Source organism: Bufo bufo, chromosome 1, assembly GCF_905171765.1.
Source record: "Bufo bufo chromosome 1, aBufBuf1.1, whole genome shotgun sequence".
NCBI lineage: Eukaryota > Metazoa > Chordata > Amphibia > Anura > Bufonidae > Bufo > Bufo bufo.
Window position 1 is genome coordinate 440,292,303 of NC_053389.1, and position 144,179 is coordinate 440,436,481.

The following is a 144,179-nucleotide window of genomic DNA, read 5'->3' on the forward strand; positions in this document are numbered from 1 at the left end:
GTCTGATTCATGCCATTTTTTAATATGTTGTTCCCCTGAATGGATTGATTGCGAATATGTAATTTTTATGTGAATGTGATGTATGGTTTTAGAGTTATGAAAGTTGGGTAGAAAGTATATTTAACTGTACACTGCGTGCAGAATTATTAGGCAAATGAGTATTTTGACCACATCATCCTCTTTATGCATGTTGTCTTACTCCAAGCTGTATAGGCTCGAAAGCCTACTACCAATTAAGCATATTAGGTGATGTGCATCTCTGTAATGAGAAGGGGTGTGGTCTAATGACATCAACACCCTATATTAGGTGTGCATAATTATTAGGCAACTTCCTTTCCTTTGGCAAAATGTGTCAAAAGAAGGACTTGACAGGCTCAGAAAAGTCAAAAATAGTGAGATATCTTGCAGAGGGATGCAGCACTCTTAAAATTGCAAAGCTTCTGAAGCGTGATCATCGAACAATCAAGCGTTTCATTCAAAATAGTCAACAGGGTCGCAAGAAGCGTGTGGAAAAACCAAGGCGCAAAATAACTGCCCATGAACTGAGAAAAGTCAAGCGTGCAGCTGCCAAGATGCCACTTGCCACCAGTTTGGCCATATTTCAGAGCTGCAACATCACTGGAGTGCCCAAAAGCACAAGGTGTGCAATACTCAGAGACATGGCCAAGGTAAGAAAGGCTGAAAGACGACCACCACTGAACAAGACACACAAGCTGAAACGTCAAGACTGGGCCAAGAAATATCTCAAGACTGATTTTTCTAAGGTTTTATGGACTGATGAAATGAGAGTGAGTCTTGATGGGCCAGATGGTTGGGCCCGTGGCTGGATTGGTAAAGGGCAGAGAGCTCCAGTCCGACTCAGGCGCCAGCAAGGTGGAGGTGGAGTACTGGTTTGGGCTGGTATCATCAAAGATGAGCTTGTGGGGCCTTTTCGGGTTGAGGATGGAGTCAAGCTTAACTCCCAGTCCTACTGCCAGTTTCTGGAAGACACCTTCTTCAAGCAGTGGTACAGGAAGAAGTCTGCATCCTTCAAGAAAAACATGATTTTCATGCAGGACAATGCTCCATCACACGCGTCCAAGTACTCCACAGCGTGGCTGGCAAGAAAGGGTATAAAAGAAGAAAATCTAATGACATGGCCTCTTTGTTCACCTGATCTGAACCTCATTGAGAACCTGTGGTCCATCATCAAATGTGAGATTTACAAGGAGGGAAAACAGTACACCTCTCTGAACAGTGTCTGGGAGGCTGTGGTTGCTGCTGCACGCAATGTTGATGATGAACAGATCAAAATACTGACAGAATCCATGGATGGCAGGCTTTTGAGTGTCCTTGCAAAGAAAGGTGGCTATATTGGTCACTGATTTGTTTTTGTTTTGTTTTTGAATGTCAGAAATGTATATTTGTGAATGTTGAGATGTTATATTGGTTTCACTGGTAAAAATAAATAATTGAAATGGGTATATATTTGTTTTTTGTTAAGTTGCCTAATAATTATGCACAGTAATAGTCACCTGCACACACAGATATCCCCCTAAAATAGCTAAAACTAAAAACAAACTAAAAACTACTTCCAAAAATATTCAGCTTTGATATTAATGAGTTTTTTGGGTTCATTGAGAACATGGTTGTTGTTCAATAATAAAATTAATCCTCAAAAATACAACTTGCCTAATAATTCTGCACTCCCTGTATGTATAATTGAGTCTCCTCTCAGGATAAGGGGAGGGAATATGCTGGGTGTGTTTCTATTGTCCCATTGTGTGTTTAAATGGTGATGTCTGTCCTGTTGTCTGCGCATGTGTATTGGCGATCTCCCTTTGTCCTCAGAGATAATTGGATTGCTCTTCAGGTTGTCTGGACAGAGAGGAGGAAACCATGATGCATTGTGGGGATATGTTGTCCTATGTCAGTCTTCATTCTGGTCCTCTGGGGGCGTGAACGATTGGTTGCTGTTGTATCATTGTATGTGTTGTAAATTACTGATTGGTTGTATTTCAAACCCCTGTGGGCAGTACTATGTTTGTGGTTTATGAATAAAAGAGGCTGTACTTGAAGTACAGTCAGACCACTGCTTGAGCCTCAACACGGAGCCTTGTCTCGTTATTGGGGGGATTCGCTGTATGCTGTTAGAAGACCGATTGCCAGGATTGTATGCTTTTCCTGTTCGTCTGCTAGCAGCTATTCGTGAGGTTCCAGTTTGGAGTGCTACTTTGTATCCAGTTCGGGAATTTGGTGTTCTGCAGTAGCTGTGCCTGTCTCTCGGAGAGGGGCTTATCGCCTAAACGGATTTTAACCCCTTGTCTGCGGAAACGGTCCGTTACATTGGTGGCAAGCAGCGGGATCGTTCCTACAGCCAGAAGGACAGCTACAGGAGACACCATTTCTGTGGATTCTACAATTTAAGGACAACGCATATCCCAGTACAGCGACCCTAAAAGCAACAGGATGGAACCAGCAGTGTTATACGAGGAGGAGGACCTGGATGGCCGGGATGCATTAAGGAAAGGCATCTGGTACCAGGCCCTGGATAGTGTACAATACCAGCGGGGTGAGAGTCTCCCCAGTGAAGAGCAGCGGTTGCAGAAGCAAGTGGCCCTGCGGATGCCCTTCCTGGGAGAGCAGCCCCTGGAGGAATGGGTGAAGGATCTAGAGCACCGGGTATGGCAGGAGCTATGGCTGGAGGATGCCTACCAGGCGCTTTGGTGGTATATGGCACAGTATATACCCTGGACAGCCGAACATGACAAGCCAGAGGGAGAGGCGTTTGATGGTCCTGGCTTGTTATGGGAGTCCTTTGCAGAGCCTGACTTCGGGAGCCCTGCACAGTCCAGACTTCAGGACATTTTCTATGAGAGGGAGGCTAGGCATGAGTGGGATGACCCCCATGAGGTAGAGCAAGATCTGGCTCACCTAGCAACCCTGGAGTGGGAACTGGAGCAGGACTACCGAGATCTCTTCCACTCCATTGAGAAGGCTCAGCAGGACGGTAAGGTGACAGACCCAGATCCAGACCCATTCAGCTGGGCAGATATTGTAGAATGTTACTGGGAAGGACCCCAGGTGGCCGGTAGAGATGGGACCGAGGTCTCTCCACCGGTCCTGCAGGGAATTGGGAGCCCAGTCTCCATTCCCCAGCGGCAGTGTGAATTGCAGGGAATTGGGAGCCCAGTCTCCATTCCCCAGCGGCAGTGTGAAGTGCAGGAAGAGGAGAGCAGCGTCCTCCCTCCTCAGCGGCAGGCGGAGTTACAGGGGACAGAGGTAGTTGTTCCTGCCCCCCAGCAGCAGCATGATTTTTTGGGAATAGAGAGCCCAGTCTCCTTTCCCCAGCAGCAGGACACTGTATTGGGAGCAGAGACAGTCGGTCCTGTCCCCCAGCAGCAGCATGATTTTTTGGGAATAGAGAGCCCAGTCTCCTTTCCCCAGCAGCAGGACACTGTATTGGGAGCAGAGACAGTCGGTCCTGTCCCCCAGCAGCAGCATGATTTTTTGGGAATAGAGAGCCCAGTCTCCTTTCCCCAGCAGCAGGACACTGTATTGGGAGCGGAGACGGTCGGTCGCCCTCCCCAGCGGCTGGAAGTATGTATGGGAGAGGAGCTTGTTACCCCCTCTCCCCAGCGGCAGCTTAACGCACCAGGGGGAGACAGTAAGCCCCACAACAGTGCAGATGGGACCGTGGTCTCTGCACTTACAGCACAGGGGGTAGAGACAGTCGGTCTCCCCCTCCAACAACCAGGCTCCAACCAGGCTTCTTCCGTGGTAGCGCTGGCACCAGGGCAGAGTACCGCTGATACCTGCCCACAAAGCAACCCCCACTCCAAGCCAGGGAGCAACACAGAGACCGGGAGTACCAGCTTCCAACATAACCTTGGTGGACTCACTGGACAGAGACAGGCTACTAAAGTCAACAGGTCCAGTATTTGGTTGTGTGTGGGCTGCCAGACTAACTCAGGTACCGACCGGCGTGAGGTCAGGTATCTGGTTAGTCTTCCCTGGCGGGGGGAGATGTGTGGCGAAACCAACCTCGCCACTGGGCTTTGGAGAGGACTGGCTGCTGGCCTCTTGCCCCTGGTTTATGGGCCATATACTAACTTTTGAACCCCTGGTCTGATTCATGCCATTTTTTAATATGTTGTTCCCCTGAATGGATTGATTGCGAATATGTAATTTTTATGTGAATGTGATGTATGGTTTTAGAGTTATGAAAGTTGGGTAGAAAGTATGTTTAACTGTATGTATAATTGAGTCTCCTCTCAGGATAAGGGGAGGGAATATGCTGGGTGTGTTTCTATTGTCCCATTGTGTGTTTAAATGGTGATGTCTGTCCTGTTGTCTGCGCATGTGTATTGGCGATCTCCCTTTGTCCTCAGAGATAATTGGATTGCTCTTCAGGTTGTCTGGACAGAGAGGAGGAAACCATGATGCATTGTGGGGATATGTTGTCCTATGTCAGTCTTCATTCTGGTCCTCTGGGGGCGTGAACGATTGGTTGCTGTTGTATCATTGTATGTGTTGTAAATTACTGATTGGTTGTATTTCAAACCCCTGTGGGCAGTACTATGTTTGTGGTTTATGAATAAAACAGGCTGTACTTGAAGTACAGTCAGACCACTGCTTGAGCCTCAACACGGAGCCTTGTCTCGTTATTGGGGGGATTCGCTGTATGCTGTTAGAAGACCGATTGCCAGGATTGTATGCTTTTCCTGTTCGTCTGCTAGCAGCTATTCGTGAGGTTCCAGTTTGGAGTGCTACTTTGTATCCAGTTCGGGAATTTGGTGTTCTGCAGTAGCTGTGCCTGTCTCTCGGAGAGGGGCTTATCGCCTAAACGGATTTTAACCCCTTGTCTGCGGAAATGGTCCGTTACAATGATAATCCTCATCTTGGCCAAAGTTGATGCCTAAGATCTTTACTGATTTCTGGGGTTCTGGAAGAGTGCCCTGGAGATCTAAGACAGGATCCCCTTCCCCCAGCCAGAGAGTCTCACATTTGTCCCGGTTAATCTGGGACCCGGAAACTTCCGAATAGCGATTCACCTCCGACATCACCCATCCCACCTCCTCTTCCGAAGAGGTAAAAATAGAGACATCATCGGCGTACGCTACCACCTTCAGAGATGGCCCCCCCACCGCCAGTTCCATCCTCACCCCCGCCAACAGTCCACGATCTACCCTTCTGATGAAAGGATCGATTGCAAACACGTACAGCAGAGGGCTTAAAGGACATCCCTGGCGGACACCGGAAGCCACCTCAAAAGGACGACCCAGCCAACCATTAACCAACGGGAAACTCTCGGCCCCTTTGTACAAGGTTTTTAGCCAATCTACAAACCTCCCGGGTAGACCATACCACAAGAGGACAGACCACAGGTATTCGTGATTCACTCGGTCAAAAGCCTTAGCCTGATCCAGGGATAACAAAAGCCCCTTCCAAAGACCCGCCCTGCCCCGTTCCACGGCCTCTCGGACACTGAGAACGGCGCTAAAAGCGCTCCGCCCGGGAACTGAACAATGCTGGGACACCGAAAGAAGCTTCGGCGCAAATTTCGCCAATCTGCAGAAGAGTATCTTTGCCAAAATCTTTCTGTCCACATTGAGAAGCGATATGGGTCTCCAATTCTCAATGCGGGACGGATCCTTACCCTTTGACAGAAGAATCAGGGCGGACTTACCCATTGACCTTGGCAGAGTGCCCGAGGAAAGACATTCATTATACACCTCGGTCAAGAGAGGAACTAATTGTTCCCTAAAAGTCTTATACCACTCGGATGTTAAGCCATCCGGACCTGGCGATTTTTTGGGCCTAAGCCCATCAATGGCCAGTCTCACTTCCTCTTCCCTGATAGGTTCTGTCAAAATATCAAGAGAGGGGTCCATTCCCGCCCCGGGAATCGCCCCAGCCAAGAAAGCTGAAAGACTGTCCCGATTTAGTTCTTTCCTACCCAAGAGGTGAGAGTAGAAGGACCTGACGACCTCCAGGATCCCCGATTTGGACCTATTCAGGGAGCCCGTACTGTCAACCAGGCCCAACACTAGTTTACTTCTTACTGCCATCTTACAGTTCCCATAAGGGTCGGGCAAGCGGTATTTCCCAAAATCCCTGTCGGTAACCAAAGAGGCGTACCTATCATACTGACACCTCTTGAGCAAGGATTTCACACGAGAGATATCCTCGCGGCTATCTCCCGTCGACACAAGTCTTTCAAGTTTCTTCCTCAGTTCCTGGTACAGACGGTATCTGTCCCAGCTCCTGAGGTTAGAGAGCTTTCGGAAAAACCTTGCCGTCCTTTTTTTAAACATCTCCCACCACTCCGACTTACTGTTGCACATGTCCACCAAAGGTTCCTGGCTCTGAAGGAAATCCTCAAAGGATTGTCTTACCATCGCTTCTTCCAGGAGAGACGAATTCAACTTCCATATTCCTTTTCCCATGCGGGGAGTCTCTGTAACATTCAGAGAGAAACTAATTAAACAGTGATCGGAGAATTCCACTTCCTCAGCTTGTAAAGCCGAAAAAACAGCCTCCTCCTTCAAATAAAACCTATCTATTCTAGACCTACGATTTCCCTGATTAAAGGTGAAATCCACGTGATCCGGTTTGTGCCGTAAATGAGCATCCACCAGACGAGCTTCCTCAACTATTCTACTCAAGACGACGCCATCAGCATCCAGCCCACCTCTGGGGACCCCCCTATCACAGACTCTAGTCACATTGTTAAAGTCTCCTCCAAAGATCACTTGTCGGCTGGTAAAAAGAAAAGGCTTAATCCTCATAAGAAGACATTTACGGTCCCACCTACTTTGTGGTCCATAGATGTTGATTAATCTTAATTCTTGTCTTCCCATGAGGACATCTAGAATCAGGCACCTTCCCATTTCCAACTCGATAATCCTCCTGCATTCTACTCTTTCGGCGGTTTTAAAAAGGACCGCCACCCCGCTACGTGGCTCGGCCGCAAGAGACCAGAATGACGGACCGAGCCGCCATTCCTGCTTGGCTTTCGCCAGCAACTCAACACTTGTTAACCAGGTCTCTTGCAAAAATAAAATATCAGCATCAATACGGCTGAAAAAATCAAAGGCCATTAAAACGGGCCACGTCTGACTTAATGCTAGCAACATTAATACTTGCTAGCGTCAACAGGGTGAGTTCCGCCATCATACATGATCGAGTTGGATAGCTTTCTTTTTCCCCCCTCCACCACCACTCTCCTCATCATTATCTCCTGATCCTTCATTTTCCTTTTGCCTTTTTAGACACACTGATACATCCATACCGTTCTGTTTGCCCACGGAATCAGGCTTAGCCCCCCCTCCAGAAGAAGGAGGGCAGGGCCCGGCAACCTGCGAGGAGGCCTTTGCGCCCTCCGGTACCACATCCTCCTCCTCCCCAACTGGAGTTGGGGGATCCTCGTCAAGGACCTGATACCGGTTGGAGAGATCCACAGGAGGGGCCCCGACTAATTCTTCCTCTGGCATCTGGTCAAGGGTGAGTGGGACAGATGAATCCCACTCCAGAGAGGGCTTGCGACCCTCTCCTTTCTTTTTCCTCTTGCTCCGTTTGTTCCTCCTATCCCTCAACCACATCCTGTAATCCTCATCCATGCTTTCGCCGTACGAGGATGCGGATGTAGCAGAGGGGTTGGCTTCCTCAGGCTGAACCCCAGGTCCTCCCTCCTCATCGCTGTACCCTGGGTCGCTACAACCTGGATCCCCAGCCAAAAGGCCTGCCAGAGGATCAACCAAGGGACCAGCTGCCGCCTGCTCCCTATCTCTACGGCGTTTTTCTTGCCGTTTAATCTTGGAAGGCCTTAAGTTCTTAACTGTGCCCTGTCTGCTTCTTCCAGTGCTGGTATCACCGGCACTCGTCCCTTCACCAACCGGCCCAGTCCCGGCAGCAGGCCCTTCTTCAACAACATACCCAGCTTCATGGCTAGCATCCGCTTGAGTCCGGGCCCGGCCCTGAGCCTTGTTGGAAAAGGCAAGCGGACAACGACTGAAGGGATGACCCAGGTCCCCGCACAGGTTACACCGAATCAGTCTACAGGATGCGGCAAGATGGCCAATGTCCCCACACTTTGCACACTTGCGAACGTCACATTGTGCGCTAAAGTGGGTGGGACTACCACACCTATAGCAGACCTTCGGCTGTCCCTGATAGAAAACCATAATTCTATCTCTACCCAAGAAAGCAGAGGAGGGGATATGAGCAACTGAGTTAACCTGTGCCCTCAGCTTTACGCTGAAGGTCCAGGCACCTGACCAGATGCCGTGATCATCCAAAACTTTGGCGGGGAATTGTCCAACCTCGCCATAACGACTGAGCCATGTCATAATGTCCACGCTAGAAAGTGATTCGTTACAGGTTAATACCGTCACTTTCTTGACCATCGTCTGGCGGGTTATAGCCTGGACAGAAAATCCCCGCCAGGCCGGGGTGTTCTTTGCCAGTTCATATCTAGACCAGAAGAGCTCAAGCCCCTCTGGTCTAACAAAACTAACATCGAAACTCTTGGTGCCGTAGGGATGGATTAGGGCAAAGATGTCATTTGCCACAAAGTCCATCCCCAGGAGAAGCTCTACAACGTCTTTCCTAGAAGGCTTTGCTTCTTCACTCCTCCAAGAGAGACGGGCCACATTCCTACGGCTCCCCCCGGATGTAGGGAGAGACCAAACGGTCTCTCCCGCTCTTTCCTCTCGGAAGGTTCTCAGACCATGTCTCTCTGTCCAAAAAGACAGGTTAACCGGTTCACCCTCCACCTGCATGGAAGTCTCTTTCCCCTTCCTCAAAGCCTCCAAGAGGCGCCGTTGCAAGTTACCATTACCTGATTCCCTGGGCAAAGAGTCACCTGCAGCCACACTAGCATATGATCTCCTATTTGGACTTACACAATCCCCTGCTTCCCTTGCAACCTGCCTCCTTCCGTCAGCCTCTTCCTCAGCCTCTTCCTCCTCGACTTCCGTATCTGCTGCATAAGCAGCTACCAATTCCTCGTTCATACTCTCACCAGTTATATCTTCATTTGCCTCGCCATTCATTTCACTATTTCCATCCTTATTTGTAACAATTTCCTCATTCATACTCTCATTCATACTCTCATTCATACTCTCATTTGCGTCTCTTCCTAAGTTACCACTCGCAACATCTTTTACCTTGCTTACAATCCCATCGCTCTTCACTCCCCTGAGACTGGTCGGGTTCCCTAGAGAAGTACTGGCGTCATTGGGGGCAGGGTTTGAAGGGCCCCCCATTTCAGGAACTGCAGAGGACCTCTTATCCTCCACACCCCTCACCCTCTCTGCAGCCCGCACAGTCCCTGAAGATTCTGCAACCTCCACAGACTTTAATGGTTTCTTTACTGGTTTCTTTACTGGTGTCTTTATAAACCTTCCAGATTTTGCCCTGGCCCTTTCTAATGCCTTTTTCTGAGCCTTGTCCGCAGCCATTCCATCCTTCACCTTGTCCGCAACACTGTCAGGGGTTTTAACCCTGTCTGCTCCTGTGTTCTCCTTTCCACTGCAGGAAAGGGGGACACCTTCTGCCACCATCTCAGATTCATTCTCCCGTGCTGTTTGGCCTGATTCCACTACAGGAACCGGGCTGGGCTCAGCAATGGGTTCAGAAGGCACAAAACGTAATACTTCTTCTTTTATGATCTTCTTTTTATTTTCTTTTACCACCTCGTCCTCCGGGACCTCCTCGTCACCGAAATACAATTTGCCCACTGGGGATTCCAGCTGCCTGATCTCCACCATTAGTCTCCCCCCAGACCTGCCTTCATCCCCAGAGGATGACATAACTGGTTCAGAGGGGTCCCCTTGGCCACCCGGTAATGAGTCCACCTCTGATTCCACCGCCAACTCCTTCACCTTCCTCTGGCTTCCAGACTGCAGCCCTAACGGACTGGAGCCAGACATGCTTTCAAACCGACAGTCATTTTTAAATTTTTCCATAAACGGCCCTCCATTTTTCACTATAGAGGCCCTCTTTTCCTCCAAAGTCGCAATCTCCTCCTCCAGCTTCTCCAGCCTGGAGGAGAGGACCGCTTTTTTACTTCTTGGTAACATGTTGTCCTGAACTTTCACATTCTTATACTGCAATTTAAGTCGTTTTAATTACTTCTTTACCTCCTCATACTGGTTAAAAAAATACGCCACCCTTGATGAGTATAATGAGGGGGTTTCAGTGGGGGCTCATGACACCCCAATTAAACAGTCTCCTGGCCTCTCCAGCTTGTACACCAGAGGAGATACCAGGAGAAGAGCCAGAAACACCAGCAACCACACCAGGAGCTAAGTCACTGCTAGTTACACCTGAAGCACCCCTTCTGGGCTGAGGCACAGAAACACTACTCCCAGCTTCACATACCTCACCCTTTGGGGTTCCAGGCTCCATTCCTGCAGCTTTTCCTGGTCCAGAGACTTTGCAGGCTGCTTGTTCAGCAACCTGACCCGCCGGCTCTGCTCTCTGCTCACCCGCTCCCTGCTCAGCAGCGGGCCTTTCTTTTTCATCCAGCTTTCCTGGGTGCAGAGTTATCTGCTCTGAAGAGGAGCTCAGAGAGGATCCTAGGCTTGTTTTCCTTCCAGGACCTCTCCTGACCCCTCCCGGTGCATTGCTGGAGTCACACAGGGATTCCTGCAGTGGATCTCTGCTGCTCCTGGTTGCTGCTCCTCTCCTGCCCGCAGTCTGAGCGGGGCTGTCATCTGTTCCCTGCGGCTTTGCAGCCGCACGCTGCGGGGTTCTCTGAGGCTTTCCACTGGCCGCCGATGTCACATTGCCGCTGTTTCTTGATGCTGGAGAATCAGGAGGTAAGTCTCCAGTTTCAGGGGGTCTTCCTGCCGCACGCGGGGTTCCACTATGGCTGCCGGCACGTGTAGATAAACGGCGGCAGTCAGGGGCTCGAGGATCCATACCTGGAGAACACGCCACCCCCTGGGGAAAGGGCAGCGTATCCCCCAGCACACGATGTCAGGATCCTCTCACAGAGTGCAGCACAGAGGCAGAAACACAGCTCCTCCTCCTCCTCCTTTTGCTGTGAATGAACCCCTGCTGTGCCTGGGTGACAGGGGCCTAAATCTCTCAAAATCCTTTGTTCTATTGCTGGGTGACATGAACCCCCTTTTGCCGTGAATGAACCCCTGCTGTGCCTGGGTGACAGGGGCCTAAATCTCTCAAAATCCTCTGTTCTATTGCTGGGTGATATGAACCCCCTTTTGCCGTGAATGAACCCCTGCTGTGCCTGGGTAACAGGGCCCTAAATCTCTCAAAATCCTCTGTTCTATTGCTGGGTGACATGAACCCCCTTTTGCCGTGAATGAACCCCTGCTGTGCCTGGGTGACATGGGCCTAAATCTCTCCAAATCCTCTGTTCTATTGCTGGGTGACATGAACCCCCTTTTGCCGTGAATGAACCCCTGCTGTGCCTGGGTGACATGGGCCTAAATCTCTCAAAATCCTCTGTTCTATTGCTGGGTGACATGAACCACCTTTTGCCGTGAATGAACCCCTGCTGTGCCTGGGTGACAGGGGCCTAAATCTCTCAAAATCCTCGCTTCTATTGCTGGGTGACAAGAACCCCCTTTTGCCGTGAATGAACCCCTGCTGTGCCTGGGTGACAGGGGCCTAAATCTCTCAAAATCCTCTGTTCTATTGCTGGGTGACAAGAACCCCCTTTTGCCGTGAATGAACCCCTGCTGTGCCTGGGTGACAGGGGCCTAAATCTCTTAAAATCCTCTGTTGTATTGTTGGGTGACATGAACCCTCTTTTGCCGTGAATGAACCCCTGCTGTGCCTGGGTGACATAGGCCTCGTTCTCTCAAAATCCTCTGTTCTATTGCTGGGTGACATGAACCCCTTTTTGCCGTGAATGAACCCCTGCTCTGCATTGCTGACAGGGAACTAAATTTAGTGAAAACATCTGTTACTGATCGGAAGATGCGCGACTACAAGCGCACGCTGATGATAGCATTACCACCTGACAGCGGGGGCACAGTGGAAGCACAAGGAAATGGCAGAGGAGGAGGAAGAGGTTGCCAACGCAGCTGGTGCACCGCCAGCACCTGAGAAGGCAGGGTTAGCATGGCCAAAATGTGGAAAAGCTTTGTCAGCCTTGGAGGTGCTGACCTGCCCTGCAGCCAGTGTATAGTGTGAACGTGTGTTTAGCACGGCAGAGAGCATCATCACAGGCCGCAGCCAATGTGGACAAGCTTACGTTTATTAAAATGAACCAGACATTGATCCCACAGGACTTGTCCGTACCTTGTGCAGAATAGACATTTATACCAGCCTCAACCATTTATTCTTGTACTCAAGTGCACTTATTCTTTGTTTTATTTTGTTATATGTCCCAATATTTTGGGGGATACCCCAATTTAAAAATAAAAAATAACAGAAATCAGTGTTGGCTACCTATTCCTCCTTCACCGCCGCTTCCACCCATTCACTGGCTCCTCAACCTCCTACTCCTAGATCCAGATTGTTATTTTAAATTTTTCTGCATTTTATGTTATTTTAAGTCATTTCCCTATCCACATTTGTTTGCAGAACAGTTGCCATGCTCTTAAGCACATTTTGATGCTTTTTGCAGCCCTCTAGCCCTTTCCAGGAATATTTTAGAGCCATTTTAGTGCCCAAAAGTTCGGGTCCCCATTGAATTTAATGTGGTTCGGGTTCGGGGTCAAGTTCGGGTCCCGATCCCGAACTTTTTTCTCAAGTTCAGCCGAACTCGTCGAACCCAAACATCCAGATGTCCACTCAACTCTAGTGGTAACCCTTATCCAATAGTGGGTGCAGTAAGTCCCACACGATCTTCCCACTAACTCCTAGGATGGGGGGGGGGGGCATTCTGGGGTTCTATCCGGGAATCTTTCCCTTCGTAAATGTGGAACTTGTGGGTGTATCCGGAGCTACTCTCACAAAGTTTGTATATTTTTATGCCCTACCTTGGCCGTTTGCTAGGCAGGTACTGACGGAATCTAATCCTCCCTTTGAAAAGGATCAGACATTTTTATCTGGGTTGTACACCTCAGCAAACTTGGTGTTAAAGTGGTCAATGATAGGCCTAACCTTGACCGTCTGGGTCAAATGTTGGGTCATTTTGGGGTGGGCACTGTGCATTGTCGTTGTAGTGTAGGAATTTCCTAATTGACTCAAATCGCTTCCGGGTCATGGTCTTACTGTAAATTGGAGCCTGGTAGAAAATGTCCGAACTCCAATATTGTCTATCGTTTTTTTTTTTTACTACACCCATATGCAGCACGAGTCCCCAAAACTTCATAATCTCTGCTGTACTTACTGGGGTCCAACCTAGGGGTCTAGCCGATGTAGGGTTCTGATCAATAAATAGTTGGGCGTATAAATTGGTTTGGGCCACCATTAAATTTACTATATTTTCAGAGAAGAAGATTTTTAAAAAATTTGTAAACCTTTATTTCGTGTGAGGGGTGTGTATGTTGTGTTTTCACACATGAAGGGGCTTGTAATAAATTTAAAATTAAATTTAGAAGAAAAAAAAGGAGAAGTAAAGTCTTTTCTGTAAAAAAATAAAATATTTTCTGCACAAAAAAAACTTGCAGTGCAAACTGAGCAGACTCGATCAGTAATGGACACTACTGATCGGTGCTCAGTGGTTGCAAAATGCACGTCCGCAGATGGTGCATTCGTGCAAAAATCTAAACTGACACTAACTGAAACTTATATATATATTGTGACACAGTGAAGGGAATGGTCTGGGAAAACAGGTATTTTCCTCCCAGCGTACGCTGCTGGGCTGATTTGCAGTCAGGTGGGGTCAAATACCGGACTGGATTTTAATTGCCGTTCTGGGTTTTTGGCAGCACCTGGCTGTCCTTAAATAGGCAGCTGGGCTCAGCAGCAGCATCTCTGTGTTGGGATCTGAGGCTTCGTGCCAGGTTGGAGGTCTGAGACCCATGGGCTAAGGAAACAGTCCCCCTAAAGCCTGCCGTGGACTGCTGGAGGCAGAACTTTCCAATTTGTGTGAAGAAACACCAAGATATACTTTCCATTGTGTGTGAAGTGAACACCAAGACTGCAAAGTAACGCATTGTTTTGTGCATTTGCCTCTGTACTGAACACTGAAGTTTTGCGTTAAAAACTTGTCTTTTGCCTCTGTACTGCGTCCTATCTACCAGAGCGAAACCCCACAATATACATATACAGTACAGACCAAAAGTTTGGACACACCTTCTCATTCAAAGAGTTTTCTTTATTTTCATGACTATGAAAATTGTAGATTCACACTGAAGGCATCAAAACTCTTGGCATTCTCTTGATGAGCTTCAAGAGGTAGTCCCCTGAAATGGTTTTCACTTCACAGGTGTGCCCTGTCAGGTTTAATAAGTGGGATTTCTTGCCTTATAAATGGGGTTTGGACCATCAGTGGCGTTGAGGAGAAGTCAGGTGGATACACAGCTGATAGTCCTACTGAAAAGACTGTTAGAATTTGTATTATGGCAAGAAAAAAGCAGCTAAGTAAAGAAAAACGAGTGGCCATCATTACTTTAAGAAATGAAGGTCAGTCAGTCAGCCGAAAAATTGGGAAATCTTTGAAAGTAAGGGCTATTTGACCATGAAGGAGAGTGATGGGGTGCTGCGCCAGATGACCTGGCCTCCACAATCACCGGACCTAAACCCAATCGAGATGGTTTGGGGTGAGCTGGACCGCAGAGTGAAGACAAAAGGGCCAACAAGTGCTAAGCATCTCTGGGAACTCCTTCAAGACTGTTGGAAGACCATTTCAGGGGACTACCTCTTGAAGCTCATCAAGAGAATGCCAAGAGTGTGCAAAGCAGTAATCAAAGCAAAAGGTGGCTACTTTGAAGAACCTAGAATATGACATATTTTCTGTTGTTTCACACTAGTTTGTTATGTATATAATTCCACATGTGTTAATTCATAGTTTTGATGCCTTCATAGTCATGAAAATAAAGAAAACTCTTTGAATGAGAAGGTGTGTCCAAACTTTTCATCTGTACTGTATATATACAGTAAATGTTGGCACCCCTAAAATTTTTCAAGAAAATGAAGTATTTCTCACAGAAAAGTATTGCAGTAACACATGTTTTGCTATACACATGTTTATTCCCTTTGTGTGTATTGGAACAAAACCAAAAAAGGAAGGAAAAAAAGCAAATTGGACATAATGTCACACCAAACTCCAAAAATGGGCTGGACAAAATTATTGGCACCCTTAACTTAACTTAACCCCTTAAGGACACATGACGTACCGATACGGCATGTTTCCCGAGTCCTTAAGGACACATGACGTACCGGTACGTCATGTGTTGTTCCGATCACTGGTGCCCGGCTGGCGGTGATCGGAACAAGGTGCCTGCTCAAATCATTGAGCAGGCACCTCGGCTAAATGCGCGGGGGGTCCCGTGATCCCCCCATGTCGGCGATCGCAACAAACCGCAGGTCAATTCAGAATCAGAAACTTTAATATGCCTAAAATATATATGTTTCACCCCTCCTGCACCCCTGAATGATTTTATGGCGGCGGGAGGTGCAGGGGGGGGTTGAAGGCGGTTCGGGCGGTGCGGGAGGCGGGCGGTGCGGCAGGCGGGATCGCAATCCCCCGTCCGCCTCCCCTTGAATAATCGTTGGTGGCCAGTGGGTATGCCAGGGTGTCAGCACATTGCTGACACCCTGGTATAAACGGCTGACATCTGTGATGTGATGTCAGCCGTTTAACCCTTTCCGTACGGACCGCGGTATGGAAAAGCAGAGGTAAACAGTCGGGAGCTCCCTCCCTCTCCCATCGGTTGGCTGCTGTGCCTTTGCAGCCCCCAGACAGGATGGGGTGACAGAAGGAGGGAGCTCCCCTCCTTACCCTTCCCCGTCTGCGCAGTTGTGGCCACAACTGAGCAGACGGGGAAGGTTCCCATGGCAACAGGACGCCTTCTCAGGCATCCTGCTGTCCATGGTGCTGAACAGATCTGTGCTAAAGGCATACATCTGTTCAGACAAAGTGTAAGTAAAATACAGTACAAAACACTATATAGTGTACTGTACTGTATTATACAGACATCAGACCCACTGGATCTTCAAGAACCAAGTGGGTCTGGGTAAAAAAAGTAAAAAAAAAAAGTAAAAATCAAAAAACACATTTATCACTGATTAAAAATGAAAAAAAATAATTCCCTACACATGTTTGGTATCGCCGCGTCCTTAACGACCTGATCTATAAAACGGTCATGTTACTTTACCCGAACGGTGAACGCCATAAAAATAAAAAATAAAAAACTATGATGAAATTGAAATTTTGCCCACCTTACTTCCCAAAAAAGGTAATAAAAGTGATCAAAAAAGTCGCAGATGAATGTTGTAAATAACAAAAAAAACTTGCCAAAAAAACTATTTCTTGTTACCTTTCCGCACAAAAAGTGTAATATAGAGCAACCAAAAATCATATGTACCCTAAACTAGTACCAACAAAACTGCCACCCTATCCCGTAGTTTCTAAAATGGGGTCACTTTTTTGGAGTTTCTACTCTAGGGGTGTATCAGGGGGGCCTCAAATGGGACATGGTGTAAAAAAAAAAAAACAGTCCAGCAAAATCTGCCTTCCAAAAACCGTATGGCATTCCTTTCCTTCTGCGCCCTGCCGTGTGCCCGTACAGCAGTTTACGACCACATATGGGGTGTTTCTGTAAACTACAGAATCAGGGCCATAAATAATGAGTTTTGTTTGGCTGTTAACCCTTGCTTTGTAACTGGAAAAAAAATACTAAAATGGAAAATCTGCCAAAAAAGTGAAATTTTGAAATTGTATCTCTATTTTCCATTAAATCTTGTGCAACACCTAAAGTGTTAACAAAGTTGGTAAAATCAGTTTAGAATACCTTGAGGGGTGTAGTTTCTTATATGGGGTCACTTTTATGGAGTTTCTACTCTAGGGGTGCATCAGGGGGGCTTCAAATGGGACATGGTGTAAATAAACCAGTCCAGCAAAATCTGCCTTCCAAAAACCAAACGGCGCACCTTTCACTCTACGCCCCGCTGTGTGGCCGTACAGTAGTTTACGACCACATATGAGGTGTTTCTGTAAACGGCAGAGTCAGGGCAATAAAGATACAGTTTTGTTTGGCTGTTCACCCTTGCTTTGTTAGTGGAAAAAATGGGTTAAAATGGAAAATTAGGCAAAAAAATGAAATTCTCTAATTTCATCCCCATTTGCCAATAACTCTTGTGCAACACCTAAAGGGTTAACGAAGTTTGTAAAATCAGTTTTGAATACCTTAAGGGGTGTAGTTTATAGAATGGGGTCATTTTTGGGTGGTTTCTATTATGTAAGCCTCGCAAAGTGACTTCAGAGCTGTAGTGGTCCCTAAAAATTGTTTTTTTGTAAATTTCAGAAAAATTTCAAGATTTGCTTCTAAACTTCTAAGCCTTGTAACATCCCCAAAAAATAAAATATCATTCCCAAAATAATTCAAACATGAAGTAGACATATGGGGAATGTAAAGTCATCACAATTTTTGGGGGTATTACTATGTATTACAGAAGTAGAGAAACTGAAACTTTGAAATTTGCTAATTTTTCAAAATTTTGGGTAAATTAGGTAATTGTTTTGACTTCATTTTACCAGTGTCATGAAGTACAATATGTGACGAAAAAACAATCTCAGAATGGCCTGGATAAGTCAAAGCGTTTTAAAGTTATCACCACTTAAAGTGACACTGGTCAGATTTGCAAAAAATGGCCTGGTCCTTAAGGTGAAATATTTGGTTGCACACCCTTTGGAAAAAATAACAAATCAGTCGCTTCCTATAACCATCAATAAGCTTCTGACACCTCTGACCCGGAATTTTGGACCACTCTTCCTTAGCAAACGGCTCCAGGTCTCTCTTATTGGAAGGGCGCCTTTTCCCAACAGCAATTTTAAGATCTCTCCACATGTGTTCAATGGGATTTAGATCTGGACTCATTGCTGGCCACTTCAGAACTCTCCAGCACTTTGTTGCCACCCATTTCTGAGTGCTTTTTGACGTATGTTTGGGGTCATTGTCCTGCTGGATGCAAACCCAGCTTTCTGACACTGGGCTCTACAGTGCGACCCAAAATCCGTTGGTAATCCTCAGATTTCATGATGCCTTGCACACATTCAAGGCACCCAGTGCCAGAGGCAGCAAAACAACCCCAAAACATCAATAAACCTCCACCATATTTCACTGTAGGTACTGTGTTCTTTTCTTTGTAGGGCTCATTCCGTTTTCGGTAAACAGTAGAATGATGTGCTTTACCAAAAAGCTCTATCTTGGTCTCATCTGTCCACAAGACGTTTTTTCCAGAAGGATTTTGGCTTACTCAAGTTCACTTTTGCAAAATGTAGTCTTGCTTTTTTATGTCTCTGTGTCAGCAGTGGGGTCCTCCTGGGTCTCCTACCATAGCGTTTCATTTCATTTAAATGTCGACGGATAGTTCGCGCTGACACTGATGCTCCCTGAGCCTGCAGGACAGCTTGAATATCTTTGGAACTTGTTTGGGGCTGCTTATCCACCATCCGGACTATCCTGCGTTGACACCTTTCATCAATTTTTCTCTTCCGTCTACGCCCAGGGAGATTAGCTACAGTGCCATGGGTTGCAAACTTCTTGATAATGTTGCGCACTGTGGACAAAGACAAATCTAGATTTTTGGAGATGGACTTGTAACCTTGAGATTGTTGATATTTTTCCACAATTTTGGTTCTCAAGTCCTCAGATAGTTCTCTTCTCCTCTTTCTGTTGTCCATGCTTAGTGTGGCGCACACAGACACACAATGCAATGACTAAGTGAACTTCTCTCCTTTTTATCTGCTTTCATGTGTGATTTTTAGATTGCCCACACCTGTTACTTGCCCCAGGTGAGTTTAAAAGAGCATCACATGCTTGAAACAATCTTATTTATCCACAATTTTAGAAGGGTGTCAATAATTTTGTCCAGCCCATTTCTGGAGTTTGGTGTGACATTATGTCCAATTAGCTTTTTTTCCTCCCTTTTTTGGTTTTGTTCCAATACACACAAAGGTAATAAACATGTGTATAGCAAAACATGTGTTACTGCAATACTTTTCTGTGAGAAATACTTCATTTTCTTGAAAAATTTCAGGGGGCCAACATTTACGGCCATGACTGTATATATACGTTATATACATATAATCTAACTAACTACCACTAACTGCAGGTCTTTTTTCACTAAAAAAAATGTAAAAAAAAAAACAACAAAAAAATGTGGAGATGTAAATGAGCACACTACTGATCAGTGCTCTGCAGCACGCACGCACACAGATCATGCATGCGTGCAAAAACTGTAGTATAAAAATTTACTACAGTACTCTGCAAAATGCATGCACGCACACAGATCATGCATGCGTGCAAAAACTGTAGTATAAAAATTTACTACAGTACTCTGCAAAATGCATGCACGCACACAGATCATGCATGCGTGCAAAAACTGTAGTATAAAAATTTACTACAGTACTCTGCAAAATGCATGCACGCACACAGATCATGCATGCGTGCAAAAACTGTAGTATAAAAATTTACTACAGTACTCTGCAAAATGCATGCACACACACAGATCATGCATGTGTGCAAAAACTGTAGTATAAAAATTCACTACAGTGTTAAAAAAGTGAACACTGGCTAAAAATTTACTTACATAGATCAATTCCTAAATAACAAATTATAACTCCATAGTCAGTTATAGTTCAAATAATACTCAATTTTATTAATACTCACAGAGTCATAACCATTTCTGGCCACACAGAAAATTTAAGAACATTTAAAATTACAATCAGACTGTGGGTATATGGCAATTACTGATACAATCATATAAAGTGCAAGTGCAACAAAATACATGGGAGAATATAATCAGTGCATACAGGGTTTGTTATTCTGTCCACATAATATGGTCACAGAGTCAGAATTCCGATCCTGGATCCATGGGACATTGACCTACCTACTGCCATAATAAAATACATATATCTAGCAGAAACTATTGCATACTGACCCAAAGTTTTGCCACAACCCGTCAGACTGTGCCCCGACGCGCGTTTCGCCGTCAGCTTTTTCAAGGGGTAATGATATTGCATACCTAGCCAGGTATATATGGCCACAAGAGTGGGCGGAGTTCAGTGCATTTAACCAATGGATGACGTCTAGACAGAGTGGCGGGACGGATGATGTAAGTCCTCACCTGTGTAGCTATTAAGATCTCAGTCTCGTTGAATGTGGCTCGCAAACCTCCGCACACCGCCGGTGCCTGCACCCGCCGTCGCAGCGATGACGCAGGACGGCCACGTTCCTTGGAGCATAGAACGCCCCCTTCTATGCTCCAAGGAGCGTGGCCGTCCTGCGTCATCGCAGTGGGTGCGCCCCAAAAAAAGTTGTGGGGGGGGGCAGGGGGGCAAGCTGCAGCACCCCTGGGGAAGGGGGTCTAGGGTCACACAGCTTTTCTTTTTTTTTTTTTAACTAAACTTTCCCTGAATATCCCTGCCTAACCTAACCTGTCCCTAACCTTTCCCTAAATACCTTTTAGTGAAGGTGAAGGGGGTGCTGCGCACAGATGGGGGTGCTGGCTCTGGAGATCCGTGCAGTGCTCCTCTCTCCTCGGCTCCCGGACACAAAAGGAGGAGACGAGGAGTGCTGCAATAATTTGAACTGCCCCTGCAGCCAATCAGAGCCGATCCTAAGAGGTGATGTCACCATCACCTCTCAGGATCGGAGGATGGTGATTGGTGGTGTATTATCACACCACGATCACCATCCTGTTCCGGGTTGTCGGGTCCCCAGGGACCTGAATAACCCGGAAATGCAGCAAACCGCAGGTCTGAATTGACCTGCGGTTTGCTGCGATCGCCGAAATGGGGGAGTCACAGGACCCCCCCGAGCATTGTCCCAGGGTGCCTGCTCAATGATTTGAGCAGGCACCCAGTCCCGATCACCGCCCGCCGCACGGCGGTGATCGGAACTACACATGACGTACCGGTACGTCATGTGTCCTTAAGTACCGGGACATCATGCCGTACCAGTACGTCATGTGTCCAGCTGCGCCGGACATGCGCGGGTCCTTAAGGGGTTAAAGGGGTTGTCCAAGATTTTGACATTGATGAGTGAGCACTTAGGCTCCTTCCTAAGCCAGTGACGTTACGCATACCTCGCAACTTTAGAAAATTGTAAAGAGGGTGAACGACAATTTTTTTCAAACTCACCCATGCCTCTTACCCAGCCCAAAGAATAACTATACACACCCAGTCTACTTAAAGCCTCAAAATAGTAATTATTCCCACCTTGTGCCAACACATATGCCTATATGTGCCCCTTCACAGTAGTAATGCCAACATATGCCCCCTTCACAGTAGTTATGACCAGATATGTGCCCCCTTCACAGTTGCTATGCCAAGATATGCCCCCTCACATCAGTTATGCCCAAATATTCCCCCTCCCAGTAGTTATGACCAGATATGTGCCCCCTCAAAGTAGTTATGCCCAGATTTGCCCCCTCAGAGTAGTTATGCCAAGATATGCCCCCTACACAGTAGATATGCCAAGATGTGCCCCCTCAGAGTAGTTATGCCACGATATGTGCCCACTTCACAGTAGATATGCCATGATGTGCCTTGTCAGAGTAGTTATTCCCAACTGTGCCCCCTTCATAGTAGTTATGCCCAAATGTGCCCCCGCAGAGTAGTTATGCCCACATGTTCCCCTTTCACAGGAAGTTAAAAAAAATAATGTAAATACTCACCTGATTCCTCCGATGACTACAGCAGCAGCACAATGCTGTCACACATTGAGCTTCTGTGTAGGAGAAGTCCACAGGCTGAATCCACCGCTCCTCCTATGGCTCCCTGCTTCACCATTACAATCAGCTGAGAGCGGGACATACCTCGGCTGTTCCAGGACCGAGGGACAGTCACTGAAATCCAGGACTGTCCCACCGGATCTAGGATGGTTGGGAGGTATGCCGTTACGTTTAATGGTCACATGGCCCAGGCCCAGGTCAGTTCCATTCAAGTGAATGGGGATGAGCTGCAGTACCAAGCACCGATGGCATGCAGTGGACAGCGCTTACTGGAGTGCTGTAGGCTCCTCAGACAGCTAACCGGCGTGGGTGCTGGGAGTTGGATCCCATGGATCTTATATTGATGACCTATCCTGAGGATCGGTCTTCAGCATTAAACACCCTTTGAAAACACTTTGATTGATGTGGTCTGTGAGAAACTATGCAGGAATTGAATAGTTTCCATAGCACAATAGTACATCATGGGGAGGGAATGGGTTAAATTATCATTTTAATTAGCTATGTATTAAACAGTCAGTGCAGCAGTTTGAAGTTTTTGGGGGAGAGTTATCAAAACTATTGTAAAGAAAAACTGGCTTATATCAACAAATTAGATTATAGAGGAGCTCCAAAAAATGAAAGGTGGAATCTGATTGGTTGCTATGGGCAACTGAGCCAGTTCTTCTTTACACCAGTTTTAATAAATTTCCACCTTTGTGTTTCATACTAGACAGTAGACGCCCCAGCTCAGTTTGAGAGCGATTACAGGCCTCCGTACAAGGCTTCATGCACACGTTTCAATGCAGATACCTTCCGTGTTCTACCATGCTTTTCTGCAAATACAGACAAAAATAGGACATATGCTATAATTTGTAGAATGGCCACATGGATTCAGAAAAAATATGGATGTGTGCACAGCCCCATAGAAATGAAAAAATGTGGATAGTAAACGGATGAAAAATATATTTGTGTGCATGAGGCCTAAGGTTGACCCCTTATGTTCTGTAGAAATCCTATCATCATGACAAGAACAGAAAATGGCAGCTATAGCTAACTGCCAGAACCTGTGACCATACACGTTTCCACCCTGCTAAATATCATCAGGAGTAATTTTCATCGTTCTCCGGCTTAAAAACCCTTCCATGAATTATTATAAAAAAAAAACTTAAAATGGTATTCCGAGATTTTGATACTGATGACCTATCCTCAGGATAGGTCATCAGTATCTGATTGGTGGGGGTCCAACACCCGGGACTCCCACTGATCAGCTGTTTGAGAAGGCACTGGCGCTCCTGTGGCAGGAAGGCTACCTAGCTCGGAAGGCTCACCGCCGCCACTGTCTCCAGTGAGCGTGATACGAGTAGAAGTGGAGACGGATCAAGGCCCTATGCACATGCCAATTCTTTTTAACCCACGAGTTGTCCCCAGAGGAACAAGGTCCGTGGCCCACCTCGCACCTAGAGGGAGAGGCTGCTGACCAGCTGCACCACGATCTCGCCCACGCTATTAGCCTTATAGCAGTGGGCTGTGGCTGCCCAGCCCTGACACCCCAGACAGGCTCATGCCCCGGATTGCTCCAGGAATAGCGGCATCTAACCCAGATGCCCACAGATCCTTTAGGGTGACTGTAAATATATCTGGCTCGATCAGTTCCCCAACGGGGATTCAGACAGAGCTAACCATGCCACCGGAACTGGGAAAAAGGAGTGTCGCCTCCTCTGACATGCTGCTGTCTCCATGGAGGCAAATGACACCACTTCCCTCTCAACCATATGTGATTAGATAAATAAAAACACTGACAACATATTTCTTAGTGGAATAGAAATGGCCGAAGTGCTTTATTAAGGGTAACCAAAATTAAAACCAATAAATAATTTAATAAATTAATTAATAATTAAAACCATCAACCATAACAATAAATACCAATTTCAAACCATCCATATAGACCAAGATCCACTCAGCATCAGCTGAGCGATACAGCCCCTCTAATAAAGCACTGCGACAGGTAGCACAAAATTTAAGGGAGGGAGGGCGGGCGCTGTCCAGATCCGCGACGACTGTCCTGAGGTAGCGGCGAACCTGGAAATATAAAGGGGACAAATTTCCCGCCTTGCAGGCAGGAACAAATCACAGAGCTGGAAATCTCCCCCAGCAACCGGGTAGCAACCAATTAACAGCTCGGCTTCAGTTGCTATCCAGAAAATCAAACATAAACAGAACCAGCTGTAACCGGATTCATCTTCTTGAGGTAAATTCACCTGAAAAATAAGGCGGGAAGGGGAAGAAAAAGGGGGAGAAAGGGGGTAGAGAACACAAACTACCAATAATTTTGCCATAAAATATGGGGTCATTGCCCCCATGTGTCCCCCAAGCTAAACGCTCTGGTGGGCCCTTACATGGAGGCAAATGACACCACTTCCCTCTCAACCATATGTGATTAGATAAATAAAAACACTGACAACATATTTCTTAGTGGAATAGAAATGGCCGAAGTGCTTTATTAAGGGTAACCAAAATTAAAACCAATAAATAATTTAATAAATTAATTAATAATTAAAACCATCAACCATAACAATAAATACCAATTTCAAACCATCCATATAGACCAAGATCCACTCAGCATCAGCTGAGCGATACAGCCCCACAAGCCAAGCCTAGCATAGGCGAGGCCCCCCAAAGCACCTCAGCCATTTCTCAATTATATTCTGAAGACCCAAATTGAATACATCAATTCCTACATCCGAAAGATGGACATTGTCCGATCTATAGAGCCCAGGAACGAGGCCTTCTAGGTCTATGTGTCTATAACTAAACCCGCCCACTATAGGAAGAAATTTCTCCAATGCCCTATTGACCCGTTTGCGAATTTTTTCAAGAAAAATACCTTCCTTACCTGACCATATTAAACGAGGGACTATTTCGGAAAAAACTAAAGTAGTATCTGGAAGCATACTTCGCAACAAAGACAAATCCCTCTTCATAACCCATAATAATTCACAAGTTTTCAATCTCCCAATGTCATTTCCACCAAGGTGAAGCACAAGAAGATTGGGAACAGGCCATTTAACTAATAGTTTACGGACTTCTGACAATACTCTCTTCCAACCCAACCCTCTAACACCCCACCAAAACACATGCAGGACAGCAGAATCAAAAGTTAAATTCTCAGAATATATTCTCTTCTCAGCTCGCTTCTGAGCCCAGAAAATAAAGGAGTGACCCACAAACCAGACCACCAAGTGACTACCTGTGGAAATAGAAAAATATTCAGACTGGTAATATTAAATCTGGCCTAACATATAACTTAACCCGATGAGAGTCCCACCGCCCAATCCTCTTAATAATTGACTCATCCAACCCAACCCGCGCCGTCTCAGTAGCCGCGCCAATCCTGAAGGAATGGGAAGAAATTTAACAAGAACCAAGATTCAATACAAACAAACATTTCTTTAATATGGAACTAAATTGGAATCTAGTGAGCGGAGAGCCATCCTTATGCACTAAAAACGGACCACTACAAGCTGAGCGAACCTCCAGCCAAGACCTTACTACCGCAACCGGACATAACTCAGAACCTTCCCAAGCATTTAATCTAATAAATCTACCTCTCCCATATTGATCAGTTTTTGACCTCCTAAGAAAGATTTCAACTACATTACCGTTCAGGGAAACATCAGAGAAGTCCAAACCAGAACAAACTCTACGGCTGACCGGAACCAACTCGCTGATCCTTAAGGCCCCAAAAAATGCTAAAACGAACGCAGTGCGGAAAAGTACAGACTTAAAACTATCAAAGCACACCTTAGGCAGCGTATTACATAGCGCCCCTAACAATGGAATAGAAATTGGCCTCCTCCTATCTATGTTCGGCAGGCCCCTCCTATAACCTTTAAGCATCTGTTTAACCTGAAAGTGAGATGACAGAGGCCGATTACCATACAATTTTTGAAAAAACGAAACCCCTGCCACTATCCTAGCGACCGACGAGGGGGCCAAATTCCTCTTAAAGGGGTTGTCCGGGACCAAATGTTTTTAAAAAAAACACGTTTACTCACAATGTACATCTAAGTAAAGGCCTCCATACATTTTCAGCTATTTTTGCCACTTCTATGTGGCTCCAACGGTCCCCCACTCATTGTTTATATATCTGTTTATCTTTACCTGACTTCCGGCTGCACTGCCCTGTGGGTCCTGGGGCAGCGCAGCATCAGGTGGTTACAGCTGTCTCTCTGCTCCGCTGTAACTCCGCCCCCTCATCAATATTCACCTCAATTCATTCAGAAGCTCACGGACTGGAGGGGTGGGGCTTAGCGGGTTAAGGGGCGGGGCTTAGCGGGATGTCGGCCAGCCGCTGTAACTCCGCCCCCTCATCAATATTCACCTCGATTCATTTGCTGCCAGTGACGTCACCGGGCTCCCTGAGCAGCGGAAGAGGAAGCTTTGCTTGCCTGCAAGGGACCCGGTACGTCACTGAGGAGAAGAAAACAGTAACTTCCGGCCATGAATTTCAAAGATGAAAACGGGGCTGCAGAAATCTGTGACAAAGGTACTACCTTCTTGTATGTAATGTGTATGCCACACTTATACTATTAGAGCAATGTCCCCAATCCCGGACAACCCCTTTAACCACCTCCGGACCGCCTAACGCAGATTCGCGTTCCGGAGGTGGCAGCGCTGCGCACAATCACGCATATACGCGTCATCTCGCGAGACGCGAGATTTCTCTCAAAGCCGGCCCGCGCATGCACATCGCGGGCCGGCAAAATTAAAAGAACAAGTTCATCACCAGCCTGCCAGCAACGATCATTGGCTGGCAGGCTGGCGATTTTCAAAAAATCCAATCACAAGTCATATAACAGATCATATTAGTAAATATGATCTGTTATATGGCTTGTCTGCTCCTCTGCTGGTCCTTTTCGTCGGTTGGATCCAGCAGAGAAGCAGACTGAACTGTGAGTACACCAAACACTACACCTTAGCCCCAGATCACCCCCCTGCACCCCAATTAACCCTTTGATCACCCCTTTGATCGCCCCTGTCAATCACTAGTGAAAGGAAAAAAAGTGATCAGTGTAAACTGTCACTTTTTTTTTTTCACTAGTATTGACTGTTAGGTTTTAGGGATAGTTTAGGCCCCTTGGTTAGGTAGTTTAGCGTGAGTTAGCGCCCAGCCCACCGCACCGCAGTCACTTATTCGCTGTTTAGCGTATCGCTAATCAGCATTTGTACTTTTATAGTATCTGTAAGTGATCAAAACTGATCACGGTCAGATCTATAATAGTATTAGTGTCACCTTAGCTCGCCCTCCACCCAAAACGCAGTGTTTGCCCGATCAGGCCTGATCGGTCGCCTACACGTGCGTTCACCCACGCCCGCCCCACCGCAGTGACAAAAAATATATATTTTTTTGATCACTGCACATTCATTTTACACGCACTGCGGCGATAAAAAAATCTGTTTTGATATTTTTTATCAACCGCAGCGGCCTCCGGTACTTCGCTAGCCTCCCCTTTGTAAGACAGGCTTGCTTTTTTTCTTGGGTAGTCTCAGGGAATACCCCTAAATTTAGTAGTCCAAAATGTCAAACAGGGGGTATTCTTCTGAAGAGGCCTACAGGATTCTGACCCAGTCGGATGAGGAGTGGGAACCCTCATCTGACGAATCTAGCGGGTCAGAATATGAACCTGTAGAAAGCAGTGGCTCTCTGACCCAAAGTTCGGACGAGGAGGTTGAGGTCCCTGGCAGCACCAGGCGTACCCGGCCCCGTGTCGCTAGACCACAGGTTATGCAGGATCCGCTTCAAGAGCAGCAGAGTGGGGCTGTCGCTGCCGGATCACGTGGTGAGGCATACACCAGCAGCGCAGCCCTCCCTGGACCTAGTACCAGCACTGCCGTACAACATGGTGACGTGGCGAGCACCAGAAGGGCAGTTGAAGCTGGTTCGGTGGCACGTGCAGTAGTTACCCCGTCGCAGCCACCGCACAGACAGGCCCGTAGAGCCCCTAGAATCCCTGAGGTGCTGGCAAACCCTGATTGGCAGTCACCAACTTCAGCCGCACCATTAGTTCCCCCTTTCACCGCCCAGTCTGGAGTTCGGGTTGAGACGGCTCAAATCGGTTCGGCCCTGGGATTTTTTGAGCTGTTCTTGACTGCGGAGCTCTTGGACTTAGTCGTGGCAGAGACAAACCGGTATGCCATACAATTTATATCCGCCAACCCGGGAAGCTTTTATGCCCAGCCTTTCCGGTGGAAACCAGTCCAAGTTTCCGAACTTAAAATTTTTTTGGGCCTTCTCCTCAACATGGGCCTGACAAAAAAGCATGAATTGCGGTCATATTGGTCCACGAACTCGATTCATCACATGCCCATGTTCTCTGCTGCTATGTCCAGGGCACGATTTGAGGCCATCCTCCGTTTCCTGCATTTTAGCGACAACACCACCTCCCGTCCCAGAGGCCACCCAGCTTTTGACCGGCTCCACAAAATTCGGCCCCTCATAGACCATTTCAACTAGAAATTTGCAGATTTGTATACCCCCGAGCAAAACATCTGCGTAGACGAGTCCCTAATACATTTTACCGGGCGCCTTGGCTTCAAACAATACATCACAAGCAAGCGTGCCCGGTATGGGGTCAAATTGTATAAGCTCTGTGAAAGGGCCACAGGCTATACCCACAAATTTCGGATCTATGAGGGAAAAGATCAGACCCTGGAGCCGGTCGGTTGCCCTGACTACCTGGGGAGCAGTGGGAAGACAGTCTGGGACTTGGTGTCACCCTTATTCGGCAAGGGGTACCATCTTTATGTGGACAATTTTTACACAAGTGTGGCCCTCTTTAGGCATTTGTTTCTATAACGGATTTGCGCCTGTGGCACCGCGCGAACTAGTCGCGTGGGCTTCCCCCAACGGCTTGTAACCACCCGTCTTGCAAGGGGGGAGAGGGCTGCCTTGTGTAACGAAGAACTGCTCGCGGTGAAATGGAGAGAAAAGCGTGACGTTTACATGCTCTCCTCCATTCACGCAGACACGACAATCCAAATTGAGCGAGCAACCCGTGTCATTGAAAAGCCCCTCTGTGTCCACGACTATAATGCGCTCATGGGAGGGGTGGACTTCAATGACCAGATGTTGGCTCCCTATTTAGTTTCCCGATGCACCAGACGCTGGTATAAGAAGGTGTCTGTATATTTAATTCAATTGGCGCTGTATAATAGTTTTGTTCTCTACAGTAAGGCTGGGAGAACAGGATCCTTCCTCAAATTCCAGGAAGAGATCATCGAGAACCTCCTTTATCCAGGAGGTTCCGTGGCCCCATCCACCAGTGTAGTTAGCCGTCTACACGAGCGACATTTCCCCAGTGTCGTTCCTGGTACCTCAACCCAACCGTCACCCCGAAAAAGATGTCGTGTCTGTAGCAGGAGTGGAATAAGGCGTGACACCCGCTATTTCTGTCCTGACTGTCCTGACCACCCTGCCCTATGCTTTGGTGAGTGTTTCTGGAAGTACCACACACAGGTACACCTAGCATAGGGATTGCATCTCACAGGACAGGCACACAGGGCTATTAGGGCCCTTTTACTCACAGCTGCTGCAAACCTCTCCTTTCACCTGGGATAAAGTGCATAACGTACTTCGCCACATCTTTGGGCGATTTGCGCTTTGCACATTGTCCCATGGGGAAGGAGAGGTTTGTTCTATAAAGGTAAAAAAAAATAAACAAAAAAAAAATTACCGGTAAGTAAAAAAGTTAAAAAAAAGTTAATATGTTCTGTTCTAAAGTTAATAAAGTTATTGCGTTGCGGCCTGGTTTTTTCTTTTGTTTTTTTTACCTTCCAGGTGGACCAACCGATCGACTAGCTGCAGCACTGATGTGCATTCGGACAGAAGCATTGCGCTGCTGTCAGATTACACGCAAGTCGGTGTATGCGGCGCTGCAAGACGAGATTTCTCCTCTGCAGTAAAAGATACGTTTGCTGAGGATTATGAGCTGAGGAGGTGGCGGTGTTCATATACTTTGGCAAACACTTTGTATATATATTCATGGCCGGAAGTTACTGTTTTCTTCTCCTCAGTGACGTACCGGGTCCCTTGCAGGCAAGCAAAGCTTCCTCTTCCGCTGCTCAGGGAGCCCGGTGACGTCACTGGCAGCAAATGAATCGAGGTGAATATTGATGAGGGGGCGGAGTTACAGCGGCTGGCCGATATTTCTCTCACCCAGCATGGGTATATGTAAAAAGACACCCCAAAACACATTCCTCAACTTCTCCTGAATACAGAGATACCAGATGTGTGACACTTTTTTGCAGCCTAGGTGGGCAAAGGGGCCCATATTCCAAAGAGCACCTTTCGGATTTCACTGGTCATTTTTTACAGAATTTGATTTCAAACTCCTTACCACACATTTGGGCCCCTAGAATGCCAGGGCAGTATAACTACCCCACAAGTGACCCCATTTTGGAAAGAAGAGACCCCAAGGTATTTCGTGATGGGCATAGTGAGTTCATAGAACTTTTTATTTTTTGTCACAAGTTAGTGGAATATGAGACTTTGTAAGAAAAAAAAATCATCATTTTCCGCTAACTTGTGACAAAAAATAAAAAGTTCTATGAACTCACTATACCCATCAGCGAATACCTTAGGGTGTCTAATTTCCGAAATGGGGTCATTTGTGGGGTGTTTGTACTGTCTGGCCATTGTAGAACCTCAGGAAACATGACAGGTGCTCAGAAAGTCAGAGCTGCTTCAAAAAGCGGAAATTCACATTTTTGTACCATAGTTTGTAAACGCTATAACTTTTACCCAAACCATTTTTTTTTTTTACCCAAACATTTTTTTTTTTATCAAAGACATGTAGAACAATAAATTTAGAGCAAAATTTATATATGGATCTCGTTTTTTTTGCAAAATTTTACAACTGAAAGTGAAAAATGTCATTTTTTTGCAAAAAAATCGTTAAATTTCGATCAATAACAAAAAAAGTAAAAATGTAAGCAGCAATGAAATACCACCAAATGAAAGCTCTATTAGTGAGAAGAAAAGGAGGTAAAATTCATTTGGGTGGTAAGTTGCATGACCGAGCAATAAACGGTGAAAGTAGTGTAGGTCAGAAGTGTAAAAAGTGACCTGGTCTTTCAGGGTGTTTAAGCACTGGGGGCTGAGGTGGTTAAGCAAACTAGCAACAAAAAGTAACCCATAACTTAAATCATCCCCATTAACACTGACCTCAACTGAATTAACAAAACTCAACCAATCCTGCCATGCAGCAGCATACGCCGCCCATGTTCTCGGAGCCAAAGAATGTTTAATAGCATCACATATTAGTCCCATATCAAATCCCATAGATGACGAGGGCACGGACTCCCTTCCATCTCCGCTTCTGGAGCTAGATCCCGAAACTTCAAAAACTGAAAACGAGATAAAGCATCGGCTAAAACATTAGATGAACCCACATACCTAGCTTTAATCCATATATTATACTGCATACAAAAAAGAACTAAATGTCTCAACAATTTAACTACTACATCACATTTTGAAGAAAGAGTATTGATAGCAAAACAAACCCCCTTATTATCTGAATGTAACAAAATTCTCTTATTCTTAAAATAACAACCCCATAACACCACTGCTACAATCACTGGAAAAAGTTCCAACAGCACAATATTTCTTGTCAGACCATTGAGCACCCATGATGACGGCCACACCTCAGCGGACCATTTACCATTCCAAAATGCCCCATAGCCACGGTTTCCAGCAGCGTCCGTAAACAGGCCCAAAGCATCAGATTCAACAAATTCTTCCTGCCAACAACTAGCACCATTAAATTCCTGTAAAAATTCAAGCCAAATTGACATATCCTCTTTCAAACATTTAGTCAATCTAATATGAGAAGTTGGAGACACTAAACCCCTAGTAGAAAAATAAAGACGTCTGCAAAAAACCTTGCCTATGGGAATAACTCTACTAGCAAAATTCAAATAGCCTAACAAGGATTGCATTTCTTTCAAACTCCATTTTTTTTTACCCAACCATGAAACTAATAAAGACCTAATTTGGACTATTTTCTCAGCCGGCAGCCTAAAAACCATATTCTCAGCATCAATGACTATCCCCAAAAATTCCAAACATCCACAAGGAAGAACAGTTTTCTCTGCTGCTACAGGAATGCCGAAACAAGAACAAATATCTAAAAATCTATCCAACAAATCCGAACAAAGGTTAGAATCAGGAAAACCAATAAACAAGAAATCATCTAGGTAGTGTAAAACTCCCCCCCTTTTAATATCAAACTCCACAACCCACTGAATAAACGACGAAAAAGCCTCAAAATAATAGCAAGACAAGGAAAACCCCATTGGGAGACATTTATCAAAATAAAAATAACCATCAAAATGAAAACCTAATGAATTAAAACCTGATGGCAAAACAGGCAATAAACGAAAAGCGGACTTAATGTCCGCCTTTGCTAATAGCGCTCCCTTACCAAAAGACCGTAACAACGCCAATGCATTATCAAATGAAGCATATACCACTGAGACCTTAGACTTATCCACCATGTCGTTTAAAGAGGTTTTTTCAGGGTACGACAGGTGATGGATAATTCTAAAATCACCAGGCTCCTTCTTTGGCACAACGCCCAAAGGAGAAAGCCTAAAGTTCTCAAACGGAGGCTCTAAAAACAGACCAGCAATTCTATCCAACTCAAGCTCTTTCTGCAACTTATACCTAACCACCTCTTTATGTAGAGATACTGATTTCAGATTCTCCACCCAGCAGCAACCAACCCCCAGGAACTGAGGCACCTCAAAACCGTACTGAAATCCTTTAAAAAGCAATTCAGCTTTCTGACGATCTGGATAATGGACGAGCCACGGTAGCATTTCTGCTAACCTCACCGGACTCGATGCTTTTTGCAACAAGCTCCCTGGTATTCGGTTGCTGCTGGCCGGACTGTGAATTCCTTTTGAAACAGCGAGACATGGGGTGGGTACCTCCACAAAAGGAACATTCATGTTTAAAACGACAGTTACTTAACCATTTACAAGTGGCCTCGTTAAAGGCAAAACACACACCTTTTCTCATATTGGTCTGTGAAGAATTAGATGACTTAACTGGAGCTGCTTTCTGGGGCAACATCAAATTCACCCACAGACCAATATCCTTCACCCCCCATTTGAGAGACGGGTGCACCGCTAGCTTTTGACGGAATGTTTCATCATACTGGAACCACGCCATTCCGCCAAAATTCCGGTATGCCTCTATAATTATGTCCAGATGCTGAAAAAGACCTGAACAGAGCTCAGGATGCTTCTCCCCAAGAACTGCAGAATAAATACAAAAGGCTTGCAGCCAATTATTAAAAGACCTGGGGAGAAAACGCTTCCTTTCTTCATCCACTCTATCATCCTTTTAAACAACCTGATCTTTTGCTGACGGCAATAATGACATTAATTCCACATACTCCAACCGCCACACACGTTCTTTAACATTACTACTCAGATGAAAACCCAGCGGTGAAACCTCACAAGCTAGAGCTTCCTTAAAACAGGTCTCCTTTACTCCAGCACCTTTTTCAATATTAGGTAAAACAACATAATCAACCCCAGGCAACTTGGCCTGCTCAGAACTAGAGCTCCAGACATCTGAAGCTGAATTAACTTTTCGCGTGCCAGTGACATCCACTAGCAGCTTAACCAAACCAGCTACCAATGCTGAATCAGACATAGACAAAACATTGAGCATCTCACCAACAGGGACTCCTGGACTGGACCAGAAGCTGCAGCTGACTGTTGTGGGGATCTACTTGAGGGGCCTGGAGACAGCTCAACCACAGGAGGTGGGAGCCTCTCAACAGGGGGCCCTAAATCTTCTTGCAGGAAACTTTGAGAAGCACAAGCCTGTGCTGGCAGACTTCCACTGGCCGCTTGCTGATGACGTCTTCTAGGACTCGCCGCCTGCAGATGACGAATCTCTGGGAAAGTCGGTTGCTGATGACGCTGCCCTCTGCTGGCGCCGGAACTTGACGCACCAAGCGAAACGCCGCTCTGTCCTCTTGACACACCGCTCTTGGAGGACCTACGGCTCCCGCCGGAGGCCGCACTATCGACCCTGCTGCTGCGCCGGCGCCCTGCATCTGGAGGGGGAGGAGTATAAGCGCTTCTAGTTTTGCGAGCTCTTTTGCGAGGCAGCGCAGACAACTCCTCCTCCCGGCACAGGGCGACTAATGGCTCTTCCTCTCGCAGCTCCGGAACGGGTCCTCTTCCTTCTGGCTCCCTCACTTCCTCGGCAGATAACTGGAGCAGCGGCGACGTCGTCCTCAGCGGCGATGGCGGCATCAACAGGCAGGTCTTCAGCCACTCTTCTCCGCCGGCAGACTCCGCTCTCACGATCAGCTGGCGCAGCAAATCCTCCATCCTGGTCCGGCGCTGTCCAGATCCGCGACGACTGCCCTGAGGTAGCGGCGAACCTGGAAATATAAAGGGGACAAATTTCCCGCCTTGCAGGCAGGAACAAATCACAGAGCTAGAAATCTGCCCCAGCAACCGGGTAGCAACCAATTAACAGCTCGGCTTCAGTTGCTATCCAGAAAATCAAACATAAACAGAACCAGCTGTAACCGGATTCATCTTCTTGAGGTAAATTCACCTGAAAAATAAGGCGGGAAGGGGAAGAAAAAGGGGGAGAAAGGGGGTAGAGAACACAAACTACCAATAATTTTGCCATAAAATATGGGGTCATTGCCCCCATGTGTCCCCCAAGCTAAACGCTCTGGTGGGCCCTTACAGTCATCGCCCTAGGTGCTGGGCACCCTGTAATCGTGAGTCCAGTGATTTCTACCTCCACAGGGTGGGGTATTTCTATGCCCTACTGCGCAAAGCCTGGAGGATCTGAACTGGGTAGTGTGTGGGCTCAATCAGCCACTTCACCCTCTCTAGGAGGATAAGATTATGGACCCTGTACCACTGGCCGCAGATACTGATCCTGCAATTGCAGATCCCGCCACAGGAGGTTGCCAGAGGACCATTCAAGGAGTTTCTGCCGGAGGTACAGCTGTCAAGGATACCCAAGCCTGTGAGATCTGCATTCAGGATCCAGAAGGTAACAAGCTAGTGGCCTTGGGTTCTGAGCCATCCTGAAGTTTATTAACAAAGCTGGAATCTCTAGGAGGCCGACAATCTTCAGGAGCGTGAGATACATCGCACTGGCCCCTGTTTATTTTTGTTTATGGGTTTTGTTTTTGACACCCTCATGTGTATAGACTGTATTGGTCTCCTCCTTCACTCAAGTTGTACTTGTGCATTTCACCTTTCTCTGGTTTTTGGGTCCATCTTGCCTGAGAGGAAGAGGTGCAACATTTCAAGAGGAAGCGCCCAAAGAAAGACTCTATGTACCAGAGCTCATTGTGCCCCTCACCTGTGTTTCCATGACTCTTCTGTAAGTGCGCCGTGGGATACCCTTTCTTTCAATTGAATCTTCTGTAAGTGGGTCATTCATTCTTTTTTTTTTTTTTACAGTGTTACTGACACTGGTACCCACCTTCAGTACTCAACTGTACTTGAGCGAAGATGAGTCTGGGTTCTGTGTTTCCGCGATGCTGGAGTAGAGCCGCAGGCCCAAGGATCTATCCCGCCGTGGATTCCAGGACTCTGGTGTGCAAGAGCTCCACAGTTGGGGACTATTGTGTTGTTCATTTAGGATAGCTAGCACCTCTCCTTGGCACCATCATGGACTGGGCCACCTTGGGCGCTAGCAATATGTCTCCCTGGTAGTTAGAATTGTTAGCCTAGGCAATGAGCTTCTGGGTGTGCTCCGGATCCTCCAGCAAGGATCGGGGTAGCTGGATGCATTGTGCACCAGCTTCTGTCCTCCTGAATGAACAGAAGCTGACGCTCATTAGTTCCTATGGAGCCTCTGCCTGTGTGCATTGGAGTGTATAAAAAAGTGTAAAAAATATATATATATATTTTTTTAAATAAAATACAAATTCAAATCACCCCCCTTTCTCCATAATGTAAATAAAAATATGTAAACATTAAAAAATACACATCATGGGCATTGCCACATAGGAAAATGCAATGTACCGTATTTTTCACTTTATAAGACGCACTTTCCAAAGTGGGGCGAAAAGGCATCTTATAAAGCGAATGGTGTGCTGACACTGATACATCGCCGGCCGCTATGCTGCACAATGCAGCCTGTGATGTATCAGCGGGGAGGGAGAAGGGGCTGGAGGTCGTCAACTGATGTTGCGATCGCGGCAGGACCCGGTGCAGTCATTGTACTCTATTACACCTGGCCCCGCGCACAGCCGTCTTCATATGTAAAGTATAGTCATTTAGTCCTTAACCAGTGGTTTAGCTTTGTTAAAGGAGCACAATCCTCTGTAGTAGTACTCACTATCAAACTACTGTGGCAGGCCAGCCGGCAGCGTAATGTCACTCACTCCGTCATGTGCCTGCTCCGCCTGCTTCATTAATAAAGTAGGAGGAACAGGTGCGTGACGGAGTGAGTGACGTTACGCTGCCGGCCGGCCTGCTACGGTAGTTTGAAAGTGAGTACTACTACAGACCATTACGCTACTTTAACAAAGCTAACCAAGAGGTTAAGGATTACATGACTACAGTTTAGATATGAAGACTGCTGTGAGCGGGCCCAGGTGTATTGGGGGTCACTATTTACACAGGGACACTGTTATGTGGGGGATCTGTGGATGACACATATATAGCATAAAATGCTATATATGTGTCATCCACAGATCCCCCCATACCAGTGTCATCCACAGATCCCCCCCATAACAGTGTCATCCACAGATGCCCCCATAACAGTGCGTGACCTCTACAGTACCCGCCCCTTTAACATTGACCTCCACAGTGGCCGCCCCTTTAACATTGACCTCCACAGTGACCGTCCCTTTAACAATGACTTTCATAGTGCCTGCCCCTTTAACAGAGTCCTCCACAGTGCCCACCCCTTTAAAAGTGACTTTCACAGTGACTGCCCCTTTAACAGTGACTTTCACAGTGACCGCCCCTTTAACAGTGACTTTCACAGTGAACGCCCCTTTAACAGTGACTTTCACAGTGAACGCCCCTTTAACAGTGACTTTCACAGTGAACGCCCCTTTAACAGTGACTTTCACAGTGACCGCCCCTTTAACAGTGACTTTCACAGTGACCGCCCCTTTAACAGTGACTTTCACAGTGACTGCCCCTTTAACAGTGACTTTCACAGTGACTGCCCCTTTAACAGGGACCTTCATAGCACCCGCCCCTTTAATAACAGTGACCTCCACAGTGCCCGCCCATTTAATAACAGTGACCTCCACAGTGCCCGCCCCTTTAAGCAGTAAAGAAAAATGGCCGGGTTGTTATGGAAACCTGGAGTAAAACTGTGTTTATGGCAGTTGGGATTTGAAGAGAAAGTCTTGCAGGCTTGTATTGGCTAATGTGGGTAATTTTTTGGGAATATCTCTGGAACGAGATGAGGTCTAAAACCTTTGCGGACACCTGATATACCTGTGTGCCAAATTTGGTGAAGATTGGTCCAGTCGTTTAGTCGCGCATAAAGAACAGACAGACAGACAGAAACAAATTTTAATATATATAAATGACTAGCAGAAGGACCCAGCTTCGCACGGGTATATTTCATCTATTTCATTTTATGTTTCCGTGTGTCATAAAAAGATATCGACAGTTTCCCCCATAACAGTGACCTCTACAGTACCCGCCCCTTTAACAATGACCTCCACAGTGCCCGCCCCTTTAACATTGACCTCCACAGTGGCCACCCCTTTAACATTGACCTCCACAGTGCCCGCCCCTTTAACAATTACCTTCACAGTGCCCGCCCCTTTAACAGTGCCTGCCCCTTTAACAGTGACCTCCACAGTGCCCGGCCCTTTACCAGTGACCGCCCCTTTAGCACTGACCACCCCTTTAATAGTGACCTTTATAGTGGCCGCCCCTTTAACAGTGACCTTCACAGTGCCCACCCCTTTAACAGAGACCTCCACAGTGCCTGCCCCTTTAAAAGTGACTTTCACAATGACCGCCCCTTTAACAGTGACTTTCACAATGACCGCCCCTTTAACAGTGACTTTCACAGTGATCGCCCCTTTAACAGTGACTTTCACAGTGACCACCCCTTTAACAGTGACTTTCACAGTGACTGCCCCTTTAACAGTGACTTTTACAGTGACTGCCCCTTTAACAGTGACTTTCACAATGACTGCCCCTTTAAAAGTGACTTTTACAGTGTCCGCCCCTTTAACAGTGACTTTCACAATGACTGCCCCTTTAACAGTAACTTTCACAATGACTGCCCCTTTAACAGTGACTTTCACAATGACTGCCCCTTTAACAGTGACTTTCACAGTGACCGCCCCTTTAACAGTGACTTGCCCGCACCTTTAGGCCTCATGCACACGACCGTTGTGTGCATCCGCGGCCGTTGTTCCGTTTTCCGTTTTTTTTTTTTTCGCGGACCCATTGACTTTCAATGGGTCCGTGGAAAAATCGGAAATGCACCGTTTTGCATCCGCATCCGCATCCGTGATCCGTGTTTCCTGTCCGTCAAAAAAAATATGACCTGTCCTATTTTTTGGACGTACAATGGTTCACGGACCCATTCAAGTCAATGGGTCCGTGAAAAAACACGGATGCACACAAGATTGCCATCCGCGTCCGTCATCCTTGTCAGTAGGCTACTTTCACACAGACTGATCCGCTGATCCGTCTGCATAAAAGCTTTTTAGATCAGATTTTTCACTTTGTAAAAACTCAGATCCGACAGTATATTCTAACCCAGAGGCGTTCCCATGGTGATGGTGACGCTTCAGGTTAGAATATACTAAAAGAACTGTGTACATGACTGCACCCTGCTGCCTGGCAAGTGCTGCCCTTGTATTTAACACATTGGTGGCCAGTGCGGTCCCGCCCCCCCCCCCTCCCTCCCTTGTATTTAACACATTGGTGGCCAGTGCGGCCGGCCCCCCCTCCCTCCCTCCCTTGTATTTAACACATTGGTGGCCAGTGCGGCCGCCCCCCCCCCCCCTAATTAAAATGACCGACCCCCCATCATTGGTGGCAGCGGAGAGTTCCGATCGGAGTCCCAGTTTAATCGCTGGGGCTCCGATCGGTTACCATGGCAGCCAAGACGCTACTGCAGTCCTGGCTGCCATGGTTACTTAGCAATTTTAGAAGCATTATACTTACCTGCGATGTCTGTGACCGGCCGGGGGCGCTCCTCCTACTGGTAAGTGAAAGGTCTGTGCGGCGCATTGCTTATGGGGGAGTTGGTCATTTTAATTAGGGGGGGGGGCGGCCGCACTGGCCACCAATGAGTTAAATATAGGGGGGGAGGGAGGGGGGGTGTCTGTCCCCTGCTGCCTGGCAGCACCTGCCAGGCAGCAGGGGGCAGTCATGTACACAGTTCTTTTAGTATATTCTAACCTGAAGCGTCCCCATCACCATGGGAACGCCTCTGTGTTAGAATATACTGTCGGATCTGAGTTTCACGATCTAACTCAAATCCGATGGTATATTCTAACATAGAGGTGTTCCCATGGTGATGGGGACGCTTCAAATTAAAATATACCATCGGATTGGAGAAAACTCCGATCTGATGGTATATTAATAGGGACTCCTGACTTTACATTGAAAGTCAATGGGGGACAGATCCGTTTGCAATTGCACCATATTGTGTCAACGTCAAACGGATCCGTCCCCATTGACTTGCATTGTAAGTCAGGACAGATCCGTTTGGCTCCGCACGGCCGTGGATCCTCCAAAAATCAAGGAAAACCCACGGAAGAAAAAACGGTCACAGATCACGGAACAACGGAAATCCGTTTTGCGGACCGCAAAAAAAAAACGGTCGTGTGCATGAGGCCTTAAGCAGTAAAGAAAAATGGCTGGGTTGTTATGGAAACCTGAAGTAAAACTGTGTTTATGGCAGTTGGGATTTGAAGAGAAAGACTTGCAGGCTTGTATTGGCTAATTTGGGTAATTTTTTTTAGGAATATCTCAGGAACGGTAAGTCCTAGAGAGCTGTGACCCGGTCTAAAACCTTCCCGGACACCTGATGTACGTGTGTGAAGTTTGGTGAAGATCGGTCCAGTCGTTTGGTCGTGCATAAAGAACGTCCAGACAGACGTCTAGACAGATAGACAGACAGACAGTAATTCATTTTTATATATATAAGAGATATGTGCTGTTACTCTACCACCATTCTTAGGCCTCTTTCACACGGGCGTTGCGGGAAAAGGTGCTGGTGCGTTGCGGGAACATGCACGATTTTTCCGCGCGAGTGCAAACCATTGTAATGCATTTTGCACTCGCGTGAGAAAAATCGCGCATGTTTGGTAGCCAAACCCGAACTTCTTCACAGAAGTTCGGGCTTGGGATCGGTGTTCTGTAGATGGTATTATTTTCCCTTATAACTTGGTTATAAGGGAAAATAATAGCATTCTAAATACAGAATGCATAGTAAAATAGCGCTGGAGGGGTTAAAAAAAATATATAATATTTTAAATCACCTTAATCCACTTGCTCGCGCAGCCCGGCATCTCTTCTGTCTTCATCTTAGCTGTGTGCAGGAACAGGACCTGTGGTGACGTCACTCCGGTCATCACATGGTCCGTCACATGATCTTTTAGGCTACTTTCACACTTGCGTTCGGGGTTCCGCTTGTGAGTTCCGTTTGAAGGCTCTCACAAGCGGCCCCGAACGGATCCGTACAGCCCCAATGCATTCTGAGTGGATGCGGATCCGCTCAGAATGCATCAGTATGGCACCGTTTGGCCTCCGTTCCGCTCAGCAGACGGACACCCGAACACAGCTTGCAGCGTTCGGGTGTTCACCTGGCCGTGCGGAGCCAAACGGATCCATCCTGACTTACAATGCAAGTCAATGGGGACGGATCCGTTTGACGTTGACACAATATGGTGCAATTGCAAACGGATCCGTCCCCCATTGACTTTCAATGTAAAGTCAGGAGTCCCTATTAATATACCATCGGATCGGAGTTTTCTCCAATCCGATGGTATATTTTAACTTGAAGCGTCCCCATCACCATGGGAACGCCTCTATGTTAGAATATACCATCGGATTTGAGTTAGATTGTGAAACTCAGATCCGACAGTATATTCTAACACAGAGGCGTTCCCATAGTGATTCAAGTTAGCATATACTGAGAACTGTGTAATAACTGCCCCCTGCTGCCTGGCAGCACCTGATCTCTTACAGGGGGCTGTGATCCGCACAATTAACCCCTCAGGTGCCGCACCTGAGGGGTTAATTGTGCGTATCATAGCCCCCTGTAAGAGATCAGGTGCTGCCAGGCAGCAGGGGGCAGACCCCCCTCCCTCCCCAGTTTTAAATTCATTGGTGGCCAGTGCGGCCCCCCTCCCTCCCCTGTATTAGATTCATTGGTGGCCAGTGCGGCCCCCCTCTCCCTCCCTCCCCTGTATTAAATTCATTGGTGGCCAGTGCGGCCCCCCCTCCCTCCCTCCCCTGTATTACATTCATTGGAGGCCAGTGCGGCCCCCCCTCCCTCCCCTGTATTGCATTCATTGGTGGCCCGTGCAGCCCCCCCTCCCTCCCCTGTATTACATTCATTGGTGGCCAGTGCGGCCCCCCCTCCCTCCCCTGTATTACATTCATTGGTGGCCAGAGCGGGGAGGGAGGGGGGGCCGCACTGGCCACCAATGAATGTAATACAGGGGAGGGAGGGGGGGGCCGCACTGGCCACCAATGAATGTAATACAGGGGAGGGAGGGGGGGCTGCACTGGCCACCAATGAATGTAATACAGGGGAGGGAGGGGTGGCCGCACTGGCCACCAATGAATTTAAAACTGGGAAGGGAGGGGGGTCTGCCCCCTCCTGCCTGGCAGCACCTGATCTCTTACAGGGGGCTATGATACGCACAATTAACCCCTCAGGTGCCGCACCTGAGGGGTTAATTGTGCTGATCACAGCCCCCTGTAAGAGATCAGGTGCTGCCAGGCAGCAGGGGGCAGTCATGTACACTGTTCTTTTAGTATATTCTAACTTGAAGCGTCCCCATCACTATGGGAAATCATCTGTGTTAGAATGTACTGTCGGATCTGAGTTTTCACGAAGTGAAAAATGAGATCTGAAAAAAACTGTTATGCAGACGGATCCATTCTGAACGGATGCAAGCGTTTGCATTATAGGAGCGGATCCGTCTGTTCAGACACCAGACAGATCCGCTCCGAACGCAAGTGTGAAAGTAGCCTTACCATGGTGATGGATCATGTGATGACCGGAGTGACGTCACCACAGGTCCTTTTCCTGCACACAGCTAAGATGAAGACAGAAGAGATGCCGGCTGCGCGAGCAAGTGGATTAAGGTGAGTTAAATGTATTTTTTATTTTTTTTAACCCCTCCAGCGCTATTTTACTATATATTCTGTATTCAGAATGCTATTATTTTCCCTTATAACCATGTTATAAGGGAAAATAATAATGATCGGGTCCCCATCCCGATCGTCTCCTGGCAACCGTGCGTGAAAACCACATCCGCATCCGTACTTGCATGCGGATGCTTGCGATTTTCACGCAACCCCATTCATTTCTATGGGGCCTGCGTTACGTGTAAAAAACGCACAAAGAGGAGCATGCTACGATTTTCACGCAACGCACAAGTGATGCGTGAAAATCACTGCTCGTGTGCACAGCCCCATAGAAATGAATGGGTCGGGATTCAGTGCGGGTGCAATGCGTTCAACTCACGCATCGCACTAGTGCGGAATACTCGCCCGTGTGAAAGAGGCCTTAGTGCTTTGCATACAAGCCTACAGCAGTGAAGTAAAGGTATATGGCAATAGACCGCTGCAGCTAATCACTGTCCTTAGTGGTCTTCTGCTCTATGCCTGTATTAGTGTTGATCGCGAATATTCTAATCGTGAATATCGGCACTTCGAGAATTTGCAAAGATGTAGAATATAGTGCTATATATTCGTAATCACAAATATTCTAGATTTTTTTTTTCATCAGCAACTTCCCTTCTTGCTTGTGGGCCAATGAGAAGGCTGCAATATCTTTGTCTGAGCTTAGCAACATCCCTAGCAACCAATAGGACAGTTTCCTACCCCTCACTATATAAGAACCTCCCCAGCAGCCATTTGCTGCTGATTTTTTGCAGTTCTGAGAGAGAGCAGTGTCATTGCTGTGCTCTGTACTTTCATCTGGATCCTATTCCTTATCCAATTACATTAGATAGTTAGTTAGCTCATATATATAATACAGATAGTTAGTGGGAGATAGTCGGTGTAGGTTAGATAGTGATATAGTGTAGCTGATTCCTGTGCAGGGTGTTAGGTAGTGTGCTAGGAATTACTGTTTCTCTGCTGTCCATACAGACATAGTGCTGTGATGTCACAATAATACTTAGTGCACCAATCAGTAATATCTACTCAGACCTGATAAAATGTGAAGCTGCATGTATTGCGCAAAAAATATGCGCATCATTAGTGCCGATTTGCGCAATCGCGAAAATAATGACTGGAGATCAAGAATTCTAGAATTCGCAAATTTATTGCAAATATTATGTGAAAAATTTGCGAAATATCGCAAAAACGAATATTGCCTATGCCACTTATCACTAACCTCTATCTCACCACTGCAGCCTTATATACAAACACTGAAAAACTGGAGCTGCGGTGCTGACAGCAGCAGTACAGAGGAGTAAGTATAGCTTACAGCAGTAAGTATAGAATTATTTTAATTTTATTTTATAGCATTTAGTGATATGGGGCAAATTTTTATTTCGTTTGGACAACCGGTTTCGGGGCTCAAGTCTTGACTCCCACAGAAGGGTGAACATTGCTCTCTGCAAAGACTTGAGAGGCATGAGATTTATGGATATGTTTCTGGGATGTTTTGCATGTTTGCATAAGGCTACTTTCACACTAGCGTTTTGAATTCCGTTTGTGAGATCCGTTTCAGGGATCTAACAAACAGTTCAAAACGGATCAGTTCAGCCCAAATGCATTCTGAATGGATAAGGATCCGTTCAGAATGCATGAGCTTGGCTCCATTCCGCCTCCATTCTGCTCTGGATACAGACACCAAAACGCTGCTTGCAGTGTTTTGGTGTCCACCTGACGATGCAGAGCCAAACTGATCCGTCCTGACTTACAATGTAAGTCAATGGGAGCGGATCCGTTTTCACTGACATAATATGGTGCAATTAAAAACGGATCCGTCCCCCATTGACTTTCAATGTAAGTCAGGATGGATCCATTTTGACTTTGTTCTTCATAATGCAAACAGATCCGTTCTGAACGGATACAATCGTTTGCATTATAGGTGCGGATCCGTCTGTGCAGATACCAGACGGATCCGCACCTAACGCAGGTGGGAAAGTAGCCTTGTATGTAACCCTCAAGGCAGACAAGATCTACTACTGAATTTAAAAATGAAACCCATGTATAATAATGTCAGTGTATCTTCTTTTGTTCAAGACTACTTTTTCACACTCGCGTTTTGTGCAGATCCGTCTTGTATCTGCACAGATGGATCCGCACGAATAATGCAAACGCTTGTATCTGTTAATAACGGATCCGTTTGCATTATTCATTCAAAAAAAAGTCTAAGTCAAAACGGATCCGTCTTGACTTACATTACAAGTCAATGGGGGACGGATCCATTTTCAATTGCACCACATTGTGTCAGTGAAAAACGGATCCGTCCCATTGACTTAAATTGTAAGTCAGGACGGATCCATTAGGCTCCGCATAGTCAGACGGTCACCAAAACGCTGCAAGCTGCGTTTTAGTGACCATCTAAAAAACGTAACGGAGACTAAACGCAGCCAAATTGATGCATTCTGAACGGATCCTTATCCATTGGGGCTTAACTGATCGGTTTTGGGCCGCTTGTGAGAGCCCTGAAACGGATCTCACAAGCGGACCCAGAAACGCCAGTGTGAAAGTAGCCTAACACCAGTAGAAAAAAAGATTTGACATGGAAAATGAATTGCCTTGTTAAAATACACTGGGGAATCCACACACTCATTTGCATGAAGACACATAATCTCAAATCCCACTTATAATATAATTAGTGTTGAGCGAACAGTTCGAGCATAGTTAGGGTCCGTACCGAATTTTGGGGTGTTCGTGACACGGACCCGAACCCGAACTTTTTCGTAAAAGTTCGGGTTCGGGTTCGTCGTTCGGCATGTATTTTGGCGCATTTTGAAAGGCTGCAAAGCAGCCAATCAACATGCATCATACTACTTGCCCTAAGATGCCATCGCAGCCATGCCTACTATTGGCAAGGCTGTGATTGGCCAAGTGCAGCATGTGACTCAGCCTCTTATAAGCTTGTGCGCACGTCGGGACGTGCTCACTCCCGATGTGAATAGAACAGGGTTAGACGCAGCTGATGCTAGGGCGAGAATAGGCAGGGATAATTGAATAACTGGAAGCAAATTTCTCTCCTCCACCTGTGATTCATCTGAACAACTGCAGCTGAGCTGCTTTTTTGATAGGGATTGGCTATTTTTAGAGTGGCCAGAGTGATTTTTCCATCCACATGTACCCGGGCTGACCGCCGGCCGCCATTTTGCGACTTGTAGTGCTGCAGCAGAAGCTGCCACAGTGTGCATTCCAAAGCTCCAAACAAGTCAGACATCTACACCTGGGATTCAGACCAATAGCGATTTAGCAGCACAGTCCAAGGCTATTTTTTTTAAAGGTTGTGCAGACCATTTTGTGGCACATGTTACTGGGCTGATAGGCGGCGGCCATCTTGGGACTAGTGCTGCAGCACAATCTCTCCCAACGTCCATTAATCACTTGTAATAGTGGTCTGTGCCATAGAAATCCTACATCAGGGACTTGGGTGTGCTTGTGTCACCCCTACTAATACCAGTCCACCTGTAATCCATACAGTGAAAAGCCATAAAGTATTCCAGTGAGGGAATTTTTTTTTTATTTAAAAAAGGCCAAGTTAGTTTATCTGGCGTTCAATATACTAGATACAGTTAGGCCTGCGTTTCATACATCTGGAATTAGCAAACTAATGTGCTGGGGTTGGGAAAACATATATGTACCCATACTAGAATCTGTCAAAGAAAGCGGTACTCACATATAACAGTCATTCCATCTGTAATCCATACAGTCAAAAGACTGAAAGTATTCCAGTGAGGGAATTTTTTTTATTTAAAAAAGGCCAAGTTAGTTTATCTGGCGTTCAATATACTAGATACAGTTAGGCCTGCGTTTCATACATCTGGAATTAGCAAACTAATGTGCTGGGGTTGGGAAAACATATATGTACCCATACTAGAATCTGTCAAAGAAAGCGGTACTCACATATAACAGTCATTCCATCTGTAATCCATACAGTCAAAAGACTGAAAGTATTCCAGTGAGGGAATTTTTTTTATTTAAAAAAGGCCAAGTTAGTTTATCTGGCGTTCAATATACTAGATACAGTTAGGCCTGCGTTTCATACATCTGGAATTAGCAAACTAATGTGCTGGGGTTGGGAAAACATATATGTACCCATACTAGAATCTGTCAAAGAAAGCGGTACTCACATATAACAGTCATTCCATCTGTAATCCATACAGTCAAAAGACTGAAAGTATTCCAGTGAGGGAATTTTTATTTTATTTAAAAAAGGCCAAGTTAGTTTATCTGGCGTTCAATATACTAGATACAGTTAGGCCTGCGTTTCATACATCTGGAATTAGCAAACTAATGTGCTGGGGTTGGGAAAACATATATGTACCCATACTAGAATCTGTCAAAGAAAGCGGTACTCACATATAACAGTCATTCCATCTGTAATCCATACAGTCAAAAGACTGAAAGTATTCCAGTGAGGGAATTTTTTTTATTAAAAAAAGGCCAAGTTAGTTTATCTGGCGTTCAATATACTAGATACAGTTAGGCCTGCGTTTCATACATCTGGAATTAGCAAACTAATGTGCTGGGGTTGGGAAAACATATATGTACCCATACTAGAATCTGTCAAAGAAAGCGGTACTCACATATAACAGTCATTCCATCTGTAATCCATACAGTCAAAAGACTGAAAGTATTCCAGTGAGGGAATTTTTTTTATTTAAAAAAGGCCAAGTTAGTTTATCTGGCGTTCAATATACTAGATACAGTTAGGCCTGCGTTTCATACATCTGGAATTAGCAAACTAATTTGCTGGGGTTGGGAAAACATATATGTACCAATACTAGAATCTGTCAAAGAAAGCGGTACTCACATATAACAGTCATTCCATCTGTAATCCATACAGTCAAAAGACTGAAAGTATTCCAGTGAGGGAATTTTTTTTATTTAAAAAAGGCCAAGTTAGTTTATCTGGCGTTCAATATACTAGATACAGTTAGGCCTGCGTTTCATACATCTGGAATTAGCAAACTAATTTGCTGGGGTTGGGAAAACATATATGTACCCATACTAGAATCTGTCAAAGAAAGCGGTACTCACATATAACAGTCATTCCATCTGTAATCCATACAGTCAAAAGACTGAAAGTATTCCAGTGAGGGAATTTTTTTTATTTAAAAAAGGCCAAGTTAGTTTATCTGGCGTTCAATATACTAGATACAGTTAGGCCTGCGTTTCATACATCTGGAATTAGCAAACTAATTTGCTGGGGTTGGGAAAACATATATGTACCCATACTAGAATCTGTCAAAGAAAGCGGTACTCACATATAACAGTCATTCCATCTGTAATCCATACAGTCAAAAGACTGAAAGTATTCCAGTGAGGGAATTTTTTTTTTATTTAAAAAAGGCCAAGTTAGTTTATCTGGCGTTCAATATACTAGATACAGTTAGGCCTGCGTTTCATACATCTGGAATTAGCAAACTAATGTGCTGGGGTTGGGAAAACATATATGTACCCATACTAGAATCTGTCAAAGAAAGCGGTACTCACATATAACAGTCATTCCATCTGTAATCCATACAGTCAAAAGACTGAAAGTATTCCAGTGAGGGAATTTTTTTTATTTAAAAAAGGCCAAGTTAGTTTATCTGGCGTTCAATATACTAGATACAGTTAGGCCTGCGTTTCATACATCTGGAATTAGCAAACTAATGTGCTGGGGTTGGGAAAACATATATGTACCCATACTAGAATCTGTCAAAGAAAGCGGTACTCACATATAACAGTCATTCCATCTGTAATCCATACAGTCAAAAGACTGAAAGTATTCCAGTGAGGGAATTTTTTTTATTTAAAAAAGGCCAAGTTAGTTTATCTGGCGTTCAATATACTAGATACAGTTAGGCCTGCGTTTCATACATCTGGAATTAGCAAACTAATGTGCTGGGGTTGGGAAAACATATATGTACCCATACTAGAATCTGTCAAAGAAAGCGGTACTCACATATAACAGTCATTCCATCTGTAATCCATACAGTCAAAAGACTGAAAGTATTCCAGTGAGGGAATTTTTTTTATTTAAAAAAGGCCAAGTTAGTTTATCTGGCGTTCAATATACTAGATACAGTTAGGCCTGCGTTTCATACATCTGGAATTAGCAAACTAATTTGCTGGGGTTGGGAAAACATATATGTACCCATACTAGAATCTGTCAAAGAAAGCGGTACTCACATATAACAGTCATTCCATCTGTAATCCATACAGTCAAAAGACTGAAAGTATTCCAGTGAGGGAATTTTTTTTATTTAAAAAAGGCCAAGTTAGTTTATCTGGCGTTCAATATACTAGATACAGTTAGGCCTGCGTTTCATACATCTGGAATTAGCAAACTAATGTGCTGGGGTTGGAAAAACATATATGTACCCATACTAGAATCTGTCAAAGAAAGCGGTACTCACATATAACAGTCATTCCATCTGTAATCCATACAGTCAAAAGACTGAAAGTATTCCAGTGAGGGAATTTTTTTTATTTAAAAAAGGCCAAGTTAGTTTATCTGGCGTTCAATATACTAGATACAGTTAGGCCTGCGTTTCATACATCTGGAATTAGCAAACTAATTTGCTGGGGTTGGGAAAACATATATGTACCCATACTAGAATCTGTCAAAGAAAGCGGTACTCACATATAACAGTCATTCCATCTGTAATCCATACAGTCAAAAGACTGAAAGTATTCCAGTGAGGGAATTTTTTTTATTTAAAAAAGGCCAAGTTAGTTTATCTGGCGTTCAATATACTAGATACAGTTAGGCCTGCGTTTCATACATCTGGAATTAGCAAACTAATTTGCTGGGGTTGGGAAAACATATATGTACCCATACTAGAATCTGTCAAAGAAAGCGGTACTCACATATAACAGTCATTCCATCTGTAATCCATACAGTCAAAAGACTGAAAGTATTCCAGTGAGGGAATTTTTTTTATTTAAAAAAGGCCAAGTTAGTTTATCTGGCGTTCAATATACTAGATACAGTTAGGCCTGCGTTTCATACATCTGGAATTAGCAAACTAATGTGCTGGGGTTGGGAAAACATATATGTACCCATACTAGAATCTGTCAAAGAAAGCGGTACTCACATATAACAGTCATTCCATCTGTAATCCATACAGTCAAAAGACTGAAAGTATTCCAGTGAGGGAATTTTTTTTATTTAAAAAAGGCCAAGTTAGTTTATCTGGCGTTCAATATACTAGATACAGTTAGGCCTGCGTTTCATACATCTGGAATTAGCAAACTAATTTGCTGGGGTTGGGAAAACATATATGTACCCATACTAGAATCTGTCAAAGAAAGCGGTACTCACATATAACAGTCATTCCATCTGTAATCCATACAGTCAAAAGACTGAAAGTATTCCAGTGAGGGAATTTTTTTTATTTAAAAAAGGCCAAGTTAGTTTATCTGGCGTTCAATATACTAGATACAGTTAGGCCTGCGTTTCATACATCTGGAATTAGCAAACTAATGTGCTGGGGTTGGGAAAACATATATGTACCCATACTAGAATCTGTCAAAGAAAGCGGTACTCACATATAACAGTCATTCCATCTGTAATCCATACAGTCAAAAGACTGAAAGTATTCCAGTGAGGGAATTTTTTTTATTTAAAAAAGGCCAAGTTAGTTTATCTGGCGTTCAATATACTAGATACAGTTAGGCCTGCGTTTCATACATCTGGAATTAGCAAACTAATGTGCTGGGGTTGGGAAAACAGATATGTACCCATACTAGAATCTGTCAAAGAAAGCGGTACTCACATATAACAGTCATTCCATCTGTAATCCATACAGTCAAAAGACTGAAAGTATTCCAGTGAGGGGATTTTGCTTATAAAAAATAATATATTTCATTGTGGTGCGAGTTGAATCGCAACAATGAAGAAAAATACTATTAAGGGACGAGGACGCGGTCGTGGTGGTGTCCGTGGAGCCTCTGTTGCTGGTAGAGGACGTGGCCGTTCGGCCCCAGGCGCACACAGTAGGGAACGAACTCCCTCAACTAGCCGGCAGAATGTACCGCAATATCTCGTGGGGCACAATGCCGCTCTTAGGATGGTAAGGCCTGAGCAGGTACAGGCATTAATCGATTGGGTGGCCGACAGTGCTTCCAGCACGTTCACCACATGGTCTTCCACCCAGTCTTCTGCGGAAAGCGCACAGGTGGCACCTGAAAACCAAGCCCATCAGTCTGTCACATCACCCCCAAGCATATCAGGGAAACGGTCTGAGCCACAAGTTATGCAGCAGTCTCTTCTTCTGTTTGAAGACTCTGCTTCCAGGGTTTCCCAGGGGCGTCCACCTAGCCCTTCCCCAGTGGAGGAAGACATACCATGCACTGACGCACAACCACTTATGTCTCCAGATGAAGAGGACATGGGAATACCACCACAGCAGAGTCACCGACCCTCTGATGATGACGAAACACAGGTGCCCACTGCCGCGTCTTTTTGCAGTGTGCAGACTGAACAGGAGGAGGTCAGGGAGGGAGACTGGGTGGAAGACGATGCAGAGGACGATGAGGTCTTAGACCCCACATGGACTGAAGGTCGTGGCGATGACTTTCACAGTTCAGAGGAAGAGGTAGTGGTGAGACCGAGACAACAGCGAAGCCAAAGAGGGAGCAGGGGGCCAAAGCAGACGAGCCGCCGCCCCCAGAGTTCGCCTGCTACTGGACATCGCCAACAGGGACCCAGCCCCACAAAGGCAGCTTCAAAGAGTTCCCTGGCATGGCACTTCTTTAAACAATGTCCTACCGACAAGACCCGAGTGACTTGCACGCTCTGCCATCAGAGCCTGAGGCGAGGCATTAACGTTCTGAACCTCAGCACAACCTGCATGACCAGGCATCTACATGCAAAGCATGAACTGCAGTGGGGTACACACCTTAAAAACCAGGCACTCGCTGAGGCTCCCCCTGCTCCCTCTACCGCTGCTGCCTCGGCTTCCGCCTCGAGAGGAATGTTGCCACCTGCCGAGCAGCAAACAGAGGATGTGCCACCGACACCACCACCACCGCCACCGTCAACTAGCGTCTCCACTATATCACACAGCAGCGTTCAGCTCTCAATATCTCAAACCTTAGAGAGGAAGCGCAAATTCCCCCCGAGTCACCCTCGAGCCCTTGGCCTGAACGCCAGCATTTCTAAACTGCTGGCCTTTGAAATGCTGTCATTCCGGCTGGTGGACACAGACAGCTTCAAAAAGCTGATGGCCATGGCTGTCCCGCAGTATGTGGTTCCCAGCCGCCACTACTTCTCCAAGACAGCCGTGCCTTCCCTGCACATGCAAGTGTCCGATAAAATCAAGTGTGCACTGCGCAACGCCATTTGTGGCAAGGTCCACCTAACCACAGATACGTGGACCAGTAAGCATGGCCAGGGACGCTATATCTCACTAACTGCACACTGGATGAATGTAGTGGCGGCTGGGCCCCCGGCGGACAGTTCCTTGGCGCACGTCCTTCCGCCCCCTAGGATCGCAGGGCATCATTCTCTGCCTCCTGTAGCCTCCTCCTCCTACTCGGCTTCCTCCTCCACTGCTTCCACCAGCTCATCCGGTCAGCCACACACCTTCACCACCAACTTCAGCACAGCCCGGGGTAAACGTCAGCAGGCCATTCTGAAACTCATATGTTTGGGGGACAGGCCCCACACCGCACAGGAGTTGTGGCGGGGTATTGAACAACAGACCGACGAGTGGTTTCTGCCGGTGGGCCTCAAGCCAGGCCTGGTGGTATGCGATAATGGGCGAAATCTCGTGGCAGCTCTGGGACTAGCCGGTTTGACGCACATCCCTTGCCTGGCGCATGTGCTGAACTTGGTGGTGCAGAGGTTCATTCACCACTACCCCAACATGTCAGAGCTGCTGCATAAAGTGCGGGCCGTCTGTGCGCGCTTCCGCCGTTCACATCCTGCCGCTGCTCGCCTGTCTGCGCTACAGCGGAACTTCGGCCTTCCCGCTCACCGCCTCATATGCGACGTGCCCACCCGGTGGAACTCCACCTTGCACATGCTGGAGAGACTGTGCGAGCAGCAGCAGGCCATAGTGGAGTTTCAGCTGCAGCACGCTCGCGTCAGTCGTACTGCCGAACAGCACCACTTCACCACCAATGATTGGGCCTCCATGCGAGACCTGTGTGCCCTGCTGCGCTGTTTCGAGTACTCCACCAACATGGCCAGTGGCGATGACACTGTTATCAGCGTTACAATACCACTTCTATGTCTCCTTGAGAAAACACTTAGGGCAATGATGTTAGAGGAGGTGGCCCAGGTGGAGGAGGATGAGGGCTCGTTTCTAACACTTTCGGGCCAGTCTGTTCGAAGTGGCTCAGAGGGAGGTTTGTTTAAGCAGCAGAGGACAGGTTCACAAGTCGCCAGCCAAGGCACTGTACTGGAGGACGAGGAGGATGAGGAGGAGGAGGTGGAGGGGGACGAGGATGACGCAAGTTCACAGCGGGGTGGCAGCCCAGGCCCATCACTGGTGCGTGGCTGGGGGGATACGGTGGACGATGACGATACGCCTCCCACAGAGGACAGCTTGTTCTTACCCATGGGTAGCCTGGCCCACATGAGCGAATATATGCTCCAATGCCTGCGCAACGACAGCAGAGTTGCCCACGTTTTAACGTGTGCAGACTACTGGGTGGCCACCCTGCTGGATCCCCGGTATAAAGACAATGTGCCCACTTTAATTCCTGAACTGGAGCGCGACCGTAAGATGCGCGAGTACAAGCGCACGCTGATAGAGGCGCTCTTGAGAGCATTCCCACATGTCACAGGGGAACAGGTGGAAGGTGAAGGCAGAGGAGTGGCAAGAGGTCGCCAACGCAGCTGTGTCACGGCCAGCTCATCTGAGGGCAGGGTTAGCATGGCAGAAATGTGGAAAAGTTTTGTCTCCACGCCACAGCTATCTGCACCGACACCTGATACGGAACGTGTTAGCAGGAGGCAGCATTTCACTAACATGGTTGAACAGTATGTCTGCACACCCCTCCACATCCTGACGGATGGTTTGGCCCCATTCAACTACTGGGTTTCGAAATTGTCCACGTGGCCAGAGTTAGCATGTTATGCCTTGGAGGTGCTTTCCTGCCCGGCGGCCAGCGTTTTATCTGAACGCGTATTCAGCACGGCAGGGGGCGTCATTACTGACAAGCGCAGCCGCCTGTCCACAGCCAACGTGGACAAGCTGACCTTCATAAAGATGAACCAGGCATGGATCCCACAGGACCTGTCCCTCCCTTGTGCAGAGTAGTCCTTATTAACTGCCTAAAACATGTCTTGTTGTGCTACGGGCCACTTCTTTATTTGATACAAATTTTATGAAACCCACAGTTGAATGAAACTCTTCTCTGTCTGGGCGCCGGGGCCTAACCAGATGAAAGTGGCCGGTTAAACTAACGGGTGACATGAAGCCATAACCTCTGCCATGCTACCTCTGTCTTCTGTCTGGGTGCTGAGGCCTAAGTCAAATAAAGCGGTCTTCTGCTGTGCTGGGGGATATGAAGCTAATCTCTCACCTCTCTCCTCTGTCTGGGTCCAAAGGCCTAAATCACTGAAAGAGGCCTTCTCCTGTGGTGTGTGATATGATGCCAGAATATGTGCTGTGGGGCCTCTCTCCTCTTCCTGGGTGCAGGGGTCAAATAAACTAAATTGTGGCCTACTCCTGTGGTGGTTGATATGATGCCTGATTCTCTGATGTGGAACCTCTCTCCTCTGTTTGGGTGAAGGGGTCAAAGTAACTAAATGGTGGCTTCTCCTGTGGTGGCTGATATGATGCCAGAATATGTGCTGTGGGGCCTCTCTCCTCTTCCTGTGTGCAGGGGTCAAAGTAACTCAATCGTGGCTTCTCCTGTGGTGGCTGATATGATGCCAGAATATGTGCTGTGGGGCCTCTCTCCTCTTCCTGGGTGCAGGGGTCAAAGTAACTCAATCGTGGCTTCTCCTGTGGTGGCTGATATGATGCCAGAATATGTGCTGTGGTGCCTCTCTCCTCTTCCTGGGTGCAGGGGTCAAAGTAACTAAATGGTGGCTTCTCCTGTGGTGGCTGATATGATGCCAGAATATGTGCTGTGGTGCCTCTCTCCTCTTCCTGGGTGCAGGGGTCAAAGTAACTAAATGGTGGCTTCTCCTGTGGTGGCTGATATGATGCCAGAATATGTGCTGTGGTGCCTCTCTCCTCTTCCTGGGTGCAGGGGTCAAAGTAACTAAATGGTGGCTTCTCCTGTGGTGGCTGATATGATGCCAGAATATGTGCTGTGGGGCCTCTCTCCTCTTCCTGGGTGCAGGGGTCAAAGTAACTCAATGGTGGCTTCTCCTGTGGTGGTTAGTATGATGCCAGAATATGTGCTGTGGGGCCTCTCTCCTCTTCCTGGGTGCAGGGGTCAAAGTAACTCAATCGTGGCTTCTCCTGTGGTGGCTGATATGATGCCAGAATATGTGCTGTGGTGCCTCTCTCCTCTTCCTGGGTGCAGGGGTCAAAGTAACTAAATGGTGGCTTCTCCTGTGGTGGCTGATATGATGCCAGAATATGTGCTGTGGTGCCTCTCTCCTCTTCCTGGGTGCAGGGGTCAAAGTAACTAAATGGTGGCTTCTCCTGTGGTGGCTGATATGATGCCAGAATATGTGCTGTGGTGCCTCTCTCCTCTTCCTGGGTGCGGGGGTCAAAGTAACTCAATGGTGGCTTCTCCTGTGGTGGCTGATATGATGCCAGAATATGTGCTGTGGGGCCTCTCTCCTCTTCCTGGGTGCAGGGGTCAAAGTAACTCAATGGTGGCTTCTCCTGTGCTGATTGATATAAAGCTGATGGTTGTGCCATCTGACATGGTTGCCAGGGTCTGATTCAATGGGGGCCTACTCCTGTGGTGGGTGATCTAAATGCCTGATTCTCTGCTGTGAAACCTCTCTCCTCCGTCTGGGTGTAGGGGTCAAAGTCTTTCAAAGTCGCCTTCTCCTGTGCTGATTGATATGAAGCTGATGGTTGTGCCATCTGACATGGTTGCCGGGGTCCCATTAAATTGTGGCCTACTCCTGTGGTGGCTGATATGATGCCAGAATATGTGCTGTGGGGCCTCTCTCCTCTTCCTGGGTGCAGGGGTCAAATAAACTAAATTGTGGCCTACTCCTGTGGTGGTTGATATGATGCCTGATTCTCTGATGTGGAACCTCTCTCCTCTGTTTGGGTGAAGGGGTCAAAGTAACTAAATGGTGGCTTCTCCTGTGGTGGCTGATATGATGCCAGAATATGTGCTGTGGTGCCTCTCTCCTCTTCCTGGGTGCGGGGGTCAAAGTAACTCAATGGTGGCTTCTCCTGTGGTGGCTGATATGATGCCAGAATATGTGCTGTGGTGCCTCTCTCCTCTTCCTGGGTGCGGGGGTCAAAGTAACTCAATGGTGGCTTCTCCTGTGGTGGCTGATATGATGCCAGAATATGTGCTGTGGTGCCTCTCTCCTCTTCCTGGGTGCAGGGGTCAAAGTAACTAAATGGTGGCTTCTCCTGTGGTGGTTGATATGATGCCTGATTCTCTGCTGTGAAACCTCTCTCCTCCATCTGGGTGTAGGGGTCAAAGTCTTTCAAAGTCGCCTTCTCCTGTGCTGATTGATATAAAGCTGATGGTTGTGCCATCTGACATGGTTGCCAGGGTCTGATTCAATGGGGGCCTACTCCTGTGGTGGGTGATCTAAATGCCTGATTCTCTGCTGTGAAACCTCTCTCCTCCGTCTGGGTGTAGGGGTCAAAGTCTTTCAAAGTCGCCTTCTCCTGTGCTGATTGATATGAAGCTGATGGTTGTGCCATCTGACATGGTTGCCGGGGTCCCATTAAATTGGGGCCTACTCCTGTGGTGGGTGATCTAAATGCCTGATTCTCTGCTTTGAAACCTCTCTCCTCCGTCCGGGTGTAGGGGTCAAAGTCTATCAAAGTCGCCTTCTCCTGTGCTGATTGATATAAAGCTTATGCTTGTGCCATCTGACATGGTTGCCGGGGTCTGATTCAATGGTGGCCTACTCCTGTGGTGGGTGATCTAAATGCCTGATTCTCTGCTGTGTAACCTCTCTCCTCCGTCTGGGTGTAGGGGTCAAAGTAACTAAATGGTGGCCTACTCCTGTGGTGGGTGATATGATGCCTGGTTCTCTGCTGTGGGACCTCTCTCCTTTGTCTGGGTGCTGTGGTCAAAATAATAGTAAGTGACCTTCTCCATTGGTGGGTGACTTGAAGCCTGATTCTGTGCTATGGGACCTCACTCCAATTAATATTGTTTAATTTTTATTTATTTTATGTTAACTCATCATTTCCCTATCTACATTTGTTTGCAGGGGATTTAACTACATTTTGCTGCCTTTTGCAGCCCTCTAGCCCTTTCCGGGTGTGTTTTACAGCCTTTTTAGTGCCCAAAAGTTCGGGTCCCCATTGACTTCTATGGGGTTCGGGTTCGGGATGAAGTTCGGGTCGAGTTCGGATCCCGAACCCGAACATTTTTCGAAAGTTCGGCCGAACTCGTCGAACCCGAACATCCAGGTGTTCGCTCAACTCTAAATATAATACAAAAGTTCTGAATGTAAATCAATGGGACCTGTCAGTAGAGTCATGCTGCCCTAACCACAATCAGCATGGCATGAAATACTGATTACACCTAATACCCTATTACAAAGAACTATCTTTTACTCTACATTTCAGATAGTACATAGGGGAGAATTTACAAAAGGCCTTTTACATGCATCAGTGATCAAAAAAATGAAAGTGAGTACAAATATTTGTTCCCAGTCATTGACCAGTGCAAATATGCCCAATGATCACCCAACATATTTGTCAGTGATTGCATCTGTTATGTGGGCATAAAAATCAGCATTTGTCAGCATCATATCTCCCTGTGTAAATAGGGGATGTGCTGCCAAAAAATATTGAAATTCTTATAGGGAGAGAACTGTCAATCAAGCTGAGCTAGTGGGGACAGACTGGAAGGAAGCTCCCAGTGGTCACTTCCATTCATGCCCATCTCTTTGGAAAACTATGTTTTTGTGTTGACACTGGTTGTTCACAAGACTGCAGAACTGGACTTCACATATAGCATTTATGTTCCCCAAGTACTAAAGTGTGTATTGGTATTTAGATACCTCCAGGTCTTAAAGTAGGGCAGAAATGTCTAACAACCAGACAATTGCAATGAATCATGTGTAATCACTGGAAGGCAGCAAATGCACATAAATAGTTCGCGTGTTGAGCGAAGCGTTCGAAGCGGAATTCGCTCTGAAGTTTAGGAAAACTGCGATTTGGAACGAATCCGAATTTTCTCACACTGGTAAGGAATCGAGTTTTCCTAAACTGGCAGCTGCACGTGTTACAAAGTGAAACTAAGTGTAAAGAAGACAAGCCCGGGGATGCAAGATCACCCATAATCCTATGCAGCCAGCCAATCCGCAAATAGCCAACCCCTGTGACGTCATAGCCCTATAGAACCCTCATCCCGTGTGGTCTCCGCCATTGTCCTCTGAGCTGAGCATAGGGAGGGACGTGGTAAGCGCTCATGTGCTAGGGACAGTGTACGTGTATACCTGATTTATAGCAATTTGTGACAAATTAATTTGTAACAAATCAAATTTCTTGGAGAACTTTGGTGAAGTTGCCAAATCAAATTTTTCAAAACTTCGCTCATCTCTAGTAATGATAGATGACAGGAATTGAATGATGGTGACAACAGATGATGGAGATGAAAGTCTGGCAATAGATCAGAAAATGTTAAAGGGAACCTGTCATCAACTTTATGCTGATCTCACTGAGGGCAGTATAAAGTAGTGACAGAAATGCTGATTTCAGCGGTGTGTCACTGATGAGCTAAAAGTAACTGGTTGCTGAGAACCAGCATCATAATCATTGTAGCACAGGGCTTGGAAAGAGTCAAATCTACCTGAGAAGAGTCATAGTTATTCCTAATCTCCTGCAATCTCACCCATCTGCTGATGATTGGCAGTTCTCTCCTAGAGAGAAAGGGAGAAAACTAGGTAGAAGACTGTCAGTCATCAGCAGGTGGGCAGGAGAGCAGGAATTCATGAATAACCAGGACTCTTCTCAGGTGGCCAGAACTCTTTTCCAGGCCCAGTCTGCAATGATTGTGATGTTGGTTCTCGGCAAACCCCTTACTTTTAACTTATAAATGACAGACCGCTGAAATCATCTCACCTGTCCCTACTTTATGCTGCCGTTAGTATGGGCAGCATAAAGTGATGACAAGTTCCCTTCAATGTATTCAGGTAGAGTGTGGTAAATGACAGTGAGCAGAAATAAAGACACAGCAGAACAATCCCTGCTCTGCAATATAACCCAGCCAGACAGTGATACAAGAATCTGGACACAAATGCAGATAGCTTTCTTTATATTTCTTTATACTTGGCATAAATAGCAACATATTTTCTTATACAGTGTATTAATATTCATTCAATGGTCACTTTCTTAGGTTCATCTGTGTGCCCACTTATTACTTCAAATATCATATCAATCACTTGGCAGCATCTCAATACACAAGCTGAGACGGTCAAGAGATTGCATTGCTGTTCGGAACAATTGCCTGGATAGGGAAGAAACGTGACCTTTGATCATAAAATGCATATTATATGCAGATGGGATGATTTAAGTAATCCTACCAGTTTTGGATTGATCCGACTAATCTAACGAGAGCTAGTCTACAAGAACTAGTCTTAAACTGTATTTAGATGAGCCAATACTTGCCCAGAATATCGTGAATGACCGTTCCTGCGAACGGTCATTCCCAACAATCTGCTCGTGTAAGTGTGCCGCTGATCACCCGATGAACGAGCAAAGTGATTGATCTTCGGGTGATCCTGTCGTTGATGCAGGCACCACCGATCATGTCTTCTGGGCAGCAGATTGTGTGGTCTAAACAGCGATCTACTGCTCATAAACCATGATTCTGTATGAGGATGAGGGATCACAATAGCGATCCCTCGTCCTCATACAGTAAAGAAGATCGCTGCATGTTAATGCAGCAGTGTCCTTCACTGAGCGAGCAGCCAATTTTCTTGAAGGAACGCTTCCTTCCTGACAATTGGTTGCAGAATCGTCCCGTATAAATCCGCCTTAAGGACTTGTTCACATGACCGTTTCCATATTGCGGCCCGCAAACGGCGGGTCCGCAATACACGGAGATGCGGTGTGGCACGGAGATGCGGCACTACAGAGTGCTTCCTGGGGTTCTGGTTCGTGCCTCCACACCGCAAAAAGATAAAGCTTGCTGATCTTTTTGCAGAACGGACGAATTGCGGATCCATTCAAGTGAATGGTTCTGCGATCCGCATGCGGCTGGCCCACGGTCGGTGCCCATGCATTGCGGACCGCAATTTGCTGCCCACAGCACGGGCACGGAGGTGCAACGGTCGTGTGAACAAGCCCTAAAGCTGGGTTTCCACATTTAGGTTAGGCCTCATGCACACAGACGGGTTTTTTTGCGGTCCGCAAAACAGATTTCCGTTGTTCAGTGATCCGTGACCGTTTTTTCTTCCGTGGGTCTTCCTTGATTTTTGGAGGCTCCACGGACATGAAAAAAAAGTTGTTTTGGTGTCCGCCTGGCCTTGCGGACAGGCAAGTCAATCGGGACGGATCCGTTTGACGTTGACACAATATGGCGCAATTGCAAACGGATCCGTCCCCCATTGACTTTCAATGTAAAGTCAGGAGTTAATATACCATAGGATCTGAGTTTTCTCCAATCCGATGGTATATTTTAACTTGAACTGCCCCCATCACCATGAGAACGCCTCTATTTTAGAATATACCATCGGATTTGAGTTAGATCGTGAAAACTCATATCCGACAGTATATTCTAACACAGAGGCGTTCCCATAGTGATGGGGACGCTTCAAGTTAGAATATACTAAGAACTTTATACATGACTTCCCCCTGCTGCCTGGCAGCACCCGATCTCTTACAGGGGGCTGTGATCTGCACAATTAACCCCTTAGGTGCCGCACCTAAGGGGTTAATTGTGCATATCATAGCCCCCTGTAAGAGATCGGGTGCTGCCAGACAGCAGGGGGCAGACCCCCCTCTCCTGTATTTAACTCATTGGTGGCCAGTGCGGCCTCCCCTCTCCCCCCCGCCTAATTAAAATCACCTTCCCCCATCATTGGTGGCCAGTGCGGCCTCCCCTCTTCCCCCCCTTAATTAAAATCACCCCCCATCATTGGTGGCCAGTGCGGCCCCCCTCCCTCCCCAGTATTCTATTCATTGGTGGCCAGTGAGGCCTACCCTCTCCCCCCCCTAATTCAAATCACCTTCCCCCATCATTGGTGGCAGCGGAGAGTTCCGATCGGAGTCCTAGTTTAATCCCTGGGGCTCCGATCGGTAACCATGGCAACCAGGACGCTACTACAGTCCTGGTTGCCATGGTTACTTAGCAATTTTAGAAGCATTAAACTTACCTTCGCTGTCTGTGACCGGCTGGGCGCTCCTCCTACTGGTAAGTGAAAGGTGCCTATAGCACAAACCTGTCACTTACCAGTAGGAGGAGCGCCCAGCTGGACACAGACATCGCAGGTAAGTATAATGCTTCAAAAAAAATTGCTAAGTAACCATGGCAACCAGGACTGCAGTAGCGTCCTGGTTGCCATGGTTACCGATCGGAGCCCCAGCGATTAAACTGGGACTCCGATCGGAACGCTCCGCTGCCACCAATGATGGAGGAAGGTGATTTTAATTAGGCGGGGAGAGGGGAGGCCGCACTGGCCACCAATGATGGGGGGGGTGATTTTAATTAGGGGGGGGAGAGGGGAGGCCGCACTGGCCACCAATGATGGGGGGGGTGATTTTAATTAGGGGGGGAAGAGGGGAGGCCGCACTGGCCACCAATGATGGGGGGGTGATTTTAATTAGGGAGGGGGGGAGAGGGGAGGCCGCACTGGCCACCAATGATGGTGGGGGGTGATTTTAATTAGGGGGGGGAAGAGGGGAGGCCGCACTGGCCACCAATGATGGGGGGGTGATTTTAATTAGGGAGGGGGGGAGAGGGGAGGCCGCACTGGCCACCAATGAGTTAAATACAGGGGAGGGGGGTCTGCCCCCTCCTGCCTGGCAGCACCTGATCTTTTACAGGGGGCTATGATACGCACAATTAACCCCTCAGGTGTGGCACCTGAGGGGTTAATTGTGCGGATCACAGCCCCCTGTAAGAGATCGGGTGCTGCCAGGCAGCAGGGGGCAGTCATGTACACAGTTCGTAGTATATTCTAACTTGAAGCGTCCCCATCACTATGGGAACGCCCCTGTGTTAAAATATACTGTCGGATCTGAGTTTTCACGAAGTGAAAACAGCTCTGAAAAAGCTTTTATGCAGACGGATCTGCGGATCCGTCTGTGTGAAAGTAGCCTACGGCCATGGACGCAGATGCCAATCTTGTGTGCATCCGTGTTTTTTCACGGACCCATTGACTTGAATGGGTCTGTGAACCGTTGTCCGTCAAAAAAATAGGACAGGTCATATTTTTTTGATGGACAGGAAACACGGATCACGGCCGCGGATGAACAACGGTGCATTTTCTGAGTTTTCAACGGACCCATTGAAAGTCAATAGGTCTGCAGAAAATCACGGAAAACGGAACAACCGCCACGGGTGCACACAATGGTCGTGTGCATGAGGCCTTATTTGATGCAGTTTTTGACGCCAACGATAGTAGTAGATTCAAAATAGAAGAAGATTCAATCTGTCCTTTAGGGCTCATTCATATTGCCGTATTCATTTCAATGGGGCCGCAAAAGATGCGGAATGAGCCCTTATCTGAATCTGTTGTTTATGCTTTAAAAACTGCATAGTAAAACTTGAATGTAGAGACCCAGCCTGTTGTGTGTGGCGATAGCCCAACAGCTGCCATCAGGCACACCCTGATCTTTGTTCCACTTTCAATGTTTGGCAGTGGCTTACCCCCCTGCAGTTTAATCATGTTCGCCCAATCAGAGGAAGCAGCGTCAGCTAGATAAGCATTAAACAAGCATGTTTATGGCCAGAATTAAAGGATCAATTTTCTGGAATATTTATGCACATAGATCACTTTTATCGAGCACCAGCTCAGCAGCCTTCAGTAACTATAAGTTATAACAGTGGTAAGGCATAAGAGCCTCTCTGATTGCGCCACATGTCACTCTTGAAAGTCTACTGTACAGTGTCCTCTTGTCAGAAAAGTACAGGAAACTGGACAGTTGATTGTCAAAACTTCAAGTAGACTCATGGATCTTTTTTTCTGCGGCCCAAGCCGATTGTGGTGCTGTAATGATTTGCCCAATATGAGTTTTATTCTGAATTTATCACTGACTTAAAAAATAAAAATCAGGGGATTGGCTTAAAAAGAAATAGCATTTCTAGACAGAAGTGTTAGGTTTATTTATGTCCAAATTTAACAAACAACGTGCACTATGTGATAACTTTGGCTCAAAGTGCGTCAGAACAGACAAAATGACTTTAAATGCTATTGTCATGATAAATCCCTCCAATGAGTTCAATTTATTGTCATAGGGAGCAAAATGTACCAAATGACCTAAAAAAAAGGTCTCATCCGTGTGCTTTCTGTATCCATGCGGCCATACCGCAAATTATGGAACATATCCTATTTTTGTCCATTTTGCAGCCGAGAATAGGCATTTTGACAATGGGAAGCACACGGCCAGCATTCATATTTTGCGGATCCACATTTTACAGCCATGTGAATGTAGCCTTACACAAATAAAGAAAATAGACAAACTTCAGATTGTCCTCTGTTGATAAATCAGGGCCGTTGTTTGTTAAAGGTGTTGTACAGTGGTTTAATATTGATGACTCATCCTCAGCACCCCCGCCGATTGTGCGAGTGCTGCTTTCTCTTCAAAATTACTACGCACCGTCTCGCTTTCTAAAGGTGGCGACGGGTGATTACAACTGCTTGTCCCGTTCAAGTAAATGGGACAAGCAGTTATAATTACACTGAGTGGACGCTGCAAAGGAGGTAATTTTGAAGCGAAAGCAACACTAACACCTCTACCTCTTTTAAAACAGCTGATTGGCTGGGGTGCTGGTAGTTGGACCCCCACCGATGTGATATTGATGACCTATCCTGATAGGTCATCAATATGAAACCACTGCATAAGCCCTTTAAATTTGGTGTATCTTTAAACCTAACATTTTTGCGTACAAATGCTACTCTAGTCTTTCTATGCAACTGGAGTGAGTTTGTGAATTTTTAAAAAACACATATTACTGATCATATCTTTTACAAAATAACAAATCACTGGTCTCAAAAGGGAGTAAACTGTGCCCAGTTATTGATGTAATGATAACAATCTCAACAAAAAGATTACAATAAAGAATCAGGGACGGGGTTCCCTATAGTAGGAGGATCCGACTAGTGGATAGGCATACAGAGGCACCACTAGTCAGTCATCAAACCATTTACTATACATTTAATATACAAAACACAATTAGTACAAGCAATATAGTGAATGTGTGGGTACTTACAGTAAATCTGCAGAATTTTGGAGTACCCTACTCCAAAGTCCCCATTAGGCAATGGTTCATCAGAGTAAATGATGAACGTGACATGCCATACATACAAAAGTGGTGTACAATACACATTACAAAACATGTATATGGACAAATGGCGTCATTTATCAAACTGGTGTCAAGTAGTTCTACTTGACACCCATAGCAACCAATCAGATTCCACCTTTCATTTTCCAAAGGAGGAGTCAAAAATGAAAGGTGGAATCTGATTGGTTGCTATGGGCAACTAAGTCAGTTCTACTTTACACCAGTTTGATAAATGACTGCAAAAGTACATACATGTAAATAGAGGACGCCTGTATTGGTACTGGGTATCAAGAGTCAGATGATTTGGAAGAAGTCTATTGGAGTTATGTTGAAAAAGGGGGTGGCGTACTTCGTGGAAACCTCAGATGTACCGCCAATATGCAATATAAATTGCTTTTATACGGTATATTGAGATTCCTATAAAATAAACTGAGGTTATATACTCACTATATAAATATGCTTTGTGATCTTATGTTATGCAATACTGATAGGGTATTAAATAATCCAATTACTAGGTTTATAGGGAGAAAAGATATATTTGATGATATTACTGTTGGAGCGGTAATGAAGTCCCCTCAAAGTGATGTAGCAATGGTACAGTCCTGATCAAAAGTTTAAGACCACTTGAAAAATGGCAAAAAATCATATTTAGCATGGCTGGATCTTAACAAGGTTCCAAGTAGAGCTTCAACAAGAAGAAATAGGAATGAGAGAAAACATTTTTTGAGCATTCAATTTAATGAAAACAACGAATAAACTGAAACAGGCTGTTTTTCAGCTGATCAAAAGTTTAGGACCACACCTCCAAAAAAAAACTAAACCCCCCCAAAACAGAAATCCAACTTCCAAACATGAACTCAGTAATGAGTATTTCCGACCGTTATTGTTTATCACTTCAAAAATTTGTTTCGGCATGCTTGATGCAAGCGTTTCCATGAGGTGAGTGGGAACATTTCTCCAAGTGGTGAAGACGGCCGCATGAAGGCCATCTACTGTCTGGAACTGTTGTCCATTTTTGTAAACTTCCCTTGCCATCCATCCCCAAAGGTTCTCAATTGGATTAAGATCAGGAGAACACACAGGATTGGCCAATAGAGTGATGTTATTCTCCTGGAAGAAGTCCCTTGTCCTGAGCGCATTGTGTACTGTAGCGTTGTCCTGTTTAAAAACCCAGTCGTTACCACACAGACGAGGGCCCTCAGTCATGAGGAATGCTCTCTGCAACATCTGGACATAGCCAGCGGCCGTTTGACGCCCCCTGCACTTCCTGAAGCTCCATTGTTCCACTGAAGGAAAAAGCACCCCAGACCATTATGGCGCCCCCTCCACTGTGGCGCGTAGAAAACATCTCAGGTGGGATCTGCTTGTCATGCCAGTAACGTTGGAAACCATCAGGACCATCAAGGTTACATTTTTTTCTCATCAGAGAATAAAACTTTCTTCCACCTTTGAATGTCCAATGTTTGGTGCTCTCTTGCAAAGTCCAAACGAGCAGTTCTGTGGCGTTCAAGGAGACGAGGTCTTTGAAGACGTTTTTTGTTTTTTAAGCCCTTCAGTCTCAGATGCCGTCTGATGGTTATGGGGCTGCAGTCAGCACCAGTAAGGGCCTTAATTTGGGTCAAGGATCGTCCAGTGTCTTGACGGACAGCCAATTGGATCCTCCGGCTCAGTGCTGATGAAATTTTTTTGGGTCTTCCACTTGACTTTTTTGTTCCATAACCCTCAGGATCATTTAAGAATTTAAGAAATTCCAAATGACTGTCTTACTGCGTCCCACCTCAGCAGCGATGGCGCGCTGTGAGAGACCCTGCTTATGCAGTTCAAAACCCGACCATGTTCAAAATGGGAGAGTTTTTTTGCCTTTGCCATCACAACGTGTGACTACCTGACAGAAAATGGCAATGAATCCACATCTTTGCACAGATTTGGCCTTTTAAAAGCCTGTGGTCCTAAACTTTTGATCAGCTGAAAAACAGCCTGTTTCAGTTTATTTGTTGTTTTCATTAAATTGAATGCTCAAAAAATGTTTTGTCTCACTCTCATTTCTTCTTGTTGCATGTTGAAGCTCTACTTGGAACCTTGTTAAGATCCAGCCATGCTAAATATGATTTTTTGCCATTTTTCAAATGGTCTTAAACTTTTGATCAGGACTGTATATGGAAAAAAGCCAGGAATGGACATGGTTACATGGTACTTTTAATCTATAACAGATGTATCCATAATTTATACCTGAAGCCACAGTTTTGAACTGTAGGGTGTAATAAATCCCCCATTATGTTTTAGACACTTTCTACTGTTCACTAGACAGTTTTGAAACATGTCCAGAAAACGGAGCATTGCTAAGTCAAGTACTAAAATACACCATGATTGTCGCTCAAAATATTGGCATAAAGTAGGCCGGGCAAAAGATGGCTAAAAGGGGTATTCCATAGTGACATATTCTAAGAATGAAAAAAGACATAGGTCCATCCAGTTCAGCCCATTATCCTGCAAAGTTGCCCTGTACTTGGCTATCTCCGGAACTCTCATAGAAATAAATAGTGCAGCTGAGCACGTGCCCAGCCGGACGCTCCAGGCTACATGGTGCCTTTTCTCGTGATTGGTAGAGGTCCCAGTGGTCGGACCCCACCAATCTAATAGTTATTACCTGTCATGTGTATAGGGGGATAACTTCACATAACCGTAATACCTCTTTAAGGAAGAAAGAAAGTGCCTAACATACATATTTAGAATACAGCATGTACCAGTGTGATAAATTTGGTGCAGTTGGAGACGTTCTACTTCAGAAAAACACATCCCTATTTACGCTGCAGAATGCAGGGCAGAGATTGATACTTTTCAACCTCACATGATATAACATGGTGGAAATCTTTATGCTGAGTATTTTCAGTATTTTTCTGCCATGTGTGAAGGCACTATAATCAGTGGCGTGCCCAGGGTGTTTGGCACCCGGGGCGGGTCATTTCTATGGCACCCCCCTCCCTCCCAATACTTGACCACATACCTCTTACATCAAGGGACATCTCTTGTCATGTAGACCTTCTCTTTCCTCTTCTCCTCCTTTAGACCGCCATGACAAATTCTTTCAGCTGCATCTCGTCTCTGCAGAGTTTGTAACACAGACATGTTAGATTTCTCAGTTTTTCCATCAACCTCCCCATCTTGGTGTCCCCACAGTGTCATCCTGCTGCCACTCCCAATTCTGTGCCCATTGTGCTCCCCAATGTCCCAGGTACTATACTGCTGAAAAAATAGTGACCCCAGTAGACATAATTGGATTCATTTATCAAACTGGTGTAAAGTATAACTGGATTTCCAAAAGAGCTGTCAAATATGAAAGGTGGACTCTGATTGGTTGCTATGGGCAACTAAGCTAGTTCTACTTTACGCCAGTTTGATAAATTACCCCAAATGTCCCTATAGTGTCTACAGCAGCTATAATGTCCCTTAGAGTGCCCCCAGTAATAATAACACCCTATATTGTGCTCCAGGTAATAATCCTTGTATAGTGTCCCCAGAAATAATAGAATGGCCTCTACAGTGCCTCCCCAATAGAAAGGCCCCCACGCTGCTACCCACACAGTAGTGTCCCCCACATTGCCCCCCACACAGTAGTGTCCCCCACACTGCCCCCCACACAGTAGTGTCCCCCACACTGCCCCCCACACAGTAGTGACCCCCACGCTGCCCCCCACACAGTAGTGTCTCCCACACTGCCCCCCACACAGTAGTGTCCCCCACACTGCCCCCCACACAGTAGTGTCCCCCATGCTGCCCCCACACAGTAGTGTCCCCTACACTGCCCCCCACACAGTAGTGTCCCCCACATTGCCCATATAGTAATTTCCCCCCCACATAGTAATCCCTCCCATAATAATTTGCCCCCACTGTGCCACACAGTATCCCACCATATCCCCCCCCCCCACGTCCTCCTGTGTAAACCCCCCTCATGTCCCCCAAAGTTGGCACATAAAATAAAATAAAAAAATTTGCCCCCACACGTCCTCTGTCCTGTGAGCTCCCCGGCCCCCTCATGTCCCCCCAAAATTGGCACATAAAAGAAAAAAAAAAAAAGATAAAAAACCCTGAAAGCTAAATACTTTCCTGTGCTTGCTTGCAGAGTCCCGACACTGTGCTGCTGAGTCCCGGCACAGGCGCCCGCGGTGACGTCATCACGCACGCCTGCGCTGGGATTTCACTACCGCATAGGCTTCAGGCCTACTAGGTCTGAAGCCTATGGTGGTGATCGGCAGCGGGGCAGGGAACTATGCGCTCCGCTCCATGCCCCGCCGCAGTATGTGGGTGTCAGTGCTTCAGCAATGAGCGCTTCCATCTGTATTGATGGAAGCACTCATTGCTTCTGGGCCTGCTGGCACTCCCGTGAGAGCCGGCACTCGGGGCGGACCGCCCCCCCCCCCCCCCCCTGACCCCCCCTGACCACGCCACTGACTGTAATAACAAATCTCCCCTAATGGTGTAGATCTAAACTGGTTAATGATCATTGGATTTATGAGACTTTTTTTCTGTATTCTGTGTACTGTGATCCTTTGGATATATTTAGGCAGATAGACTGGTTTTACATACACAGCCACTTAGGCTGGGTTCACACGAGCGTGCCCGGATTAGGTCCGGATGCGTCCCGGTGTATTGCGGCAAACCCGCGCGAGTAGGAATGCAATTGAAGTCAGTTTTGACTGCAATTGCGTTCCGATGTTGAGTTTTTATCGCGCGGGTGCAATGTGTTTTGCACGCGCGTGTTAAAAAACCGACTGTGGTACCCAGACCCGAACTTCTTCACAGAAGTTCTGGTTTGGGTTCGGTGTTGTGTAGATGTTATTTTTTTCCCTTATAACATGGTTATAAGGGAAAATAATAGCATTCTGAATACAGAATGCTTAGTAGGTGATCAATTGAGGGTTAAAAAAAATAAAAAAAATTGACTCACCTTCTCCTCTTGTTCGCGTAGTTCCCGGTCTCTTCTTTACTTCTTAAAAGATGAACTACCGGCTAGGACCTGTGGTGACGTCAGATCACATGCTCCAATCACATGGTCCATCACCACGGTGATGGACCATGTGATTGGAGCATGTGATCTGACGTCACCAAAGGTCCTTTAGCCCACAGCTCATCATTAAAGAAGTAAAGAAGAGACCGGGAACTACGCGAACAAGAGGAGAAGGTGAGTTAATTTTTATTTATTTTTTTAACCCTCAATTGATCACCTACTAAGCGTTCTGATTTCAGAATGCTATTATTTTCCCTTATAACCATGTTATAAGGGAAAATAATATAGTGAATAGACTGTCACCTAGCAACCATGCGTGAAAATCGCACCGCATCCGCACTTGCTTGCGGATGCTTGCGATTTTTACACAACTCCATTTACTTCTATAGGGCCTGCGTTGCGTGAAAAACACAGAATATAGAGCATGCTGCGATTTTCACCCAACGCACAAGTGATGCGTGAAAATCACCACTCATCTGAACAACCCCATTGAAATGAATGAGTCGGGATTCAGTGCGGGTGCAATACGTTCATCTACCGCATTGCACCCGCGCGGAATACTCGCCCGTGTGAACGCAGCCTTAATGTTCACCAGTCGTGCCAGTATTTGAAAACTGTTCCAGTTATGAGCTGATGTAGATTTCAACTATATTTATGCCAGTGGGAGTAAATTATAGCAATTCCAGCCGACCACGCGAAGTCACGCTCCATCCCACTAAGCTCCATACCATTTGTTCTCAATTTTTTACAATTATGGTGCTAATATGCCGTGCACCAAAATATATTTTTTTTATGTAAAAAGTGGTTAAAATGCTATAATAAATCTACCTCTTTGAGTTCTTCTGATTCAGACAGCTCTGCTACATGGATCTGAGAACTGTACAAAGCAAATTATTGCATCAGGCGTTGTTATTTAAACATTGGATTTTGATAGTAAGATTACATTGATGCTAAGAACTTCTCCATACCTTTTTAGCCCGTCGAACAAGTGCACATAATAAAAGAGGAAGCTTTCTTTGTGACATTTGCCATTCATTACTGTTTGTCAGTAACCACCATGTTGTTACAAACTATATGGTTTTTATTTGTCACTTTTTTATATTTCAGTTTGTTTCTATTTGAACAACGATATCCTATGGAACTTAAAGTGACCCTCCAGTTCAAGAAAAAAAAAGCATATTAACTGGGGAACAAACAGAACTTACATGGTGCCCCCCTTTTCATATTTTAGTTGCAGATCGGCTAATTCTCTGGCTCTTTTTCTGCCCTTAAAGATTGCCACGCCACTTATCAGACTATTAGGTGCACACTGTGCATCGGTAGCCCAAATCACTTCCTACTTGTCCAGCCCTGCTCTTGGATTGGTCAGCAGTGGTGGACAATCTAAGGCCAGCAGGAAGTGTTTTGGGTTACCAGTATGCATCAGGCAGTCTGAGGAGTGGTGGGCCATCTTGGATGGCAAAATTAAACAAACAGTATATGTAGCAGCACCTTGCTCCAAGCACAAAGACACATGCAAACTCTGGAAACATGGATTACATTACTATACCAAAAGTATGGAGACACCTGAATAAAGTAAAAACGGTGGTTGGGGGTGCCATCCGTTGTGTGGCATGTTGCTAACACGAAAGAGGGCAAGTCTGTGAGGGGCAGTGTCCTACCCGTTTTTCTAAACCATGTTTAAATGTGATGTACCTTTATTCTTGCCAAAGTTATAATTTTTTCCATGACATGGAACACAATGATGATCCATTACAGGATATACCCGATGTGCTAAATAAAAACAAACGCTAATTGTAAGAAAGGAACTGTCCGTGCCTCTCACAGATAACTGCAATTGAGGAACTAAATGATTAAATGGGGGGCAGTATCACGTAGTAAAACATAAAATTTTATTCAAATGCAAATAAAATGGCCCCTACAAAGTCAAACAAACAAAGACCTAGGCCAGACAATAAGTGTACTAGCCAAAAAAGGACCCAAAACAAAAGCATTATATACAGTCCCAAATGCCACGCACGTGCAAACACTAGACTACCTTTGGGTGGGTCACAAATTAGGCAAGAAAAAGGATAGCTCTTACCAGTCTAGTAGAATCTCATCATGCGCATGTGGTGGAGGCAGGTACCGGGGCAGGATTGAAAGTAAGAGGAATATACTGCCCGGTATTTGCTAACTTATCGCAGGGTAGGATATATGCCTGATGTGCTCCCCATTTAAATCATCAAGGCAATTCTCTTCTCCCATTCATATCTGTAAAGAATAAATCAAGGCAACTGGACTTACTGTAGATTTCTTGAAAACGTTTCACTCGTTCTTCCAACGAGCTTTCTCAATTCTGAGTGACTGTACAAGAATTCTCTGGGAATAAATATGTAACTGAATCAACATCTGGTAATTATACCCAGCATGGGGTCAGAGGTCATTATAACCCGCATGGGGTCAAAGGTGTTGATTCCATTATCCTAATTGGAGTCTGTAGGTGATAATGACCTCACAGAAAAATTTGTCAAGGATGTCTAACCCCCCCCCCCCCCCCCCCGCCGCCTCTATTCAAGCTTGGCTTCTCCATTTTTACGTAGATGGCCTCCTTCACACCTCGATTGTACCAATCGGCCTCCTTATCCAAAACACATACTTGACTGTCTTCAAAGGTGTGACCTGTATTTTTTAGATGTAAGTACACGGCTGAATCTTGACCAGACGTTTTGGCTCTTCTATGCTGAGCCATACGCTGATGTAGTTGTTGTTTTGTATTAAACAAAACAACAACTACATCAGCGTATGGCTCAGCATAGAAGAGCCAAAACCTCTGATCAAGATTCAGCCGTGTACTTACATTTGTGAGAAGGAGGCCATCTACGTAAAAATGGAGAAGCCAAGCTTGAATAGAGGCAGAGGGGTTAGACATCTGTTGTCTGCCACATACAATGCTGTCTTGACAACTTTTTCTGGGAGGTTATTATCACCTACTGACTCCAGTTAGGATAATGGAATCAACACCTTTGACCCCATGCTGGGTATAATGACCTCTGACCCCATGCTGGGTATAATTACCAGATGTTGGTTCAGTTACATATTTATTCCCAGAGAATTCTTGTACAGTCACTCAGAATTGAGAAAGCTCGTTGGAAGAACGAGTGAAGCGTTTTCAAGAAATCTACAGTAAGTCCAGTTGCCTTAATTTATTCTTTACAGATATACTATGACCTGGATAAATGAGAACCTTCACAGACTTCTCCCATTCATGATACACTGAGAGCAATAGCTCAGCAGAAATGCTTGCACAATCGTTCAGGACCGCTGTTGCATGTTCCCGGAAACTGCGGATCCAAATACTCAGGGACTTGACTTCCATAAAGTGTGTGTGTAGGGGGGCACATGACCATTGCAAATACATGGCAGCAGTAAGGCTACCATCGATGAAGAATGGGCCCACTATCTTCGTCCCCCACACACCACACTATGACTTTCTGTGCACCAACCATCTTGAATAGATCTGTCCAGTATGGATTTGTGTTGGATCAGTATCAGAGGTTTTGTTTGTTCACCCACTGTACAAGTAGATGTTTGTTTCATCACTGAACTGTACCGTCTCTCTTAAACGTGGGTCCTATTGCAACTGCTGTGACACCCATTCCGCAAATTCAACATATTGATCGGTATCGCCCTCATTGAGATGATGCAGCAAATCTTGTATGGGTGCCATTTCTACATAGCCAGTATCTGCCCGATGGTGGTTTGACTCACTCCACTCTCCTTTGACAGGCACCACGATTTGGGCTCTTGCTGAAGGATGCCAGGAAGGCCATTGTTGCTGCTTCATCTGTGGCAGTTTTGTTACATGCCCTTTTTGGCAGGTCCAACACAGAACCTGTTTGGGCAAAATTTGCTGACTGTGGCATGGCGGATGGGTGGTCTTCTAGAGTGCTGAGCATTGAAATCCGCTCTCCGGACATCAGCACCATCTCTGTCCTCTTCTCACCTGTTAATTTCACAGCCGTATCTGTGTCTGTAGCAATAAGAAAATTGTTAATAATTTTGTCAGGAATAAAGATATGTCACATTTTTGGATACCTCATCAAATTCTCAGATACAGGTTGGGAATGCCATCAGATACATATGTGACATGCATTCCTTCCCATTTGAAAATATTGATTTGGTTCCAAGATGGCAGCTTTTAAAATGGCCACTGTGGTGGATAATGCCACTCACAGATTTGCCTCCTTTCCCTAAGCAACATACCACACTTAGGATGGCATTCCCAACCACCATTTTCCATGTGTTCAGGTTTCTCCTGTACTTACTGCATATGAAAATTTGAAGCTTTACATTTTCATATATAGTAAGTACAGTAGTAATGAATTCAGAGTAATCCATGTTTCCAGTGTTTGCATGTGTCTTTGCACTTGGAGCAGTGTGCTGCTATATACTGTTCCTTTGCTCTTGCATGCCAGCCGTGGACCTGCATTTTATTTCATATTGTTCGGAGGTGCTGGTCTAATTGTATTTCATGCATTAGATGGCACAAAGATCCGCACTAATTTCTATATGGATTGCTGTGCATTTCTGCACCCAAACTGCACCAAAAAATGCCATTTCTAATTGTGTTACTTGCGGTTTTTGGTGCAGATTTGATGTGGTTTTGCCACAGATCTCACCCTTCAGTTGAAAAGTGTGACATCTGCATCAAAAATCGATAACTTAGGCCTTATGCACATGACTGTTGTGTGTTTTGTGGTCCGCAAATCGCGAATCCACAAAACACAGATGGCGTCTGTGTGCGTTCCGCAATTTGCGGAACGACACGGACAGCCTTTAATATAACTGCCTATTCTTGTCCGCAAAGCGGACTACGGAGCGGAGCAACGGATGCGGACATAGCATTGTGGCGTGTTTGCATACTGCTAGAAATTAGTGTGTGAACCTGCCCCTGTATCAGTGATTATAACTTTTCTGTGATTTTAAGGGCGTATTCACACAGCCGTTGGGCGGCCGTGGCCGCCGGCTGTGTGCACCCCATATCATGGATGCAGACCCATTCACTTGATTAGGTCCGCAATTCCGGAGATGCAGAACGGAGTCACGGAACGGAACTCCGTAAGCACTACGGAGTGCTTTCGTGGTCTTTCTTTCCGTTGTTCCGCACCGCAAATAAATATGACATGTCATTTTTTTTTCGGTGCGGACAGACCACGAACCTATTCAAGTTGAATGGGTCCGGCCCGCTGCACGGATGTTGCCCGTGCATTGGGGACCGCAATTGCGGTCCCCAATGCACGAAATGACCGCACAACGGCTGTGTGCATGAGGCCTAAGGCTTCATGCACACGACCGTTGTGTGCATCCACGGCCGTTGTTCTGTTTTCCGTTTTTTTTCGCAGACCCATTGACTTTCAATGGGTCCGTGGAAAAATCGTAAAATGCACCGTTTTGCAGACGCATCCGTGATCCGTGTTTCCTGTCCTTCAAAAAAATATGACCTGTCCTATTTTTTTTGACGAACAACGGTTCACGGACCCATTCAAGTCAATGGTCCGTGAAAAAACACGGATGCACACAAGATTGGCTGCGATGTCTGTGTCCGGCCGGGCGCTCCTCCTACTGGTAAGTGACAGGTTGGTGCTCTAAGCAATGCGCCGCACAGACCTTTCACTTAGCCGTAGGAGGAGCGCCCGGCCGGTCACAGACATCGCAGCTCGCAGGTAAGTATAATGCTTCTAAAAATTGCTAAGTAACCATGGCAACCATGACTGCAGTAGCGTCCTGGTTGCCATGGTTACCGATCAGAGCCCCAGCGATTAAACTGGGACTCCGATCGGAACTCTCCGCTGCCACCAATAATAGGGGGGAAGATTTTAATTAGGAGGGGGAGGGAGGGGGGGCCCACTGGCCACCAATAAATCTACAGTAATTCAGGGGAGGGAGGGGGGCCCACTGGCCACCAATGAATCTACAGTACTACAGGGGAGGGAGGGGGGCCCACTAGCCACCAATGAATCTGCAGTACTACAGGGGAGGGAGGGGGGCCCACTGGCCACCAATGAATCTACAGTAATACAGGGGAGGGGGGGGCCCACTGGCCACCAATGAATCTACAGTACTAGAGGGGAGGGAGGTGGGCCCACTGGCCACCAATGAATCTACAGTACTACAGGGGAGGGAGGGGGGCCCACTGGCCACCAATGAATTTAAAACTGGGGAGGGAGGGGGGGTGCCCCCTCCTGCCTGGCAGCACATGATCTCTTACAGGGGGCTATGATACGCACAATTAACCCCTCAGGACCTGAGGGGTTAATTGTGCGTATCATAGCCCCCTGTAAGAGATCGGGTGCTGCCAGGCAGCAGGGGGCAGTCATGTACACAGTTCAAAGTATATTCTAACTTGAAGCGTCCCCATCACTATGGGAACGCCTCTGTGTTAGAATATACTGTCGGATATGAATTTTCACATCTAACTCAAATCCGATGGTATATTCTAACATAGAGGCGTTCCCATGGTGATGGGGACGCTTCAAGTTAAAATATACCATCGGATTGGAGAAAACTCTGATCCTATGGTATATTAACTCCTGACTTTACATTGAAAGTCAATGGGGGACGGATCCGTTTGCAATTGCACCATATTGTGTCAACGTCAAACGGATCCGTCCCCATTGACTTGCATTGTAATTCAGGATGGATCCGTTTGGCTCCGCACGGCCAGGCGGACACCAAAACGACTTTTTTTTCATGTCCGTGGATCCTCCAAAAATCAAGGAAGACCCACGGACGAAAAAACGGTCACGGATCACGGACCTACGGACCCCGTTTTTGCCGACCTTAAAAAAAGAAGTTCGTGTGCATGAGGCCTTAGGGTGTATTCACTTGCACCAGATTTTATTGCAGTAATGTTCCATGACTGAAAATCAGTTGCATTCATATGTTTCGGACTTGCAGAAATCAATGTGCTTGCCATCCTATTCGAATTAATGCAACTAATTTCAGTCTCAGAAATTTATGGAACTAAATGTGCCGTGTGTGAAGGTATCCTACAAAGATTTGATCCCAATTTCTGTGATTTGCTCTAGAATTAATCTAAGGTATATATTCTGCTTATACTGGTATTGTAGAGAGACTGGTCATTCATTTTCCTTTATTTCAGGGATCCAAGAGAAGTGGTCAGTACCTGCAATGTCTTCTGCTACAGTCTCTTGGCTCGTAAAACACCCTTTATACATACATTATTTGAATAGGCAGTTAAGTGTTGGTTTATTTGTCTACTTGATGAAACAGCAACACAAAAGAAAAACCTTGCTCCTTAGGCCTCATGCACACGACCGTTGTTGTGTTCCGTGTCCGTTGTTCCGTTTTCCGTAATTTTCTGCAGACCCATTGAATTTCAATGGGTCAGTTGAAAACTCGGATAATGCACCGTTTGTCATCCACGTCCGTGATCCGTGTTTCCAGTCCGTCAAAAAAATATGACCTGTCCTATTTTTTTCACGGACAACGGTTCGTGGACCCATTCAAGTCAATGGGTCCGTGAAAAAACACGGAGGCACACAAGATTGTCATCCGCGTCCGTTTTTTTCCTATCATTTGCAAGGCAAACTTGACTTAGATTTTTTTTTCACTTTTCATGTCTGGTGATCCTCCAAAAATCAAGGAAGACACACGGAAACAAAAACGGAAACGGATCACGGAACAACGGAACAGCTTTTTGCGGACCGCAAAAAAATACTGTCGTGTGCATGAGGCCTTATTGTAAGTAAAGAAAAATGAGCAGGCACAGCTAATTTAACACCTTAAAGAAAATGTGTCACCAAAAATTTTATCTGCCATTTAAAACCAGATAGTAACACATCTGCTTTTTTTTAATCTGTTTTTATTTTCTGATTGTAGATTTTTTTATTTTATTTCCTCAACATGATTATGGGGGCGGCCATCTTGTCTGGGCTGTCCTTATCAACATTTAGAAAGCATTAAGAAAATTTGCTTTACGGCAGCACCATGGTCCATAGACGCAATAGCCAGGAGGGGCCCTCATTGACTTCTATGAGAGAGGTTGCTAGACATGCTCTGTAGAGATGGCCCGAATAGTTCGCCGGCAAATAGTTCCCGGCGAACAAAGCTTGTTCGCGTTCGCCGCGGCGGGCGAACATATGCGATGTTCGGTCCACCCCATATACATCATCATTGAGTAAACTTTGACCCTGTACCTCACAGTCAGCAGACACATTCCAGCCAATCAGCAGCAGACCCTCCCTCCCAGACCCTCCCACCTCCTGGACAGCATCCATTTTAGATTCATTCGGAATCTGCATTCTCAGTGAGAGGAGGGACAGTGCTGCTGCTGATTCAATAGGGAAAGCGTTAGCTAGGGCAGTGTTCTGTGTCCACAGACTCATCTGCTGTAAGGACAGCGTCCTGACAGCACCCCAAAAAGCCCTTTTCAGGGCTGGTACATCAGTGTGCTTTTGTTTGTTTTTATATATATATATATATATATATATATATATATTGCAGTTGCCTGCCCGTGTGTGAGAGGCTGCAGGCTCAGTCACAGACAGTACTGTGTGCACACCATTCATACAGGGTGTGACAGAAAATACCTTGCAGATAAAAAAAAATTCTATTTAATATTTTTCTGTGACATAGACTGTATTGTGGCCACTGGCTAGTGGCTAGTAGGGATGAGCGAACCCGAACTGTATAGTTCGGGTTCGTACCGAATTTTGGGGGGTCCGTGACACGGACCCGAACCCGAACATTTTCGTAAAAGTCTGGGTTCGGGTTCGGTGTTCGGCGCTTTCTTGGCGCTTTTTGAAAGGCTGCAAAGCAGCCAATCAATAAGCATCATACTACTTGCCCCAAGAGGCCATCACAGCCTTGCCTACTATTGGCATGGCTGTGATTGGCCAGTGCAGCATGTGACCCAGCCTCTATATAAGCTTGGGTCACGTAGCGCTGCACGTCACTCTGCTGATACAAGTGTAGGGAGAGGTTGCAGCTGCGACGTTAGGGCGAGATTAGGCTGTGATTAACTACTCCAAAAGACTTCATTCAGTGATCGATCTACAGCTGTGGATCATTGAACTGCTGCTATTCAATTGCTCAGTGTTTTTAGGGTGCCCAGAGCGTTTTTCAGTCACTTTTTTCTGGGGTGATCGGCGGCCATTTTGTGGCTTGCTTGTGCGCCAGCACAAGCTGCCACCAAGTACATTTAACCATCAATAGTGTGGTTATTTTTTGCTAAATCCTACATCAGGGTCAAGCTTTCATCAAGTGCATTTAACCATCAATAGTGTGGTTATTTTTTGGCCATATACTACATCAGGGGCAAGCTGACCTTGTCACCCAAGTGCATTTAACCATCAATAGTGTGGTTATTTTTTGCTATATCCTACATCAGGCTCAAGCTTTCATCAAGTGCATTTAACCATCAAAAGTGTGGTTATTTTTTGGCCATATACTACATCAGGGGCAAGTTGAGCCTGTCACCCAGCGCCTAAAAAATAGGCCTCACATTTATATTCATCCAAATCTGTACTGCTTTAGCTGGTCAAGTTATTTTTAGTGACCGTCAAAGCACAGTTTTTGTTCTGGGTTGAAAAACAATTCCCAAATTTGCAATTTTCAAAATTAGTGGTTTCTGCTGAATCAGGCCTACTTTAAATCTATCCGTAAAAGGGTATATTAGATTCAAGGTGCTGATAGGGTAATTCTCAAGAACTTCACACACACGCTACAGTGCAGATCCAAGTCTAATTCTGTGATTAAACGTATACCTGTCACCCAGCGCCTAAAAAATAGGCCTCACATTTATATTCATCCAAATCTGTACTGCTTTAGCTGGTCAAGTTATTTTTAGTGACCGTCAAAGCACAGTTTTTGTTCTGGGTTGAAAAACAATTCCCAAATTTGCAATTTTCAAAATTAGTGGTTTCTGCTGAATCAGGCCTACTTTAAATCTATCCGTAAAAGGGTATATTAGATTCAAGGTGCTGATAGGGTAATTCTCAAGAACTTCACACACACGCTACAGTGCAGATCCAAGTCTAATTCTGTGATTAAACGTATACCTGTCACCCAGCGCCTAAAAAATAGGCCTCACATTTATATTCATCCAAATCTGTACTGCTTTAGCTGGTCAAGTTATTTTTAGTCACCGTCAAAGCACAGTTTTTGTTCTGGGTTGAAAAACAATTCCCAAATTTGCAATTCTCAAAATTAGTGGTTTCTGCTGAATCAGGCCTACTTTAAATCTATCCGTAAAAGGGTATATTAGATTCAAGGTGCTGATAGGGTAATTCTCAAGAACTTCACACACAGGCTACAGTGCAGATCCAAGTCTAATTCTGTGATTAAACGTATACCTGTCACCCAGCGCCTAAAAAATAGGCCTCACATTTATATTCATCCAAATCTGTACTGCTTTAGCTGGTCAAGTTATTTTTAGTGACCGTCAAAGCACAGTTTTTGTTCTGGGTTGAAAAACAATTCCCAAATTTGCAATTCTCAAAATTAGTGGTTTCTGCTGTATCAGGCCTACTTTAAATCTATCCGTAAAAGGGTATATTAGATTCAAGGTGCTGATAGGGTAATTCTCAAGAACTTCACACACACGCTACAGTGCAGATCCAAGTCTAATTCTGTGATTAAACGTATACCTGTCACCCAGCGCCTAAAAAATAGGCCTCACATTTATATTCATCCAAATCTGTACTGCTTTAGCTGGTCAAGTTATTTTTAGTGACCGTCAAAGCACAGTTTTTGTTCTGGGTTGAAAAACAATTCCCAAATTTGCAATTTTCAAAATTAGTGGTTTCTGCTGAATCAGGCCTACTTTAAATCTATCCGTAAAAGGGTATATTAGATTCAAGGTGCTGATAGGGTAATTCTCAAGAACTTCACACACACGCTACAGTGCAGATCCAAGTCTAATTCTGTGATTAAACGTATACCTGTCACCCAGCGCCTAAAAAATAGGCCTCACATTTATATTCATCCAAATCTGTACTGCTTTAGCTGGTCAAGTTATTTTTAGTCACCGTCAAAGCACAGTTTTTGTTCTGGGTTGAAAAACAATTCCCAAATTTGCAATTCTCAAAATTAGTGGTTTCTGCTGAATCAGGCCTACTTTAAATCTATCCGTAAAAGGGTATATTAGATTCAAGGTGCTGATAGGGTAATTCTCAAGAACTTCACACACAGGCTACAGTGCAGATCCAAGTCTAATTCTGTGATTAAACGTATACCTGTCACCCAGCGCCTAAAAAATAGGCCTCACATTTATATTCATCCAAATCTGTACTGCTTTAGCTGGTCAAGTTATTTTTAGTGACCGTCAAAGCACAGTTTTTGTTCTGGGTTGAAAAACAATTCCCAAATTTGCAATTCTCAAAATTAGTGGTTTCTGCTGTATCAGGCCTACTTTAAATCTATCCGTAAAAGGGTATATTAGATTCAAGGTGCTGATAGGGTAATTCTCAAGAACTTCACACACACGCTACAGTGCAGATCCAAGTCTAATTCTGTGATTAAACGTATACCTGTCACCCAGCGCCTAAAAAATAGGCCTCACATTTATATTCATCCAAATCTGTACTGCTTTAGCTGGTCAAGTTATTTTTAGTGACCGTCAAAGCACAGTTTTTGTTCTGGGTTGAAAAACAATTCCCAAATTTGCAATTTTCAAAATTAGTGGTTTCTGCTGAATCAGGCCTACTTTAAATCTATCCGTAAAAGGGTATATTAGATTCAAGGTGCTGATAGGGTAATTCTCAAGAACTTCACACACACGCTACAGTGCAGATCCAAGTCTAATTCTGTGATTAAACGTATACCTGTCACCCAGCGCCTAAAAAATAGGCCTCACATTTATATTCATCCAAATCTGTACTGCTTTAGCTGGTCAAGTTATTTTTAGTGACCGTCAAAGCACAGTTTTTGTTCTGGGTTGAAAAACAATTCCCAAATTTGCAATTCTCAAAATTAGTGGTTTCTGCTGTATCAGGCCTACTTTAAATCTATCCCTAAAAGGGTATATTAGATTCAAGGTGCTGATAGGGTAATTCTCAAGAACTTAACACACATGCTACAGTGCAGATCCAAGTCTAATTCTGTGATTAAACGTATACCTGTCACCCAGCGCGTAAAAAATAGGCCTCACATTTATATTCATCCAAATCTGTACTGTTTTAGCTGGTCAAGTCATTTTTACTGTCCGTCAAAGCACAGTTTTTGGTCTGGGTTGAAAAACAATTCCCAAATTTGCAATTCTCAAAATTAGTGGTTTCTGCTGTATCAGGCCTACTTTAAATCTATCCCTAAAAGGGTATATTAAATTCAATGTGCTGATAGGGTAATTCTCAAAAACTTCACACACACGCTACAGTGCAGATCCAAGTCTAATTCTGTCCGTAAACGTACACTGCGTGCAGAATTATTAGGCAAATGAGTATTTTGACCACATCATCCTCTTTATGCATGTTGTCTTACTCCAAGCTGTATAGGCTCGAAAGCCTACTACCAATTAAGCATATTAGGTGATGTGCATCTCTGTAATGAGAAGGGGTGTGGTCTAATGACATCAACACCCTATATTAGGTGTGCATAATTATTAGGCAACTTCCTTTCCTTTGGCAAAATGGGTCAAAAGAAGGACTTGACAGGCTCAGAAAAGTCAAAAATAGTGAGATATCTTGCAGAGGGATGCAGCACTCTTAAAATTGCAAAGCTTCTGAAGCGTGATCATCGAACAATCAAGCGTTTCATTCAAAATAGTCAACAGGGTCGCAAGAAGCGTGTGGAAAAACGAAGGTGCAAAATAACTGCTCATGAACTGAGAAAAGTCAAGCGTGCAGCTGCCAAGATGCCACTTGCCACCAGTTTGGCCATATTTCAGAGCTGCAACATCACTGGAGTGCCCAAAAGCACAAGGTGTGCAATACTCAGAGACATGGCCAAGGTAAGAAAGGCTGAAAGACGACCACCACTGAACAAGACACACAAGCTGAAACGTCAAGACTGGGCCAAGAAATATCTCAAGACTGATTTTTCTAAGGTTTTATGGACTGATGAAATGAGAGTGAGTCTTGATGGGCCAGATGGATGGGCCCGTGGCTGGATTGGTAAAGGGCAGAGAGCTCCAGTCCGACTCAGACGCCAGCAAGGTGGAGGTGGAGTACTGGTTTGGGCTGGTATCATCAAAGATGAGCTTGTGGGGCCTTTTCGGGTTGAGGATGGAGTCAAGCTCAACTCCCAGTTCTACTGCCAGTTTCTGGAAGACACCTTCTTCAAGCAGTGGTACAGGAAGAAGTCTGCATCCTTCAAGAAAAACATGATTTTCATGCAGGACAATGCTCCATCACACGCGTCCAAGTACTCCACAGCGTGGCTGGAAAGAAAGGGTATAAAAGAAGAAAATCTAATGACATGGCCTCCTTGTTCACCTGATCTGAACCCCATTGAGAACCTGTGGTCCATCATCAAATGTGAGATTTACAAGGAGGGAAAACAGTACACCTCTCTGAACAGTGTCTGGGAGGCTGTGGTTGCTGCTGCACGCAATGTTGATGGTGAACTGATCAAAACACTAACAGAATCCATGGATGGCAGGCTTTTGAGTGTCCTTGCAAAGAAAGGTGGCTATATTGGTCACTGATTTGTTTTTGTTTTGTTTTTGAATGTCAGAAATGTATATTTGTGAATGTTGAGATGTTATATTGGTTTCACTGGTAAAAATAAATAATTGAAATGGGTATATATTTGTTTTTTGTTAAGTTGCCTAATAATTATGCACAGTAATAGTCACCTGCACACACAGATATCCCCCTAAAATAGCTAAAACTAAAAACAAACTAAAAACTACTTCCAAAAATATTCAGCTTTGATATTAATGAGTTTTTTGGGTTCATTGAGAACATGGTTGTTGTTCAATAATAAAATTAATCCTCAAAAATACAACTTGCCTAATAATTCTGCACTCCCTGTATACCTGTCACCCAGCGCCTAAATTATAGGCCTCAAATTTATATTCAGCTAAATCTGTCATTACTGGTGTGCGTGTATTAGTGTAATACGGTACCTAAATAGATAGCCAGATAGACTTAGTGTTAGGTGTCTGTAAAAAAAGGCCTGAATTTTTATTCAATACATTGGCCCGAATAATATTTTTCTTATTGTGGTGAACGGTAACAATAAGGAAAACATCTAGTAAGGGACGCGGACATGGTCGTGGTGGTGTTAGTGGACCCTCTGGTGCTGGGAGAGGAAGTGGCCGTTCTGCCACAGCCACACGTCCTAGTGTACCAACTACCTCAGGTCCCAGTAGCCGCCAGAATTTACAGCCATATTTGGTGGGGCCCAATGCCGTTCTAAGGATGGTAAGGCCTGAGCAGGTACAGACATTAGTCAATTGGGTGGCCGACAGTGCATCCAGCACGTTCACATTATCTCCCACCCAGTCTTCTGCAGAAAGCGCACAGATGGCGCATGAAAACCAAGCCCATCAGTCTGTCACATCACCCCCATGCATATCAGGGAAACTGTCTGAGCCTCAAGTTATGCAGCAGTCTCTTATGCTGTTTGAAGACTCTGCTGGCAGGGTTTCCCAAGGGCATCCACCTAGCCCTTCCCCAGGGGTGGAAGAGATAGAATGCACTAACGCACAACCACTTATGTTTCCTGATGATGAGGACATGGGAATACCACCTCAGCACGTCTCTGATGATGACGAAACACAGGTGCCAACTGCTGCGTCTTTCTGCAGTGTGCAGACTGAACAAGAGGTCAGGGATCAAGACTAGGTGGAAGAAGATTCAGGGGACGATGAGGTCCTAGACCCCACATGGAATGAAGGTCGTGCCACTGACTTTCACAGTTCGGAGGAAGAGGCAGTGGTGAGACCGAGCCAACAGCGTAGCAAAAGACAAAGAGTGAGCAGTGGGCAAAAGCAGAACACCCGCCGCCAAGAGACTCCGCCTGCTACTGACCGCCGCCATCTGGGACCGAGCACCCCAAAGGCAGCTTCAAAGAGTTCCCTGGCATGGAACTTCTTCAAACAATGTGCTGACGACAAGACCCGAGTGGTTTGCACGCTGTGCCATCAGAGCCTGAAGCGAGGCATTAACGTTCTGAACCTTAGCACAACCTGCATGACCAGGCACCTGCATGCAAAGCATGAACTGCAGTGGAGTAAACACCTTAAAAACAAGGAAGTCACTCAGGCTCCCCCTGCTACCTCTTCTGCTGCTGCCGCCTCGGCCTCTTCTGCTGCTGCCGCCGCCTCGGCCTCTTCCTCCGCCTCTGGAGGAACGTTGGCACCTGCCGCCCAGCAAACATGGGATGTACCACCAACACCACCACCTGCGTCACCAAGCATCTCAACCATGTCACACGGCAGCGTTCAGCTCTCCATCTCACAAACATTTGAGAGAAAGCGTAAATTCCCACCTAGCCACCCTCGATCCCTGGCCCTGAATGCCAGCATTTCTAAACTACTGGCCTATGAAATGCTGTCATTTAGGCTGGTGGACACAGACAGCTTCAAACAGCTCATGTCGCTTGCTGTCCCACAGTATGTTGTTCCCAGCCGGCACTACTTCTCCAAGAGAGCCGTGCCTTCCCTGCACAACCAAGTATCCGATAAAATCAAGTGTGCACTGCGCAACGCCATCTGTGGCAAGGTCCACCTAACCACAGATACGTGGACCAGTAAGCACGGCCAGGGACGCTATATCCCCCTAACTGCACACTGGGTAAATGTAGTGGCGGCTGGGCCCCAGGCGAAGAGCTGTTTGGCGCACGTCCTTCCGCCGCCAAGGATCGCAGGGCAACATTCTTTGCCTCCTGTCTCCTCCTCCTCCTACTCAGCTTCCTCCTCCTCTTCTTCCACCTGCTCATCCAGTCAGCCACACACCTTCACCACCAACTTCAGCACAGCCCGGGGTAAACGTCAGCAGGCCATTCTGAAACTCATATGTTTGGGGGACAGGCCCCACACCGCACAGGAGTTGTGGCGGGGTATAGAACAACAGACCGACGAGTGGTTGCTGCCGGTGAGCCTCAAGCCCGGCCTGGTGGTGTGCGATAATGGGCGAAATCTCGTTGCAGCTCTGGGACTAGCCGGTTTGACGCACATCCCTTGCCTGGCGCATGTGCTGAATTTGGTGGTGCAGAAGTTCATTCACAACTACCCCGACATGTCAGAGCTGCTGCATAAAGTGCAGGCCGTCTGTTCGCGCTTCCGGCGTTCACATCCTGCCGCTGCTCGCCTGTCTGCACTACAGCGTAACCTCAGCCTTCCCGCTCACCGCCTCATATGCGGCGTGTCCACCAGGTGGAACTCCACCTTGCACATCCTGGACAGACTGTGCGAGCAGCAGCAGGCCATAGTGGAGTTTCAGCTGCAGCACGCACGGGTCAGTCGCACTGCGGAACAGCACCACTTCACCACCAATGACTGGGCCTCCATGCGAGACCTGTGTGCCCTGTTGCGCTGTTTCGAGTACTCCACCAACATGGCCAGTGGCGATGACGCCGTTATCAGCGTTACAATACCACTTTTATGTCTCCTTGAGAAAACACTTAGGGCGATGATGGAAGAGGAGGTGGCCCAGGAGGAGGAGGAGGAAGAGGGGTAATTTTTAGCACTTTCAGGCCAGTCTCTTCGAAGTGACTCAGAGGGAGGCTTTTTGCAACAGCAGAGGCCAGGTACAAATGTGGCCAGACAGGGCCCACTACTGGAGGACGAGGAGGACGAGGATGAGGAGGAGGTGGAGGAGGATGAGGATGAAGCAGGTTCACAGCGGGCTGGCACCCAACGCAGCTCGGGCCCATCACTGGTGCGTGGCTGGGGGGAAACGCAGGACGATGACGATACGCCTCCCACAGAGGACAGCTTGTCCTTACCTCTGGGCAGCCTGGCACACATGAGCGACTACATGCTGCAGTGCCTGCGCAACGACAGCAGAGTTGCCCACATTTTAACGTGTGCGGACTACTGGGTTGCCACCCTGCTGGATCCACGGTACAAAGACAATGTGCCCACCTTACTTCATGCACTGGAGCGTGATAGTAAGATGCGCGAGTACAAGCGCACGTTGGTAGACGCGCTACTGAGAGCATTCCCAAATGTCACAGGGGAACAAGTGGAAGCCCAAGGCGAAGGCAGAGGAGGAGCAAGAGGTCGCCAACGCAGCTGTGTCACGGCCAGCTCCTCTGAGGGCAGGGTTAGCATGGCAGAGATGTGGAAAAGTTTTGTCACCACGCCACAGCTAACTGCACCACCACCTGATACGGAACGTGTTAGCAGGAGGCAACATTTCAATAACATGGTGGAACAGTACCTGTGCACACCCTTCCACGTACTGACTGATGGTTCGGCCCCATTCAACTTCTGGGTCTCCAAATTGTCCACGTGGCCAGAGCTAGCCTTTTATGCCTTGGAGGTGCTGGCCTGCCCGGCGGCCAGCGTTTTGTCTGAACGTGTATTCAGCACGGCAGGGGGCGTCATTACAGACAAACGCAGCCGCCTGTCTACAGTCAATGTGGACAAGCTGACGTTCATAAAAATGAACCAGGCATGGATCCCACAGGACCTGTCCATCCCTTGTGCAGATTACACATTAACTACCTCCCCTTAACAATATATTATTGTACTCAAGGGCACTTCCTCATTCAATCATATTTTTATTTTCATTTTACCATTATATTGCGGGGCAACCCAAAGTTGAATGAACCTCTCCTCTGTCTGGGTGCCGGGGCCTAAATATGTGACAGTGGCCTGTTCCAGTGGTGGGTGACGTGAAGCCTGATTCTCTGCTATGACATGAAGACTGATTCTCTGCTGACATGAAGCCAGATTCTCTATTACGGGACCTCTCTCCTCTGTCTGGGTGCCGGGGCCTAAATATGTGACAGTGGCCTGTTCCAGTGGTGGGTGACGTTAAGCCTGATTCTCTGCTATGACATGAAGACTGATTCTCTGCTGACATGAAGCCAGATTCTCTGTTACGGGACCTCTCTCCTCTGCCTGGGTGCCTGGGCCTAAATATGTGACAGTGGCCTGTTCCAGTGGTGGGTGACGTGAAGCCTGATTCTCTGCTATGACATGAAGACTGATTCTCTGCTGACATGAAGCCAGATTCTCTGTTACGGGACCTCTCTCCTCTGTCTGGGTGCCGGGGCCTAAATATGTGACAGTGGCCTGTTCCAGTGGTGGGTGATGTAAAGCCTGATTCTCTGCTATGACATGAAGACTGATTCTCTGCTGACATGAAGCCAGATTCTCTGTTACGGGACCTCTCTCCTCTGCCTGGGTGCCTGGGCCTAAATATGTGACAGTGGCCTGTTCCAGTGGTGGGTGACGTGAAGCCTGATTTTCTGCTATGACATGAAGACTGATTCTCTGCTGACATGAAGCCAGATTCTCTGTTACGGGACCTCTCTCCTCTGCCTGGGTGCGTGCGCCTAAATATGTGACAGTGGCCTGTTCCAGTGGTGGGTGACGTGAAGCCTGATTCTCTGCTATGACATGAAGACTGATTCTCTGCTGACATGAAGCCAGATTCTCTGTTACGGGACCTCTCTCCTCTGCCTGGGTGCCTGGGCCTAAATATCTGACAACGGACTGTTCCAGTGTTGGGTGACGTAAAGCCTGATTCTCTGCTAAGACATGGAGACTGATTCTCTGCTGACATGAAGCCAGATTCTCTGTTACGGGACCTCTCTCCTCTGCCTGGGTGTCGGGGCCTAAATATATGACAATGGACTGTTACAGTGGTGGGTGACGTGAAGCCAGATTCTCTGCTATGGCATGAAGAGACTGATTCTCTGCTGACGTGAAGCCAGATTCTCTGCTATGGGACCTCTCTCCAATTGATATTGGTTAATTTTTATTTATTTTATTTTTATTTTTATTCATTTCCCTATCCACATTTGTTTGCAGGGGATTTACCTACATGTTGCTGCCTTTTGCAGCCCTTTAGGTCTTTCCTGGGCTGTTTTACAGCCTTTTTAGTGCCGAAAAGTTTGGGTCCCCATTGACTTCAATGGGGTTCGGGTTCGGGACGAAGTTTGGGTCGGGTTCAGATCCCTAACCCGAACATTTCCGGGAAGTTCGGCCGAACTTCTCGAACCCGAACATTCAGGTCTTCGCTCAACTCTAATGGCGTACCCTCAGCCACACTGGAATCAAATGGCAGTTTGCGGTGAACCCGTTTATGAGGAGTGCCCGTCGGAGATTCATCTCTCCCGAATCCTAACGAAGAAAAGGCCTTCTGTCTGTCCCACTGTGCCGGAGGCTGTGGATACCTCCGTGCTCAAGAGCACCGCCGTACCTACCCTGGCTAGCATACCGGAGATGCCAGAGAGGACGATTGATGAAGTCCCGGTTCCCGCTATCAAGGTTCCTGACCTGATGGAGGCATCGGAGGCTGTGGATCCCTCCGCTCTCTCAAGAACCCCCGCGGAAGGTGACGTAGCCACACAGATGGAAGTAGACGTCGAGTCATCCACCGCAGGGGCCGTTGCTGACTTCACCGACACCCAGTCTGCGGTGCAGATGAGGAAGGAGCTGCAGGATCGGGACCAGGAGACACCGGAACCGGCCGCCCGGCCGCGACAGCAGGTAGGAGCTACCCCGCTCCCTGAGGCCCAGGCCCGGTCCGTGTCCATTCCACCGCCACGTCCAGAGACCCCATCGCAAGTCCTCAATCTCAGGCCCGCAAAGCCACAACCGCCTACTGGTGCGGTGGAGGCGGCTGGAGATTCCACTCCACCGCCCAGCTACAGCCAGTTAAGCAGCCTGAACCCTGAGGTCCCGCACGAGATCACAGCATTCGCCCAGACTGCGTGGGAATATAAGTCGGCTGTAGAAGAGTGGGTCAAACAGGTCATTGACAGCCCCCAATCTGGAGACCCCAAGCTGACTAGGAGGACCGGAATCGTCCTATGGTTCTCGGTAGAAAGAGGTGTGGGATTCCTCCAGGATAATCACTCTGGCTCAGAAGTATTTGTAGGCCGCCGGTCTGTAAAGAGACACTATCTGCCCCAAGAAAGGCACAACCTGTATATTGGGGACCAGGTGGAGTACACCCCCATGCGGTCCATGCAGGGACTCTTTGCTGCGGGAGTCATCCTGCTGCAGAAACCGCTCTCCCCTGCCTTTACCCCAGAGACCTGGCAGGAGGATCCAGGCTCTGCGGCTAGGACCAGGTGCCTTCAGGAAACCCCAGACGGCCGCTTGATCTTCAAAGAGAAGGCTCAACCAGCCCCTGCACCTTTAATTCCTGATTTGTCACCGCCACCAACCCTGAGGGTAGGACAGATAAATAATTTGGTCCTCACGTTTAACCCCAAGGTGCAGCCGTGTTTCCTGCCACCTTATATGCTGCCCTGGAAGCAGTCATCACAAACCGCTCCAGGACTCCCTGAACCGCTGCAGCCAGAAATTCTGCCCCTTCCCGCACCGGCTGTGGATCCCGGTCTGCGGCAAGCTACAGCCACATTCTCCAGGTTGGCTGTACAACCAATCCCTACTGTAACCGGTAGAGGGCTCTGGAGCACCACCACCAACACTACTCTCAGCTACCAGCAGAGGCAGGAATTACCTTTGATGCACTTTAGCAGTTCCAGTAGCGATGAGGAGCTGGACACCTACTTGTAAGGTGTTCCATCATAAAGAAAAATAATCAACAAGTGACATTGTTTGGGAGCCACGCCATGGACTGATTACCTGACGGGTGAGGACCTGTTGGCATTGTTTGTGTGCTTTTAACCTTTTTGTTCCAGGTTTCCATTGTTTGTCCTCATCCAGATGGTCATGTCAGTTAGGACTCCCCCCATCAGCACTTGACCCCTTACGTCCAAGTTAACCGCTTTATCCCCTTTCTCAGGTTACCTGATAGCCTGCTGCTATTTTATAACACTTTTAACCCTTTGGATTACAATTAACTTTTGCCCTGTGGATTGCAAAGGACTTTTATCAGATTCCAGAGCAACTTTAAGCACTTTCAGGAAAAAGGACTCAAGTTATTGTTGAGCCTCACCTGACATTGACATTTGCACTTATAAAATTTGCACTGTTTTATAAAATGTTTGCAACATAAAAGCTTGCACTCAATCCTCATGCTATTTAATATTTTGCACTATTGTACCTGTTTACTGTTGTGTAACGTTTAACCGCTTCACGTCCGCCCATAGGATATAAACGTCCTATGGGTGGACGTCTATTTCTGAAAGCACGTTTTAGAACGTCCTTTCAGAAATAGCAGCTGCACGATAATCGTGCAGCTGTTGATCGGGTTGCCCGCTGTCAGTGCGCTTCCTGTTCCGGCCCGGCGGTCATGTGACCGCCGTGACCGGAGTGTGCAGGAGCTGTGTGAGGTCTCTCAGAGACCTCGATCAGCCCTGCTCTGAGGCTGTACAGTGCTGGATTGCTGCTGTACAGCCTCTCTAGGGGTGCATTTGTCCTGTAACTGGGGCTACTATGTCAGCCCCAGTTACAGGAGAAATCAACAGTGAAAAAAAAATGAAAAAGTGAAGCAAATGCCCCCCAGAGGTCTTGTATGACCTTATGGGGGACGAAAAGTGTAAAATAAAATAAAAAAAACAAAGGGTTGAAAAAATAAGATAAAATAAAGTTTCACATGTAAAAAAAAAAAAAGTTCCCAAGTAAGGAATAAAAAAAAAAATTAAAAAATAGAAAAAATAAAATAGACATATTTGGTATTGCCGCGTCCGTAAAAACCAGCTCTATAAAAATATCACATGACCTAACCCCTCGGATGAACACCGTAAAAAAAAAAAAAAAACTGTCAAAACAAGCAATTTTTGTCACCTTGCATCAAAAAAGGTGCAACACCAAGTGATCAAAAACGCGTATGTCCCACAAAATAGTACCAATAAAACCGTAACCTCATCCCGCAAAAAATGAGCCCCTACATAAGAAAATCTCTCAAAAAATTAAAAAAAATATAGCTCTTAGAACATGGAGACACTAAAACATCATTTTTTTGGTTTCAAAAATGCTATTATTGTGTTAAAGTGAAACAAATAAAAAAAAGTATACATATTAGGTATTGCCGCGTCCGTAAAAACCAGCTCTATAAAAATATCACATGACCTAACCCCTCGGATGAACACCGTAAAAAAAAAAAAAAAAAACTGTGTCAAAACAAGCAATTTTTGGGCCCTTGCATCATAAAAGGTGCAGCACCAAGTGATCAAAAACGCGTATGTCCCACAAAATAGTACCAATAAAACCGTCACCTCATCCCGCAAAAAATGAGCCCCTACATAAGAAAATCTCTCAAAAAATAAAAAAACTATAGCTCTCAGAACATGGACACATTAAAACATAATTTTTTTGTTTCAAAAATGCTATTATTGTGTAAAACTTTAATAAATGAGAAAAAGTATACATATTAGGTATCGCCACGTCCGTAACAATCTGCTCTATAAAAATGTCACTTGACTGAACCCCTCAGGTGAACGCTGTAAAAATAAATAAATAGAAACTGTGCTAAAACAACCAATTTTTTGGTCACCTTGCCCCATAAAGTGTTATAATGAATGATCAAAAAATCATATGTACCCAAAAATAGTACTAATAAAACTGGCACCTTATCCCCTAGTTTCCAAAATGGGGTCACTTCTTGGGAGTTTCTACTGTAAGGGTGCATCAGGGGGCTTCAAATGGGACATGGCATCTAAAAACCATGTGGAGTTCCTTTTCTTCTGCACCCTGCCGTGTGCCCATACAGCAGTTTATGGCCACATGTGGGGTGTTTCTGTAAACCGCAGAATCTGGGTAATAAATATTGAGTTTTGTTTGGCTGTTAACCATCGATGTGTTAAAGAAAAAAATTGATTAAAATGGAAAATCTTCCAAAAAAGTGAAATTTAAAAATTTGATCTCCATTTTCCTTTAATTCTTGTGGAACGCCTAAAGGGTTAACAAAGTTTGTAAAATCGGTTTTGAATACCTTGAGGGGTGTAGTTTCTACAATGGGGTCATTTATGGGGGTATCCACTATGTAGGCCCCACAAAGTGACTTCAGACCTGAACTGGTCCTTATAAAGTGGGTTTTGGCAATTTTCTTATAAATTTGAAGAATTGCTTCTAAACTTCTAAGCCTTCTAACGTCCTAAAAAAATAAAATGACATTTCCAAAATGATGCCAACATAAAGTAGACATATGGGGAATGTTAAATAATAAATATTTTATGAGGTATCACTTTCTGTTTTAAAAGCAGAGAAATTGAAATTTTGAAAATTGCGAATTTTTCAAATTTTTGGGTAAATTTGGGATTTTTTCATAAATAAAGGTGAAATATTTTGACTCAAATTTATGATTATCATGAAGTACAATGTGTCACGAGAAAACAATCTCTGAATGACTTGGATAAATAAAGGCGTTCCAAAGTTATTACCACATAAAGTGAGATATGTCAGTTTTGCAAAATTTGGCCTGGTCAGGAAGGGGGAAAATGGCCCAGATGGCAAGTGGTTAAGATATCCTGCCTATTGTTTGTATTATCTTTCTAGGTGCCACAATGTGAATTTATGCACTGTCTACCATGATTGCACTTACCATTGCACTTAACAAAAATTGTAGCAACTTACTTAAGTGTGCCTTTTCACAGCTCTTGTTCTCTTCCCCCCTTCATACGGACTGTCATCAGGGGGACGTTGTACACCAATGGCCTACACCCGGTGATGTATACCCATAGGTACCCAGGGTAGGACCAAATGGTAAGTCCTGACAGGTCTAGTAACTTCACAGGTACCCCTGCTGCTTCGGGAATCGTTAGAAGCCCTAGGCTGCTCCTTCCCGCTTGTTTTATGTTCCGGATTGTTCCCATCCGGAGGTGTCTCATTTCCAGGAGATCCATGGGAACGTACTGCCCTCCTCCTGTGACATTGCCAGAAGACACGGAGACGATAAAATACCTCCCCTTCTGAATGTTTGCCTAAGGTATGGTACCTCAAGCCTAAGAGCCTTATATTTAGCTTCCTCATAGACATCATAGTGATCGTGCTATAAGCCAAATTTCTTCAGGCTATGATGCAGGGAAGGGAATACAGGATAAAGCCACCCTTCTATTTGCAGGCTTTGCATTACACAATGGTGGGATTACGGAGTAAAGACACCCCCATACTTTCTTTGATATTGGTGGACAATATATGAAGTCAGTCAGTAATGTTTGCTTTGTGCAGTTATAGGTTACCTGGTTATACCAGGATAAGGAAACTGTGTGTTGGACACCTTATGCTAGCGGGCAGGAACCTCGAGGAAACCGTTATGTGTTTTGTCTTTGTATGTCATTTTATGTAAATTCATGCAGCACTTTGTATTTATTGGGTACCCAGAGCTTCTTCCTCTTATTATAGCATACGCCGAGGACGGCTTCACTTAAAGTAACAGGGTATGTAACATCCCAGAGTATGTCACTAAAACTCTGTCACCCTGCTATATGATGTTAAGGTGTAAATGTGTTAACATCCTGTGTAATCTGACATTGTATTTATATTATCTGGATTTTCTATGACTGTTTAATATGTATTTGCTGTAATTTCCATGTACACCAGCAGGTGGCAGCAATATGTAGGAAGACCACAGTTAGTTAATAGACCTAGACTGGAATAGACCATTCCGGGCTAGCTCCCCCCTTTCTGAGGAGGAGTGGAATGTTCCCACATCCTACTTCAGGGGGAGGAAAGAAAGTTCTAGGCAGTGTACCAGCCACCCCCTGTTGGGGTAGGCTGTGTGAATAGGAGCTCCCAGAAACAGGGACCCCAACCAGGGATCCAAGCCTCTGCTGAGGCCCAAGATCAACCTTCCCAGCCTGAGTCCCTTACCTCAGCTGGTAGACCAAGGAAGCAGCCATCTACAGAACTATCAGATCTCCAGGAAGCCACCATCATCCCCTGCGAGCAGTCCTGTAAGTAAAGATCCAAAAGACAAGGAGAAGATAAGTACCTCCACAGCTAGTAAGACCATAACTAAGCAGACCTCAGACACAGCAGAAGATAGATACCTGCCAGATTCTAATAGGCATATGTACCAGATGCAGAATAGAATATAAATTCCTGCCACATATTGCCAATACCTGCTGGAACCCTAGACTAAAGCTGTATACTTGTATGGATCAAAAGCTGCATATCATAACATCAAGTAAAGATAAGTTGGACCCTATTATCTGTGTGGAATCCCATCATTCCTCAATTACTCCTATTAACAGCACTCATTTTGTTGCATGTGAGCCAGGATACAGGAGTCCAGCCGTACCACAGGTAGGAGACACCGTTGACACAATACAGAGACAATATCCCCCTCTGGCATTCCTCACCTGGTACATGAGCTCATATCATCTTAAAGGGCCCTGCTATAGTACCTGCGCAAGCTGCAACTGGCGTCACAAACTTATACACACCTAAATCTGACCCACTGCATAGCATGCCCACTGACCCAGTGTCCTGCTCATTGCAATCGCACATCACAAACGCCTATGGGATCAACACATGATGACAAGTAGAAGCAGCACACAAGCTCAAAGCCTCCATCCTCCTCCTGGTCCAGCATCTTCAGCCACGTCAACCACTGCTGTCCTCCTTGCCCCCTCTCAATCACCCGCCACTCCACCTCTCACCTTTAGCAGTTCCATCTCATCTGCCCACAGACAGAGTCACCCCCTTGCCCGGCATCTGACAGCTGGCTTGACGGAACTCTTAGCCCGCCAGCTTTTACCATACCAGCTGGTGGAGTCTGAAGCCTTCAAAAAATTTGTCGCTATTGGGACACCACAGTGGAAGGTACCCGGACAAATTTTTTTTTCAAAAAAGGCAATCCCAAACCTCTACTCGGTGATTGAAAAGGAAGTCATGGCATCTCTGGCATACAGTGTTGGGGCAAGGGTCCATCTGACCACTGATACCTGTTCTGCAAAGCACGGTCAGGGCAGGTATATCACCTCCACTGCGCATTGGGTCAACCTGCTGACGGCTGACAAACATGGAATGCGTGGCTCTGCAGCGGAGTTGGTGACACCGCCACGACTTGCAGGCAGGCCTACTGCCACCTCCCCTACTCCTCCTACTCCATCCTCTTCCATAACCTCCTCGGCTGAGTCCTCTTCTGCTGTGGTGTCTGGCTGCACATCAACTGAATCCCCCAAGCTCCCCAGGGGCTATTCCACATACCGGATACGACAGTGTAACGCTGTCTTGGGGTTGACTTGCCTTAAAGCAGAGAGCCACACCGGACCAGCACTCCTGTCCGCCCTGAACGCACAGGTGGATCAGTGGCTGACCCCGCACCAACTGGAGATCGGCAAAGTGGTGTGTGACAATGGAAGCAATTTGTTGGCGGCATTGAATTTGGGCAAGTTGTCACATGTGCCGTGCATGGCACATGTGTTGAATCTCATCGTACAACGCTTTGTGTCTAAGTACCCAGGCTTACAGGACGTCCTCAAGCAGGCCAGGAAGGTGTGTGGCCATTTCAGGCGTTCCTACACGGCCATGGCGCACTTTTCAGACATTCAGCGCCGAAAACAACATGCCAGTGAGGAGCTTGATTTGCGACAGCCCGACACATTGGAATTCAACACTCCTAATGTTCGACCACCTGCTCCAACAAGAAAAAGCCGTCAACGAGTATTTGTATGACCGGGGTGCTAGGACAGCCTCTGCGGAGCTGGGAATTTTTTTGCCACGTTACTGGACGCTCATGCGCAATGCTTGTAGGCTCATGCATCCTTTTGAGGAGGTGACAAACCTAGCCAGTCGCACCAAAGGCACCATCAGCGACCTCATCCCATTTGTTTTCTTCCTGGAGCGTGCCCTGCGAAGAGTGCTGGATCAGGCTGTAGATGAGTGTGAAGAGGAAGAGGAAGAGTTGTGGTCACCATCACCACCAGAAACAGCCTTGTTATCATCGCTTGCCGGACCTGCGGCAACGCTGCAAGAGGAGTATGAGGAAGAGGAGTCAGAGGAGGAATGTGGCTTTGAGGAGGAGGAAGACCAACCACAGCAGGCATCCCAGGGTGCTCGTTGTTGTCACCTATCTGGGACCCGTGGTGTTGTACGTGGCTGGGGTGAAGAACAGACCGTCAATGACATCAGTGAGGACGAGGAACGGGAAATGAGTAGCTCGGCATCCAACCTTGTGCAAATGGGGTCTTTCATGCTGTCATGTCTGTTGAGGGACCCTCGTATAAAAAGGATGAAGGAGAACGACCTGTACTGGGTGGCCACGCTACTAGACCCCCGGTATAAGCAGAAAGTGGCGGAAATGTTACCAACTTACCAAAAGTCAGAAAGGATGCAGCAGTTCAAAACAAAACTAAAAAATATGCTTTACACAGCTTATAAGGGGGATGTCACAGCACAACGGGAATCTAACAGGGGAAGAGGTGAAAGTAATCCTCCTCCTACCACGACCACGGCGGCAAGGACAGGATGCTTTACAGATGTGTTGTTGATGGAGGACATGCAGAGCTTTTTCAGTCCTACACATCGCCACAGCCCTTCGGGATCCAGCCTTAGAGAACGACTCGACCGACAGGTAGCAGACTACCTCACCTTAACTGCAGATATCGACACTCTGAGGAGCGATGAACCCCTTTACTACTGTGTGTGCAGGCTTGACCTGTGGCCTGAGCTATCCCAGTTTGCAATAGAACTTCTGGCCTGCCCCATTTCAAGTGTCCTGTCAGAAAGGACCTTCAGTGCAGCAGGAGGCATTGTCACTGACAAAAGAAGTCGCCTCGGTCAAAAAAGTTTTGATTACCTCACCTTCATTAAGATGAATGAGGCATGGATCCCGAAGGGACTGACAGTGGGGGATACGTTTGACTAACAAAAGGCCTGATAACATGCCTTGGCCTCAAAATGGTCCCCACACTGCTGTATTTAATGTCTGCATACCGGATGACTTTCGTGAATTCTCCGCCAAGAGGGATGAGCGAACCCGAACTGTATAGTTCGGGTTCGTACCGAATTTTGGGGTGTCCGTTACACGGACCCGAACCCGAACATTTTCGTCAAAGTCCGTGTTCGGGTTCGGTATTCTGCGCTTTCTTGGCGCTTTTTGAAAGGCTGCAAAGCAGCCAATCAACAAGCGTCATACTACTTGGCCCAAGAGGCCATCACAGCCATGCCTACTATTGGCATGGCTGTGATTGGCCAGTGCAGCATGTGACCCAGCCTCTATTTAAGCTGGAGTCACGTAGCGCCGCACGTCACTCTGCTATGATCAGTGTAGGGAGAGGTTGCAGCTGCGACGTTAGGGCGAGATTAGGCAGATTAACTCCTCCAAAAGACTTCATTCTGTGATCGATCTGCAGCTGTGGATCATTGAAGTGCTATTATTGACTTGCTCACTTTTTTGAGGCTGCCCAGAGCGTTTTTAGATCTTTTAGATTTTTTTCTGGGGTGATCGGCGGCCATTTTGTGACTTGTGGTGCGCCAGCACAAGCTATCACCAAGTGTATTTAACCATCGATAGTGTGGTTATTTTGTGCTATATCCTACATCAGCTGCAGGCTGAGCCTGTGTCACCGAAGTGCATTTAACCATCAACAGTCTGGTTATTTTTTGGCCATATACTACATCAGCTGCAGGCTGAGCCTGTGTCACCCAAGTGCATTTAACCATCAACAGTCTGATTATTTTTTGGCCATATACTACATCTGGTGCAGGCTGAGCCTGTGTCACCGAAGTGCATTTAACCATCAACAGTCTGATTATTTTTTGGCCATATACTACATCTGGTGCAGGCTGAGCCTGTGTCACCCAAGTGCATTTAACCATCAACAGTCTGATTATTTTTTGGCCATATATTAAATCTGGTGCAGGCTGAGCCTGTGTCACCCAAGTGCATTTAACCATCAACAGTGTGGTTATTTTTTGGCCATATATTACATCAGGGGCAAGTTGAGCCTGTCACCCAGCGCCTAAAAAATAGACCTGACATTTCTATTCAACCAAAACTGTACTGTTTTAGCTGGTCAAGTTATTTGTAGTGACCGTAAAAGCACACTTTTTTTTCTGGGTTGAAAAACTATTCCCAAATTTGCCATTCTCAAAATAACTAGTTTCTGGTATTTGAGGCCTACTTGGAATCTATCCCAAAAAGGATATCTTACATTGAAGGTGCTGATAGTGTCATTCAGAAAAACCTAAGACACACGCTAGCGTGCAGATAGAAGTCAGATTCTGTGATTAAACCTATACCTGTCACACAGCGCAAAAAAAAACAGGTCTCACATCTCTATTCAACCAAATCTGCACTGTTTTAGCTGGTCAAGTTATTTGTAGTGACCGTAAAAGCACACTTTTTTTTCTGGGTTGAAAAACTATTCCCAAATTTGCCATTCTCAAAATAACTAGTTTCTGGTATTTGAGGCCTACTTGAAATCTATCCCAAAAAGGATATCTTACATTGAAGGTGCTGATAGTGTCATTCAGAAAAACCTAAGACACACGCTAGCGTGCAGATAGAAGTCTGATTCTGTGATTAAACCTATACCTGTCACACAGTGCAAAAAAAAACAGGTCTCACATCTCTATTCAACCAAATCTGCACTGTTTTAGCTGGTCAAGTTATTTGTAGTGACCGTAAAAGCACACTTTTTGTTCTGGGTTGAAAAACCATTCCCAAATTTGCCATTCTCAAAATAACTAGTTTCTGGTATTTGAGGCCTACTTGAAATCTATCCCAAAAAGAATATCTTACATTGAAGGTACTGATAGTGTCATTCAGAAAAACCTAAGACACACGCTAGCGTGCAGATAGAAGTCTGATTCTGAGATTAAACCTTAACCTGTCACACAGTGCAAAAAAAAAACAGGTCTCCCATTTCTATTCAAGCAAATCTGTACTGTTTAATTTGGTCAAGTTATTTGTAGCGACCGTAAAAGCCCTATTTTTTTTCTGGGTTGAAAAACTATTCCCAAATTTGCCATTCTCAAAATAACTAGTTTCTGGTATTTGAGGCCTACTTGAAATCTATCCCAAAAAAGATATCTTACATTGAAGGTACTGATAGTGTCATTCAGAAAAACCTAAGACACACGCTACCGTGCAGATAGAAGTCTGATTCTGTGATTAAACCTTAACCTGTCACACAGTGCAAAAAAAACAACAGGTCTCACATTTCTATTCAATGGTCTGCCGGGTGTTCACTCCAAGGTCATGGAAGTCACGCCTGCGGCCACCCCGTTCTCCGAGGGATATGTCCTGAAATCCAGCTGAAAGCTGCAGAATATCAGTCGGAGGTCTCTCTACTACTGGCGGGCCTCTCTGGCGCCCTCTTCCCACAAGCAAAGGCTCGGCTGGTGGCTGCTGGGGTCTTTCAATGCGTCTAGGTTCTTGAGCCTCTTGCTCCTGTCCAGGCTGTCCTTGGCTGGGCTGCCCCCTGGCACGTGCTCTTCCGCGGGCTCTGGCTCGTCCACTCATCTTCTATTCCTGAGAGGATATAAACCGCTAATAAGGTCAATCTGCCGCCTAGCAGCTCCGCCGTGGCACAATCACCTCAGAAATCGCACACTGGTGACTTTAGGTATCTTCACTGGTCACTTTGAGCAGAATGATGACATCCGAGTCACGGCACCAAATGTAACCCTCTTTTCCTTGCACCATCTGCGACACCTCCAGCTTTCACACTCACTCGGTCACCAGCTCCTCCAGGCATAAACTCTAAGTGGACTCTAAGGGACGACACTCAGGTCTTCTGTGGTTTAAAGCTTTATTGAGGTGGAGTGCACTTGGCTGGAGCCTGTAATACAACAGGGAAACACTGCCACTATGTGGTATACAGCCAGGTCACCAGCCCACCTATATCATAACAGGCAGTCATTATATTACATTCCCACATACATGTTACAGGATATAACAAAGCATACAGAAAAATGAACAAGAGAAAATCATTTACAAAGATATTGCAGCAGGGTGACCTGGAATACAGCATGTCTTGCAGCCATTTTAGGAAGAACACATGTCTCTTTAACTGTACATCATCTACTCAGCCTAGCATGTGCTGCAGGGTTTAAAGGCTGCTAAAAAACATACAGTCACCTCTTTACATTCTACAGAACTATTATGGGTATATATTATAACTTTTTACAATAGATAAATGAACTTTAGCTTTAGAGAACTTAGACAGAGATCCTACCTCCTTCACAGTAAATGTCTGCACTGAGGAGACCAAACCAAGTAGCAGAATACACAGGGGGCTTTCTGGAAGAGTCCACTGTAAAGACTCTGTCTGTTAAAACTTTCCTCAGTTATCTAATAGCACATTTGAAGAGGTTTATTTATTATTTAGCATGTCCTGACTCTCTGCTAACAGCTTATGAATATATGGAACTATATTTAACAAGTGATCATTGCTGCAGCTCCTGTATATTGGTATGACCCTATTGCAAACCTGCAGACTGGATATTTGGTGAAACTTCATGTGGTTCATATCGACTGTACTACACCACTGACTTGGTGCCTGGGCCTAAATATGTGACAGTGGCCTGTTCCAGTGGTGGGTGACGTGATGCCTGATTCTCTGCTATGACATGAAGACAGATTCTGTGCTGACATAAGGCCAGATTCTCTGTTACGGGACCTCTCTCCTCTGCCTGGGTGCCTGGGCCTAAATGTGTGACAGTGGCCTGTTCCAGTGGTGGGTGACGTGAAGCCTGATTCTCTGCTATGACATGAAGACTGATTCTGCGCTGACATAAGGCCAGATTCTCTGTTACGGGACCTCTCTCCTCTGCCTGGGTGCCTGGGCCTAAATGTGTGACAGTGGCCTGTTCCAGTGGTGGGTGACGTGATGCCTGATTCTCTGCTATGACATGAAGACAGATTCTGTGCTGACATAAGGCCAGATTCTCTGTTACAGGACCTCTCTCCTCTGTCTGGGTGCCTGGGCCTAAATGTGTGACAGTGGCCTGTTCCAGTGGTGGGTGACGTGATGCCTGATTCTCTGCTATGACATGAAGACAGATTCTGTGCTGACATAAGGCCAGATTCTCTGTTACGGGACCTCTCTCCTCTGCCTGGGTGCCTGGGCCTAAATGTGTGACAGTGGCCTGTTCCAGTGGTGGGTGACGTGAAGCCTTATTCTCTGCTATGACATGAAGACTGATTCTGTGCTGACATAAGGCCAGATTCTCTGTTACGGGACCTCTCTCCTCTGCCTGGGTGCCTGGGCCTAAATGTGTGACAGTGGCCTGTTCCAGTGGTGGGTGACGTGAAGCCTGATTCTCTGCTATGACATGAAGACTGATTCTGCGCTGACATAAGGCCAGATTCTCTGTTACGGGACCTCTCTCCTCTGCCTGGGCCTAAATGTGTGACAGTGGCCTGTTCCAGTGGTGGGTGACGTGAAGCCTGATTCTCTGCTATGACATGAAGACTGATTCTGTGCTGACATGAAGCCAGATTCTCTGCTATGGCATGAAGAGACTGATTCTGTGCTGACATGAAGCCAGATTCTTTGCTATGGCATGAAGAGACTGATTCTCTGCTGAAGTGAAGCCAGATTCTCTCCTATGGGACCTCTGTCCAATTGATATTGGGTCATTTTTATTTTTTAAATTTTTATTTTAATTAATTTCCCTATCCACATTTGTTTGCAGGGGATTTACCTACATGTTGCTGCCTTTTGCAGCCCTCTAGCTCTTTCCTGGGCTGTTTTACAGCCTTTTTAGTGCCCAAAAGTTTGGGTCCCCATTGACTTCAATGGGGTTCGGGTCGGGTTCGGATCCAGAACCCGAACATTTCCGGGAAGTTCAGCCGAACTTCTCGAACCCGAACATCCAGGTGTTCGCTCAACTCTATCCGCCACCAACTAGGGTTCAAGCCGCAATGTTTTAACCACCTTTCTGCCTTGAAAACATAAATTTTTCCGGCCGCTGCTACAACAGCGGCTGCAACAATAACATTGTTTTTCAGGCATGTGTACATGCCTAATTTTTCTGGCCTTTGGTGCTGCACTGTGGCTGCAAAAACCAAAAAAAAAAAAAAGGCACATACAAGTGTCAATTCCCCTTCGTGATCGTTACCTTGTTGTGGTGAAGCCGCTTGCGTATCACAATGAAGCGATCATCACCTCTATGAGTGTGTTGGCAATGTTGCCACACCCCAGATGATAAGGCCGTTGCTTCATTATGATCAGACCAAAAGCGATCGGCTGGATAATTTTTCATAGAAAAAACTTAAATTTTTTTATTTTATTTTTTTAAGTTGTATGGGTGGGTTTTTAATACATAAAATAAAAAAATCATAATAAAGTCTCTTAATAGTTTATTACAAATAATGCAGACAATTAAAAAAATCCCCTTCAATTCCAATACAAAGCAAGTACAAAGCTCAGAACTAAATTATTCCAGGATGTCGTAATGGTTTGTTAATTCGACAATGGTTAATCAATTCGACACACGTCCCCGGATAGGGGACGTAACAGGGATTAAACTGATAGGAATAGTACTAGTTAAGACACCACTCATATAGGGTGTCACAGCACATTGCTCCGTGAACGCGCAGTGCCCCAACTTGGGAGTAAGAGGACCGACCAAGCTGCTTTTTCCATCTCCCGGTTCCAAAAATCAATTCAGTTTGGTGTATCAGAGTTTGGTCTGTCACTGTGAAGGCAGTCGAAGGTACCCGGCCTAAATTTTTTTTCACAAAAGGCAATCCCACCCTGATATGGGACGTAACAGGGATTAAACTGATGAGAATAGTACTACAGAAAATTGCACTCATATCGGGTGTGACAGTAAATTGCACGGTGCAGACGCAGTGATCGTGGCGTGGAATCAAACAAAGGGGAGGGAGCCAGCGTTTTTTTAACCATCTCCCCGTTCGAAAAATCAATTTAATAAATGGACCCCAGATTGGGGACGTAACAGGGATTAAACTGATGAGAAGAGAGAACTACAGAACATACCACTCATATCGGGTGTGACAGTAAATTGCACGGCACAGACGCAGTGACCATGGTGTGGATTCAAACAAAGGGAAGGGAGCCAGCCTTTTTTTAACCATCTCCCCGTTCGAAAAATCTATTTAATAAATGGACCCCAGATTGGGGACGTAACAGGGATTAAACTGATGAGAAGAGAGAACTACAGAAAATAGCACTCATATCGGGTGTGACAGTAAATTGCACGGCGCAGACGCAGTGACCGTGGCGTGGATTCAAACAAAGGGGAGGGAGCCAGCATTTTTTTTAACCATCTCCCCGTTCGAAAAATCTATTTAATAAATGGACCCCAGATTTAGTACGTAACAGGGATTAAACTGATGAGAAGAGAGAACTACAGAAAATACCACTCATATACACTGCGTGCAGAATTATTAGGCAAATGAGTATTTTGACCACATCATCCTCTTTATGCATGTTGTCTTACTCCAAGCTGTATAGGCTCGAAAGCCTACTACCAATTAAGCATATTAGGTGATGTGCATCTCTGTAATGAGAAGGGGTGTGGTCTAATGATATCAACACCCTATATTAGGTGTGCATAATTATTAGGCAACTTCCTTTCCTTTGGCAAAATGGGTCAAAAGAAGGACTTGACAGGCTCAGAAAAGTCAAAAATAGTGAGATATCTTGCAGAGGGATGCAGCACTCTTAAAATTGCAAAGCTTCTGAAGCGTGATCATCGAACAATCAAGCGTTTCATTCAAAATAGTCAACAGGGTCGCAAGAAGCGTGTGGAAAAACCAAGGCGCAAAATAACTGCCCATGAACTGAGAAAAGTCAAGCGTGCAGCTGCCAAGATGCCACTTGCCACCAGTTTGGCCATATTTCAGAGCTGCAACATCACTGGAGTGCCCAAAAGCACAAGGTGTGCAATACTCAGAGACATGGCCAAGGAAAGAAAGGCTGAAAGACGACCACCACTGAACAAGACACACAAGCTGAAACGTCAAGACTGGGCCAAGAAATATCTCAAGACTGATTTTTCTAAGGTTTTATGGACTGATGAAATGAGAGTGAGTCTTGATGGGCCAGATGGATGGGCCCATGGCTGGATTGGTAAAGGGCAGAGAGCTCCGACTCAGACGCCAGCAAGGTGGAGGTGGAGTACTGGTTTGGGCTGGTATCATCAAAGATGAGCTTGTGGGGCCTTTTCGGGTTGAGGATGGAGTCAAGCTCAACTCCCAGTCCTACTGCCAGTTTCTAGAAGACACCTTCTTCAAGCAGTGGTACAAGAAGAATTCTGCATCCTTAAAGAAAAACATGATTTTCATGCAGGACAATGCTCCATCACACGCGTCCAAGTACTCCACAGCGTGGCTGGCAAGAAAGGGTATAAAAGAAGAAAATCTAATGACATGGCCTCCTTGTTCACCTGATCTGAACCCCATTGAGAACCTGTGGTCCATCATCAAATGTGAGATTTACAAGGAGGGAAAACAGTACACCTCTCTGAACAGTGTCTGGGAGGCTGTGGTTGCTGCTGCACGCAATGTTGATGGTGAACAGATCAAAACACTGACAGAATCCATGGATGGCATGCTTTTGAGTGTCCTTGCAAAGAAAGGTGGCTATATTGGTCACTGATTTGTTTTTGTTTTGTTTTTGAATGTCAGAAATGTATATTTGTGAATGTTGAGATGTTATATTGGTTTCACTGGTAAAAATAAATAATTGAAATGGGTATATATTTGTTTTTTGTTAAGTTGCCTAATAATTATGCACAGTAATAGTCACCTGCACACACAGATATCCCCCTAAAATAGCTAAAACTAAAAACAAACTAAAAACTACTTCCAAAAATATTCAGCTTTGATATTAATGAGTTTTTTGGGTTCATTGAGAACATGGTTGTTGTTCAATAATAAAATTAATCCTCAAAAATACAACTTGCCTAATAATTCTGCACTCCCTGTAGGGTGTGACAGTAAATTGCACGGTGCGGACGCAGTGACCGTGGCGTGGATTCAAACAAAGGGGAGGGAGCCAGCGTTTTTTTAACCATCTCCCCGTTCGAAAAATCAATTTAATAAATGGACCCCAGATTGGGGACGTAACAGGGATTAAACTGATGAGAAGAGAGAACTACAGAAAATACCACTCATATCGGGTGGGACAGTAAATTGCACGGCACAGACGCAGTGACCGTGGATTCAAACAAAGGGGAGGGAGCCAGCGTTTTTTTAACCATCTCCCCGTTCGAAAAATCAATTCAATTCACCTTTCCGGCACCCTTGGTGTTGTACGTGGCTGGGTGGAGGAAGAAACCTTCAATGACATCAACGGGACATGGCTAGCTTGGTATCCAACCTTGTACAAATGGGGAGTTTGCGGTTGGGCAAATGGACTGTTTGCAGTTGTTTGCAGTGCATTAAAAGGGGAGTTTGGGCTGTCAATGTCTGTGAAGCGGGCGTAACCCTTACACTACCTGATCGATACAACATCATACCTGATCATATACACACACTGGATGTTTTAAACCACGTTGTTCAAAAAAAATTGGGATTGTTAGGTGATTTATGCCCTTTATGGATTAAAATCCAACTCTGCGTCAACTATATAATTTTCCATGGGAGTTTTGCCATGGATCCCCCTCCGGCATGCCACAGTCCATCACTAATGTGGCTAGAAAGAGTCCCTGTGGGTTTTAAAATTTGCCTGCCTATTGAAGTCTATGGCGGTTCGCCCGTTCGCGAACATTTGCAGAAATTCGCGTTCGCCGTTTGCGAACGGAAAATTTTATGTTCACGACATCTCTAATGCTCTGTGTGTGACCTGTACAAGGAAACAATAGATAAGCTCTGACAATCACCTATTGTGAATGGTGGATTCTGTCTTATCTATACACAGAGGGGATGTCATTACAGGCAGGATTAGAATGAATTAACTGCAGTAAAGGGATGTGTATAAACCAAGTAGTGGCGCCAATTGTTAGACATAGTGGCCACTGCAAAAACTGCAGGATTTTTGGTTTTAGTTTAAATATTAAAAGTGACATGGAAAATGAAAAATAACATCATCAAAAATTATTTAAAACTATGTTAAACCTAAAAAGGGATTTAAACAGCAGGTCATTTTCCGATGGCACATTCCCTTTAAGGCCTCATGCACACTATCATATTTTCCATCAGTGTGCTATACTCATTTTTTGCAGATAGTACACAGACCCATTCATTTCTATGAGTCCACAGAAGAAACAGACAGCACATGCAATGGCGGACATAGAGAAGTAAGGGCCCCATAGCAAGCATCGAACCATGCTATTTGGGATATTTTAATAGATTGGGTCACTCTGGATGTGATAGTACTAATTATGTTTACTTTTTATATGTATGAGCATGGGAGAGGGAAGATAAAAAAATTTATATTTTTATTTTTTGTTTTAATATTTAAAAAAAATGAATGAACTGTATTTACACAATTTTTTGTCCCCTTAGGGGACTTGAACATGAAGTATTTTAATTGCTTGTACTATGCACTGTAACACTGCTGTATTACAGTGAATAGTCATTCTACCAGAGGCTGGGACATGGCAGGCCTGAGAACCTTAAGCATTTGGCACCCTGAATTTTCATTTTTGGGCACCGATCAGAGGAAAGAAGGAGCTCCCTCCCTCTGTGTAATCCCTCAGATGCTGTGGTCGCTATTGACAGTGCCATATTAGTATCAGATTTACAGTGGTCCTTGAAAGTTTGTGAACCCTTCAGAATTTTTTTGCTTAAATTTGTCCCAAAACTACATCACATCTTAGTCCTAAAAGTAGATGAAGGTAAACAAATCAAAGAAATGAGTAAAAAATATTAGAAACGGAACGGAAAAACGGAAATACGGAAACGGAAGGCATACAGAGCACTTTCCGTTTTTTGTGGATCCATTGAAATGAATGGTTCCGTATACGGTCCGTATATGGAACGCAAAAAAACTTGAACGGAAACAGAAAAAAAACCTTTTGTGTACAAGAGGCCTAAGGCCCCTTTCACACGGGCGAGTATTCCGCGCGGATGCGATGCGTGAGGTGAACGCATTGCACCCGCACTGAATACCGACCCATTCATTTCTATGGGGCTGTTCACATGAGCGGTGATTTTCACGCATCACTTGTGCGTTGCGTGAAAATCGCAGCATGCTCTATATTCTGCGTTTTTCACGCAATGCAGGCCCCATAGAAGGGAATGGGGTTGCGTGAAAATCGCAAGCATCCGCAAGCAAGTGCGGATGCGCTGCGATTTTCACGCACAGTTGCTGAATGGAGACCCGATCATTATTATTTTCTTTTATAACATGGTTATAAGGGAAAATAATAGCATTCTGAATACAGAATGCATAGTAAACTAGCACTGGAGGGGTTAAAAAAAAATAATAATAATTTAACTCACCTTAGTCCACTTGATCGCGGCCCGGCATCTCCTTCTGTCTCCTTTGTTGAATAGGACCTGTGGTGAGCATTAATTACAGGACCTTTGATGATGTCACTCCGGTCATCACATGGTACGTCACATGATCTTTTACCATGGTGACGTACCATGTGATGACCGGAGTGACGTCATCAAAGGTCCTTTACCTGTAATTAATGCTCACCACAGGTCCTATTCAACAAAGGAGACAGAAGGAGATGCCGGGCTACGCGATCAAGTGGACTAAGGCGAGTTAAATTTTTATTTTTATTTTTTTAACCCCTCCAGCGCTAGTTTACTATGCATTCTGTATTCAGAATGCTATTATTTTCCCTTATAACTATGTTATAAGGGGAAATAATACAATCTTACAGAACACCGATCCCGATTTTTCTCACGCGAGTGCAAAACCCCCCCGTGTCGGCGATCGCCACAAACCGCAGGTCAATTCAGACCTGCAGTTTGCGGCTTTTATCTGCGGTTGCGGAAGGTGTCGGCGGTGCCATCGGATCCCCATGCGGATGTAGGGGGGACCCGATGGCATGGAAGGCAGCGCGATGTCTAAGGAAGGCACCTGTGAGAGCCTTCCTTAGCCTGTGAGATCCAGCCCCCTGGGACAATCGACCAAAAAAATAAATAAAATATGGCTCAGAATATGGAGACACTAAAACATCATTTTTTTTGTTAGAAAAAAGCTGTTATAGTGTAAAACTTACATAAATAAAAAAAAGTATACATATTTGGTATTGCCGCGTTCGTATCGACTGGCTCTATAAAAATATTACATGACCTAACCCCTCAGATGAACACTGTAAAAAATAAAAACTGTGCTAAACAAACAATTTTTTGTCACCTTACATCACAAAAAGTGTAATAGCAAACAATCAAAAAGTCATATGCAACCCAAAATAGTGCCAATCAAACCGTCATCTCATCACGCAAAAAATTAGACCCTACCTAAGATAATCGCCCAAAAACGGAAAAAACAATAGCTGCGGCGAGCAGGTAAACAGAGCAGAGAAGGCATCACTGGTACGAGCGCTGCCTTTCTTCAAACATCTGATTGGCAGGGGTGCAGGGAGTCAGACCCCCGCCAATCTGATATTGATGACCTATCCTGAGGATAGATCATCAATAGTAAAAAGCGGACAAACACTAAGTAGCGTAGGGACCATCGACTAGTTGCGGTCTAGCCATCTAGGGCTTTTACTGTAACTAGGTAGGGACAGTGGGGGGTCACAGTCCAGGGCCTCACTGTCCTTATCCGTATCTACTCTACTGATGTGACATTTAATTAGTGTCAATAAAATATATAAATAGTTTTGTGATATATTTTGGGTTCCATCCTAGGAGTGAACCACTAGAGAGTATTAGAAAGCCAATTCAGGTTCTAGGGAGTTTCTAGATTGCGGTGAGCAAAAGAAACCAAGGGGTGTCATACTTGAATCAAGTAGTTGTATAAAATAATATTTTAAACTGAATTTACAACACTTCATTTATTATAAGAAAGATAGGGACATGCAATGTTTTTAAATCTTAAAGGAGTACAACGAATAGTTACATTAAAGTATTACAAAAAGTATTCAATAAATCATTTTTAAGCACATCTGTCAGCTCTCTAGACATGTCTGTTTTAAGAAATATAATATGACCATCATTCTGAATAATCTTTTCTTAGAACTTTGCAACTTTCTCCCCTGAAAATGTATGATTAAATTCTCTTTAAGGAAAAGGTGTGTCCCAACACATTTTGACACTGCCAGCAACTTAAGAGGGAATTTTTATTCCCTTTACGTCTGAATTTTGCAAGAAAAAAAGGAAAAACTTTGGCGCTTGCCATTTTTCAAGATTCTTGCATATTTATTTTGCTCTCTGCACTTTGAAAAGTTGGTGGCAAAGTGGGCTTGGTTATTTATGTTAAAGGAGTTCTCTGGGCTTTTTAGGAAATCAGTCATTTCTTCTGTCCTGTGGAAGAAAAATAGTTTAGTTAGTGCTTACCCTTCTGTCTCCAATGCCACCATCTCACCGGCTGCAGACTCTTCTGCTAGGTTCCTGATTGGATGTGTGGATGTGTGTACTATTCCTGTTCAGCTGCATAATAGTAAATTCAGCTCAACAGGAATTGAAGGGCACACATCCAGTTGGAACCCAAGCGGAAGAGCCTAAAGCCTGTGTGAGTGCAGCGGAGATGGCAGCATCGGCGGCACAATGGAGGGGTAAGTATGTTCTAACTAAACAATCTTTCTTCCTCAGGACAGTAGAAAAGATGGATTTCAGAAAAAGCCCAGATTGCCCTTTAAATTAACTGCACATCAAATTTAAGTCGCAAAAAAAGTCACAATAATAATCCAGTAAAATGGTAGCATAAAAAATATCTAGAAGAAAGTGATTTGTTTGAAGATTTACTAAAGTTATCAAATAAAAAGCTTTTAATACATTTAAGACAAACACAACGCAGGCTCAAGAAAAACCGACCTCAAAACTCCCTCATGATAAATTCCTCTTTTAATTCCTACTTATGTGCTGAGACATTATTTCATGAAAAAATGTGGGGGGTTGAGCCCGCACAACCTGCCTGTAGGTGCAGATCACTATGGCGAAATACATATAAAAACTGAAAATGCAAATGTGATCGCACACTACATCCAGCACTCTGCCCTCCATGCTGGATGAGACATTGGTGTACATTTTGGCCAAAGCGTATTAAGCCACTCACCGCGTCAAGGTCGTCTCATTTGAGTGGTCCCTAACTCTTGTTCCTACCTGTTTATGGGCCATGACAGCCACATAAAATCCAGGGAATGCAGGTCAGCATGCAAGCCAAGTACACTCTGCTTTTAACCCCGTCCGGTGCCATTACAGCTTTCATCGGATCCAGGGATGCAAGTACCAACATGCATGCTGAGCCCACCATATACTTCTCCTGGAGCCGAATGGCTAATGGTAGGTTCTTTATAAGCAGACTCAGTTTTATACTGACTTTAAAACCAGCCTCCAGGACAGATTGACTGGTCAGGTGTGCTTGACTCAAAGGAGATCGCCACGCCTCCAATATATGCTACAAAGAAAAAATGTGGGGGGTTGAGCCCGCACAACCTGCCTGTAGGTGCAGATCACTATGGCGAAATACATATAAAAACGGAAAATGCAAATGTGATCGCACACTACATCCAGCACTCTGCCCTCCATGCTGGATGAGACATTGGTGTAAGTTTTGGCCAAAGCGTATTAAGCCACTCACCGCGTCAAGGTTGTCTCATTTGAGTGGTCCCTAACTCTTGTTCCTACCTGTTTATGGGCCATGACAGCCACATAAAATCCAGGGAATGCAGGTCAGCATGCAAGCCAAGTACACTCTGCTTTTAACCCCGTCCGGTGCCATTACAGCTTTCATCGGATCCAGGGATGCAAGTACCAACATGCATGCTGAGCCCACCATATACTTCTCCTGGAGCCGAATGGCTAATGGTAGGTTCTTTATAAGCAGACTCAGTTTTATACTGACTTTAAAACCAGCCTCCAGGACAGATTGACTGGTCAGGTGTGCTTGACTCAAAGGAGATCGCCACGCCTCCAATATATGCTACAAAGACCTGCATTCCCTGGATTTTATGTGGCTGTCATGGCCCATAAACAGGTAGGAACAAGAGTTAGGGACCACTCAAATGAGACGACCTTGACGCGGTGAGTGGCTTAATACGCTTTGGCCAAAATGTACACCAATGTCTCATCCAGCATGGAGGGCAGAGTGCTGGATGTAGTGTGCGATCACATTTGCATTATTTCATGAAGCTACAGTCCCAACGCCTGAGATTATACTGCTGCCAGGTTCCAGAGGCAACTTTTCTTGTCCTGATATCTGTGCCACATTGATGTTCACATATGTACATTAATATGTAAGGAATACATATATATAGTAGGGAAAAGGAGTTGAAAAAAGATAGAAACATTTGCTGCACACCTGCCTACTATGCCTATTATGTTTTATCTTGGTAAGGTCAGCTTGACAACCTGTATGAGAAAGGAGTGGTCAGGCTGGAGTATGGTAACACAATAATAAAATGAATGGCACAATCAGTACAAATCCAAGGTGGACGATAAGGAAGAACAAATGAAGTGGTACTGCACGTGGGATCCTCCTGTTATTAAAGGAAGTATTACTATCTAAGACCATGTATATCTAACATCTATCATTACTCTATGTGCACATCACACATGCAGTCTGATATACTTTTCTAAGGTCTCCACATTGCCCTAGTTTTTTTGTTTGAATATGCCATACACGCACATATTTCACTTAATCTAGTCCTTGAGAGATTTATCTTGGGGATGAGGGGTGATATCTAAGGTTGTTTCAATTTACCAACTATCCTCCGTTTGTTTCTCTATAGTAAGAGACCCCTGATGAACCCCAGGGTATAACCCTCTGGGGAGAAATGTGTTGGGCCAATAGCTAATATCCTGAGACATCAGAACAATTACAATTCTACTTTCCTCTTTTATGTGTACATAGGTATATTAGTATACATAAATACAAGTACTTTTTTGCGATCCCACTTCTTTATCTGGGTACCCCAGTGTGCACAGGGATTTGTAGTTGTAACAGCGACTGCTGTGCGACGCTGTTCCCCTGCTTACCACCACGGTCCTGGGTGCCGTGCTCTTTGATGATCGGTGGCCAGTGCTTCCCAGTTACCGCTGCAGTCTGGGACACTCTGTTTGTGCGAGTGATGTTGCTTCTGAGGATTCCGCTCCACAACTTCCATTCAGCCCTGGACACAGCATGAGTTCGGCTGGTTTCATGTGTCACTGCTCTAAAGGCAGTACGCATGACTCCCTGGGCTGGGCTAGGTTGGGTCAGGTGACCTCATTGACCAATCCTGGCTCTCAAACACATACTTAAGGGGCTCAGCCCTTTTCCCAGATGCCTGAGTGTCAAGGTCCTAGTCTGTTGCTAAAGAGCTTGATATCCACTTGTATTCCTGACCTATAGTTCGCCCCTGGACTCCGCTTATCGTCTGATCCCTGCCTGCTTGCTTTGTCTCTCCCGTTGCCGACCCGGATTGCATGACCTGTACCTGTGCCGCCTGCCCTGACCGTCTGCCTGTCTGACTACGCCTCTGCCTCATCCTTCGGTTCCTGCTTTGTTGCTCCCGGCAACGACCCTGCCTGTCTACCATGCCTGTACTGCTGGTACCTATCTCAGGTATCTTCTGGTCCGCCGGGACCAGCTGCTACTGACTCTGGGAGTGCTCTGGAGTGGCACCTGGCAACTAACCTAACAGCCCAAGTCGATCCTTAACATCAGAGGCTCTAGCGAAGACAGGTAGATGCTTAGTCACGCCCCTCCAGGGTACAGCCAGTCAGTAGCACAGTGGGTTAACACTCAGGCCATGGACCCCGCTGGTCATCCCAAGGCTGTCGTTCATGATCTGTTATAGGAATTAAAGCACCAGAGCAAACGGCAGGATGTCTTGATGCAGTTCATGGAAAAAGTTGCTGCTCGTCTGGATGCCATCTCTTGTCCAGCCGGTGAATCCGGATCTGAATGCCACTGGTGTGCACCTCCCTCTGTCAACCCGCTATGGTGGTGATCCAAAGACCTGTCGGATGGTCTTTGAGGAGCCCGGCCCCTCATCCTCTGCTGCTTCAGCTATGCTGCAGCTACGACAAGGTTCCTCGTCCGTGGTTCAGTACGCCATCCAGTTTCGTACCCTGGCTGCCGAACTTGCCTTTCTGACCGTATTAAGGATGAACTAGCTAGTCGCGACCGCCTGTCTACTCTGAATGACCCGATCACATTGGCTACAAGGAATGATATTCATTTCAGGGAACGTTCTAAGCAGGTCACAATCACCAGAAAACCACTTTGTTTGGCTCCATCCTTCCAGAGTCCGGTCCTTACTCTAGTGTCCACCCCATCTGAAGAGCCCATGCAAATAGAGTGCCTTCAACTGTCTGACCAGGAATGCCTACGTCACAAACCAGAGAATCTGTGTCTGCATTGTGGAGGCAAGAGCCACTTTGTGCGTAATGGTCCACAGAAGCCGGGAAACGACAATGTCTAGGATCAGTTGGAGAGGTGGTCCTAGACCAAGAGAAGTCATTGATGAAACTTTCAGTTCCAGTGACTCTCTCTCACAAAGGAGTCACACTGTCTGTGCCTACCTTCTTGGACTCTGGGTCAGCCAGTAACTTCATTCAGCAAGCTCTGGTTCATCAGTATCGGCTTCCCACCATTCGTCTGGATAGGCCTTTGTCAGTGGCCTCCGTAATGGATTACCACTTCCTGAACCAATACCCTCTGTTACTATACCCCTTAAGCTACAGATTGGGGTTCTGCCTTCTGAGATGATCTCCTTCTATGTGCTGCCAGCCTCCGTGAATCTAGTTATCCTTGGGCTACCCTAGCTGCGTCTGCACACTCCAGTTGTGGACTTGCACTCCGGTCAGATCCTGCATCGGGGATCATATTGTCACTCCTCCTGCTTAGCGGAGGTCCGACCTGCTTCCACGCCTTCTGTACCTGTAGACCTGCCTGGACTTCCGCAGCAGTATTCCAGTTTTGTGGACGTCTTTAGTTAGAAATACGCCGAGACCCTGCCTCCTTATCGTCCATATGACTGTCCGATTGACCTTCTGCCTGGTGCTACACCTCCTCGTGGTCGAGTCTACCCACTCTCTCTTCCAGAGACTCAGGCGATGATTGACTACATCAAGGAGAATCTGAAGAGGGGGTTTATCCGGAAATCCACTTCACCTGCCGGTGCTGGGTTCTTCTTTATGCAGAAAAAAGATGGATCCTGTATCGACTATCGAGGTCTGTATAAGGTCACTGTCAAAAATCGATACCCTCTTCCGCTAATCTCCTAACTCTTTGACAGGATCCTGGGGGCTAAGGTCTTTATCAAACTTGACCTGCGCGGTGCATATAACCTTATCTGCATTCGAAAGGGTGACGAGTGGAAGACCGCTTTCAACACTCGTGATGGACACTACAAGATTCTACAAGTATCTCGTCATGCCCTTCGGTCTGTGCAATGCTCCTGCGGTATTCTAAGAGTTTGTTAATGATATCTTCCGGGACTTTTTCTATATATGCGTGATCGTGTACCTGGACAATATACTGATTTATTCTCCAGATTTAATCACTCACCGGAAGCATGTACGTTTAGTCTTACAGGGAAAATCGACTCTATGCCAAACTCAAGAAATGCACCTTTGAGAAGACTACTGTACCGCTTCTTGGATACATCATCTCAGATGCCGGATTACAGATGGATCCTGAAAAAGTAAAGGCGATAATAGACTGGTCACGCCCACAGGGTCTTTGTGCTATACAGCGCTTCCTGGGATTCGCCAATTTATACCGGCAGTTCATTCTGAATTTTTCATCCTTTATGTCTCCGATCTTCGACTCTTACTAAGAAAGGGGTGAATTCCAAAGACTGGACTGATTTATACGTATAGGCGTATAGTGGCTAGAATAGCACAAAGAAAGCGCACCATGGGGTAGTATGTTCCAGTTAAGTAAGACCGGTTGATAGAACTATAAAATGGAGGCTCACGTTAAAGAGTTGTGCTATCGATAGGCACAACTCTACAGTAGATTTATTATACTCGTGTGTCCACTTGTCGGTTTATGCTGCTGTAGTATCCAAGAATTCTGGAGAAGATGCTCAGTCTTCCCCAAAAGCAATATAGTTGGGATATATCAGGATAACGATGTGGCGCAAAAACATCAGCCAGGACACTCACATGAACACATTTCGGGGGTGCTCAAGCCCCCTTCATCAGGTTAAAAAGACTCAATGTTTAGTGTTACACTTATTGCAAGTATTTATAGTCAAACATAAACCACCAGAAATGAGCATCAGGGGACAGCCCAGGGGGAGGGGTGTTACCACAGGTTCTATCCAATTTGCATATACCTTATTTTGTTTTATTGTTTTATTGACGAAAAAGAAAAACTCAAAAAAGAAGAACCTTGAGACCTCATTCAAAGAGGACTCTGTGATTTTTGTAAGGATTGGGACCTCTATTTACTTGATTGTGCAAGAGGCCTAATGCTGAGGTTGATTGAAAAAAGAAGGACATTGTATACGAGTCTTAATAATAAAATACAGGAGGGTTACAATGAACTGTTGAAATATAAATCATGTGCAACATTTACAAAATTTGACCGTATGATAACTAGAATATTAACATATGAGAAAGAGGTATTGCAAAAACAGAGTAATAAATTAGCTAGGGACAGAATGGATTTTTCCACTGATAATATCAAATTTTGGTTGAAAAATGACCCACCCAAATCGAATAATATACTATCACAAAATACTGAAGGGCCAAGTGTGACTATTTCATTACCTAACCATACAAAACATGCTTCAATATCTACAACTAATACACTACACAGATGTAATAAGTACAAGAAAAACAGCCACATGTACTTCAACAGTAACAGATCAAAAAACTCAATACCACCACAAAGTGCAAGATATAGAAATCATCACCAAAAACACAAACAAAATCAGTCCGTACACATCACTAAAACACCATCAGGTTCCAGAGTTGTGGTCCTAAAACTCACACACACTCCCCTTTGTGCTGATGATAAAACTATAGATCTATCTAATCATGAATTCCATACCCCACTTTTCTCTCCTACCAGGAGTACTAATATACTCAGGGATAATACAACACCAAGTACTTCTGATGATCGCCACTCCACTTTGTTCACTGAAGACATCATGGCCAACTGCGCCCCTCTAAATTTACCGGCTACACAATTCTCCATACATCCAACCTCGCCAACAGAATCTACAATTACCTCCCCAGTTCCATCTGAAACATCAATTTTAGAAGCAGATTCACTTATCACCATACATAATTCCCCAGCCCACCTTCACAGACCCCTAGACAAGGAAAATCAGCTCCAACGGGATACTAGTAACATACAAGGACAAAAAAAGAGCCCAAACATAGAAGACACAAATATGGGCATGAATAACATGGAACTCTATCCAATTGCAGGTACATCTAATTCTCTTTCTTTTTTTAGCCCTTCCCCCATTGATACACCCCACTGCAATATATCAAACCATGGAAGGCCCCAGTACCATGACTATCACAAAATACTTTAAACCACTAGAGGAAACAAAACAGGCTGATTTTTGAGAGCTCCATTTATATAAGCAGGAATATAACGAGAGTTTGCGCGTTGCATGTTTGCGCGTTGCATGTGTGACCTTAGATTAAGTGACTTCAGATTTAGGGACTTCAGTGGGGGACTGCAGTAAATCAGTTTCTTATTACTGCATTATATTGTATTTTTCGCTTTCATTGTGTAATCCCCATTAGTATGTGTTCCATAATTGACAGCGCAGTCCAGTGCACATCTTGTCTGATGTATGCAGTCCTGGAACAGCCGTTCGAGGGTGTATATCATTGTTCAAAATGTGAGCAAATTACCTGTTTGGAATCACAAATTGAGTATCTAAACAGGCGAGTTTCAACACTGAGAGGCGTTAACAATTTGGAAAAGAGTTTGCTGCTCACTGAGCAAGTACTCTATGGAGAAGTTGAGGGGGAGAAAAACTATAAGGAAAAAAATAGAATATGTAAAAAACAAATAAAAGCTGCCAAACTAAAGATCGAGAGATTAATTGCAAAAGAGACGAAAACTAACCCTAAAATGTTCTTCAATTATATAAATGGTAAAGAGTATAAATCTGAAGGTGTCAGCCTTCTACATGCACACGGACGTCAGCCTCATGCACACGGACGCTTTTTTTTGCGGTCCGCAAAACGGATTTCTGTTGTTCCGTGATCCGTGACCGTTTTTTCGTTCGTGGGTCTTCCTTGATTTTTGGAGGATCCACGGACATGAAAAAAAAGTCATTTTGGTGTCCGCCTGGCCGTGCGGAGCCAAACGGATCCGTCCTGACTTACAATGCAAGTCAATGGGGAAGGATCCGTTTGACGCTGACACAATATGGTGCAATTGCAAACGGATCCGTCCCCCATTGACTTTTAATGTGAAGTCAGGAGTCCCTATTATACCATCGGATCAGAGTTTTCTCCAATCCGATGGTATATTTTAACTTGAAGCGTCCCCATCACCATGGGAACGCCTCTATGTTAGAATATACCATCGGATTTGAGTTAGATCGTGAAACTCAGATCCGACAGTATATTCTAACACAGAGGCGTTCCCATAGTGATGGCGACACTTCAAGTTAGACTATACTGAGAACTGTGTAATAACTAACCCCTGCTGCCTGGCAGCACCCGATCTCTTACAGGGGGCTGTGATCCGCACAATTAACCCCTCAGGTGCCGCACCTGAGGGGTTAATTGTGCGTATCATAGCCCCCTGTAAGAGATCAGGTGCTGCCAGGCAGGAGGGGGCACCCCCCCTCCCTCCCCAGTTTTAAATTCATTGGTGGCCAGTGGACCTCCCCTCCCTCCCCTGTATTACTGTACATTCATTGGTGGCCAGTGGGCCCCCCCTCCCTCCCCTGTATTACTGTACATTCATTGGTGGCCAGTGGGCTCCCCCTCCCTCCCCCTCCTAATTAAAATCCCCCCCCCATCATTGGTGGCAGCGGAGAGTTCCGATCGGAGTCCCAGTTTAATCGCTGGGACTCCGATCGGTAACCATGGCAACCAGGACGCTACTGCAGTCCTGGTTGTCATGGTTACTTAGCAATTTGTAGAAGCATTATACTTACCTGCGAGCTGCGATGTCTGTGACCGGCCGGGCGCTCCTCCTACTGGTAATTGAAAGGTCTGTGCGGCGCATTGCTTATAGCACAGACCTGTCACTTACCAGTAGGAGGAGCGCCCGGCCGGTCACAGACATCGCAGCTCACAGGTAAGTATAATGCTTCTAAAACTTGCTAAGTAACCATGGCAACCAGGACTGCAGTAGCGTCCTGGTTGCCATGGTTACCGATTGGAGCCCCAGCGATTAAACTGGGACTCTGATCGGAACTCTCCGCTGCCACCAATGATGGGGGGGTGGATTTTAATTAGGAGGGGGAGGGAGGGGGGGCCGCACTGGCCACCAATGAATGTACAGTAATACAGGGGAGGGAGGGGGGGCCCACTGGCCACCAATGAATGTACAGTAATACAGGGAAGGAAGGGGGGCCCACTGGCCACCAATGAATGTACAGTAATACAGGGGAGGGAGGGGGGCCCACTGGCCACCAATGAATTTAAAACTGGGGAGGGAGGGGGGGTGCCCCCTCCTGCCTGGCAGCACCTGAAATCTTACAGGGGGCTATGATACGCACAATTAACCCCTTAGGTGCGGCACCTGAGGGGTTAATTGTGCGGATCGCAGCCCCCTGTAAGAGATCGGGTGCTGCCAGGCAGCAGGGGGCAGTCATGTACACAGTTCGTAGTATATTCTAACTTGAAGCGTCCCCATCACTATGGGAACGCCTCTGTGTTAGAATATACTGTCGGATCGGAGTTTTCAGCTTTTATGCAGACGGATCTGCGGATCTGTCTGTGTGAAAGTAGCCTACGGCCACACACCACGGACGCGGATGCCAATCTTGTGTGCATCCGTGTTTTTTCACTGACCCATTGACTTGAATGGGTCCATGAACCGTTGTCCGTCAAAAAAATAGGACAGGTCATATTTTTTTGACGGACAGGAAACACGGATCACGGCCGCGGATGAACAACGGTGCATTTTCCGAGTTTTCTACGGAAAGAATAGTATATAAAATGAGAATGCTCGGACTGAGAGAAAATGTCTGTATGTGGGTAAGTAACTGGCTCAATGATAGAAAACAGATGGTGGTTATTAATGGTCAGTGATGGTCAGTTCGCTGTGTTCGCCCCTTCTGGGGGCCTTTATCGGGCTGTTCTCGGAACTGCCTGCTCCCGGTGACCGCATTTGTTTCAGACCGTCTCGTGGCACAGGTAAGGACTTACCTGTTCATTTCCGGACTTGTGATTTAAGATGGCAGCTCACATGTGTTCGCGGGTGAACACGGCGAACTGGCCATCACTGTTATTGGTACACACTCAGATTGGGTCACTGTCACTAGTGGAGTACCTCAGGGGTCAGTATTGGGCCATATTCTCTTCAATATATTTATTAATGATCTTGTAGAAGGCTTGCACAGTAAAATATCAATTTTTGCAGATGACACTAAACTGTGTAAAGTAATTAACACGGAAGAGGACAGTATACTGCTACAGAGGGATCGGGATAGATTAGAGGCTTGGGCAGAGAAGTGGCAGATGAGGTTTAACACTGACAAATGTAAGGTTATGCACATGGGAAGGAATAATGCAAATCACCCGTACATACTAAATGGTAAAACACTGGGTAACACTGGCATGGAAAAGGATCTAGGAATTTTAATAAACAGCAAACTAAGCAGTAAAAACCAGTGTCAGGCAGCTGCTGCCAAGGCCAATAGGATAATGGGTTGCATCAAAAGGGGCATAGATGGAACTCTCTGTCTGAGGAGGTGGTGATGGTGAGTACAATAAAAGAATTCAAGAGGGGCTTGGATGAATTTCTGGAGTGTAATAATATTACACGCTATAGCTGGTTATTCTGGTTGCCTTGTTGGAGTCGTAAAGGAATTTTTTCCCCTTTAAGTGGGGGGAATTGGCTTGTACCTCACAGTTTTTTTTGCCTTCCTCTGGATCAACTTGCATGATAACAGGCCGAACTGGATGGACAAATGTCTTTTTTCGGCCTTATATACTATGTTACTATGTTACTAGGACAGAAACCGGTAAAAAGAAAAAATACAGAAGAGGCTGTAGAGGCGGTCGAAACAAAACCAAAACCAAAAAAAAGAACAGTAGAGACAAATAGGATGGATTCTCATAAACCCAATGTTTAGTGTAACACTAAACATTGAGTCTTTTCAACCTGATGAACGGGGCATGAGCACCACCGAAACGAGTTGTTTTATTGACAAAAAAGAAAAACTCAATAAAGAAGAAGAACCTTCTTCTTCATGTGAGTGTCCTGGCCGGTGTTTTTGCACCACATCATTATCCTGATATATTTCTAAAGACTGGACTGAGGCAGAGGCCGCTTCGTCCAATTAAAGAGCTCCTGTTCTGCGACATCCCGATGTCTCCCGCCAATTCTTTTTAGAAGTGGACGCCTCCTCCATAGGAGCCTGTGCTATTTTACAAAAAAAAGATTCCAATTGCAAGATGTTTACTTGTGTATTCTTTTCCAAGCTCTTCTCCCCCGCTGAGAGGAATTACTGTATAGGAGACAGGGAGCTTCTGGCTATAAAACTCGCCTTGGAGGAGTGGCATTATCTATTGGAGGGAGCCCAGCATCCAGTAATAATTTTCACTGATCACAAGAATCTTACGTATCTGCAGACAGCCCAGCGTCTGAATCCTCGCCAAGCCAGGTGGGCAATCTTCTTTTCCCATTTTGATTTTGAGTTGCACTTCCGCCCGGCCAAGAAGAACATCAAGGCGGATGCTCTGTCTCGATCATTTGACTTTTCTGACCAGCAGGAGGAGCCCCAATACTTGATAGATTCTGCTCGCTTGATCACAGTGGCTCCTGTCCTGGTAAGAGACATTCCTCACAGGTAGACATTTGTGCCATCTGCCAAAAGGAATCGTGTCCTAACGTAGGGGCAGAACTCCAAACTGGCGGGTCATCCTGCGATCCGCAAGACCACAGATCTAATGTCTCGCCACTACTGGTGGTCCACTGTAACAGCGACTGCTGTGCGATGCTGTTCCCCTGCTTACCGCCGCGGTCCTGGGGGCCGTGTTCTTCGGTGATCGGTGGCCAGTGCTTCCCAGTTACCACTCTAGTCCAGGACACTCTGTTTGAATTCCGCTCCACAACTTCCATTCAGCCCTGGACACAGCATGAGTTTAGCTGTTTTCATGTGTCACTGCTCTAAGGGCGGTACGCATGACTCCCTGGGCTGGGCTAGGTTGCGTCAAGTGACCTCGTTGACCAACCCTGGCTCTCCTACACATACTTAAGGGGGTCAGCCCTTTTCCCAAATGCCTGAGTGCCAAGGTCCTAGTCTGTTGCTAAAGAGCTTGATAACCACTTGTGTTCCTGACCTATACTTCATCCCTTGACTCCGCTTACCGTCTGATCCCTGCCTGCTTGCTTTGTCTCTCCTGTGGCCGACCGGATTGCATGACCTGTACCTGTGCCGCCTGCCCTGACCTTCTGCCTGTCTGACTACGTCTCTTCCTCATCCTTTGGTTCCTGCTTTGTTGCTCCTGGCAATGACCCAGCCTGTCTACCATGCCTGTACTGCTGGCACCTATCTTAGGTATCTTCTGGTCCACCGGTACCAGCTGCTACTGACTCTTGGACTGCTCTGGAGTGGCACCTGGCAACTACCCTAACGGTCCAAGTCTATCCTCACCATCAGAGGCTATAGCGAAGACCAGGTAGTTGCTTAGTCATGCCCCTTCAGGGTACAGCCAGTCAGTAGCACAGTGGGTTCACATCCGCTGATCCATGACACTAGTGACAACAAAGAAAACAGCCAGATCACCCTTGTCAGGGCCGCAGTTCTCTTAGGTAGGGTGTAATAGAAACCTTGTAGGTTTTTTTCTGGGGTTTTGCTTGGTTATATTTTTGGGATCTTTTGAACCCCTTCTACCCCAGGCCAGTTTTCACCTTCCTGCCCAGGCCATTTTTTGCAAATCTGACATGTGTCACTTTATGTGGTAATAACTTTGAAATGCTTTTATTTATCCAAGCCATTCTGAGATTGTTTTCTCGTGACACATTGTACTTCAGACAGTCATAAATTTGACTCAATATATTTCACCTTTAATTATGAAAAAATCAAAAATTTACCCAAATTTTTTAAAAATTCACAATTTTCTAAATTTCAATTTCTCTGCTTTTAAAACAGAAAGTAATACCTCATAAAATATTTATTACTTAACATTCCCCATTTGTCTAATTTATGTTTGCATCATTTTGTAAATATCATTTTATTTTTTGGGGATGTTAGAAGGCTTAGAATTTTAGAAGCAATTCTTAAAATATTTAAGAAAATTTCCAAAAAAGGATCAGTCCAGGTCTGAAGTCACTTTGTGGGGCTTACATAATAGAAACCCCCCATAAATGACCCCATTGTAGAAACTACACCCCTCAGGTTACTCAAAACTGATTTTACAAACTTTGTTAACCCTTTAGGTGTTCCACAAGAATTAAAGGAAAATTGAGATGACATTTCTAAATTTCACTTTTTTGGCAGATTTTCCATTTTTATCCATTTTTTTCTTTAACACATCGAGGCTTAACAGCCAAACAAAACTCAACATTTATTACCCTGATTCTGAGGTTTATAGAAACACCCCACATGTGGTCGTAAGCTGCCGTAAGGGCACACGGCAGGGCGCAGAAGGAAAGGACTGCCGCATGGTTTTTGATAAGCAGATTTTGCTGGACTGGTTTTTATGATCATAATGGTTGTTATGATGATTTCAATTCACACAGTGCAGTGGCTTAACTACCACCAAATCATCTGCTACGGAGAGTACAGACTCAAGGGAGCCTGATACACAAATTCCTGATGCTGAGCAGTGTCAGGCTGATGAGTGCAGCAGCACATTTTAATTCCAAATGCTAGTGTTTGAATTAATTTAGATGTCTGGTCTTGGATCTGGATTAATTTAGGCAAAATGTAATTTTGGGCTTTGGGTCCTGAACAAGTTTTTCAATTTGGGGATTTAACTATCCGTTTTTTTGCTTCATAAGACACATTTTATTCTTCCAAAAGTGGGGAGAAATTGCACTGCGTCTTATAAAATGAATGCTATGGAGCATTTCTATTATGAAATCACTCACTAGTATGCAGGAGGCGTGGGGAGCAATTACTGTAGCCCTGCTAGTACTGCCTGTACTCACCGCTCCCTGGTCCTCCTCCGGACACCGCGCTGCATGTGTCTTGACTGCATACAGCATCAGGACATAGTGGAGAAGACTAGGCGGTGGAGCAGCTGAGGTAAGTTAATTTATTTTATCTCTGATAGGGGTCTGATCTGAGATGTGATATATATGGGAGTATGACCTGTGGTCTGATATGAGGGTCTGAAATATCTGAGGTCCGGTCGAACTTTCATATGGGGATATGATCTGAGGTCTGATATGGGGATCTGATCTGAAGTATAATGAAGATTGGGGGTCTAATTTGGGGGTCTGATCTAGGTCTGATTAAAAATATATTTTTCTCATTTTCCTCCTCTAAAACCTAGGTTCATCTTATCATCAGGTGTGTCTTATGAAGCAAAAAATACAGTAATTTAGAGGTCTGTTTTTGGATCTGAATTAATTTAGAGGCTGATCTGCCGCTGACTGAAAGCATTTCTGAGACGTATCCGGATGCGGATCCGTCTCACAAATGCATTGCAAGGGCTCATCCGTCTCTCCGCTTGTCATGTGGACAGACGGATCCGTCTTGTATCTTTTTTCAAATTTTTACTGGTCTGCGCATGCGCATTTTGAATGCCGGATCCGGCACTAATACATTCCTATGGGAAAAAATGCCGGATCCGGCATTCAGGCATGTCTTCAGTTTTTTTCGCAGGAGATAAAACCGTAGCATGCTATGGTTTTATCTTTTGCCTGATCAGTCAAAATGACTGAACTGAAGACATCCTGATGCATCCTGAACGGATTGCTCTCCATTCAGAATGCATGGGGATATGCCTGATCAGTTCTTTTTCGGTATTGACGGATCCTGTGACGGAACTCTATGCTGGAAAAGAAAAACGCTAGTGTGAAAGTACTCTTAACTGGGGTGTAAATTAAAAGGGTTTTCTGAGACTTTTCTACTGATGACCTGTCCTCAGGATGTAATTGGTGGGGTCTGACATGACACCCGGGACCCCGCTGATCAGATGTTTTGAGGTGCGCCACTGCCATCTCACAGCTCACAATGCTTTGACATGGAGTGGGGCCTGCTTTAACTATCATTCCAATGCAATACATCTGTGGCATATAATATGGAAAAGTAAAAACATTAAATGGTTTGCATTGGAAAATGTGGATTCATTGTCATTTTCTGTCAGGTAGTCACACATTGTGATGGCAAAGGCAAAAAAACTCTCCCTTTTTGAACGTGGTCGGGTTGTTGAACTGCATAAGCAGGGTCTCTCACAGCGCGCCATCGCTGCTGAGGTGGGACGCAGTAAGACAGTTATTTGGAATTTCTTAAATGATCCTGAGGGTTATGGAACAAAAAAGTCAAGTGGAAGACCCAAAAAAAATTCATCAGCACTGAGCCGGAGGATCCAATTGGCTGTCCGTCAAGACACTGGATGATCCTCGACCCAAATTAAGGCCCTTACTGGTGCTGACTGCAGCCCCATAACCATCAGACGGCATCTGAGACTGAAGGGCTTCAAAAACAAAAAACGTCTTCAAACACCTCGTCTCCTTGAACGCCACAGAACTGCTGGTTTGGACTTTGCAAGAGAGCACCAAACATGGGACATTCAAAGGTCGAAGAAAGTTTTATTCTCTGAAGAGAAAAAATGTAACCTTGATGGTCCTGATGGTTTCCAACGTTACTGGCATGACAAGCAGATCCCACCTAAGATGTTTTCTACGCGCCACAGTGGAGGGGGCGCCTTAATGGTCTGGGGTGCTTTTTCCTTCAGTGGAACAAACGGCAGTTGGCTATGTCCAGATGTTGCAGAGAGCATTCCTCATGACTGAGGGCCCTCATCTGTGTGGTAACGGCTGGGTTTTTCAACAGGACAACGCTACAGTACACAATGCCCGCAGGACAAGGGACTTCTTCCAGGAGAATAACATCACTCTTTTGGCCCATCCTGCGTGTTCCCCTGATCTAAATCCAATTGAGAACCTTTGGGGATGGATGGCAAGGGAAGTTTACAAAAATGGACAACAGTTCCAGACAGTAGATGGCCTTTGTGCGGCCGTCTTCACCACTTGGAGAAATGTTCCCACTCACCTCATGGAAACGCTTGCATCAAGCATGCCGAAACAAATTTTGGAAGTGATAAACCATAACGGCAGAGCTACTCATTACTGAGTTCATGTTTGGAAGTTGGATTTCTGTTTTGGGGGGGTTTAGTTTTTATTTGGAGGTGTGGTCCTAAACTTTTGATCAGCTGAAAAACAGCCTGTTTCAGTTTATTCGTTGTTTTCATTAAATTGAATGCTCAAAAAATGTTTTGTCTCACTCCCATTTCTTCTTGTTGCATGTTGAAGCTCTACTTGGAACCTTGTTAAGATCCAGCCATGCTAAATATGATTTCTTGCCATTTTTCAAGTGGTCTTAAACTTTAGATCAGGACTGTATATGTAACAACATATTTATTTGCCTAAATGTGTTAGAAATGGTAAAAATACAATGCCCAAATTATGTTTTAATATATGTTTTACTACTGTTCCCATCATATTGTTACTTGACACCCCATTCAGTGCTAATTTCAGGGCTATTCTGCTTCTCTGCCCTCCTCCCTGCCTTAAGTTTTCCGCCTCTGGCAGCCCATGCTCTCCGAGTGGGCTCTTCATTCTGGACTCCATCCCTGATGTCCTCCAGGACATTGCTGCTCTCTTGGGCCTCTGTAGCTTCTTTCCACATGACTATCTGCTCTTAAAAGGTCAGAACATGCCTACGCACCTTTTTTGAAGACAGTGGCCAGCAGTCACAGGCATCATAAGCAAGCCTCATCTTCTTGTGCCTAAGCAATAAGGTCCATTTGGTTCCTACAGTCCAATAAGGTGTTTGCTCCTGACTTTATTATCAATGACTTATGTCTGCCACCTGACCTGACCTCTACCTGACTACAATTTTTTCGTAGTGTCATCTGCCTAGCTAAAGACGACTACTGCTAGAGTACCAACACTGCAGTGAACTCCAGATCCCTGACTCCACTACTGGGTTTGGGGTATAAAGGTGTCAGTATTACTTTTTGGGGGCTAAAAGGGGGAATGATTACTGTTTAGTAGCACAATAAGGGTAACTATCACTTTGTAGGGTCATAAATATGATATTGTAGCTCTGTGAATGCACAAAGAAGGGCAATATTATTTTTTTACGGGCACAATTGGGGAATTTCTGTGTGTCAGCACTATTACTTTATGGGGCACAAAAGGGGGCACTATTACTGTATTGGGTTACTGAGGTAATGTAGCAGCAAGATGGGCAGTTTGTGTGCAGAAACAAGTCATAGCTGGACGTTTCTATGATGGTCTGGACATGAATAGAGAAGACATTATTGATGAGTTACTAAATATAACTGTACTGTAGTTTTCACTATGTAGAACTGGGATCTGACCATAATTTGTTGACTGTGTTATGTAGAATTATGATACTAAACATACTGTAGTGTACTGTCAATAGTTTGTTCAGTACTCTATTGACTGCAATGTTAAAAAGTCCAGACAGAAAATCATAGTATGCAGCATATCTGTGTGTGCCTATGTTCTTTAACTTCATGAGAGGAAGTGATGTATATAAATAAGCAGGGACAATTGGATGCACATTGCTGTGTTAGTAGGTTTCAAATCCTTTAGAAAAGAGGAACTACTTTTATTAATAAATGTTAGAATTCTCACATTTGTTCTCTTTCCATTGTAACTCAGTCATGAATTATCTTCCCACGATCCTATTGGCTCATTATAAATAACCAGTAATAATCAGTCCATTCTTGCATAGACTTCAAAATACTAATACGAGAATGGAGAAAAGTGTATGGTCTTGATTGTGATAACTCAGCAATAAAATTTCTTTGGTTTATTCCAGTGATGCCAACCTACGGCCCGCGAAGCCGTGTCATGCGGCCCGCGCACTGATACATTATCAGAGCAGGGCGCGCTGCGAACGGCACAGGCATCAAAGCGATGCTGCCTGTGCCTGCAATCTCCCCGCCCAGCGCCGCCTCCTAGCTTATTTATTCACTGCACTTGCATCTGTGAAATTTAAGAGAAGCGCCGTAATCTCGCACAGGCGCACTGGCAGAGGCATCGAAGTGTGCATGCACCGTCTTCCTGGCCTCTTAGGGGGGGGGGGGTCTGTGGACAACACTTAGGGGGATGTTGGGGTGGGAGGTCCTGGAGGGGTGTTTGGGTGGGAGCTCTGGAAGGGGTGGGAGGTCCAATAGGTATGTGGGGGTGGGAGATCCGGGAGGGGGGGGCCCATAATTTTATTTGCTATGGGGACCAGTAATTTCTAGCTACGCCCCTGATTGGAGGTCGTGGGTTCGAATCCCAGACACATCAGGAGACTTTAGGAGACAGTAAGATTAGATCACATTAGCGAGGGGGCCTGGTCAGCGTCTGCTGCTGTGAAGGGGCCCTGAATCAATATTTAACTAACTTGAAAATAAACTGTCACACACGCTGCCAGGGCGCCGGGCCCCGAAGCAGCTGCTTCCCCGGTAGTTACGCCACTGCCTGGCTGCCTGTGTGTAGTGTCTGTGTGTGTTAATAAAAAAAAAAAAAAAACAGAATGCGGTCCGGACGGGCCCCCATAGCCACTTCTATGGTTGCTATGGCGATCCCTACGCCACTGCCTCCAATGTATCAGTGTATCAGAGGCAAAGCATTTACCCTCACAGCCATAAAGGAGGCATTGAAACTGATAGAAAAAATATGAGACTTCTACTGTTATAGCTGGCTAAGTGTACATCTATACACATGACAGCTGCCCCAACACACCCAGCACTGCTATATCTCTATATGACAGCTGTCCCAGCACACTCAGCTCTGCTATATCTCTATATATGAGCAGCTGTCATGTGTATAGATGTACACTTAGCCAGCTATAACAGTAGAAGTCTAATATTTTTTCAGTCAGCAGCAAGGCAGCTCTTATGGTCTTGTGGTTAGGTGCTTTGCCTCTGATACAAGGTGTGGTTAGGTGCTTTGCCTCTGAAGGTCGTGGGTTCGAATCCCAGCAGAAACTTTTCTGAAATACAAGCACTGACTCCATATATGGACATACAGGGCGGGACACAGGAAGAGGCTGCATCGCTGACATGGAGGTAAGTAGAAGTGTTTATTATTTTTTTTAATACCCGACTGTTACTGCCATTGGGGGAGCGGGGGGCACTTGATACTGGCACATGGGGGGAGGGGGGTTAGCACCTGATACTGGCACCTGGGGGGGTTGGCACCTGATGCTAGCACATGGGGGGGAGAGAGGCACCTGATACTGGCACATGGGGGGGAGAGGGGTTGGCACCTGATACTGGCACCTGGGGGGAGGGAGGGGGGGTTGGCACCTGATACTGGCACATGGGGGGAGGGAGAGAGGCACTTGATACTGGCACTTTTTTATGGGGAGGGGGGAGATGGCACTATGATACTGGGACATGGGGGGGAGGAGAGAGGCACTTGATACTGACACCTGGGGGGGGGGAGTTGGCACCTGAAACTTGCACATGGGGGGGAGAGAGGCACCTGATACTGGCACCTGGGGGGGAGGGAGGTTGGCACCTGATACTAGCACCTGGGAGGGGAGAGGCACCTGATACTGGCACATGGGGGGAGAGGGGTTGGCACCTGATACTGGCACATGGGGGAGGGGAAGGGAGAGAGGCACTTGATACTGGCACTTTTTTTGTGGGGGGGGAGATGGCACTATGATACTGGGACATGGGGGGGAGGAGAGAGGCACTTGATATTGGCATGTGGGGGGGGGTTGGCACTTGATACTGGCACACAAAAAAAACAACAGAATGCGGTCTGGACGGGCCCCCAGTGGCGTAGGGCCCCATAGCCACTGCTATGGTTGCTATGGCGATCCCTACGCCACTGCCGCCAATGTATCAGTGTATCAGAGGCAAAGCATTTACCCTCACAGCCATAAAGGAGGCATTGAAACTGATTGAAAAAATATGAGACTTCTACTTTTATAGCTGGCTAAGTGTACATCTATACACATGACAGCTTCCCCAACACACCCAGCACTGCTATATCTCTATATGACAGCTGTCCCAGCACACTCAGCTCTGCTATATCTCTATATATGAGCAGCTGTCATGTGTATAGATGTACACTTAGCCAGCTATAACAGTAGAAGTCTCATATTTTTTCAGTCAGCAGCAAGGCAACTCTTATGGTCTTGTGGTTAGGTGCTTTGCCTCTGATACAGAAGGTCGTGGGTTTGAATCCCAGCAGAAACTTTTCTGAAATACAAGCACTGACTCCATATATGGACATACAGGGCGGGACACAGGAAGAGGCTGCATCGCATCGCTGACATGGAGGTAAGTAGAAGTGTTTATTATTTTTTTTAATACCCGACTGTTACTGCATTGGGGGAGAGGGGGGCACTTGATACTGGCACATGGGGGGAGAGGGGTTAGCACCTGATACTGGCACCTGGGGGGGATGGCACCTGATACTGGCACATGGGGGGGGAGAGAGGCACCTGATACTGGCACATGGGGGGGGAGAGGGGTTGGCACCTGATACTGGCACCTGGGGGGGGGGGGGTTGGCACCTGATACTGGAACATGGGGTGGAGAGAGGCACCTGATACTGGCACATGGGGGGGAGGGAGAGAGGCACTTGATACTGGCACTTTTTTTGTGGGGGGGGAGATGGCACTATGATACTGGGACATAGGGGGGAGGAGAGAGGCACTTGATACTGACACCTGGGGGGAGGGGGGATTGGCACCTGATACTGGCACATGGAGGAGGAAGGCACCTGATACTGGCACCTGGGGGGGAGGGGGGTTGGCACCTGATACTGGCACCTGGGGGGGGGAAAGAGGCACCTGATACTGGCACATGGGGGGGAGAGGGGTTGGCACCTGATACTGGCACATGGGGGAGGGGAAGGGAGAGAGGCACTTGATACTGGCACTTTTTTTGTGGGGGGGGGAGATGGCACTATGAAACTGGGACATGGGGGGAGGAGAGAGGCACTTGATACTGGCATGTGGGGGGGTTGGCACTTGATACTGGCACATGGGTGGGTTTGGCACTATGATACTGGCACATGGGGGAGAGAGGCACTTGATACTGGCACTTTTTTTGGGGGGGGGGAGATGGCACTATGATACTGGGACATGGGGGAAGAGAGAGGCACTTGATACTGGCACATGTGGGGTTTGGCACTATGATACTGGCACATGGGGGGTGGGAGATGGCACTATGATACTGGGACATGTGGGGGGGGGGAGAGGCACTTGATACTGGCACATGATGGGGGGGCATCTATGGGGACACTTACTGGCACATTATTGGGGGGCATTATGGGGGACACTAGGCCGGCAGCCTATCAGAGGCCGGACACTGAGGGGCATCTACTGGGGCACTATATATGGGGCATTTTATACTGGTACATTATGGGGGGGCACTAGCAGTAAGGGGGGAGAGGAGCACTATGGGGGAATTTACTGGGGGAACTATATAGGGGTATTTTATACTGGGACATTATGGGGGCACTATGGGGGCACTATGGGGACATTAGCTCAACTGGGGGCATTACAAGGGGGTATTTTTGCACTGTCACATTATAAGGAGAATTATTACTACTGGGGGGGGGGCATTATAGTGGGCTTTATTACTCCCCCATGGTATGACCCCCTAGTAGCAGCACCAGCCTCCCCTGCTCTGCTATACCTCTGCCGCTTCTCCAAATCCTTATTATGAAATCTTTCTCATTAGGATAAAGCACATCAGCTCCACCGAGCCCCCCGCCAAAGTGTTGAAGTGGTGTCTGAGATCCCCAAGGGTCAAGTAACTGTAAGTTTTCATATGAAATATGTTTGTTATACACATATAGCATCAACTGTGCCACACAATATACAGTATACCGCTACACTGTGCCAAAGGAGTGGGGTTTACACAGGAGGAGGGAGGTGCGAAGCGCGCTGGAGGGGCCCTTACAAATATTTGCTGTGGGGCCCAGTCACTTCTAGTTACGCCCCTGGCCGCAATATATTTGCATCCCTACTGTAATCATGGAAAAATCTTTTTAATTTTGTCTAATAAAAAGTAAATTTTTTAAGGAACTTGATAGTACTCATTTGTGTTTGGTTTATAGTATTTACTTGAGTATTCCGGTCAGGTGTAGATTCAGTCAGATTGTGGATCTAATATAGTGTGAATCAGTCTTAATAAATGACTGCAATAGTTTAATTCTTATAGACTCCAGACTATAAGGCCCCTTGCAGACGAGCGTGTCCGGATTAGGTCCGGATGCGTTGCGGATGAGTTCAGTGAAAATTGTGCGATTTCGCAAGCAAGTCCATTCAGTTTTGTTTGCGGTCGCGTTCAGTTGTTCCGTTTTTATCAAGCAGGTGCAATTCGATTGAATGCGTTTTGCATGCGCGTGATAAAAAACGGAATGTTTACAAACAACATCTCTTAGCAAGCATCCATGAAAAATGCATTGCATCCACACTTGCTTGCGGCTGCGATGCGATTTTAACGCAGCCCCATTCACTTCTATGGGGACAGCGTTGCGTGAAAATCGCAGAATATAGAAAATGCTGCGATTTTCACGTAACGCACAAGTGATGCGTGAAAACCAACGCTCATGTACACAGACCCATTGAAATGAATGGGTCCGTATTCCGTGCAGGCGCAATGCGTTCGCATCACACATTGCACCTGCGTGGAATACTCGCTCGTGTAAAAGGGGCCTAAGAGAAGCAATCTAATGATTGCACGTTCAAGTTCCTTATTTGAATTTTTAAAATGTGTAACAAAATGTTTTTAAAAATATTTTAAAAAAAGTGTAATTACACTTACCAGTGATGGGGTTTCCCTGAAATCTCCACAACAGCACCCTGAGATTGCTCCTCTCCTGCTAAGGACAGGAAAAACAGATCCAAAGAAGTTAAAAGCCCTCCCCTTCCTACTATTCCTCAGTGCTTTACCAAGAAATACAGTAACTGCATTTTGCTTCAATTCCCTTTAATCCTCGATAGTTATAACACAATTAATAAAGCAATAATTAGGCAAAACAAGAAAATTAGTGGTAAGTGTAGTTACACTTTTCCCCCAGTCATCTCCACAACAGCACCCTAAGAACTAAGAAAAGAATCATTCTCTAGGGTGGGATAGCTTCCTGTAGAACTTTATGACCGAACGTACAGTTCTGCTCTGCTCCCACATCAAGTGTATAGTCTTTTGTAAAATGTGTGTAGTTTCTTCCAAGTGGCTGCACGACAAATTTGCTCCACTGCTGCTGAGGACCTCTCTGCCAAGAAGGCTGTCATTGCTCTAGTAGAATGTGCTTTAGCTTGTACTGGGACCTCTTTCCCTTTAATTCTGTATGACACTGTTATCATTTGCCTGATCCATCTGGATATAGAGCTCTTTGCCGCTTTCTTGCCTTTGTTGGGACCTGCAAACTGAATGAATTGATTTTTATCTTTCCTCCAGAACTTAATGATCTGAATATAATGTAGAGCAGCCCTCCTTACATCAAGATTATGATACTGTTTCTCCTTACCATTTTTCGGTCTGTTGCAGAAAGAGGGTATTATAATATCCTGTAATCTGTGAAAAGAGATTGACACTTTATGGAGGAAATCATGCTCTAGTCTCAATACTATTTTATCCTCTAAAATCTGACGATATGTAAAGCAGGTTAATAATGCCTGAATCTCGCTGACTATTCTGGCAGAGGTTATTGCTACTAGTATAACTGTTTTTATAGTGAGATACTTGATAGATAGCTTTTCTAATGGTTCAAGGGGTTCAGACATTAGATCTGTTAGAACAGTATTTAGATCCCAGGAAGGCACCAGATTATGTATAGTTGGTCTTATTTTGTCAGCTGCCTTAAATAATCTTATTACCATAGAATAGAAGACCTGGACTCTGAAGGTTTCTGGACTTAAGCCCTTATATAGACCCTCTTGAAGAAAATCTAACAGGATTGGTATCTTAATATATTCCTTAGAAAACTGGTCACCACACTTTCCTATATATACACCTGGTGGAACATTTATGGCTCAAAAATAAAGTCGACTACCTTGTCTGAAAATCCTCTATCCATCAGCAATTGCCTTTCAACATCCATGCCGACAGTCGTATCATTCCTAGATTTGGATGGGAAACTGGGCCCTGCATTAGCATGTGCTTCTGAACTGGCAGCATAATTGGTGGCTGAACACTCAGAGATTTCAGCATCAGGAACCAGCTCCTCTTGGGCCAAAAGGAAGCTACTAGAATTACTGATGCTTTGTCTTCCTTTATCTTCCTGAGCACTGTAAGGCAATATAGACTCTTTTGCCTAATGTGTCCCTGACACAAGATTTCGGTGATCAGCTTGAATTAAATCTTATCCGGTACCGGGAGAATGAATCAGGGTGAAACACTTAAACACGTGTGTAGTTCCAATCCATTCTGGTTTATTTCACAGTTGGCAAACAGTTATAATAGAGGGGGTTAAGCTTCCTTGACATCCAATCATATGTTAGCATTTGTTTAACCTATAGCAAGAACACACATGAGCTCTTCATTAACATAATAGATGACTCATAGTAACAGCATTTGACCAATCAGGTATAGACACATAGGCCAGTGTGCATTTGAGCCAAGATGACCCTATAAGGTAAGAACTAAGGAATGTATGGGTATCTTGAAACCGCACAGGAAGTTTCTCACATTCCAAAGGAGGGAAGGAGGATTTTGGAAATGCACTGGCCAAATGTAATGTAATACACGTTGCTGAAAGGTCAAAATGGAGTTACTTATACCCCATCAATCCCCTCTTAGAACCTTATATATATATACACCTTATACTATATGGTTCTTTCTCTGTTCTCCTTTGGTTTGCTTGTAAGCCTTTAGGTATTCCATATACCCTTCAGGAGTATAATCCTCAGGCTTTGTTGAGGTTGTGTTTACCTCTTCTACCTCTACCGGAGTATAGAGGAATGTTGAGTGTACCCCTCTTTCGGCCACATTTTTACATACGGCAAGAAGGGAGGGCACACACTGCAGACAACAGCAGAGACACACTATTGCAGCGATCACGGCGAGTACTACTCCTTAAACATATCTTATTTGACCAAAGTCAGGTATCCAGCCAAAAAGCCAATCCCACCAACCTTGGTCAACATCTTGTTTTATATGTTTTATCATCTCTTCTAGTTGGCCTATTTTATCTTTTATTCCACGGGAGTGGTCTGATAAATTGAAACAACACATCCCTGCCAACGCTGAGCATCCTACACCATGTTGGAGCAATAAATAGTCAATAGTTGCCCTATTCTGCAAGATAGCCTTTTTATATAATTGTATATCCAGCAGCATATCTTGCAGAATTGCACTAGTGACATTTATCTGTTTTACCATAAAACAGGGAAGTTTTGATATTGTCCTGTGGTTATATATGGCCAACCCTGGTACTCCTATCAAAGACATCCCTAAACTCATATATTCTGATCTAGAGAGGAGATTCACATTATAATCACAATTTTCTGGTAACTGTAGGGAAGTGTCTCTCGTGTGTCGTGTCTGCATTGCTGGGAATAGTGGTATCATTGCTAATTTCAACCTAGCTATTGTACAGGGTCCCTCTGTAATATTGGCTGGTATGTATGTGTAACTAGTATTCCCACAGGCCAATACCCATCCTGCTGGTAGAGGTACATGTTTGTCTTACTATCTTTTTACAACTACCTACATCTCTATCACAAATATTTGGTTTAGTCTTATTCTGCATTTTTGCTTGTATGCAGGGAGGCAATAGTTTCTCATCGCAGGAGAACTTGTAACATATTTCTGGTGCTGTAACAAGACCTGTAATTATTTCTATCATATTACTTTGCAGAGTCTCATATGTAGGACAGTCATAACAAGCATGATAAGGATTTACATATCCATATTTAACATCATGATCCTCCAAATCTGTGTCATTCCATTGGGAACGTAGGAGCCCCGTCCATACATCTACTGGGGTGGGGACTGCTACCAGACATGTCTCCAAAATGTTAGATGCAGATAAAGTGGTTCGGAGACAAAAGTCAGTTAAGTTCAGAGTTTTGGCCAGGTACAGCCATAAGTTCTCCTTTGTCTTCCACAGATTGTCTTCCCCTCTGCATTCTGTTTTCAGGTATGTCTGTCTGTTCCACAGCCATGGGACAGTGAATAGGAGACACAAAACTGCAATTATCAAGGCACTATATGTCAGCCATCTCGAGGAATTTCCAGACTGCGTCATCTCGTTGGGGGTCAAGGCTGTCTGCCTCTGTTAGTACCCCTTCTGTATCTTCTTCGAGGTCAAGGCTGTCTGCCTCCGTTAGTACCTCTGGGCCTCGTTGGAGGTCAGGGCTGTCTTCCCCCGTTAGTACCTCTCTTTTCTTCAAGGCCAAGGCTGTCTGCCTCTGTTCCTGCCTCCTCTCTTTCTCTCACAAGTTTCACTCGGGTGGCGTGGATCCAAATTGGAGATTGTTCAGTCAGCACAGCTGTTCTGTTTACTACAACCACGGTAGTAGGTGGGCCATATATGAAATCACCTTGAGCTCTTCCTTTCTTCAGTGTTTCGACCACCACCTCATCCCCCACCCTGTATGGGTGGGTGGGTTCCTGTGGAAGAGAGGGAGACTTACAAGCAACTTATTTTTTCAGTTTTACTGAGGACCTTGATCAGATTATTACTCCTCTCTGATCAGGTCCAAGTCCCCTTCCTGCACTACCAGGGGGCGTCTTGCCCATGGTGTGGGGAAAGGCCTACCCATGAGTATCTCAATGCTGTTTATGTCCTACTCCGTGGAAATGTGCTATTAAGATGGAAGCACTGTGTTGGGGAATGCATAGCTTCCCCTCTTCGCAGAATAATCCTGTTTTAGGATTTTTCTGCAATACTGGATAACACCAGTCTTACTGTTCCTGTTCAGTGGCATACCACTGAAGATCAGTAAGCATTTGCAACATCTCAGGGGTTGGAGGTGCCAGACATGGCATCTCCCAATGGTTACACAAACCTGTGAGGTTGCATTTGGCCACTTATTTCGCCACCTTATCTGCCAGCGCATTGCCCTGTGAGACATGATCCTTACCATCTGCTGCCGTGAATCCTCTCCTCTGCCAAATCATACCATGGTCCCACACTACCCCATGTGTGTACCTACTATCAGTATAGATGGTGACAGGTCTATCAGTATGTAGAATACATGCCCTAGTGAGTGCAATGAGCTCAGCTGCCTGCTGTGTTGAGTGCGGATGTTCTTGAGTAGGCCCACAACATCATGAGTGGTGTGCAAAATGGTGTAATGTTACATTGTGAAAGAATTTGCCAACTCTTACCATCATAGCACAGGCTGCAAGAGAACACAGAAATGTCGGTATCCCTTGAACAGGGGTGGGCATTACCTTTGAAAAAAACACACAAGGATGCAACTTGCCTCAGTTTTCTTTTGTCAGTACACCCGCCATGGTTTTACAATTTTGCCGTGCAAACATGTGGAAGGGCATATTATAGTCAGGGAGGCCCAGCCCTGGACTCGACATGAGTGAAAATTTCAGATAATCAAATGCATTGTACATTTTCAGAAGACCATTTAATCAAATCTGGATTTTCTTCCAGAGTGGCTTGCCTCAAAACATTGTCATAATAGGAGAAATCAGGAATCCATTGTCTACAGTAGTTTATCATACCAAGGAAAGATAACATTTCTTTCTTGGTGTGCGGGGTGACCAAACCCGCAATAGACTGGACTCTTTCTGCACGGATTCTCCTTTCACCTTTTGTGAGGACAAAGCCCAAGTATTCAACCTGCATTTTACACCATTGCATTTTCTTAAATGTAACTTTGTGACCATATCCTGACAATCATTATAACAGTGATAAACCATCCTGAATGCTGGCCTCCGCTGACATGCTACACCGTAACAAATCATCGACATATTGCAGCAGCACAGAACCTTGGGGGGGGGGGGGGTACCATGGTTTTAACATTGCTTGGAGGACTATGCTGTACACTACAGGTGAATCAGCATATCCCTGGGGCATTTCTGCCCCAGGTCAGTTGATGTCTGTCAAAGGAAAAAGCAAAAAGTAGTCTGGTTATCTTATCAACTGGGATAGAAAAGAAAGCATTCTTCAGATCTATCACACTGAACCAAACAGCGTCTGCTGGAATGGCAGATAATAATTAAGTGACATCAGGTACAACAGGGGCTATAGGCACAATGATGTTGTTGATGGCCCCTAAATCCTGTACAAAGCAGGTAGCACCATCTGCCTTTGTCACTGGATTCACGGGCGTGCTGTAGGGTGAAATCACCTCTTCCAGGATTCCCTTTTGTAGGAATTCTTCTATCACTGGCCTAAGTCCATCAAGTTTCTCTTTTGACAACGGGTATTGTTTCTGGAACACTGAGATGACACAGTAACTTTGTAAAGTGTGCAATCTATGAATCCTGTGTCATATTTATTTGAAGACCATAATGCAGGGTTAATGTTATTAAGTTCTGGGTGGTCCTGTATGTTTGCAAGAATCAGTGGCACTGGTGTAGAGATTGAAATGAGATCTGAGTGTACTCTTATGCCCTGATTCTTTGCTGATACCTGCAAGTCAAGCTTAATGAACAAATCTCTCCCTAACAGGCTGACTGGGCAATCTAGTATAATGTTAAATACATGATCTGTGATGTATTTCCTGTCCATGGTCTCGAGTGGTAGTGAGTCAGTTTTGAAAGGTTTTGTCAAAACCCCATTAATTCACATAGAAGGCTCACACTTCCTTCCTCCCACTCTGAGTCATCTAAGTCCACCCCTTTTAGTCGGATGCTGTGGCCCTCCTTCTGTCTGTCATTAGTATCCCAGCTGTCCATAAGAACAGAGCTCAGATGTTAAGCACAACACTTAACATGTAACACGTAACTGCAAACATTGAAACAAACAGATTTGACAATACAGACATGAACACACAAAGGGCCCATAAAAACTTTTCATTGACTTCAATAAAAAAAAAAAGTACAGCTTGATCAATGCTGTTAATAAATACCAAAAACTTCCAAGAAAAATAAAATACAATTCTCAATGCGCATATTATTCACATTTTCATGTACCCATTTTCACAAACAACTCATAACCACGCCCTTACACATAAAAACTGAATCGCACACACAGCTCTGCTAAAAACATCAGTCTTCGTACATTTTCAACTCCACTTACAATTCAAAGCCACACTCATTCACATTCCACTGAATCATGTATCTTTCAATCCAGTCACACAATTTCTTTGTTACATTCCAAAACTTGCAGCACAGACAAACACAGATTTCCTGGAAACAGATATCCACACCACACCCAGAATTGCTAATGGTCTGTCACTATTGAGCTGCTTTTTCCAATATCTTCTGGTCTTCACTCTGTGATTAATCAACTCTTATAAGAAGACAATATACATGTTATAATCATACAGTAATTTTGTTAAAATTCAAATCATCTTATATGCCATGTGGTTTTAGTTTAGTGTTACACACATCGCCACTTATTCTATATAATTCCCCTTCCCCCTCTTCCCTGTGTCACTGCGTTTCTCTTATCTCAGGAATGTTTAGGCAGGGGAAGTAAAACAATCCATCACAGGACGTTCAACCATCCTAAATATTCCTCAAACTTTTACTCATATCTGAATAAGGACTTAGAATGGGTGCAACCGTAGATTGATAGGATTGGACACTTCCAATTGGCATCATAGCACAATTACTGTGGGCACTTTCTTAACCAGTGGATTTGCAAATATCATTGGATCTAATCCAATGCTGGAGCCCTGTCTGGAAGATCTATAGATAACATACACTAGTATCTTTACAGTCTGCAGATGCATTACCAATTTCCAGCCCCCCCCCCCCCCCAACCCCCATATAGAATTCCTGAGCACAGGAGGGGGATGTGAGATGGGAGGGAGTTCTCTCTGAGACCACATTTCAGAGAGAAAACAGGAAAAGTTCCTGTGGAACTACAAGTGACATTTTGGAATTTACAGCAGATGTGGTGGGGGGAGGGATGCCACATGGCAACTTCTTTGTTCTCTATAGGATTCAAAATCCTCCATCTTGTAATAAGAAATGCTACTCATTTCTCCAACTTTCAATTTACTTCCATGGACACTTTAAACCATAACTCAGTATACACCAGCCTATTATTATCCTTCAACCAACTTCTCTTTTCAATTAGCAATACACTTATCTATTAACTGACCATCTTTTAGTGCTGTAATCTCTAATTCTAGGGCCATGGATCGTCCCTATTTAAACACACACATATCATTAGGGCAACAAAACTTAACCAGTTCATTTCTGAACGTTTAACACAAGCCCTTTCTGATTGCAGACACTGGGGCACTTTTTCCCTTGCCATCAATTAACTTCCTGACACTGCTCTGCTTTCTCATTCACCATCACAGGAGTTCTAATGTACACAGTCTGTAAGCTCTAACTTCACAGATTCTTACAGATTTTCCTCCCTGTTGCCAGCCGGGCATAACATTCTGTTTCACATTTTAACTGTCAATTCTCACATCCTGCCAAATTGTCTACCCATGGGTTAACTAGGAAGTAATTTGTGCGACTAGACCGTGCAACATCTAAGTTTACATGTTGGCAGTGATGGAAACAGAATGATTTCACAGTGGGATGTGACCGTACACTTACCACCCGGTCAACATCTCACACAGACAGATAATCTTATCACTTCTAAAATACTTATACTATATATACATAAGAGTTAATCCAAGCTTGTAACCTTCTGTTCCCTGAACAGGATTTCTTCATAGTGCACTTATTTTATATCTAATGATATGGACTCCCTGAGCCTCTTATAATCAACTTTAGCTCCCTGAGCTTTTGCGTGTGTCCCGGACACAGCAATCTACCGAAATCAACAAATAGATGGTTCAACTTACTTGGGTCGAGATTTTGGTCAGTGCCTCCAGGTCCGAAGAAGACAAAAATTTATGTCTCTTGCAACAGACCCAAAGATGACCCTCTCGATCTCGAGACGAGCCCCCGAAGCTCTAAGGCAATATAGACTCTTTTGCCTAATGTGTCCCTAATGTGTCCCTGACACAAGATTTCGGTGATCAGCTTGAATTAAATCTTATCCGGTACCGGGAGAATGAATCAGGGTGAAACACTTAAACACGTGTGTAGTTCCAATCCATTCTGGTTTATTTCACAGTTGGCAAACAGTTATAATAGAGGGGGTTGAGCTTCCTTGACATCCAATCATATGTTAGCATTTGTTTAACCTATAGCAAGAACACACATGAGCTCTGCATTAACATAATAGATGACTCATAGTAACAGCATTTGACCAATCAGGTATAGACACATAGGCCAGTGTGCATTTGAGCCAAGATGACCCTATAAGGTAAGAACTAAGGAATGTATGGGTATCTTGAAACCGCACAGGAAGTTTCTCATATTCCAAAGGAGGGAAGAGGGATTTTGGAAATGGCCAAATGTAATGTAATACACGTTGCTGAAAGGACAAAATGGAGTTACTTATACCCCATCAATCACTCTTGGAATTAATGGAATCGGTGGAAAGGCAAAAGCTAGATGAAAAGACTATGGGATTGACATTGCATCTACCACATATGGTTGGTTGTATGGATTCAAGGAACAAAATTCCTGTTTACTCTATTCCCAAAGAGGTCTATTTCTGGGTTGCCCCATTCTTCTTTCAACAACTGGAATATCTGTTTGGAACGAGGCCATTCGCTTGGGCTTACCGTATTCCTGCTGAGGTAATCTGCAATCATGTTCTCTGATCCTCTGAGGTGGACTGCAGAAAGAGAGGATATTTTTCTCTGCCCATCTGAAAATTCTCAAGGTTAACCTTACAAGTAGCTGACTCTTTGTCCCGCCTTGATGATTCAGAAAAGCTACAGTGGCTATGTTGTCTGAGTATATTCGTATATGATGGTTCTTTATCTGTTCTTTGAACCTGATTAGAACCACCCAAACTGCTCTAAACTCTCTATAGTTGGAAGGCATTTACTTCATCTCTGCTCACCATGTATCCTGAATGTGCAACTGATTCATGTGCGCTCCCCACACCAGTTCGCTGGCATCTGTAGTAATGGTTAATACCGGAACCTGACTCCAGGCTACCCCGCTTGAATGATTCTGATTCTTTGTCCACCATAGAAGAGACATCTTTGCTTTTGTGAAGAGCCCTATCTGATGATCTAGTAAAGATATCTTCCCATTCCCTCTTTCTAGCATTAGAGATTGTAGGCGTCTCGTATGAGCCTGTGCCCATTGCACTGCTGGGATACATGAAGTCATGAAACCTAGAATTCTCATTATTTCTCTTACGGATGTTCTCCTTACATGGGATAACTGCCTGACCTTTCGGGCGAGCATCACCAATAAGTTTATTATCCAGCCTAATTCTTGTAGAGTCTGAATTGTGAACTGTACTTAAACTGTAAAGTTTTGTTTCATGTTCTCAACTATCAATAGGTCGTCTAAGTATGGTGCGATTAATATATGAGTCTTAAATAGGCTACTACCTCTGACATTACCTTTGTGAACAACCTCTGGGCGGATGATATCCCAAAGAACAGGCATGTGAACTGATAATGCAGGATCTTCCCCTTGCTTTTTATTACAAATCTTAGATACTTTTAATGCTCTGGATGAATCGGTATATGGTAGTATGCATTACCATCTGTGCATTTTTCTGAATTAAAGGAACAGCTGATTTTAAGGTGTCTGTCTTAAACTTCCTGTAACAGATCCATTTGATAAGTTTCTTTAAATTTATTATGGTACGGTAGCTGCCATTTGCTTTTTCCACCAAAAAAAGATTTGAATAAAATCTCAAACCCTGTTCCTGCCTGGGAACTTGGCGAATGGCTTGAATGTTCAACAATTCCTGAATACCTGATTCCATGTTTTGTTTGTAGTTGCAGGGAGAGGTTTGTCATTAGAAATCTCTGTGGAGGAGAGGAAAGGAATTCTATTCTATAGCCTACTTTCAAAATCTTCCTTACCCAGTCTGAGGCTCCAATTTTCCCCCACTGATCTGCAAGGTGGAAGGGGAAAGTCTCCCCCCTACTCCTCTGGCATCATTGTTTAGAGGCTGAGAGGCAGTCATTAGATGGTCTAAACAGAAAGATCTATTTTTACCTCCCTTCCTATAGCTCCACCAACTTTGTCTACATCTATCTTTCTTGTTTCTGATGTCCTGAAATCTGAATCTTATTTTGCTTTGGCTTATCTTTAGTCATGGATGCATCACCTTCCTCAGAAAAACTGTGTTTCTTATCTGAAGCCTCTAGTATGTTGTCTAAATCGGCTCCAAACAAGAACACCATGGAAGCCGGGGGGACTGACACTAATTTACTTCTGGAGGCTAAGTCTCCATGCCAAGATTTTAACCAGAGGCTATTTATTATCTTTTTTTTTAAACAAATCTTTATTTAAGACTTTCTTCAGTTTACACGGCAAATAAAGGTGCATTACATTTTTGAATAAACATGAACAATACATGAACAATACATCCTTGGTCAGCGCATATCAGATAAGTTGTTTAAAGGTATAAGACAATACGACTCTTATGGTAAGCATGAAGTTGGCATATAAATTATATCGGGCATACAATCAAAATAGCATACTAAAGCGTAGGGAGAAAAACTGATGAGCATATGTTTTTGGTGTGTACATGTTGTCTATATAAATGGAAGGTCAGAGGCAAAGCACTCCACCTCCATCACTCCATCCAGAAGTCAGATCACCAATCCTCTGGCGGAAGGAAGCCTAATACATAAGAGTAATAAACATTGTAATACACATTAGTCACTACTGTTAGATTCAGAAACTACTCCCCTTGCCCGAGTATTTAGCCTGCCATTGCAGCCATGGAGCCCATGATTTCAGGTGCTTATCATGTGTTAGTGATTCCCAGCTGGACAGCTCTTCCAATAGTTGAATCTCCTGAACTTTTTTACCCATTCCATAAGTGATGGAATATTATTGGTAAGCCAGTGAACTGGAACCAGAAGTTTTGCTGCAGCTATTAGGGATGATAATAGAGAGTGTTTGGTAAGAATGAGTTTATCATTAGGGAGATTTAACAGGACCACTAAGGGGGTCAATGAGGAAGAGGAAGGGATAATTTCTAATATGTTCCTTGAAATCATCTCCCAGTATGGTGTTATCGAGGGACCAGATGTGCAATAATGTGCCGCTAGAACTTCTACATCTCCAGCATTGTTCCGTATGCGAGGGGTCCATGGCATGCAATTTTGCTGGCGTGTTGTACCACCTGGTTACCACTTTAAATGCGTTTTCTTGGATCCTTATGCACCGAGAATATCCATGTGAATGGCATAGAATCCTATCAACCGTTTTTTCATCAAATGTAGTATTAAGGTCCTTTTCCCAATGAGAAATAAACCAAGGTTTTTCATGGCCCTCTTCCTCCAACAGCTTATTATATACTCTAGATATAGCTCCTTTTTTGTTTCCTTGGATAAACAGACTAGTGTCGTACCATGTAGGGTCTAGTTTACTAGGAGTACATGCCAAATATAGAGTGCATATCTTTTGGAACTGGGAGTATTGGGTGGACGACCAAGGGATATGAGGAAAGCTCCTTGATAAATTTTGAGCAGAGGGGATTACCCTTTCTTTCAAGACATCCCCAATCGCTACACTCCCCATTGCTTTCCATAAACCCAAGTCATCTTGAAAACCTTGAGTAACCAAGTACGGGATGTAGCAAATGGGAGTGTACGGAGACATGCATGGGGGGCTACGCAGGAGTGGTGATATTTTTGACCAAGTGGCCATGACTTTTTGTAGAGGATTTATTCCCCTTTATCTATGGTTCGGTTCATTGCTAGTTTCGGGTCCCATAATGCTGCCATTCCTCTAGGGCCTAGTAAATTCCTAGCTATCCTGCATCCGAGCTTTGTATTCGTAGGACTGCAAATTTCAGAATGCAGCCTAAGTTGTACCGCTCTATAATATGTTGTAACGTCAGGAAGACCAAATCCTCCCTTAAATATGGGTTTGGTGAGAATCTTATAAGCTAACCTGGGTCTGCA